This window comes from Mustela lutreola, chromosome 9 (assembly GCF_030435805.1).
Source record: "Mustela lutreola isolate mMusLut2 chromosome 9, mMusLut2.pri, whole genome shotgun sequence".
NCBI classification, from domain to species: Eukaryota; Metazoa; Chordata; class Mammalia; order Carnivora; family Mustelidae; genus Mustela; species Mustela lutreola.
In genome coordinates, this window is record NC_081298.1 from 108,328,985 (window position 1) to 108,467,408 (window position 138,424).

At 43.0% G+C, this 138,424-nt stretch overlaps 4 protein-coding genes across 5 annotated transcripts in view; all 4 read right to left on the reverse strand.

Annotated features, from left to right (window-relative positions):
* IL1F10 (interleukin 1 family member 10) overlaps nucleotides 1-3,398 on the reverse strand; it is a 3,563-nt gene extending 165 nt beyond the window's left edge. The window contains exons 1-4 of the mRNA XM_059134058.1: nucleotides 3,367-3,398; nucleotides 1,221-1,306; nucleotides 802-929; nucleotides 1-519 (exon numbers count right to left, since the gene is read on the reverse strand). The exon at nucleotides 1-519 is cut by the window's left edge and continues 165 nt beyond it. Coding sequence (XP_058990041.1) covers nucleotides 307-519; nucleotides 802-929; nucleotides 1,221-1,306; nucleotides 3,367-3,398 — 459 coding nt within the window. The 3' untranslated portion in view covers nucleotides 1-306. The remainder of the gene's footprint in view (nucleotides 520-801; nucleotides 930-1,220; nucleotides 1,307-3,366) is intronic.
* Nucleotides 3,399-11,860: 8,462 nt separating this feature from the next.
* On the reverse strand, nucleotides 11,861-15,072 carry IL36RN (interleukin 36 receptor antagonist). The gene is made up of 4 exons (XM_059134205.1): nucleotides 15,044-15,072; nucleotides 13,420-13,505; nucleotides 12,261-12,388; nucleotides 11,861-12,085 (listed from the first exon to the last, which is right to left on the reverse strand). Exons 1-4 carry the CDS (start codon nucleotides 15,070-15,072, stop codon nucleotides 11,861-11,863), a joined length of 468 nt encoding a protein of 155 aa, XP_058990188.1.
* A 22,718-nt stretch (nucleotides 15,073-37,790) lies between these two features.
* On the reverse strand, nucleotides 37,791-42,550 carry LOC131808170 (interleukin-36 beta-like). The gene is made up of 4 exons (XM_059134150.1): nucleotides 42,462-42,550; nucleotides 41,791-41,898; nucleotides 39,093-39,232; nucleotides 37,791-38,293 (listed from the first exon to the last, which is right to left on the reverse strand). The coding sequence occupies exons 1-4, from the start codon at nucleotides 42,475-42,477 to the stop codon at nucleotides 38,081-38,083; spliced, it is 477 nt and encodes a 158-aa protein (XP_058990133.1). The 5' UTR covers nucleotides 42,478-42,550; the 3' UTR covers nucleotides 37,791-38,080.
* Nucleotides 42,551-56,545: 13,995 nt separating this feature from the next.
* LOC131840428 (interleukin-36 gamma-like) lies at nucleotides 56,546-113,085 on the reverse strand. Of its 2 annotated transcripts, XM_059188360.1 has the most exons (6): nucleotides 112,935-113,085; nucleotides 95,347-95,475; nucleotides 92,743-92,805; nucleotides 60,584-60,688; nucleotides 59,751-59,890; nucleotides 56,546-57,184 (listed from the first exon to the last, which is right to left on the reverse strand). In XM_059188360.1, the coding sequence occupies exons 2-6, from the start codon at nucleotides 95,423-95,425 to the stop codon at nucleotides 56,978-56,980; spliced, it is 594 nt and encodes a 197-aa protein (XP_059044343.1). In that variant the 5' UTR covers nucleotides 95,426-95,475; nucleotides 112,935-113,085; the 3' UTR covers nucleotides 56,546-56,977. The 2 variants fall into 2 exon arrangements, with proteins under 2 accessions (XP_059044343.1, XP_059044344.1); XM_059188361.1 differs by lacking the exon at nucleotides 92,743-92,805 and having other exon boundaries at nucleotides 56,547-57,184.
* Between the last annotated feature and the right edge of the window lie 25,339 nt (nucleotides 113,086-138,424).

Consider the following 138,424-nt stretch of genomic DNA (forward strand, 5'->3'; position numbering starts at 1 on the left):
TCACTACATTTGAAATTAGCAGCATAGCATTTTCTAGTCTCTGGCTCTCATCCTCCTGTCTCACTCTCATGATTTCCCTTGTGGTTACACTGGGCCCACTAGGATAATCCAGGATGGTCTCCCCATCTCAAGACCCTTACCTTAATCACGTTTGCCAAGTCCTTTTGCCTTGTGAGGTAAAGCATTCACAGATTCTGAGGGTTAGGATGTGGACGTCTTTGGGGGTGTTATTCTACCTACCACACAGATCCTGAGCAGGAGGAGGTTGCTTTGGGGGATCAGCCTGGAACTCAGCCTCCTGCCTCCCTACCGACTCTGTTCAAAGTAGAACTCAGTGCGGGCCAATGGCTCACTCTCCTTGACAAGTTGTACTGGCTGCTGGGGCTCAGCTGGGCCACAGAGAAACCAGCCAGGCCAGGCAGCGGCCTCAAGCCTGAAGGCTGAACCCAAGCTTCTCTGGAAGAAGGTGAAGCGTGTGGCCTCTTCACCACCCTTGTACAGGTCCTCGATGTTCACATCCTGTGGGGGCAAGGGGGCTGCTGCAGGATGAAGCCACTGGTTGAGATTTCAGCCCTAGAAGCCCGCTGGGGGGTCAATGAGGGACTTTAAAGGGAGGATCTGTACCCAGGGCAGTGCCTCCAGTAGGTTCTGGAGGGCAGGGGTCTTGGCATTAGGTGCAGAGGGAAGGGGAGGCAGGTGTGGATCTGGCTAGGAGTCCACAAATGGGTGCCAAGAGGCCAGAGCACCCTGGAAGCCCGGCCATGTCCACAGGGCCCCCCAGAACACAGCGTGGTTTCTCACCTCCAGCTGCAGGGTAGGCCCCTCTCCTGTCTCCACACAGGCTAGGCAGCGACGGCCTCCCTGGATCCCCAGGAAGATGGGGACTTTGGTGCGGTCCAGGCCTCTGTTGGGAAGTATGCAGATCTTCTCTGGGAGGAAAGAGAGAGAAGAGAGCCAGGAGATAAAGGACCAAGATGGCAAGCTCTCAGTGAGCTAAGCCCGGGCAGACAAGAGCTACGCCAGGGATACCTGGCCTGGCCCCTGCATAGAGGCTGCTGGGCAGACTGGGACCCTTGCAGTGGTCATGACACCCTCAGAAGGAGAGGTCTTCAGCTACTCCCTGCCTCTTCTTACTGTCCCCAGAGGCAGGAGGGAAGGGGAGAGCTGACAGCAGGTGGAGCATGGGTGTGTCTGAGGGGAGGGGGACCCCACAAGCTCACCTGCACAGCAATTGTCCGCACTGGGATCTCCCACCAGGAGCTGGTCGCCTCTTAAGTATAAAGCCTTCTGATCCGCATCCTTAATTCTGTAACAAGACAGGGGCGCTGATGGCCTGCTCCCTTCAGGCACCGCCAAGCCCCAAAGTCTTCCCCACCTCCATGCTCTGGCATACCACACAGAGCACTCAGGTGTTCATCTCCTACAAGTGAGAAGTAGGTGCATGACCCCACCCAAGAGCGAGTGAAACCAGGTCAGCCTTAAGGCAAGGGAAGGTCTTCTGGAACTTGTGATTCTCAGAGGCTCCACTTACCAGCGCTGGCTTTGGTCAGGGCCCCCGGGGCAGTGAGGAAATCTAGTACCTTCTCACGATGGGCAGACAGAGTTTTCCTGATTATGCTACTCCCTTTACGTGCCCTTCCTGAGAAATCTCCTAGTGAGGCTCAGACGTCTCTAGGATATAGTGAGCCTTATCCCAGTTTTTCAGGGCCTCACCCAGTTTCACAAAATGTTTCATTTTCTTCAGCAAAGAGGATTACTTGAATGTATAATAAAGTGTGGTTTGTGGGGCACCTGGGCGCCTCCGTCGGCAAAGCGTCCAATGCATGATTTCGGCTCTGGTCTTGATCTCAGAGTCATGAGATCAAGCCCCACATCAGGCTCTGTGCTTAGCACGGAGTCTGCCTGAGCTCCTCTCTCCCTCTCCTTTTGCCCCTTCCTTTTGCGCTTACTTGCTCTAAAATAAATAAATAAATAAGTAAAACATAAATAAATGAATAAAATCTTGAAAAAAATAAAGTGTGGTATGCTTTTCAAATATTTTAAAGGCTTTTCTATAGAACAAAATCCACAAATCAGGAAAAAAAGTATATCCTGTGTGACAGCAGGGGTGCCAACGTGCCCCCGCCCCATTCCATGTGAGGTGTGTTCTGGGGCGGCCCTGCATTATCGGGGCCAAGTTTAGGAGGTTGGTGAAGAGCCGGAGCAGGGCGTGATTACAGTCATTTGGGATTGGCGGTGGTTCCAACGATCAGCCTGGGAGGGTAAATACGTGCTGGGAGCAGGGAGGAAACCATGGAGAGTGTGTGCAACATCAAAGTCACGCAGGTTATTAGCTCAGTGGCTTGGCTGGTTTCAAAATGTCTGTCAGCTGCTCTCAGGACCTGGGGAGCCCTCCTGATCTCCCAAGGGCAGAAACTTGGGGCCAATGCCATCGCCTCCAGGAGATTTTTCTCTCTCAATAACAGCTAATTATACTACCCTGAGCTAAGGACTGTATGTATGTAAACCCTAGGTTCACTGGTATAATAAAAAGAAAGATCTGGAAAGACCTTGGGCTTGCTAGCCAGCCTTCCCTCTCCAACCTGGACAACCAGGGCTTGGAGGAAATTCATCTGCGGGCAACATTCTCTTTGGAGACCAGAACCCAAGTGAGATACCCCAAAAGGCTGACGTCTGTCTTGTTATGCGGGTGCTCTGTGCACACATGTTTTGTCCTCTCAGGCACGTCGTAATTTCTAGAGGCCCTGACCGGCCCTCTGGTGTCTAGGACAGGGCAGGCCCATGGAGGAGCTGAGGAAATGCGGCCTAGAAGTCAGTCCTGTTTTATTCGCCTTATGTCTCATCTCGTTCCTCAAAGGGCTGGAGGCAGTTTATAGTGAAAAATCACAGGCAATAAAGTGTAACCTGTAAGGAAAGTCTCAAATGTCAAATGAGGTAAAAGGGAGTTGGGAGTGCAGATAGGGAGGAAAGGCCACAGAGGCCAACCTATAAAGATGCCATCACTGAGATTCAAAATTGTCTCTGAGCCCTTAGGGAAAGGACAGAGCAGCACAGAGGGTGAGTCCTGCCTCTGTGTGACATGCAGTAATTTATTTAACCCCTTTGAGCTTCAGTTTCCAAATATGAATGGACTCAGTCATGCCCTCCTTGTAGGTTACTCAGGAGGGAGGCAAGGTAGCAGAAAGGCTGGCATCCATGGTCAGGGAAGAGAGCTGTTGTTACGATGGTGATGATTAAGCTTAATTATGGGACACTTGAGATTTCTCGATGAGAAGGAGCTGCCTCTCTCCCCTCAGCCTTCTTTCTGTCTTCCCACATCATCCCCAGACCCCTGGTTCAGAAAGTGAGAACTCCAGGAAGACTTACATGTAGTATCTTGCCATGGGGAGGGAGCACATTCCTGTGGTTGTGGGCGACTTGTCCTTGCTGAGGGGGAAGGAGAGAAGGGCTATCAGAGAAGGGTGGGGAGAGCTGGGGGGCAGACCTCCTGGGGAACCCCCAAACCACCAAATCACAGGGTAGAAAAATCTCTCTAGACTGCTTATGTATAACTGGCTTGCCAGAATCTTCCATGGTCTCCCCAGCCCAGCAAGCTCCAGGCAGCTCTGCTTCACTCTCCTTTGGGGCCATCATAGTGCTAGCTTGGGAAAACTAGAGAACAGGTTCTCCAAAGAGTTTAGACAGGAGTACTTCCAGGGGCTGAGACTGAGGTTGGCTGTGCGCCAGCCTCCCAGTATGAGGATGAGCTGAGCTCAAACCCTGTCCCACTGCTCAGCCAGGCCCTAGAGTCACATGAAGGTTCTGATTCACCAAGGCTTGAAGTGACTCCACGACCAGCTAGGTTGGGGAACTAGTACACCATCTCGGTTTTTCTCACTCTCCAGGAAACATATAAATCACGATACTTACATGTAGTATCTTGCCATGGGGTTTTTCTCACTCTCCAGGAAACATATAAATCACCTGCCAGTTCTGGTTCCCAAGGTCTGGGCTGGAACCTGAGACTGCATTTCAAACATGCAGCCAAGTGATATGAACACTGCTGGTCCCTGGCCACACTTTGAGCAGCAAAGTACTAGATAGATGATCCTCAGCCCAGCCAGGTCACCAGCTGTGTGGCCTCAGGGCAAGCACACTTTGTCGTGCTCTCTCTCAGCCAAACTACTGGTGCTCCTTTGGTTATAGCTGCAAAAATAATGGGCGGGCTAGCAACTATGCCAAGTTCTGGCATGGACAGATACAGTGGAGGGCTCTTAGTGGGGAGGATGATTCTTACTCCTGGTCAGTGTGAACGTAGGGGTGGGCAGGAATTTAGGGCAGGTCCAGTCCAGCTAAATCTCCAGGGGCCCCAGAAGCCTCCTGTCCTGGCCCAACCTCAAATCCCAGTATTTCTCCCAAAGACTGTCATATCAGGCACCCCCTTCCTGGGTTCTGGCTAGACTGCGATGAAGTGAATTGGAGTGAGCAGCCAGCTTCTAGTCCATCAGAGAGCCTGAGGTCCCGGGGCTGAGAATCTGTCATGGTCCCTCCCAATGCACCACACCCTCCTTCCCCTAAGCTTTCCCTTCCCTAGTGCCCCCAAGTGAACTTTCCCTGGACTCTGGCCTATTGTCCTCCCTGGATACCATCTCTGGCTGTCTCAGACTTCATCAGTCCACCTGTCCTGAGTCAAAAACCACCACCCAAGCAGCACTGGGCTTTCTCCATCACACCCCCACCTTGTTCTTCTACACATTTTCTATGTGGACAGTGCTCTCTCCAAGGCCAATATTAAATTCTCTGGAACTAAATCTAAAGACTGTTTTGATTCTTCTGGTATTTGGCTTCTGCCTCCTCAGAGATCTTGACATTGACTGACTCCCTTCACACTTCCATTTTCCCCTTCTCAGGTCCCTGTAGATTCTCCCTTCCATTTGGCAGTGTCCCTAAGGCTGGAAGTCACAAGTGTAAGTTCTAAGCACTTCTCAGTCATACCCCCATGGAGTTGCCATTTATCCACTGCCACAGCTGCAGTGATCACCTTGGTCTAAAGCCTCCCAAGCCCCGACTGAACATGCTTCTTTATCTCCAACAGTCCATAGGACACCTCCCTTTGGACTTCTTGCCATCCCACCCAACCAAATAGATCAGAAGTCAAATCAATCTTCTCCTCCTCCCAGCCTATTCATCCACCCCTTCTCCTTACTCTATGTCTGATTAACCAGCAAGTTCGATAAATTAGTCTTTAAAATATAATTTTGTCTTCTTTTTTTAAGATTTATTTATTTTTGAGAGAGAGAGAGCGAGCACGAGCATGAGTGAGAGGGGCAGAGGAAGAGAAACAGAGAATCGCAAGCAGACTCATGCTGAGCATGGAGCCTAAGGCAGGGTTCAATCCCACCACCATGAAATCATGACCTGAGCTGAAATCAAGAATTGCATGTTTAACCAACTGCACCACCCACATGCCCCTGAAATGTAACTTTGTCTTCTTAATAGCCATTGTACCTGTGCCTGTATTCCTGGCTTTTCTACCTTCAATCCAGCCTGACCTCTGGGAGGCACTGGACCTGTGTTCTAGGTATTGCTTTCACAACATTCCCACCCAGCTCCATAGTCTACAGTGACTGCCCATTTCATCATCATCTGGCCCTGACACACTTGTATGAGTATATCTCGTGGACACCAAACCACCCCTCCAGGCACATGCCTTCTTTCTTATCTTCCCAGTGGGCATGCTTAGAGTTGTCTTTGATTTCCCTCCCTCAAAAGCCATCCCCTGTCCTTGCCAACAATTCAGGTCTTTTGGCATTAGAGCCACTGGATATGGTATCATTTATCAACAGGTTGAGTCTCTAGCTCTGCCAAATTAATTATCAGGTCAGAGTAAGCTCAGACATACAAGGTCATGTCACCTCAACTTCAATTCTCAAAATCAGCATCTATAAGATCATGGAATTAAAATCTGTGGTTACTAAGATTCTTTCCAGATCAAACGATCTATGATTCCATAACTCAGAGTTTAATGTATCTTTCCTGTATCCTTGCAACTCCTACTCTGAACTCCTATTAAATTTCTCTGTATGGTGTATTGTTCTATATATAAGCATTTGTTTCCCTTATAAAAGTTAACAATATCTTGATCCATGAAGTGTGGCGTGGAGCTCCAACCAACCTGACACAAATATATGCCTAAAAGTGGGCCATAGAAATGCACACAGAAGAATTCAAAGGCAAGATTGGGTTCTAGACCTAGCTCTGCTACCAACTGGCCCTGCTGCCTTTGAAAGTCTCTTTAGTCCCTGGACCTCCAAATAGTCATCACTAGGATGAGAGGCTGGGTAAGATCAGTATTTTTCAAAACTAAGTTTCACAATGAAAATTTACATAGAAACCTAATGAAAGGAAAATGGATAAAAGGGACTTGTTTTTGCTGAATCAAAGAATGAGGGTGACACCAGACCCATGCTAACACTGTCGTTGACCCTAAAGCTGGCACCAGGGTATACATAATGAATGCCAAGCCTCATCACACACTATTGAATACCATTGGCCTGGCTGATTTCTTCTGAAATTACTTTCTAAAATCTATGGCTCTAAATGTTCAAAAGTCTTGACTTGGCTTAATCTATGCCTTCTCTCGCATTCTTTCTATGTGCTCCCAGACTTATTTAGCATCCCACAGCGTTCTGTGGAGGGGATACCTTGTTATCTAGAAAGCTTGCCAGGAGGAGTTAAGAGAGGGGGTGAACCAGAGATATTGATAGAAAGGAGAAGGAAAATGAGAAGGAGAGATTGAATACTGCCTATCAACCACTGACCTGAAATCCCGGGTCCCTGGGATGTCCGAGTGATTTCTCCAGGGCATCTGCCCTGAGTTTATACTGTCTGGTCAGGGTGGGTCAGGCCTGCAGCAATCGTTATAATTAGCTTCAGGATGGGAAAGAAGAGCCTAGGGATTTCACAATGTCTTTAGCACAGTATGGATAATAAGGAGGTGGGAGCATAATGAGTGTTTGTTGAAGGGGGAGAGAGTCACCCATAAAGCCCTGGCAAAAGCCAGTCACTGGGCCCCTGCTCATAGCTACTGTCATTGACACTGTTATTGGTGGCTTCAATAGCCAGATAAACAGGCTTGGGGTCAGATGGCTTCATATCACCTTCCCGTTGGTGCTCCCATGAGGCTACATCCTAGGCTTAGAAAGGTAGAAGTGGCAAGAGGGGGATGTGTATAAGGGGCCCAAGGACAGAGCAACTTCTGGTGTTTTAAGCCAGGCTGTGGCCAGTGAGACAACAAAAGAGAGGGGACTGATGGCACTGGGAATATGGCCTTGTTTGGAAAAAGGGTAGAGAATTCAACAAGTCCTATTAGCTGTTACCAGGTTGATGAGATAGAACATTTAAGGAAACCCACCTACAGAAGACATTGACCTTAGATCCATCCTGGGACTAAGCAGCCATCGTCTGCCCTGGAGGAGTAAGACACATGATATACAGTGTGAGCAGGGCAGGAGTAAAGAGAATACTCAAGCCCCTAATCAACATCTCTTACCTCAGTGCATCCATCCACTCACCTGTCTGTCCAACCATCCGTCCATCTGTCCATCCATCTACTCATAAGGGGTGGAGAAGCTTGACACTGTGCCCTCTAGAGACTCTCTGCCTTACTGTACTTTTTACTCTTAGTTCCACAAAGGGCCTGGTAAGAAAGTAGGAGAGGTTGATGACATTACAGAGGCTGCAAGAGTGAAAGTTAAGAAAAGATAGGCAGGGAAGGGGACCCAATTTCTGTTTCCTAAGGCCAACAATCATTCTTCACCCCCTCCCAATCTCTTATCTCTCTATGGAAAGGACCAACGCATGGGGTATTTTGTCAGACAGTCAATGAGCATTTACTGAGCATTTTCACTGCTGGGTGACAAAGATGTGCATTGCATGATCCCTGTTGTTAGGAAGCTTTACAGTCCAGCTGGGGAGCTAAGTCATAAATACTTAAGAAGATAATTAAGAAGACCAGACTCCCTAATCTGCAGGACAATGGCACATTGGAAACAATAAAGGTAGAGAATCTCCTTGGGTAAAAAAAATTCCTAGAATTGAAAGGGCCTTAGACATGGCATATAGGCTCCCTCCAAAGGGAGCAATCTGTGCTATGGCACCCCTGAGACATAGTTAATCAGGCTCTCCTTCAATACCTCCACAGTTTCTTGAAGAAACCCTAACAGTGCATATGGTCCTTGAGATTAAAATTTTGGGGTCACACATAACTTCTACTCTTCAGTCCTGCTTGTGCCTCCTGGAATTACACAGAACAAGTATATTTTTCTACTAGGAAGAGCTTTGAGTGTTTGAATGGGGATATCTGTGTATTGCTTCTCCAGGATAAAGACTTGCAGCTTCCTAGCATCTGTCCTAATGACTTGGTCATGGGACATTCTCTACTATTCAGGACACACTCTGAGTCCTCAATGCCTATTCTTGGCACAAATGCAGTGTGATGTGGACACTACACCTCTGTAAATACAGGTTAAGCTGGGGGCTTATATTGAAATTGAAGAAATCTAAAACCACCATATATTTGTCATGTGGTTCCCAAGCTCATACATTCCTAAAGGTAGCATATTACATTCCTTCTTTTTTTACTGACTCATGTCAGGTCATCCCTGCTAACACCATTTGTAACTCTATCATCCTACAAATGATGAATCAATCATTGTAGGCAGGAGAAAGCTTCCAGACAGAGGTGATATTTCAGCTTCTTCTTGAAGGGTGGGCCCATTTAGATGGGTAGAGAAGAGAGAAAGAATAGTCCAGGGTGGAGGAATAGTTTCCACATTCTGTATTCACCAGTTTCCATGTATTTGTCAAATGTTATTTGAAGTGCTTGGAAAAAATCAATACAGCCTTGACATTAAGATCATTTCAGGGGTCATACACCGCAAACCAATTATTACAATGAGGGGAAGTTGGCATAGCAATGTATCACAATCAGAGCAGATGACCAGAGATCTCAATTCAGCAAAGGCTTCTTGGAGGAGGTGATGATGAGACCATGGCTAGGCCCATGGACAAAGAGAATGTGAACTGGGTCTATAGAAACAAGCCTGGTGCCTGGAGCCTGTGTTGTCAGCACTCCTGGGGAGCCTGTGGCAGGACCTATGCTGTCTGCTACCCAAGGGCTTTAGCTGCATTTGGACCTCAGCAGCTCCACAGAGACAGACCCTTCTGGTCCAGCCACCTCCTTGCTGTGCCTCAGCAGAATCTGAACCTGCCAGGCTGGTCTGACTGGTGAGTTGCAGGAAGGATACCTGGGGCTCAGATTTAGGCCTCTCCTCTGGTTTTTGTTCTGATCACCTAGAGTTTAGGCAGGGATGTTGGAGTCACAGTCCCAGATACATTGGACCAGAGGTGAAAGGGTAGTCAAGAGGAGCTAAACCTTGCAGGCACAGAGAATAGTCAAAAACTTTATTATGATCAGCTGTTAAACAGAATGGTAGAATAAAAGAGTTGATGTGGATTTTGAGAAGGAAAATGAAAATATCAGAGAAAATTGCAATCATAATAAGTGCATTTATTTCTTTTTCCCTATGTATTAGTTATCTATTGATGTGTAACAGGTGATCCCAAAACTTAGTTGGGGCACCGTTGGTTAAGTGTCTGACTCATGGTTTCAGCTCAGGTCATGATCTCTCAGGGTCATAAAATCAAGCCCTTCATGGGGCTCCACACTCATCAGGGAGTCTGCTTGAGATTCTCTCTCTCTCTCTCCTCATCCCCACCACATGCGCGCGCGCTCTCTCTCTCTCTCTCTCTCTCTCTTTCTTTCCCTGTCTCTCTCTAAAAAGATAAATACATAAATCTTCTTTAAAAAAAAAAAAAACCTTAGCAACTGAAGGCAGAAAACATTTATTTCCTCGGTTTCCTCGGGTTGGGAATCTAGACCAGTTTAGCTAGGTGTTTCTGCTTCAGAGTCTCTCCTGAGGTGGGAATTGAGCTGTCAGTCAGAGGTGCATCATCTGAAGGCCCGACTGGGGCTGGGGAACTGCTTCCAAACATGCTCATGTGGCAGCTGGCAGGAGGCTTCCTTTTTCAACACATGGGTCTCTCTATAGGACTGCTTATGAGATGGAAGCTGGCTTCCCCCAGAGCAAGTAAACAAAGAAGCAGAGAGAGAAAACAAGATAGAAGACAGACTCTTTCATAGTCTAATCTCAAAGTGATGTAATATTACTTCTGCTTCTGCTACGTTCCGTTGGTCACAGACACAACTCAGGTGCAGTGTGGGAGGGAACACACACATGATGAGAGATGGGGTCAGCAGCAGCTGTGTTGATGTCCTAGGACTGCCATAACCAATTGCCACCAAGTTGGTGGTTTAAAATGATGCAAACTTGTTCTCTCACAGTTCAGGAGACTAGAAGGCCGTCCTCCCTCTGAAGCCTTTGGGGAAGAATTCTTCCTTGCCCCTTCCTAGCAAGAAGTTGCCTCAGTAATGGCATTTCTCACCTTGTTGCACATAAATGCAATCTCTGCCTCCAGGTCTGGGTCTCCTGTGTTTCTCTCTTTGTCCTCTCCTCTTCTTGCAGGTGTAGTCCTGTTGGATTTAAAACCCACCCAAGTACAGCATGGCCTCTTACCTAATTGCATCTGCAAAGAGGGCCACGGTCTCAAATTTCCAGAGGGACATGGATTCCAACCAGCATATAACTCTTTGGAGGCTAAAACCCACACCTTGAAATCTCAGGGGGCTGTGACAACTCTAGGTCCAGGATTGCTCATTCTATAAACACTCTCTCCAGGAGATTCTAGCCATGCTAACTCATCATATTTTCTTTCTTCATGGCTTTGCTGAGGCCTGTGAGCTGCTTCTCATCACTGCTGAGCAGAGCAGCAGAGCTCCATTCAATTTGAACTTCACTCAGGGAAGTGGATGCTGAAGATGATCAGAAATAGTGTTTGCTCTCTTTTTCTCAAGATTAACTTAGTACACAAGAAGTCCATCTTCACTGTAGAATGATTCGAATATTGGAAATAAATAAAAGAACAAAAGAAAAATCACCTGTAATTGCTAAATTGACATTCCAAAAGTTGAAGTAAATTCTTCTAGACTGTTTTCTGTGCAGAAATATATAGATAGGCATTTTTTAATAAAAATGAGGTTACAAGATATGCTACTTTGTAATTTTGCTCTTCTCAGTATATCACAAGCATCTTTCCATGTGAAGAGATACCAGCATCTTAGATTTTAGTGGTACCTCAGGTTTCAAATGTATGACATGTCTGGTTGTTTTTTGACCTTCTGAGCTGGAGTAAGTTCCTTGGACACCACCATCAACTTCTGCCATGGCTAGAGCATGAGTGTTGAGACAGAAAAGGTAGAATATGATGGCAGCTAAGTTACAGGCAAGAGGAAGGGGGCTGGGCCTTGGGTCCCAAACTCTATGACCTCCTCCTCCTGCATAGTGGTAGATGACAGAACCTCATGTGGGCATTTGGTGGCCCTAATAGGTTTAACTCAGGATGGGCTGGCTGGTGGGGCTCAGGGGTACTGGGTAAGTTATCATGAAGCATGAAGGATTTCCACTACTTCCCCTATCCTAACTCCTTGGGAACCTTTTTATGTGGCTTCCAGTTTATCTTGAGTGGTTTTTGCAAGGTTCTACATGAGTAGCATCACTCAGCAGGGAAGAAACTGTGAACTAAGCCCCCAAATCTCAAAGGATTTATCCAAACTGGGAATCAAAAGGGGGAGTGGCTGAGTGCCCAGCCAGAGGTGGGGCCCTGAGAGCAGATGGGGGGATGGTTGCCACCAGTGTCTTCTTCCATCTCCGCCCCTGCCTAAGCCAGTTCTGACCAGGTAGGTTCTGGGGGGTACATTGCCCTAATCACACTGTTGGAAGTAGAAGTCTGTGATGGGGTTTCCCCAGCTGGCATCCTCTGAAAGCTGGGTGAGTGTGAGAGGCTGGTCTGCTTCAGGCAACGTGCAGAGGAACCAGCCCGGGTAGGCAGCTGACTCGAACCTGGAGGTGAGTCCTGTGTCCCGCCGGTAGAAGGTGAAGCTCTTGGATTCGTTGGCACCAAGGTAGAGTTCCATGATGTTTACTGGCTGTGAGCAGAGGGGTATGACAGGTGAGGGAAGGAGCAGAGGAGGCAAGAGTGCTGGGCCACAGGCATGAATAGGTAGGGCTATAATCCAGAGAACCCTGGGAGGGAGAGGAGCTCTGGCCCCAGGCTGCTGGTTTAGTGAAGTCAGATAGCAAGGATGCCCCAACAGGACTCACCTCTAGTTTCAGAGTTGGTTCCTGCCCTGTCCCACACGACAGGCACTGGCTCCCTCCCTGGACTCCCAGGATGACTGGAGACAGCTTGGCATCCAGAGACCGGTTGGGAACAACACTGATCTCCTCGCCTAGAGAAAGGAAGCCAGATTCAGAGGCCTTGACTGTCCTTCCCTCCTTTTTTCTACATCATGGACCTTGGAGCACAAGAAACTGCATGAGACATCCTGTCCCCAGACTGGGCAGAAGGAAAGCCTGTTAACAGCTGCCATCTAGGGAACGTGGTGTCTTGCCAGTTGGCCCAATGACAGCAAGGCATGTAAGCACATTATACCATCTCCCATCTGTATGCCCACCCCCTTGTCCAGGCTCAACCTTTCACATTTTCTCAAGCCCCAGGGGATATCTGGCCACCTCCTTTAATGTCTCTTGACCCTCTGGCCTTATTTAGAAACTTGATAAGCCTCTCATCAGAGTTATTTGGACATGTTTGTACCACCTGTGATATTCCTGAGAACGGAAGAGGGTCTCATTCCCTTCTATACCATCTCCCACCATGTATACGAACACATACACCCACACACTCACACATAGATATATTCAAGCTTATATACATGTACAAACGCACACACAGAAACACACGTGGTGACCCCAGAGCCCAGTAAAAGTGTCCCAAGTGGGCATGTATATGCTATTTTAGAGAGACACCTGTCACGGTGTCTGCGGCAGAAAGAGTAAGATGGTGCCACCGCTATCCGGGTCCCATCACTCTGAGGGACCAGGAATTCCCAGGGACCCAGGACAAAGGGGTAGAAAGTCACTCCCACATGGGAATAAAGGCCTGGAGCTTTTAGCACTAGCTCCCAGGAAAAGGAATGTTTGGCCTAAGTCCACCTATGAGAGAAGAACAAAGCATTCATTCTGGAAAAGATTCCCACCTTTGCATGAGGCTTGAGGTAGCCTGCGGTTCAGTGCCCTCACTTTGCTGGAAGGTGTAGTGTTTTTTGTCTGTGTTCAGAGCCTGCTTTTATGATGCCCCATCTACCGTGTCAGGCCTGGGGTCTGTCGGCCAGTTTACATCACTATTCTAAGTCCCCTCCAGGCCCCCTCCCCTCAGAGTCTATAAGGACCTAGGGAAGTTGGGTCATGTTTTGCCACGAACCTTTGATGACCTTCCCTGCATGCAGCCCTCCAGCTAGAAGCTGGTTGTCATGCAGATAAAGCACCTTCAAGGCCGCATCCTTCATCCTGAAACATCAAGACAGGATGACAGTTAGGGGAGAGGTGGGTGCTCGGGCTTGCTGGGCTCTACAGAGTCCCCCAGACATGGGACTCTCTCATTCTCCTCCTGCTGTACCAGAAGTAACCACCCAACCTTCTCTGCCAGCTCTGCTGGGCTCCTGCCCTACCAATGGGATAACAACACAGCCCCCCACCTGAGTCTCAGATATGCTCCTTCACCCTTATTGTTGGAAAAGAAACTGGACTGTGAGTCAGAGTGCTGGGTTCTTGTCCGGCTGTGCCACCATTGCTACTGAGTCACAACAGACAAGTTGCTTGCTCTCTCTGGGCTTGAGTCTCCCGGTGGCTAAATTAAGACAAGGGTTAGATCATGCCCATGCATTTTCCAGATGAAAATCTGATTCTTCAATCATTACTGAAGACATCAAGGCACATTTACTTCCACCTAGTAAGTGACAAATATCTTTAAGTTTAAAATTCTTGGGGCACCCGAGTGGCACAGTCAGTTGAATGGCATACTCCTGGTTTCCGCTCAGGTTGTGATCTGAGTGTGGTGAGATCAAGGCCTGTGTCAGGCTCGCACTCAGTCTAAGTTTGCTTAAGTTCCTCCCTCCCTCTTCCTCTGCCCCTCCCCACTGCACGCGCTTTCTCTTTCTCTCTCAAATAAAAGAAATCTTTTAAAAAATTTAAATAAATAATAAATTTAAAATTCTTTTGTTTTGTTTTCAAATTTATTTATCATCTCTGATCTCAATTGATTTTTTTACATCCTGAGAGGTGAAAAATATATCCTAAAATGGATTTCTTCAGGTGTCATACAGAAATAAATATGCTGTATGCAAATTGGCTTGATGGTAGCTAATCACAAACAAATCTTGTTCAAAGTTACTCATATATCAAACTGCACGATGCTTCCCTTAGAAGAAGACACAGAAAGCAGTATTTCCTACATCTTTTAATCAAGGAGAGCCACTGTCTAAAGCCACTCATAGGATTGGGGCTCCATAGAACACACCTTGGGAAAAGGTATGGAAGTCTCTGAGTTCAGAGAGGACAAAGACCATTTTCACTCAGTAGCAAAGTCCAGAACACAGCAGACCACCTGGCTCAGTACATGTCAGCGGTCGGACAGACTGATTGACTAAATAGTTTTGTTGTTGTTTTGCCCCAAAGGGCAGTATGGGTGTGATAGAGCAGAGTGACATCATTTCACCCCAGAGGGTGGTAACACCTCTGGGCTGGGTATCCGGACTTCAATTCTCATTATGGATACGTGGGGCTGAAACTCAATGCAGAGTGATCCACTTGCTCCCCCTTCTTATCAGGAAACCCCATGAGGTGGCCAACCCCAGCCTGAGAAAGGCTGGAAAAACTTCTCTTAGGACAATGAGGGGCTGTTTACAACTTCCCAGCTGCCCACCCACCAACAAGAGCCCCAGCTCTGGGCAGCCACAGCCCCTCCCTTCCCACAGAGGATGGACAACGGGTCTACCCGGAACTTTCTTCCCCCAAAGGACACAGCCATCAGAGGTTCAGATACTCACCGGAAGCACAACGCCCCACTCAGAACCATCTTGACCTCCACAGTGTGTAGACTCTCTTATTCTGAAAGAACACAAAATCTTAGGTGGAGATAGAGGCTGGGCTGACAGGGGCTTGAGAAGCAAGCGGCCTTCTGACCCCACCCTACCCCTTCCCAGAATGTGACCATTCCCCATAGAGCAGGGGACTCTAGGGCTGGGGTCAGGAGAGAGCCCCAGTCCTGCCGGGGAGAATGAAACCCAGCTCCCCAAAGGACACCTCAGAATGTTCCTTTCTCCTGGCAGAGCCTGTGGTATCTGCCTGCTCCCCTAGGATGCATCAGCCCTTTTAATAATGCATGAGGGAGGAGCCCCGGAAACCACCACAAGCTGAGGAGGAGCAGCGCTTCCCAGGCATGTCACACCACCCTAGGCCTCCAGAAACACCTGCTCTTCAGTACCTCTCCCAAGGAAGGAAGGCTCTGGAGATAATCTTCTTTCAACAATTCTGACGAACTTCCCAGTGGCCTTCAAGTTCGTCGTGAGCCCTCAGCTCCTGGACCTCAGGCACTTCCAGACCCAAAGGGTTCAGTGCAAACAGACCCTCAAGGAAAGCCGATTTTAGAACAAGCCCCCTATTCTCCCCTTTCCTTTCTCTTTTCCTTCCTTCCTTCATTCCTCCTTTTTTTCCTCTCTCCTTCCCTTCTTTCCTTCCTTCCTTCTTCCATCCTTCCTTTCTTTGCCAGGCTTATGGGAAATGCTGAAGGTGGGGCTTTCTTGCTTAGGCTATGTTTAGTCTACATATTCATTGTAGAAAAACCTGAAAATCCAGATTGGCAAAATAAATACATAAATAAGAAAGAAAGAAAGAAAGAAAGAAAGAAAGGAAGAAAGAAAGAAAGAAAACAAAACAAACCCACACCACGAATACTTGTCTTCTGTGAACATACCATCAGAAAACCAATGTTGACACTTTTCCTCCGTGTATATCTATGCAGGTAACTGTCAACTGTGTCTCCCACAACTGTGTCATAGTGCCTATACTCTATTCAACTTGCTTTTTTCGTGTAGCAAAACAGAATATCTTTTCATACCAAACACGAATTATGGCATAACATTGAATAGCTGCATACACTTCATTGCATAGATGCCTCATTTATTTATAGCAACCAATTATTAATAGTCTATTATTGTTTGCTATTGAAAATCATGTGGTGGCAAACATCTTCATATCAACCTTTTCTTCGCTCATGTGTCTGATGATTTCCTCAGAAAGTAAAATCTAGCCCATGTCACCTGCGATCGATCTTTCTCCAATCCCTATTTGGCAAATTAATATGTAACAATTCATGCAGCTTCGGTACCTCCAAACTCTCTCTGTGATGGAGCTGAGTTAAAGGCAGAGGGCTGTGCATAAAAACAAACAATTTAATGACATCTTGAGTACTGCTAATGGCCATATATTGCTAAGGTACAAATTTTAAAGAAATAGTGTTCCAATTTATAGGCTAAAAAGTCCTCAAAATGTTCAAGAATAAATAAAATATCAAGTTTTTCCAATGTACCAAACACCTTTCAGAAAAAAGAAAACTTTAAAATCTAAACACTACTTTAGGCAAAATCATTAAAGTGACCAAATGGAAAGGACACTGAAAATAAACATTAAAAAGAACAAAATGAAAAAGAAACTCCAAAAGGTGTTGGCCTGTAGGCAAAGTGAGTTTTTTTTTTTTTTAAAGATTTTATTTTTTTATTTTAGAGAGAGAGAGTGGGGGTGGTGGTGCGGAGCAGAGGGAGAGAGAAACTTCAAACAGACTCCCTACTGAGCCCAGAGGCCCACTAACTGACTCCAGGCTCTATCAAATGACCCATGAGACCACGACCTGAGCCTAAACCAAGAGTCACACGTTCAAAGGACTACACCCAGGTACCCCAAAGTGGTTTTAAGCAGGCAGACTTTCATTTGTAAAGTGATTATAGGGAAGTACATATTGTTTCACTTTAAAAAGCTGCCTTCTGGGGCGCCTGCATGGCTCAGTGGGTTAAAGCCTCTGCCTTCGGCTCAGGTCATGATCCCAGCGTCCTGGGATTGAGCCCCCGCATCGGGCTCTCTGCTCAGCAGGGAGCCTGCTTCCTCCTCTCTCTCTGCCTGCCTCTCTGCCTACTTGTGATCTCTGTCTGTAAAATAAATAAATAAAATCTTTAAAAAAAAAAAAAAAAAAAGCTGCCTTCTCTGATCCCCTGACCATAGTGAATTGCACCCATGTGTCCACAAGACACATCTGCGGGGCTTCCTCATTCTGACTAATATGGAATGACACCAGTGCATGGCTGCCCCCCCTCCGGATGGGGCAACTTGCTGAGGGTACAGGAGAGATGTGTCTTCTCTGCAGTGTGCTTCATGGTGATGGGTACAGGATGAATGGAGGGAGAGGTGAATGAATGAGCTAAGACAGTGAAAGTGTCAAAAACAAGACAAACCCCCATTAAGAAATGTAAGTTCTTCAAACTTGAAAATAAGACAGGGTAGCTTGAAGTCTGCCATCATGACGCCACCAGCTTTGGTTTTCTTTTTCAACACTCCCCTGGCTATTCAGGGTCTTTTCTGGTTCCATAAAAGTTTTAGGATTATTTGTTCCATTTTTTCCAGTGAAAAATATCTATGGTATTTTGATAGGGATTGCATTGAATGTGTAAATTGCTCTTGGTAGCATAGACATTTTAACAATATTTATTCTTCCAATCCATGAGCATGGAACATTTTTCCATTTCTTTGTGTCTTCCTCAATTCCTTTCGTAAATGCTCTGTGGCTTCTAGAGTACAGATCCTTTTACCTCTTTGGTTAGGTTTATTCCCAGGTGTCTTATGGTTTTTGGAGTAATTGTAAATGGGATTGAGTTCTTAATTTCTCTTTCTTCTATCTCATTGTTAGTATATAGAAATGCAACTGATTTCTGTGCATTGATTGTATATCCTGCTGCTTTGCTGAATTCCTGTATGAGTTCTAGCAATTTGGGGGTGGAATCTTTTGGATTTTTTCCACATAAAGTATCATGTCATCTGCAAAGAGTGAGAGTTTGACTTCTTTGCCAATCTAGATGCCTTTTATTTCTTTTCGTTGTCTGATTGCTGAGGCTAGGACTTCTAGTACTATGTCGAGCAACAGTGGTGGGAGTGGGGATCCCTGTCGTGTTCCTGACCTTAGGGAAAAGGTCTCAATTTTTCCCCATTGAGAATGATATTCACTGTGGGCTTTTTGTATATGGCTTTTCTGATATTGAGGTTTGTTCCCTCTATCCTTACACTGTGGAGAGTTTTAATCAAGAAAGGTTATTTATAGCAGTAATGTTCATAATAGCCAAACTATTGAAAGAGCCAGGATGCCCATCGACAGATGAATGAATAAAGAAGATGTGGAGTGTGTGTGTGTGTGTGTGTGTGTGTGTGTGTGTATTATATATATATATGACGGAATACTACTCAGCCATCAGAAAGGATGAATACTTACCACTTACATTTGGCATGGATGGACCTGAGGGTATTACATTGAGCAAAATAAGTCAATCAGAGAAAGACAATTATCATATGGTTTCACTCAAATATAGAATATAAGAAACAGCACAGAGGATCATAGGAGGAGGGAGAGAAAATGGAATGGAAAGAAGTCAGAGAAGGAGACAAACCATGAAAGACTCTTGACTCTGGGAAACAAACTGAGGTTTGCTTAAGGGAAGTTGTTGGTGGGGGGGGGGGGGAATGAGGCAATCGGGTGATGGGCATTAAGGAGGGCATGTGATGTGATGAGCACTGGGTGTTCTGTCCAGCTGTCGAATTACTGGGCTCTACATCTGAAACGAATGATGGACTATATGTTGGCCAATCAAATGTAAATTTAAAAAAAAGAAGAAGAAAACAAAACAAAATGGTGACCATATGTGCTCTCAATGTCATACTAAAACTTGGTCAAAGAGGCCCCACCAGGAATTACTCAATTCTTTAGGAAACAGATGCCTTTGGCTTATTGATGACTGAGGATTAAACACCAGACTCTGTGAACTTAGATGTTAACGAAGAGGAGACGGATTGATAAACTGCAAATCATTTCTGCCCGAAAGAAAAGATAGGCCAAGAAGGTGCAGTTTTACTGCTTTGCAATTCATTAAGCAGGTCTTTTTTTAAATTCTAAGTCAGCCAACCCATTCCACTATTTCTTTCCTGACTGATCATATCTTTTTTTTTTTTTTTTTTTTTACATTTTCAACAAAGCCAAACATTTTTTTTTTATAATTTTTTTTTGAATAAGCTTTATCATCCTGCTGTTCCCTTCATTTATTAATAATGATAAATCTTTGGCACATTGTTCACTCTGTGTTTGTGTGAGAGTTTTGTTTCAGATCTTTTTGAAAATTAAACTGACACTACTAAGATAATATTATTTAGCCCCAAGTCACACATCATGTGTGGTGGTTTTATTTTTTTTTTTAAGATTTATTTATTTATTTATTTGACAGACAGAAATCACAAGCTGGCAGAGAGGCAGGCAGAGACAGAGAGAGAGGGAAGCAGGCCCCCTGCTGAGCAGAGAGCCCTATGCAGGGCTCTATCCCAGGATCCTGAGACCATGACCCAAGCCGAAGGCAGAGGCCTAACCCACTGAGCCACCCAGGCTCCCTATGTGTGGTGGTTTTAAAAATCTGTCCACAAATTCTTTGATATTCTACCATTTAAGAGGTGGAGTTTAATTCTCCTTTGAGTGTGGGCTGGACTTAGTAGCTGGCTTCTAAAGAATTTACTACTTAGTGGAAGTGGCAGGGTGCCCCATCTGCGGCTAGATCACAAACGGTTTTGTAGCTCCCTCCCAATCTCTCTTGGTTCCCTCCCCTGGGGGAAGCCAGGGGCCATGTCAGGAGGACACTAGAGCAGCCTGTGGAGAGGCCTGTGTGGTGGGACCTGACAAGCTATGTGTGAGTAATCTTAGAAATGAGCCCTTCAGACGAGGAGACCCTGCTGACATCTTGATGGCGACTTCACAAGACGTCCTGAGCCAGACCACCCAGTTCATCCCACTTTTCTGGTTCCTCATTCTGAGAAGCTCTGTAAAATTATAGTGCTTGCTATTGTAAGCTGCTGCTAAGTTTTTGGATAATCTGTTACACAGCAACAGGTAACCAACACATTGTGTCATCACCATGGGCAGTTTCCACTCCTGATCATTCTCCTTAGTCCTCAGTGGGTATCCTCCCTTCTTAGGAAACATCTCAATTCTCCGTGGACTTCATCTGACCATAGAGGTTGTCCCCGAAGCTGTGCCAGTCTGCAGAGGGTTAATGCTCCCCGTGGTGCTTCTCACAAGTGCCCTGCAGCGGGGGTGCCTCCTGCTCTTGCCAAAGAGATGAAGTCGCAAACGGCGCAAGGTTACATCAGTATGTAAGCACACAGTAGGAGTGGTTTATTATAGCAAAATAGTAATTTTTTATTAGGAAGATAACAAACATAATGAAAATAACCAGTATTCATGTGGTGTCCACTATGTCTCTAGAACTATGTTTAGTGGGGTTTTTTTCTTTTTCATGAGAATGTTCTCATTTTATGCTCACAACTGCCCTATGTGATAAATGCTCTTATGATCTCTGTATCATGGATGTGGAAACCAAGCAGAGAAAGGTTAATCATGTTGTCTGATACGGAACCAATAATCAGAATCAAATCCAGGAAACCTGAATCTAAACTATTGACCCCAAGACACAACACGACAGTTAGACGGAACCATTTACAGTCTGCCCCAGATCATGTCACTATTCTGCTCCCTGAGTTTTTGAGCACAAAAGGCAAGTCTCTGCCATGCTCCCAGGCCCCCACAAAACCAGGTTCTCACTAACACTTGATCTTATTCTTTTACCACACCATGCAGGGCACTCAAGCCCCAGGACCTCTTGCTCTTTCTTGAACAGGCCAGAGCATTCCTGCCTCAGGGCCTTTGCACTGACTATTCTCCTTGCCTAGGAACCTCTTCTCCAAGATATAAGCATGGCTCACTCTCTCACCTCCTTAAAGTCTTTGCTAAAATATCACCTTTTCCATGAGACCTATACTCACCATCCCATGCCTTCCTCTGCTGCTGCCACTTTCTGCTTACCATGCTCTATTTCTTTCTAAAGTACTCACCATCTATTAACACACTGTATAATTCAACTGTGTTATGTGTATTATTCATCAGCCCCCACCCTATTCTGCTAGAAGATAAGCTCATACAAGGGAGGTGTTTCCTATTTTGTTCATTAGTGTATTCCAAGTACTTATGGTGGTACCTGGTATACAGTATGTCTTTAATAAATAATATGGCACTAAAACTGAAGGAGTTGTATGCTGTATCACATTGAAAAGCCCAGAGAGGGGCACCTGGGTGGCTGAGTTGGTTAAGTAACTGCCTTCAGCTCCAGTCATGATCTCAGGGTCCTGGGATGGAGTCCTCTGTTGGGCTCTCTGCTCAGTGGAGAGTCTGCTTTTCCTTCTGCCTCTCCCCCTGTTTATGATTTCTCTCTCTCTCTCTCTCTCTCTCTCTCTCAAATAAATACATAAAACCTTCTTTAAAACAGGCCAGAGAATTGTCTACATTTTGTTCACAGCTATGATTTTTATTTCTCGAGAGCTTTGATGCCTCTGGGGCATCATTCTCTTAATAGAGCAGGTAAGACCATGGTGGACAGTCTCAGCCCATGGGCTAACATGGGCCCACTATTTCCCAAACAACACTTGGTCGCAACACAACCATGTTCACTAGTTTACACAGTCTGTGGATCCTTCTGCACTGCAACGGCCCAGCTCAGTGTCTGTGCCAGAAATTGCGCAGATAGGGTATTTAGGGCATGGTCCCTTGTAGAAAGGGCTTGCCAAACTCTGGTTACACCGTCTCAATTCAGGTCTAAATCTGTCACTTATTAGCATACATCTTTGGCCAAGTTGTTTGACCTTTCTGCCTTCTGGAGTTCTCATCTGTAAAATGGGGATAAAAATAGTACTTACTCAGCAATGGCCGTTAAGATGATAGGAGTTAATGCATGTGAAGTGTTTGGAGCGTGCCTAGCACAGGCAGGTGCTTCAGTGTCAGCTGTAATCACCATCGTCATCATCGGTCACGTGGCCTGGGGAAATTTGCCTCATCTCTCCGATCTGATGACTCATCTCACCTCATTTGCGTCTCTCTGTAAAGAAAAGAGGAACCATCACCTCACTGGGTTGTCATGAGGATGGACGAGAAAGACGCAGTGAAGAGCAGGGTCAGCTCTTAGCACAAATCCACTGACACCTGCTTCCCATGTCCTGTTTCTCACCTCTCTGCCCCCCCCCCCAGGTGTATAGAGAGGACCCTGAGAACATGTCTATGCTGACCTAAATCTGAGTCTAGTTCCAGGTCAAACACGTCCTTACCATTGTGCTAACATATCTTTCCTGACCCAGAGAGGGAGAAGGCCCCAACCCAGCCTGGCTGAATGACCACAGCACATGCTGTGGATTTGCTGCACGTTCATTGCGCCAAGCATCATCTCGAAAGCAGTACAGGCATTGTACTGCGAAATGAGTGCAATTTCTATTCCCATGGGCCTGAGAAGACAAAGTCAGGCCTAGAGAGATGAAGTAACTAAGCCAAGGTCACTAACTAGTAAGACATGAACCTGGTATTAGTACTCTGGCAGTTCGATTTCATACTAGCTCCTATTCCCCACTGTGCACAAATAAGCCACATAATGCTTACAGACTTGGATAGAGGGTAGAGCTGGAGGCCCGGGGGGCTCCCTGCCAGAAGTCTTTTATAGGAAGGACCAAGGAGCTTCTTCAGAAAAACAGAGACTTCAATAAAGACAGCAGAAACCAATAGAGTTGGTCCAGAGACAAAAGGTTCCAGCATGACAGAGTGTGGGACACAATAGGACAGAGGAGATTCCTCACTCCCTGGAGTGACTTGTGGTGGCCTAGAACACCCACGGAGGCCCTGCCTGGCCTAGGAGAGCCTGTGGGGATGTGCAGACACAGCCTCAGGGAGCTGTGAACAGAAGGGTCCCTCCTGCTACAGCCCAGGACCCCCACCCCGACGACAGCCATATCCTACAGTCACTGTGCAGAGCGACAGAAGGCAAGGTGCCACTTGGCTCATAGTACATTTGGGTAACACTGGAGTCCCTGTGAAATTACAGGGAAGTCTGTGGGTCAGAGCACTGCAGCCGAAGGCTGAGCCAGAAACTTGTGGCTTTGTTGTCCTTGCTCAATCCCATGGCATCTTCCAGGGTGGAGGGTCTGGGGAAGGGCCAGTTCTACAGGCTGGGACCGGGGAGTGTGTGGGCAACGACAGGGTGAGACTATGGTGCGTGTCACACCCACAGGCGGTTTCTCCTGACTGAGTCACCCAGGGCAGGACCAGAGTCACTAGCCACTTCCTTACCTCAGATCCAGGAGAGACCCTCCAGAGCAGGTCCAGTCGCTTTGCTCATCTGTACTTCAGAGGCCTCCAGAGTCTGAGGACTCACCTCCCACAGATGACCTGGTTTGGCCATTCTGGACCTCCAGCCACACAACAGCTAGGACTTAAACCAGACTCTGCGGCTGAAAATTGGAAATAAACCAAATGTGGAAGGAAAAAGTCAATAGGAAAGGAAGAGCACTGGTCTGATTCCATCTTCCCTGGTCCCTGGGCCTTGCGCTCCTTCTTCCCAGGCAGAGTACGGGCTCTGTGTGCATGGCTATGTGCTCACAGAGAGGGTATTCTCAGCCAGGCTGGACTGGGCAGGCCACACTTGGATGATTTCTTCCAAACACCCACCTGACCGACCCATGCAGTCTTTCCTCCTGTTTTTTGTTTTGTTTTGTTTTCGTCTCTTTCCACAGAGGACTTGGAGCAGTGAGCACCCATAGCAGAATTAAAAAAGGCAAAGGGAACTGCATTGGAAATCCCCCAGAGGAGGTCCCAAGACTTCCATGGCTCTGTCTGTGACACTTGGCACTGATGGAGTAGAATCATCTCCTGTTGCAAACTCAAGAACCAGGGACTACTTCTTTATATAATATATATATATATATATTTGTTTATATATAATATACAATTTATATATAATATATAGCTATTGTATATTTTTATATATATTATAAATACAATTGTATATTTATATATAATGATTATTAGATAAGTGTTTGCACATCTGTCCTAATTTTTTGTCATATTTAATTGTAATAAAATGCACATATATCTACCATCTTAAACATTTTAAGTGTACGGCTACGTATGTTTTTTACATCCTTTGTTAAATCTATTCCTGAGTATTTTATTGTAAATGGAATTGATTTTTTATTTCATTTTCTAACAGCTTGCTACCCATATATTTTAAAAAAACACAATTAGTTCAAGGATAATAAAAATAAACAATAATATTTTTGCAATCATCATAGGTGTGACCAATTCAGGTAAAAATCATCCACAGAGGTTAAAGCCTTCATGCGAATGATGAAGAGTAAGATATGCATTGTCTTAAGGAATCTCCTCACTGATCGCTTACCAATTACAAAAGGAAAATTGGTAATTTTGCAGTGGAGAAACCTGGCCCACTTCACCTTAACCAAGTGGCCAAAATGTTGCTCTCCAGGACTGGCGGGAGACAACACAAGGCGTGTCCATCAGGAGATGGCACGCGGAGAAGGACACGTTACATCTTCTGCAGCTTTCCTGCCAAAGTCTGGAGGCTGAATCTAATCATGAGGAAAACCAGACAAAGCCAGCTTGAGGGATGGTCACAAAGCAACAGCCCCTTCTTCTTCAACAATGAATGAACAACAACAATGCGGATGGAGTAAAAGTAGGCTGACGCGGAAAATATTTAGAAAATGTATCTCTTCAAGAGTTCTCTTCTCTATGTGGTGTGTGCTACCATTTGTGTGGGGAAAGTACACATTCAGAGGCCTGCTGGTGCCCCAGATTCCTCTCTAAAGATAGCCTGCAGACGGGTAGCATTCGTTATCACTATGGGCCAGAGAAAACTGGATGGGGAGAAAGAACTGATTTCCACTTTTGTTCATTTAGATGTGTTATTCATTTAAAGTTTGCTTTTTTACTTAACTCTAAAAGGTGGTTCTCAAACATAGTCCTAAGTGAAAGAAACCAGGCACAAAAAAGAACGCATGCTTTATTATTTCATATACATAATTCAAAACTAAGCAAAACTAATGGTATTTGCCATCCGACCAGGGGTTAACCTCACGCCCAACCTAACCCTCACCCAACCTCAGGTTGGAAGAGGGACTGGAAGGGGCATGGGGCTCTTTTTTTTTCTTTTTTTTTTTCATAAACATATAATGTATTTTTATCCCCAGGGGTACAGGTCTGTGAATCGCCAGGTTTACACACTTCACAGCACTCACCATAGCACATACCCTCCCCAGTGTCCATAACCCCACCCCCCTTCTCCCAAACCCCCTCCCCCCAGCAACCCTCAGTTTGTTTTGTGAGATTAAGAGTCACTTATGGTTTGTCTCCCTCCCAATCCCATCTTGTTTTATTCATTCTTCTCCTACCCCCTTAACCCCCCATGTTGCATCTCCACTTCTTCATATCAGGGAGATCATATGATAGTTGTCTTTCTCCGATTGACTTATTTCGCTAAGCATGATACCCTCTAGTTCCATCCGTGTCGTCGCAAATGGCAAGATTTCATTTCTTTTGATGGCTGCATAGTATTCCATTGTGTATATATACCACATCTTCTTGATCCATTCATCTGTTGATGGACATCTAGGTTCTTTCCATAGTTTGGATATTGTGGACATTGCTGCTATAAACATTCAGGTGCATGGGGGTACAGGGCTCTTTTGGGGCACTTTATGCATATCATCAGAGAATTCAGCAAACTACATCCTCATGAGCTGTGCAGTGTCCTCTATATGTGTTAGACTCTAATTTTTTTTAAGGTTTAAGTTTTGTTTTTAAAAATACAATTAACTTTTCTATATTAACAGTATATCCCACCACCTTACACTTATTCTTACTTCTGGTAGTTATTCTCTAGATTGCTTAGGATTTTCTACATGAACGATCATATCATCTGCAAAGAGGGACAGTTTTCCTTATATTCTGGTCTTCGTTCTTTGGATATTTTTTTTAAAAGATTTATTTATTTATTTGACAGAGAGGGAACACAAGCAAGGGAAGTGGGAGAGAGAGAAGCAGACTTCCTGTGGAGCAGGCAGCCCGATGCAGGGCTCAATCCCAGGACCCTGAAATCATGACATGAGCCAGGCAGACGCTTAATGACTGAGCCACTCAGGTGCCCCCATTCTTTGGATATTTTTAATTGACTTTTGCAATGGGGATGACTTCCAGTAAAATAGAGAGAACAACCATCCTTAACTGGTTACCATTCTTAGGGGGAAAAAATCCCATCTTTCACCATTGGGAGCTGTAGATATATCTATTTTTGGTAGATGCCCTTTCAAAATACTGAAAATATCTTTTCTATTTGTAGTTGGCTGGGACTGTATATGGTGAGTAGAGCTTAACTTCAACCTAATGCTTTCTCTGTATCCACTGAAATAATTGTCTGGTATTTCTCCTTTATTTTGTTAATACGGTTCCCTTTTCTAGTTCTTATCTCTTAATTCTGACATCTAGGGAATTTCAGGATTGGTCTTCATTGCCCTAATTCCTGACACAGGGCCACACATTCCTTCTTCCTCATGTGTTTGAATTACTCCCTAGATATTGTTAAATATTATATTACAGAGGCTATTTCATTCCTCTGAAGAAGTTTATGTTTCTGTTTTACCACACAACTAACCTCATTGGACACAAAATGCAAATCCTGTCTCTCAGGTGGTGGCAAATATCTCAGATCAGTTCCTTTACCTTCACAGGGGCTTCTGGGCATGGCTCAAGGGTCAGCCAGAGATTTGGGCAGTTTTTACACTGAATTTTGTGGCTCTCCCTCACTGCCTCTCCCCTTCTAAGATTAACCCCCTCACGTTGCAGTGGCAGTAGTTATCCCAAATCTGTCCCACTGCTTCTTCAAGGAGGACTATAGGGTTTTCAATCAGTTTTAGTTGTCATGCTGTGCAGCTTAAGCCTGCTCTCAGTGCAAAAACAGGACATATGGGAAACTGACCCATTCACATGATTTTTTCCCAACTAGCTACTGTCCTGCAGAATCAGCCTGCATGTGTTTGCTTATGCTCGTTCACTGATGCATTCAGTTTCCCTCCCCATTTCCCACCAGATCTTATAGCTCTTTTTGTGCAACCTTGGTCCAATCGGAGCCAACTGGGCACCAAAGGAAACTCATATCTTTCAGTTCCAAGTATGTCTCTTGTGATGAGCACATTGCCTTATTTCTCTACTAATCTGTTAATCTTCTTTTAACTGGAAAATTGAGTTAATTTAAATTGACTGCTGAAATATATCCATTTATTTCTATTATCCTTTTATTTTTTTCTTTCCTTTCTTTTTTTTATTCCTTTCTTTGATGCACTTTTTTTGTTTCTTTCTCTCCTTCGTTTAGTGCCTTCAGTGGGATTGAGTGAGATGGTCTTCCTTGTTTTCCCTTTGTTCCCTCTTCCCTCAAATTTGGAAGTTACATGCCCTCTATTAACTTGATAGTTACTCTAACTATTTTAATAATCTTTCATGATCCAACTAAATACAAGGTTAACCAGCATTTTCCGCTGAAGAACGGTGCTGTAGTGAGGATGGCCGCAGGGGTAAGATGGTGACCAACTTTTCGGGTATCTGGTTTTCCCTCCTTGGGTGTTCACGGAGTCTGTGATGAGGGCACAGTGGCACTCTGCCATTTGGCTGGTAATGATGAAGGCTTTAGTTTGACGCTGGTGCCTGCCTTATCCTACAAAGCACATACTGATTACATTCTTGGACACCCAAGATGCCTGGAGTGAGTTTGGCACTCAGGGTCCGATCTGCACTAGTTGGCATCCAAACTAGAAACAAGAGGCCAGATTCAGAAGTCCAAGACCACGCTAGCCTTCCATTCTCCTCAACCCTTAGACCAATGACTATTTGCTTTCAGTCTAGTGGTAAGGGGAGAAGATCCCAAGAGGACATGGTTTGTCCAGTCCTCAATGGGCAGTTTCCCCCTGACACACTCTTTGCTCCTTTCTCACCTGAAACACAAGAATCGATGGAGATTCAGCAGTTGAGAGCATGGGTTCTCTCCATCCTGTCCCTGAATCCATGGATTCCCTGAGGCTTAATCTTTTGTCTTCATTTCTGTCCCTCTGTCTCCCTCTCCTATCACTGGTCCTCAAAGTCATGATGCTTATCTCTTCTCCTCACATTCTTGTATCATGCCTTCCTAAAATAACCAAACCCACAGCCTCTCATTTGAGCCTTAGTCTTCACTATCCAGTATCTTCCCCCATATCAACCAGGCTCCTCAGACTGGACTGATACACAAGGATATCACCCACTGTCATACATCTCACTCTGTATGAACTACCACAGGGATGCAACCAGAGGTCACAGCTGGGTTTGATATCTCCCATCAGGAAATTATCTTTCTTACAGGAACTGAACCTTCTAGAGAAGACACATGGAGCAGAGATTGCTGGGGGAAAAAAAAATGGGCATGCCCAGAATCATTTGACTTCCCAGTAAGAAAGCTCCTTTTTCTGCAAGGAAATAAAAGTACCTCAAAACAGTGTCTGGTCCAGGGGCACCTGGGGAGCTCAGTCATTAAGTGTCTGCCTTCAGCTCAGGTCATGATCCCAGGGTCCTGGGATCGAGCCCCACATCGGACTTCCTGCTCAATGGAGAGCCTGCTTCTCCCTCTGCCCCTGCTTGTGTTCCCTCTTGTGCTGTGTCTCTCTCTGTCAAATAAATAAAATCTTAAAACAGAAAAAAAAAAAAAAACAGGTTCAGAATGAAAACAATTTTTTTTTGTTTTTATTTTTGGGTTTCTTGCAACTGTCCATATATACTTTATTCACACAAAGTATTGTCACATCTTGAGTCTCTGTGTTTAAGCAAAAGTGTGTGGCCAGGCCACCCGCACCACACCTCAAGACCACCCAACTGAGGACATTCTTCCAAGGGACACTCAGGCTTTGGCAGAGCTGGGCTTTTTGCTTTAATAAGTAAATAAGTAAATACTCAATAATAAGTATTGAGTATTGATTGGCCCCTGCCAATAATTTTTAAATAAACTTAATAATAAGTTTAAATTGTAAAATGGGTAAATAAGTAATATTTAATAAGTAAATACTCAGTAATAATAAGTAAAAACCCAATTCTAATAATAAGTTAGTAATAAGTAAAAATAAGTATAAGTAATAACTCAATTCTAGTAAGTAAATAATAAGTAAAAACTCAATTCTAGGGGCACCTGGGTGGCTCAGTGAGTTAAGCCTCTGCCTTCGGCTCAGGTCATGATCTCAGGACCCTGGAATCAGGGTCCTCTCTTCTCAGCAGGGAGCCCGCTTCCTTCTCTCTCTGCCTGCCTCTCTGCCTACTTGTGATCGCTGTCTGTCAAATGAATAAATACAATCTTTTTTTAAAAAAAAAAAAAAAAAACCTCAATTCTAAAAATACATATACACTAACTGGGGAGAAACTAAGTTTTCCAGCAATGGAACTCAAAATTCCAAAATGGAAAATGTGCAAAGTGAGAGCCGAGATACACTGTACCACCAAGCTATACCCCAACCCCAAGCTTTGGCATCAGAGAAGGGCTGTCCTGGGCACCTAGATTTCTCATCCCCTAGCTCTGGGCCCCTTCCTTCTCATCTGCTGCTGGTCCCACATGGGGATAGGGCAGAGTTTGGTTTTTGGTCAGAAGCCAAGAGCAGTTGAAGAAAAAGAATGAAGGAATGATATCAACTTGCTCTGCACAGAGGACAGGCAAGGACAGCTCAGAGATGAATAGCATTTGGGTTAAAACTACGTTATTTACCAATTTAGTTCTCATATCTTTCACTCTCTTGGGCAGATCCCTGAGCCCAGCCAGCTATGAGAAGCCCTTTGGGGCTGGGATTATCTGGTCTGGATACTCTGTTCTCCAAAGCCTCCTCTCCATCCTCTTGTAGCAAGAAGAAAAGCATCTTTCCTGTTTGGGAAGTGCAAAGCTCAGATCACAAGCTGTTTCCTGGCGCAAGTTATCAATACAATCTCTCCTCTGGGGATATCTCAGCCACATGTAGTGCTTTGTAGTAGAGAGGAGAGAGGTGCCTATCAAGCTGTCATTTACTCTGAGGAGGAACAATACCAATGGACTACAAATATCTGTATCAAAGGCACACCAAAAGTCCTATTATTCATTCTCTCAAGGAGGGAAATGCCCAGGGAAGTTCTCTCATTGCAGAACTGCCCTAATTATGGTGCAGAAATCAAACTGGACTAAGAAACACAAAATTATCCATGCAAATTTAGTAGTTCCAAACATCCACTCCTTTAATAAAGCTGACCTACAGTCAAATCAGCACATAAAATTTAGCATACAATTTTGATGAAAATCTGCCTCTAAAGCATAATATCTGGTAGTTAATAAGGCCAGCTGCCTAAACAGTCCTTAAATATGTTCAAAACTAGATAAAATAAAAAGACAACTGTAAGGATCTAGAAGAATCCCGTCATTCATATAATGATTTGAAGAATGTACAAAAACAGATAGTATGGACCTATCGGATCTTCTACAGGAGCTGGGTAGGGATATTGAGAGAATCCACAAATGAGTCTCAAGAGAACTCCAAAACAACCAAGGGTCTTGACGGTGGCATATCCACAGAGGCCCATGACAGAAAGAACCTGGATATGGTGAATACATAGCCTCGTGGAGGTTGAGGACCACATCTCTATCTGTGGTCCCAGATGCCTATAGACACCCATGCTTATCATGGGGAGGGACACAGAGAGATGCCACTTGGTTCTCAAGCACTTATAAACATATCTAAGCGTCAGAAGGAGGCATCTAGAGCCAGGGCTGCTCCAACTCTATAGATTCAGGTTTAGTTTCAGCAATTATTTTGCTATAGTTATGGGGACTCAATTACATTCTCCACACTGGAGAAACTTAGGGAAGGGCAAATTGCCTGCAGGTGGAATGCAGGCAGGGCAGTACAGCCCTAGATTTTGTCTTGCCCAGACACAGTCTCCTCTGATTGACTGAATCATCAATGCTGGGCCTCCAACAGCATCCACCTTAATCTAAACCAGGAGAGGGACATCTCTGAGTTCCTGCCTTTGAGAAATCGGGATGAGGCACTCTGGGCAGGATCAAGTGCTTACTCATTTCATAGCGCAAGGGCCACTGAAGGTCTGAGAATGACCTATCCAGGAATTGATAGGTCCTTTGGGCACCCACGGAAATGCACTCTTCCAAAGGGTCAGGAGATGGAAATTCTAGTTCAACATTGACTTTATCACTAAGAAGAACAGGGATTGAGGCCAGAACTCTGGTACCTAGGTGAATGTGATTATGAAAAATGAGCTTGGTGCTCTCTCAAGTATATTCATCAGAGGTTTGGTTTTCCTCTCCAGAAAAAAGAGGAAAGATACCATGTGTCATGATTTTGGATGAATCCTCCTGGATTTCCTATATTTATCTCCTTGAAAGGATCTAAGTCTTTACCCCAGTGAAAAAAGAAAAAGATATTTTCAGATGAGTAAAACAAGGGCACAGAATCATACTATTTGCACTCATTTTAATTTTTATCATAGTAATACATACATATTGCTTTTAAAAGCCAGATAGAGTTTTTAGAATACATAACTATAAATGACAGATTCCTACCCATACCATCTTCTTTCTCTTAGTCCAATCTTCAGATCCATTCAGGAAAGATATTCTCTATTTGCAGGAATCCCCATACCTCTCTCCTGGGCTAAGCCTTATCCTGTGACTCCTGGGTCTTTTTCTTCCTCTTGGTCTATTTCCTTTTCTAATCCACTTCTAAGGGGCCATCTAATCATCTAGGTATAAATGTCAAAATACTTCATGGTTTTCTTTTCCTTTGGCAATCACTTCTTTTAGAATTTGCAATATTCACTCCACTTTCCCACTTGGTATTGGGCCCCCTAAGAACATCTTAGTCAAGGAAACTCAAGTCACTTTCTTGTCATTTTTTGCAGAATGTTTGGTGGGGGAGGGTGGGGGCGGGGAAGTGATATTTTGGTTTTCAAAGTTGTTTCCTCTTTTTTACCAGACCTGGTGCCAAAATGTTGCAAGCAAAGAGCAAGAATAGGAAAGGCAGAGCCCCTCTCAGGACACCCACTTTGGGTCTGCAGGGAAGGTGTTCCCACACTCCTGGGTGTAGTCTCATTTCATCAGATTTCAGTAGGTGGTGTGTGCGTGGCTGTTGGGGAGGGTATAACGATCAGCATCACCTTGCCTCTACCTATTGTTAAGCACCCTCAGAGAGACCTGAGTAGTTCCCAGACTCAAACTCTTTCCAGACCATATCTCTTTTCAGACCATATCATCACTTGACCTATTGCTCCCTTGGAGAAAAGTTCCATGGTTCTAAGCTTTCTGCCAACCCCAGGCTTCTTTACATGTGTCATGAGAGCTTCTGGAATTACCTTCTACCCTCCTACGTATCTCAAAATTCTGAGTGGGAGTGGGAGTTTCCACCAACTGCTTCTGAAGAATATTATCCCACAGTCCCTTCAAGCTCTGCTGGTGTAGGGAATGCTAGAAGAGTCTTCTGTCTTTGTATATCTCTAGAAAAGCCCACACTTTCTAGGCACTGGGAATTGGGAAGAGGTTATTGGGAAAAGCTATAAGCAGAGCCATAACCTTGGAGAAGATATCTCTGTATTCTGAATTCCTAATGGGATTTTGAGCCTATTTTAGGGACCAGGATGCTTACTTACTATGGTAAGGTCTGAGAAGGGAAGGAGGTCAGTTCCTCAATCATTCATTTATTAATTTATTAATATGTATTTATTCAATACAGACACTGCACCAGGGACTGGGAATATAGTGGTCAACTAGACAAATACCTCTTCCCTGGAACTGGACTTTATAATATAAGGAGGGAAGTAGAGATAAAAACAAACCAGTTCATTACAACTGTGTGAAGGAAACAGTAACAAATGGGAGAGAGAAAATTCAGGAGGTAGAAGAGGCTTACTATGGACATGGGGCTTAAGGGAGGCTTCTTTGAGGAGGTGACATATAAGAAAAGCAGAGAATGAGAGTGAACTAATATATGTATAAGGATTTGCACAAGCACAGCATATGCAAAAGTCCTGAGGCTATAAAGAATTTGGCATATTCAAGGAACTGAAAATTGGCATGACTGAGAAGAGTGATGGGGAAAAGAACTACCTTGGAAGGTAAAGGAGTTGGAGGCAGGGGTCAGGATATCCAGGAAATCCTTAAAACTGTGGAAGGGAATTTATATTTTCTTCTAAGTGCAAATGGAAGCACTGAAGGAGTGAACATAGAAATGATATAGTTTAAATTCAAAGCAAAACCATAGTGAGATACCACATCATACCAGTCAGAATGGCTAAAATTAACTGGACAGGAAACGACAGGTGTTGGTGAGGATGTGGAGAAAGGGGAACCCTCCTATGCTGTTTTTGGAAATGTGAGCTGGTGCAGCCACTCTGGAAAACAGTATGGAGGTTCCCCATACCCAGCAATCCCACTACTGGGTATTCACCCTAAAGACACAAATGTAGGGATATGAAGGGGCACATGCACCTGAATGTTTATAGCAGCAATGTTCACAATAACCAAACTATGGAAAGAACCTAAATGTCCATCAACAGATGAATGGATAAAGAAAATGTGGTGTATATATACAATGGAATACTATGCAGCCATCAAAAAACAAAATCTTGGGCATCTGGTGGCTCAGTGGGTTAAATTCTCTGCCTTCAGCTCAGGTCGTGATCTCAGGGTCCTGGGATTGAGTCCCACATGGGGATCTATGCTCGGTGGGAAGCTTGCTTCCCCACCCCCCCACCACGTGCCTCTCTGCCTACTTGTGATCTCTGTCTGTCAAATAAATAAATAAAATCTTAAAAACAACAACAACAAAATCTTACCATTTGCAACAATGTGGATGGAACTAGAGGGTATTATGTTTAGTGAAATAAGTCAATCAGAGAAAGACAACTATCATATGATCTCTGATATGAGGAATTTGAGAGACAGGGCGGGGGATTGTGGGGTGTAGGGAGGGGAAAAAATGAAACAAAAAGTGACCAGGGAGGGAGAAAACCATAAGAGACTCTTGATGTCAGGAAACAAACTGAGGGTCACTGCGGGGTGGGGAGGAGGGATAGGGTAGTTGGGTGATGATCGCTGGGGAGGGTATGTGCTATGATGAGTGTTGTGAATTGTGTAAGCCTGATGATTCACAGACCTGTACCCCTGAAGCAAAAAATACATTTTATGTTATTTTTTTAAAAAAGAGAAATGACATAGTTTAGATTTACATTTATCCAGATTATCCTGACTGACTCATGGAGACCGGATTGAATGGGCAGACGGTGGAATAGATGGAACTCACCAGTCTGGAGTCTGATTTACAGCACCAGCCAGCTATGGTGGTTGCCTGGTTTGGATTGGAGAGCGGCAGAGAAGCTGAAGAGAGATGGGTGGATTGGAGATCTTTGAAGGTAGACTTCTTAGGAGATAGACTTCATGGATTAGAGGTAGGGCTTGAAGGAAAGGAAGAATCAAGGGTGACTCCTAAGTTTCTATCTTGAGTAACTGAGATGGAAATGATGGGGTGTGGGAATGGGTATGTCTGATTCCTTCAAAATTCATATGGTGAAATCCTCACATCCAATGGGATCAGATTAGGGTATGGAGACTTTGGGAGGTAATTAGATCCTGAAGGCAGGGCCCTCATCAACAAGACCAACAGCCAAATGAGAGAGGCCTAGGACACTTTCTCCCCTTCCACCATGTGAGGACACAATGAGATGTCTGCAACCCTCTTAGGGCCCTCACCTGACCATGTTGGCACCCTTATATCACACTCCCAGTCTTCAGAGCTGCAAAACATAATGTTTGTTCTTATTATGCCTACCAGTCCATGGAATTTTGTTGCAGTAGCCCAAACAGACTAAAACCTCCCCCAAACTAGGACAGCCAATAAAATATCTGAGAATACCTCGTGGGTCCTTCTATGGTTTCTCATCCTCCACCACCACTTCTTCACTTCCTCTGTTGGAGGGTGCAGTATTGGATGGGCCAGCCATCTACTTCCTGCTCACCTCCAGTGCTCGTGGGATTTCTGAGAAGTTAATATTTATAAGAGCAGCCTAGTGTTATGTTGTGGTTTTTATTTTATCACTGTCTACTATTTTTTCTACACATTCAGCTATTTACAGAACTCACATTCTTTGCAGCTTTTCTGAGAAAACGTGCTTACTCTGTGTCCATTTCATTGCCACTACAAGCCTCTCAAAGCCATCCTTGGGCTTATTTATGCTTAGTCCTGACCTTGTCAGAGAAAAAAACTGAAATACTAGATTCCCCTGTTATCCTTTTCCTGTGCCCCTAAGTGCTTTATGAGTATGCATGAATGTATGTTGGTGCAGACTTGGACAAAATCCAAGAGGGAGGTGCCGTCAATTCAGTGGACATTGGCTGGAGGTCTTCTGAGAAGCTCTGGGTTGTGCTTTGTTTCTGCAGTCATCCCCTCCTGGAAGGATATGCTAACATCATTGCAGTCTCCTAAGGTCAGATATTGGCATACGGGGAGGAGGAAGAAGAGTTGAGACAGGGAAATTCCTAGAGAACTTTTCTGTGCTTTCCTTCCCCACCTTCTCTGAGGAATTTGATGTTCCTTGCACCCTTCTTGCAATTAGGGCTGGCTCTGTCACAATAAAGCAAACTCCACTCTGACACATTTCAGTATCACCAGGAGATGCTAATACATGCAACGTGAGTTCATTTGTTTCAACAATATATTTTGAGCAGCTGTTATGTAGGAGGCAAGATTTGGCACCTAAGGAGTATAGATCTATCAAAGTCACAATCTCTGCAGTCTGTGTACTTAGGAATTGGTTGAGGAAAAAGGAACAGAGACTAAGACAAGGAGAAATAACTGTAGCACAAGTCTAACAAAAGAAACTTCTGTCATATGAAAAGGCAAAGTGCCATAGACATCAAAGAAGATAAGATGGATTTACTTGGGAGGATAAGGAAGAGCCTCTAAACACTTTGGACAGATGCAGAGTGCTAGGAAGACATAGGCAGGGGTCATCACACAGTGATGAAAGTGGTTGAAATGTTTGCAAATGCATGTGCAGAGGCACAGAGGGAAGAAACCCAATGGGTTGGGTGTAGTTGGTAGAGAAAAGAAGCTCATTTTGACTGAATCTGTCTTATCCTGGGTTTATACTGGAAAGCAGAACCTGAGACAAGGGTTTTCATTCAGATGGTGAGAAATAATTCCAGGAAACAGGAATGGGGCACGGAGAAATGAAGCAGGGAAACGAGATAAGCCAGTGCAAGGGTATTCTTGAGCTCAGGGCTGCCATGGGTGGCTATGACTCCATTTTACTGGGACCCTCTGAGGAACCGTGTAGGTAGAATGCATCTCAGAATTGTGCACCTGAAGGACCCAAGAGAGTAGTAGGTTCCCACCCACTCCCACCCCCTACTGGTCAAGGGTTCTTCATGGGCAGGCCCATCTCATTTCCAGGTATGTACATGTGAGTGCCAAGCAAGTTTCTGCAAGTGTCTTTCCCCAAGATGTCCTAGGAGGCTCCGAGTAGAGAGAGACAGCTGCTTGGTGCAGCTGAGATGACATGATGTTAGGTTAACCTTCTCAGAGCTGGTCACACAGCAATGACTAGAGTAAGAGGCAGGCGAACAGGAGGTAAGGGGAGATTCTGGGATTATCTCAGAACCATGGTCAGTGAGGCACCAGAAAGTAATGCCACAAGGGTAAGTTCTGGAAAAATTATGCCTGGCTAAGAAATTTGAACTTAGTTAGCAATGGGTATCCCTTGCAAAACCTGATACCCCTGCTTGTCATGTGCAGAAAAGGGCAAGATCTCCTGTGGGGAGAGAGCCCATCATGCTCACATTCATGTGCATGATATTATGGTAAATTGTAGCTCCTTGTGATTGGCTAAGTGAATTTGGAGATTTTATGATAGGCTTTAAATAAAATAACCCTCACCAAATGGACAACTAGCCTAAAAGCATCCTAATAAAGGAACTGTTGATTAGAGATTTGACTAAAATCCCAGAAAACGTGAATAATAACAGGAAAATATCAAAGCTGGCACTTCTACTTTGTGCTAATTTATAAGTAAAAACAAAGGCAATACAAGAAGTTCTGAGAAGTCACCTGAAAAAAATTTAAACCCATACAAGTGATTCTCCAAAATATGGATTGATTTAAATTCACTAGCATTTATAATTAATCTTAACCAAAGTACATATTATTGTCAAATTGTTCACTTATGATATTATGAATCCATTATGATGACCAAAAAATGTAAAATTTTTATTTCACATTTATAATATCCTTTAGATTCATCTTTGGTGGGGCACCTGGCTGGTTTAGTCGGAAGGGCCATGTGACTCTCGATCTCAGGGTCATGAGTTTGAGCCCCATGTGGGGTGTAGAGATTAAATAGATAGATTCATATTGGAACACACATCATAATATTTGTAATAAGCATGCAGAATTAACAAATAATACTCTTTTATTGATAGTATTGTATGAACAAAAATGTTTGGAACTCACATCTCTAGGCCATAGGTTGTCAGAAAGAAAAAGAAGAGAGAGGTGTGTACAGGAGGCATTTTGGATGTTGACTTAACTGGATGTGGCAGCTAAGTGGATGGTGGGACAAGATCTGGAAAGAATTAAAAAGTGACCTGGGTTTTATACTAGAATAATGTTCAGAGGGGAGACATGGTGCAGAAAATGATGTCTAAAGGAAGAGGTGGTTTTGGGTGTTGAGAGTGAGGTGGGCTATGGATGGGCATCAGTGCATGCTGGTCTCTCAAAATGACCTATGGTGTTTTAGAATGGAAGGTTCTCTGACTGCTTGATCCTCTGTTCTGGAATCAGCCTCTCACAGCCCAGGCTGATTAGTCCTCAGGCTCTAAATAGAAGTTAGTGGTATAATTTTTGCCCCTCTCCTTGGTGAGAATAACAGGCTGCCCTGCCATTGTGGAAGTGGCTATGAACCAGTCCGGGTAAGAAACAGACTGAAAGGTAGATGTGGAGCCCTCCCTACTATGGAAAAAGAGAAAGGGCTTCTGTGCTTTCTTCTCCTTTGACATATCCATGATCTTTTTCTCCTAGGATCAGGAAAAAAGCTTATTAGAGAGGATTACTTAGAGAAAGGTCTAAATCAACAAAACCCTGAGAGTGATTGCTTCCCCCAAAGGGAGAAACAGAGGCCAGGGACACAGGCAGGTGAAGGGACACCAGGTGTCAAAACAAACAACCTGCTGGCTCCAATAGCTTGTCTCTACCTCAGCATCCCACAACACCAAGTGCTTCTGATTCTCTGAGAAGCACTATCTTCCATGAGAACAGAGACAGGCTTAAGCCCCTTTTGTGGGAGCTTCTAGTGGGCACCCATGTCCACACCATGCAGGTGTGGACATTTCACAAGATTCCCAGCCTCCAAGTGGGTTGACATTTTAAGGCATTCATCATAACCAGAAGGATTCACTTCATGACTACAAATGCTACCTTCAGTGCAGAAACCACAGGCATATAATCCACACAATTCAGACTAATAACTTCCCCCTTGTCTCCTATGCCACTCGGTGGCCTTTGCTTAAGTGGGAGCAGCCCAGCATCTTGGAGGAGTTTTGGGAGGCAGTTAAAGAAAACTGAGGATGAAGAAACCATAATTCCTTGCCTTTTGAAACATTCTCATGGGTGTACCCTCTGGCTTTCAGAGAATGCTCTGATGTTCAAATTAATGTTACAACCATGCCCATTGACTTGGGGGTCAGTCAAGTCACATCTCCTTCCTTAAACTGAACAATCTGGATTGAAAAACTGTCATTTTTATTCAGTGATATGTTAAATGAAATAAAAAGTGTATCTCCCAGTGCTTCTCTCATGAGCTATACCACCACTCACCTTAAGCTGCAGAGTAGGCTGGCCCTGAATTTCTGCACAGAAGAGACAAAGATGGTTGCCCTTGATTCCCAAGTAAACCGGATTGCCTTTCCCCGCATCATGAAATTCTTTGTCTGTACATGTTATTAAATCAAGACTGACTGGAAACACAGGAAAAATGGAAAAAGGTATCAAGCCCCAAGAAGCAGAAAGTCCAGTCCATCTGGCCTGACATTACTCCTCCCAGCCAGGGGAGGGGATGCTGAGCCATCAGGACATTCCCAGAAGGCTCCTCCCATTCACCATGCAGCTGAGACCCTTCATCATTATCTGAAGCCCACTTTCATTCTCTTACTTAATATCAGAACCCCAGTTGTTACCAAGGCATATTGCAACCCAAAAATAAAAATAAAACTCCCCACAATATTTGCAGCTAAATTTGATCACATGCTGAAGTCGTAACCCATTAGATAAATGTGGATGTGTTGTGTGGGATTTCTAAGAACGTTTTTTAAAAGGAGTTGACTCATCTAAGAGAAGCTCCTTTCTTATACCCTGTGTCTTCTTACTGCTGGCCTCAAATACTTGGATAATGGTTGAGGAGAACTTGGGCTTGGTAAGCAGAAAGCTAGAATTTTTGGACTATGGGGGTATCATAGAGCCACCACACTGGCCTCAGCCTGCCTGCTCAGGCTTCTTTTTCATGAGAAAGAAATAAACTTCTTATTTAAGCCCCAGTTATATGGGTTTTCTGTCACTATTAGCGAAATTTAATTCCCAACTAATTTAGCCCAGGGGCCTGGATGTTCTGCATCTATCCTTCTAGGCAGGGGCCAAGAGATCTCCCATCAACTCTCTTTATTGAATTCCCACTCAGGACAAGGCTGCATGTGTGCCCCAGAGGTTTAGCTGAGGATAAGAGAGACATTGTCATTGCCCCCACAGAAAATGAGACCAAAGATGTAAGTAGAGAAATGACCAGAATAAATTGCAATGCCTGTTTTGGGGGAAGAGACCAAAGCCTGGGACAGTAGGAGTCCAAATTTAGAAGAACCAAGAAAGATCTCTCTGAAGACGTGAAGTTCAACTTAACTTAAAGTTAAGAGGAAACTAGTATAGGAAAACATGGGGGCTAAAGGAGGTCTAAAAGGAGAGCGTCACAGGGAAAGGATAGACAAAGGCCCCTATGTGGGTCTTTACTGGTGCCCCTGAGATCTCCATACTAGCTCCCACCTCCCACCCCCAAAATACAAACACATGGGAATGTTACTCTTCAATTAACATAGTTCAGAAGGTCACTCTTAATGCTTTGCAGATAATGGATGAGACACTCCACAAATGAAGGAGGAGCGAGGACAGTGAGGAGGCAATGGCAGTGGCCCAGGTAAGAGATGATATTATCTCATAAATAAAGCATATTTTGCACATAGACTCCTCCATCTTTGCTGATGGATTGGATAGAGATCAAATCAAGGATGTGTCCTGAACTTCTGGCTCAAGGAAACAAGTGATGGTAATGCCACTAATAGAGATGGAGAAGACTGAGCTCATCAGCAGTTTTGAGAAGTCAGACCCCTAGTTCTGCTTGGGATAGATGAAGCTGGAGATGTCTGAGGGGACATGGAGAGGACGCGGGTAAATCGTTCAGAGTGGACTTCTGGGTTGGAAGCACAAATGCCAGAGTGATAAATGTGATACATTAATCTAAGAGACCAGATCCCAATCCTTTCAGAGGGGTTACATAATGATTGCAGACTGAGATCTGAGGATCTGCAACATTTGGAGATTTTATAGAGAAAGTGGAGCTGGAAAGGAGAATGCCAAAGAGAAGTCAGGGAACCACAAGAGAATATTTCTACAGAAGAAGATGGGAAGTGTTCAAGAAGGAAAGAGTTACTGATTATGCTGACTGTAGCTGAGGAACCAAACATTGTGAGGATAGGGAAGCATATCTGGTGACCTTGGGAAGAGGAGCGTGAGAGAACAGTTCAGAAGTCAGGTTGTTTGATGCAAGCATGAGCAGCAGAAGAAGTAGAAACAGGTTGTGTAGCTAGGTCTTCCATGAAGACTAGTATATAGCACTGTGTAGAGATTGGTATACAGGGGGAAAGCGTGGTTAGCAAGAATGGAATGTGGGAATCAAGAGAAGGAATTTAGCATTAAGCTTAGAAATATTATATTAGAGCATGTCTGTCAGTGATAGAAAGGATCCACCAGACAGACGAAGGTAGAATATATAGGGAAGAGAAAAATTAAATCAAACATTGAAGTCCTAACAAAAGGGAAAGAAGGTGAGGCAGACGGACTTTTGCTGGGAGGAAGGAATATCCCCCATTATTAGAAGAGAGGACACCGAATTAGGAAAGTGTACAGGTTTGGTGGTGAAAAGATGATTAAGTTTGATTCTGGGGATGTAAGTGGCAATGGTTGAAATTTAAAGAAGAGAAACTCCAAGGGGAAGCTCAACTGCTGCCTAAGTGGACAACCTCTTCTTATCTGAAGACATTATCTCTTGATAAAGAACTGTCAACCCCTCACACCCTCATCTCTAGGTACAGGGTTTCTTCCGTGGAAGAGAACCTTCTTGTCCTTCCTGTGAATATTGGGCTGCCACCCAGAAGTAGAAAAGGCCCAAGGCCAGACTCAAGCAAGCTCGGTCCCATTCCCAGTCGAGCTGGTGTCCCTTTTACAGGCAACAGTGGCTTTGATTGTAACTCACCAGGTTTGACATTGCTGCTAAAAGGAGTTGCTATTAGTGAATTTTCTCTCAGGATCCACACCATTTGTTGAGAATCATGAACACCAAAGGTTCTGGGAAACTCTGCCACTGAGAGAAGACAGAAAAGCACAAAACACATATGAGGTTATTCTACACTTCAGGACTCTATCTGCATCATGGTAATAATGGTTTTTGAATCCTTGAGGGTAGGATTACTGCTCTGAAAAAGAGTAGCTATAAGGAAAAAGGAAGAAGAAATATGGCAGGAACTGGTTTGTGGATCAAAGCATCTGTAAGATTCTACCTGCATTTATAGTTCCCAACAGATTTTCAAAATTTGTCTTTTTTTCTAGGGATGTCAATGACTTATTGTTTTCTGATTGATAGTCTCTGGGTAGTGAGAGAACCAAAAATATTCAAATTGTCATCAGTAGGTTTCTTGTTTTTTTTCCTTTGCTCTCTTTACCAAAATAAATAATAATTCTGAACATACGTAATAAGAAAAGAGCTAAATGCTCTGAGATTTTCAAATGCAGGTTTTGTAATCTGCATGGTTTAGTAAGAAATAAATGCATCTATAGCTGATTAAATGATAGGGGCCCTTGTACTCTATTGTCTTTGGGGAGGCAGGATGGAGAAATTTCCAAGCTGGCTTTAAATTCACCACTCACCTTGTGGGGTAGCCATGACGGCTTCCGATGTTCCTGGGATAGAGGAGGTAGATTAGATAATAGAGAAGAGGTTGTCAGCAGCTGGTCTTGTGGGGGAAAGAAAGAAGAAAAACATGTCATCCATTTCTCACCACCCCTCTTCCACCCTAGAATTTTGTGTAAAAAATTTTTTGAGAAACCTGCCCCAAGATCCTGTCCCAGATGCACATTTGAGACTAAGGATGGGGTTTTCTAATGGAAACTCTCATCCCGTCATGACTAGGTAGTCCTCGTTCTCCAGACTCTGATGGCCTTGAGATGCCCTCCATCCATCACATCTGTGGTTGTGAGAAGGTTCCAGAGCATCACCTCAGGCACTGCTTAGAATAACAAGTCTCTGGATTTAAAGGAAGGAATGGAGGTGAGGAGACTGTGCACCTATCTCCAGTCTGGCCTCCCATATGGCTGCTGAGGCACCAATCATCTTGACTTCAGGCTTGAAAACCTCTGAATAACGGGCAGCAAATCTACCTCTCTGACCTGCATCTTCCCCCATTCTTCATCCAAAGAGGCATTGCTAGGATATTGCACATGGACATCCACAAGCTCTATTAGGTATTTTGACTGTCAGGGGCCATCTGTCCCTGGGCTCCTAATTAGAGAACCAGGACAGTTCCCCAAGAAGGCCACAAACTCCGCATATTGAAAGCCAGCTGTTCACATCCCTCCCCATCCCAGGATCCTCACAGCCTGATTAAACAGTTATAACTGGACAGGGAGTAAGCAAATCACCACCTGCACTCTTAGAAGAAATCCTCACTCCTCCAGCACCCTGTGCTTCCGCCAAGGTTCCCCAAAGCCCCCAAGGCTACACATAGAGTAGTGAAACAAGACTTCCCACAAATGGCTTCTGAGCTGAAATTACCTTTGTCCAAGAGATCCTCTTATTCCTGGATCCAAAGTTAAGGTTCTATCTGCATCCAAGGGCGCTGGAAAGCTATCTAAGACTCTTAACTTTTACTGAAGGAGAGACCAGACACCCAGATGCAAGAGAAGATCACAGGTCACCAGGCTTCATGACTAAAGGCTGCACCTGTAATCTCTATTATGGACTATGGCTTTCTCAGGACTCAAGTGCTGTGACTGAATCGAACAGGTCCCGAGCATTTTATCCACACTGGGAAGGAAGGAGGTTTTGCCTCACTTGGGCTGGGACTGCCTAACACTCAATATTTACTGGTTCCTGGTGCCAGAGGATTCATTGAGTATGTAAATGTCAACCAAGCATTATTATGACTTGTCTATTCACGCTGAAAAAGTAGGGCATGTCAAGCCCTTAAGAGCAACAACCAGGAAATATAGTCATCAACACTGAGCTTGAGGAAAAGAAACATTATGGGACTGCCCCAGGGCTGATGACTGGATTCTTTTGCCACAAAATGACATACTGAGATGTTATTCCCAGGAGTGGAAGCCCCTAGTAGGTTTAAGAAAGACTAAAGAAGAGGTGGGTCCTCGAAGACCTGTGAAGCTTACTCCTGGACCACAGTCACCATACTCTCTGTCAATCCCAGACCAGTTAAAAATGCCCCAGTATATGCTTCTCCAGCTTTTCAGAGTCTGTGTACATGCTGCTTCTCCATTCAAGGGAGCCTCCCCCGGACAAAGCCTGCTCCTGGGCACCTGCCTATCACTGACTCTGGATCACTGCCCTGGATTAATGGGAAAGGGAGCCTGGCTCCCAGTACTCCACAGCTCTGAGCTAGCAGACACACATTAGGCCTTACATAAAGGAAAACTAAGGCTGTTGAACTCTGTGCCAGTCCCTTCAGGCCCATGGAGTTCACTGTCCCTGGGACATTTCCTTGCACCTATCAGCTTCACACTTCAAGGGTATTCATCTCAAGGGAAACCTCAACCAATGCGGGAAAGGGCTTGTGGATAAATGTCAGTTTCCCCAGATTCTGGTGGGACAATGGTAGAGTTTCTCAGGGAGAATCCACACTAAGAGAGTAGTTAAGTGTTCAGAAGCCATAGATTTGAACTCGAAAGAAGTATGTTCACAATTAGGCTTTGCTACTTTCAGACTTGTGTCCTTGGCAGAGTCCTTTCACTTCTCTGATCCTCAAATAACTATTCTATGAAATGCATTGTACCTTGCTGGATTATCATGTGGGTTAAAGAGTAATCAAAGCACTCAGCACATGACAGCTTCCTGTAGTAACTGACCTACTAAGTCTCCTATGTCTCTCACAAGACCACAGATCAGCCTACTTGTCTCTATCAGCCTTTTTGCTTTGACCACTAAATACATCATCCCAGCTCTTGACATTTGTGCTACCTCATTAACCTAACATCCTCATGTCTACACTGTATACACTTCCAAGGGATTCCCACTGCACAATGGGAAACAAAAGGTCATTAGGGTCTTCTCCTGGATAGCCCTATCACCATTCCCTCGGGAGCATGGAATCATGAAGCACTCACACCTAAATGTGCAGTAGGTGCCTCTGAGTCAAAACTATGATTCAGAATCAATCTGTGGCTATGATGAGGAGTTGCCCTCGGTATCCATTAACATGAGTTGATTTCTATGCTTTAAGAAGAAAGTTCAAAGCCTATGACATCACCCCCATGCTCCCTGTATAGGACCAGACCCACTTGGATATTTTGAGGAGAGAGATTCAATGTCCTGCCATAGGGTACAAAGAAGCAAATATTCAGGATACACTGGTATGGATGATGCATGCAAACACATTCAGAGCCACAGCCAATAAGACACGGATCCTTTCAGAGTCATTATTTCATCCTATAAATATATGGAGCTCCATGTAGCTGGTGCCATTAGTTGAGGTGATTGGAGTTTTGGTGATACCAAATAACCCAAGACCTCTACTTATGTCTCCCTAGTATGGAGGTGCATTCTTTACTACCAAGGTAGTGAATGACCCTGAGAAGGGACACTGTGTCAAATATGTGAAGGAAATTTCTCTCTCTGTAAGAAAAGCACACCATAGGAATAAAATCTAGAGATATAGCCTTCCTTCTCTCTTCAGGTAGCCAGAACTGGATCCAGCTTGGTATTTCATTCCTTTGTCCACCCATATCTATCCTTCACTGCTTCACATCAATATAGAATATATATAATATAGTCACCTTAGTTCCATAAATCCTTCCCAATTTCTATAGCACAATTCCCATCATTCAGCTTGACCACTGTTCACATTTCACCAAGTTATTAGATGGAACCATCCTTGTTCTATATATCTTCAATATTCAAAGCATGATCTGTGGACCAGTAGCATTCGCATCACCTGGTAGCTTCTCAGAAATGCAGAATCTTAGTGTTTATCCCAGACTTCTGGAATAAGGATCTGAAATAAAGGAACATTAAAACTACCATATTTTCTGTACTGATATAACACACACACACACACACACACACACACACACACACACACCATACTCTAGTCACAGCAGCACACACACACACACACACACAAAAAGATGTCAAGACTCAGCGGCCATCTAGGACTGGAGAGGGAGCAAGAAAACCAGATGTAGACCTACCCTTACCTTCCTGAAATCCCTGAGACCCATGAAGTGGGCTGTCTTGGCACAAAGAGGGGAAGGGAAAGATATAAAGAAAAGAAGTAATTCCAGGAAGGCTGTGGCCATGGACAAGCCCTCTGGAGGACTTCTACTTTGAGTACTCACATCTTGTTTGAGCCAAGAACTCAAGCTGTATTTGGTTTAATATAGATGAAACACTTTCCACCAGAAACAAAGAGAAAGCCTCTCTAGAGAAGGGCAGAGCCACTTAAATAATTTTACAAAGGCAACAAGCCACAAGTAGTTGGAGATTACCAGGCATACAAGTAAACAAGATCACAAGAACAAGAACCAAAAAAAATTAACAAAGCAAGATAGCAGAAATGTACACAAATAAGAGACTCTGTAATTATCATACACAGAGCTTAAAACAACTACCTTAACCATATTAAAAAAGCAAATAACAAACATGGGTATATTTTTCTAAAACAGCAAACTATGAAATGTGGTAGATTTGAAAGAGTTAAATAGCATCTCTACAATTACATAACACAACAAATAAAATTATATAAACCAAAATTTGTATTTGGCAACAGACAACACACAGCAGAAAAATTAGAGAGTACTATTAGCTTATGGTATAGGAAATTCTAGCACTCACTGCCTTCCAGAAATGTCAATTTGAACAATTATCCATATATAAAAATACCTCTACAAGAGCTAAGAATTCCAGGTAAGGGATAACAGCACCTGGGTAGAATACAGAAATAAGAAAAGATGCACTGAAAAGGGAGTAGGAAACATAGTTTCACATTACTCCCATTACCCAGCCCCCCTCAACAAAGCCAAGGTAGCCCAACATGGAAAGAGATATCCAACTCATGGGAAGAGAGTGAATTAAGGAACTGACTTCATGTGGTCTCTACCACCAGTCCACACCAGCACTGGCAGCAGCACCATGCTGACTCCTGTGGCCTGAGGCTCTGGGCCTAGCCCAGCATCAGGCTGGTCTTCTGGTAGACTCCAACACCCAGACTATTAGTCCATCCCAGCACAGGGTACACCTCCCAAAACCCAGGCTCCAGGCAGCCTCCTGCTAATCCAGACTCCCCCAGGCCTCCCTAGCATCAGGCTGACTCTCATGGCCCTAGGCTACCAGCCTCCCCCAGCACCCAAGCCCAGCCTTCACAAACCTAGACTCCAGATAAGCTCCCATGGAATGAGGCTCCTTGCCTTCCCCAGTTCCAAGCTGGTACCATTGTCCCCAAGATTCAGGCAGTCTCCCATGGATTCAGGCCCCCAGGATGCCCTAGCACCAGGCCAGACCCCATGTCCTCAAGGATATAGACAGGTTACACCCATAAACCTAGGCTCCAGTTGGGCTCCCATGGATGTCAGCTACCAGCCCACTACAGCACCAGGATGGTCCCTAAAGCCCCAGTTTCCAGACCAACTCCCATGGCCCCAGACTCCAGGCTAGCCCCTATGGATCAAAACTCCAGAGTGTCCCTCATGGCCCTTGCAGCTACAGGCTACAGGCTAACTCTCATGGACCTAGGCTTCAGGCTTGCCTAAGTGCTAGGGTGGCCTTCACCATCCCAGCTTCTAGGTTCCCATGAAACCAGATTCCAGGGGTATCCCACCACCAGGCCAGCCCCTGTGGACCCAAACACGAGGCTCATCTTATACAGACTCTAGTCCCAGGCCTACCACCATAGACAGGCACTGAGCCTGTGAACCCAGTGAACCCAGATTATCAGACTGGCCTCTGTGGACCCAAGCAGAGGCCTGCCCACCTGCTGACCCAGGCACCAGACCTGCCTACCTGCCAACCCAGGCACCAGACCTGTCTGATAATTTCAATACCATGCCCACCCAGAATCTCTGGACCAAGCTGACTGGTAAAGGGCTTTCCCTTCCATAGCCAACCTACAAAAAAATGAAAAGAAATTCCTACCTCCTTAAATGCACAGACACCATTAAAGTTCACAAGGATCACAAATAATCCAGGAAACATGACACCACTAAAGAAAACTAATAAAACTCCAATGACTGACCCTAAAGAAATGGAGATAAATGAATGATCTATGAACCCTGAATAATCCTCTTAAAGAAATTTAGTGAACCACAAGAACACACAAGTAGACAACAAAAAAATATGTATATCAAATAACCACCTTACTTTGTATACCTTAAACTTACACAATACTATATGTCAATTATATCTCAACATATCTGGAAACAATAAAAGAAAAAGAATTAATAAATTGAAGATAAATGAGAAGAAATACAAATTATAGCACAGACACAGGAATGTTGGAAAATACAGAAAAGGGTGGAAAAGATGTGGGTAATAAATTGAGAAAGCTATGCCATTTATTGGAGTCAAAAAAGAAAAGATAAAGTAGGGCAGAGGAACTATTTGAAGAAAAAATTGCTGGCATTCCTCAAACTGATGAAGACACCAATTCACAGTTTTAAGAAACACAATAAATCCCAAGTAAGGTAAATAAAAAGAAATCAGTATCAGACTGAAATTGCATAGAATCCAAGACAAAGATAAGCAAGTAAGAGAAACAGATAATAAAAAGGCACCATCTTCAAGGAAGCAGAAGAATGACAACTAACTTCTCACTAACAACAATGGAAGTTAGAAGACAGTAGAATGATATCTCAAACATGGAAAGAAAAAACTTGTAATGGAATTCCACACTCTGGAGAATTTCTTTCCAGATTAAAGGCAAATCAAAAACAGTCTCAGATAACTTAAAGCTCACGATGTGGAAAGGCTCACTTTAGGGAATAATAAAAAAGGGGCATCAAGCCAAGAATTCTCTATAGCAGAGAATTTTTTTAAGATTTTATTTATTTGAGGGGCGCCTGGGTGGCTAAGTGGGTTAAAACCTCTGCCTTCAGCTTGAGGGGTCCTGGGATTGAGTCCCACATCAGGCTTTTTGCTCCTCAGGGAGCCTGCTTCCTCCTCACTCTCTGCCTGCCTCTCTGCCTACTTGTGATCTCTGTCTGTCAAATGGATAAATAAAATCTTTTTTAAACGAGAAACTGAGTGAGAGAGAGAGCACGAGCAGGGAGAGGAGCAGAAGCAGACTTCCTGCTGAGCAGGGAGCTTGATTTGGGACTCAATCCCAGGACCCCAGGATCATGACGTGAGCCAAAGGCAGATACTTAACCAAATGAGCCACACCGGTGCCCTCGATAGTAGAGAATTCTATGTTTTTTTTTTTTTTTTTTTTTTTTTTCAGAAATAGCTCTTTGTGTGTTACTGAGCCCTCAGGGAGAAACAAACACATATATGAGGCACCTAGTAAACATTCATCCCAAACTGTCCATTTTGATTTTAATTATTTCAGACTATCAAGCAATAAAGTTAGACACATGCCCAGAAGCTCTTCACTCTCAATCCAGAATTGACCCCAAGCAGAACTAGAGGGTTCATGTAAGCAATATGCACATGTAATGAAGATCCCCATGTCACCAGCATAGTTGCCACAGTGCCCTTCCCCTAGCTTGCCTTTCCAGTCATATGAAGGGTCCCCCTATTATCAGTTCAAAGAGGAGAAAAAAGCCCAAGTATCATTTACACTTTGGTCAGCTCAATATGAGCTATCAGGCAAAGGTGGATGAGAGCTGTTTTACAAACACACTTGGCAGTGTCCTTAAGGAACAGTAAATAGAGGAAATAGTCAATGGGAATAGCTGGGAATAAGGCAACAGGTCATTCACTTACTATGAAAATAACAGTGTCCCAAAGGAACAATACACACAGATTCCTTCCTAGACAGTAGTCAATGAGTGGCTTGCTGATCAGAAGACTGAAAGATAAGGAGATATGGAGTAAAGGCATGTGGATGGGTATATGGGAGTGGACACAAAATATGAAGATGTTTGTATTATATGTTAATGCCCACCAGTGACCACAGAAGAGTCACTAGATACACAAGCAAATAAAACCGCTCTGCTAGTTGACATTACCTACTACCCTAGAACAGACATGATGGGCATATGAACAGTGGGAGTGCATTCTATTTCATAAGTTCCTTAGTAAAACATTGATTCTTAGGCTGTGCTGTAAACCTACTAATTTGGAATTTTGAGAGAAATGGTTTTTTTTTTTACACTAATTTTTTTTTATTTCTTTTCAGTGTAACAGTATCCATTGTTTTTGCACCACACCCAGTGCTCCATGCAATACGTACCCTCCCTAATACCCACCACCTTGTTCCCCCAACCTCCCACCCCCTGCCCCTTCAAGATCCTCAGGTTGTTTTTCAGAGTCCATAGTCTCTCATGGTTCACCTCCCCTTCCAATTTCCCTCAAGTCCCTTCTCTCCATCTCCCCTTGTCCTCCATGTTATTTGTTATGCTCCACAAATAAGTGAAGCCATATGATAATTGACTCTCTCTGCTTGACTTATTTCACTCAGCATAATCTCTTCTAGTCCCATCCATGTTGCTACAAAAGTTGGGTATTCATCCTTTCTAACGGAGGCATAATACTCCATAATGTATATGGACCACACCTTTCTTATCCATTCGTCCATTGAAGGGCATCTTGGTTCTTTCCACAGTTTGGCGACCGTGGCCATTGCTGCTATAAACACTGTTGCTGGGAATGCAAGTTGGTGCAGCCACTTTGGAGAAGAGTGTGGAGATTCCTCAAGAAATTAAAAATAGAGCTTCCCTACGACCCTGCAATTGCACTCCTGGGTATTTGCCCCAAAAATACAGATGTAGTGAAAAGAAGGGCCATGTGTACCCCAATGTTTATAGCAGCAATGAGAGAAAAGGGTTTTGATTCACTAGATCCAGAGTGAGGCCAAACATCTGAGCTTTTATTTCAGACCCGAGATGATTCTGATATTACTTCAAGTTTGAGAAATACAGATACACAATATATTTCAGTACTGACGCCATTTATTTTATTTTTTTTCAGTGTTCCAAAATCCATTGTTTATGCATCACACCCAGTGCTCCATGCAATACATGCCCTCCATAATACCCACCATCAGGCTCACCCAATCCCCTCCATCAGGCTCACCCAATCCCCTCACCCCTCCCTTCCAAAACCTCAGATTGTTTCTCAGAATACACAGTCTCTCATGGTTTCTCTCCCCCTCCAATTTCCCCCAATTCACTTCTCCTCTCCATCTCCCAATGTTTTCTGTGTTATTCCTTATGCTCCACAAGTAAAACTATATGATAACTGACTCCCTGCTTGATTTATTTCACACAGCATAATCTCTTCCAGTCCTGTCCATGTTGACACAAAAGTTGGGTATTCATCCTTTCTGATGGAGACATAATACTCCATTGTATATATGAACCATATCTTCTTTATTCATTCATCTGTTAAAGAGCACCTTGGTTCTTTCCACAGTTTGGCGACTGTGGCCATTGCTGCTATGAACACTGGGGTACAGATGGCCCTTCTTTTCACTACATCTGTATCTTTGGGGTAAATACCCAGTAGTGCAATTCCAGGGTCATAGGATAGCTCTATTTTTAATTTCTTAAGGAATCCCCATACTGTTTTTCAAAGTGGCTGCCCAACTTGTAGTTCCACCAACAGTGTAAGAGGGTTTCCCTTTTTCCACATCCTTTCCAACACTTGTTGCTTACTGTCTTGTTAATTTTGGCCATTCTAACTGGTGTAAGGTAGTATCTCAATGTGGCTTTGATTTTAATCTCCCTGATGGCTAATGATGATGATGAACATTTTTTCATGTGTCTGTTAGCCATTTGTATATCTTCTTTAGAGAAGTGTCTGGTCATGTCTTCTGCCCATTTTTTAAAATTTTTTTAATTTTATTTTTTTATTAAATTAATTTATTTATTTTCAAGAAAACAGTATTCATTATTTTTTCACCACACCCAGTGCTCCATGCAATCCGTGCCCTCTATAATACCCACCACCTGGTACCCCAACCAACCACCCCCCGCCACTTCAAACCCCTCAGGTTGTTTTTCAGAGTCCATAGTCTCTCATGATTCACCTCCCCTTCCAATTTACCCCAACTCCCTTCTCCTCTCTAACACTCCTTGTCCTCCATGATATTTGTTATGCTCCACAAATAAGTGAAGCCATATGATAATTGACTCTCTCTGCTTGACTTATTTCACTCAGTATAATCTCTTCCAGTCCCATCCATGTTGCCACAAAAGTTGGGTATTCATCCTTTCTGATGGAGGCATAATACTCCATAGTGTATATGGACCACATCTTCCTTATCCATTTGTCCGTTGAAGGGCATCTTGGTTCTTTCCATAGTTTGGTGACCATGGCCATTGCTGCTATAAACATTGGGGTACAGATGGCCATCTGTACCACCCATTTTTTGACGTAATTATCTGTTTCGTGTGTGTTGAGTTTGAGGAGTTCTTTATAGATCTTAGATATCAGCCATAGCAACTTCTTTCAAAATATGTCTCCAAAGGCAAAAGAAACAAAAGCAAAAAATGAACTTTTGGGACTTCATCAAAATCAAAAGCTTCTGCACAGCAAAGGAAACAGTCAACAAAACAAAGAAGCAACCCACAGAATGGGAGAAGATACTCAAATGACACTACAGACAAAGCAATGATGCCATTACATTAAAATAATTAGGTGGCCAGAAGTGTTCCACCCTAGGTGGGTCATCTGCTGACACCCCGCTAGATAAGGACAGACCCAATGATGGCAACGAGATGGCTCATACTTTGCTCTAACTGTCTTGCTCTGTGAGGTTGTTGCTGATTTCTCACACAGTGCTTCATAACATACCAAAACAAGGAGACAGAAATTGAAACACCAAAAATCAAGACTATCATATTTCCAGTCCTTCTACTAAATGTCAGTGTAGTCCTCAGCAAGTCATACCCACTTCCAGGTATCTCCCTTTCCTTACCCATAAAAAGAAAAAGCTGGAGGAAAATTATGTCATTCAGAAAAGTTATACAAATCTTGAAAAAGCAAGGAGATTATGGTGTGCCTTTTCAATAGTAGAGCATTGTCTAACAGGCCTACCCAAAGGTCATCTGACTCTCTATAAAAATGATTTTTCTTGACTTAATAATTAATACTTCTATTAAACAGATAAAGAGCATATGATTTTTGTACAGTAGAGATCCAAATGACATCTCTCTGGTAGAAAAGACAATGTCTAAAGTTGGTAGTTCAAGAAGTAGAAGTAAAACATATCCCTAGACACATAGAGGAAAACTGAGAAAAGAGCCTCATAGAAAGAGGCTCAGGACAGAAGAATGTCACTTTTAATCATAGACATGTATGGTTCTGGAAGAATTTTCTTTTAAACATCTTTTTAAAGCCTGGGAAAGAAAATGTCATGTTTTATTAACATGAATAATTGTTTATTACAGCCACTGTTCAAGGGTCCCAAAGGCAGCACCTTCAGTCCCTTATACCCAATCGTTCATGAGTTCAGGGATGGTATCATCAGGTCCAGTTTCAGGAAACATCCTTTGCCTTTCAGCAGTCCTGATGTCAGAAGATATGATTCCCAAAGGAAAAAATATCCCACTCAACTGTTTTCATTGCAGTTGCAATTTTGGTGGCAAGGCTCTTTTATTTATTTATTTATTTATTTATTTATTTATTTATTTTGATTTTTTATTTTTTATAAACATATATTTTTATTCCCAGGGGTACAGGTCTGTGAATCACCAGGTTTACACACTTCACAGCACTCACCAAAGTACATATCCTCCCCAATGTCCATAATACCACCCCCTTCTCCCAAACCCCCTCCCCCCAGCAACCCTCAGTTTGTTTTGTGAGATTAAGAGTCATTTATGGTTTGTCTCCCTCCCAATCCCATCTTGTTTCATTGATTCTTCTCCTACCCACTTAAGCCCCCATGTTGCATCACCACTTCCTCATATCAGGGAGATCATATGATAGTTGTCTTTCTCTGCTTGACTTATTTCGCTAAGCATGATACGCTCTAGTTCCATCCATGTTGTCGCAAATGGCAAGATTTCATTTCTTTTGATGGCTGCATAGTATTCCATTGTGTATATATACCACATCTTCTTGATCCATTCATCTGTGGATGGACATCTAGGTTCTTTCCATAGTTTGGCTATTGTGGACATTGCTGCTATAAACATTCGAGTACATGTGCCCCTTTGGATCACTACGTTTGTATCTTTAGGGTAAATACCCAATAGTGCAATTGCTGGGTCATAGGGCAGTTCTATTTTCAACATTTTGAGGAACCTCCATGCTGTTTTCCAGAGTGGCTGCACCAGCTTGCATTCCCACCAACAGTGTAGGAGGGTTCCCCTTTCTCCGCATCCTCGCCAGCATCTGTCATTTCCTGACTTGTTTACTTTAGCCATTCTGACTGGTGTGAGGTGGTATCTCATTGTGGTTTTGATTTGTATTTCCCTGATGCCAAGTGATATGGAGCACTTTTTCATGTGTCTGTTGGCCATCTGGATGTCTTCTTTGCAGAAATGTCTGTTCATGTCCTCTGCCCATTTCTTGATTGGATTATTTGTTCTTTGGGTGGTGGCAGGGTTCTTAATTCCTTCCCTGAATCCCAAACCCCATCTCTCAGTATAACCTGTCAGATTACACTTCATCAGGAGCTTCCTGGCTATAATATGAAACTGCTCGTCATATGTGGGGGTCAGGATTGAGACCAAAAGGAAAGAGACGATTTGCCCCAGATTGGTAGGTAACAAATTTAATAAACAAGGAAACTCATATAAGACACTTGTCTTCGGGCAGCTGCAAGACAAGTAGATCTCCATACTCACCCACTAGAATATTAAAAATTTATATTGAAGTTTTAACTGGGTTCGGCCACATATTCCATCCAGATGTCTCAACAACACATCACTATCTCTGGGCTGTGTCCTTGGGAGAGCTTCTGGGAGCAGGGAAAGCAGGCAGAGCACACACATTGAAAGTACAAGGGTGGGGGTGAGGAGCCTCCAACTGCCAGAGACTGGGTCGTGGGTCAAGGGATGGTCATTCAAGGAATGTTGACCTGGAGCTCCTAGAATTCAAATGCCAGAGCACTGATACTCAAATGTGTGGAAACCAGGTGTTCACCAGGCCATAAATTAGAAAATAAGGATGTCACTACTCACAGGGGCCTTCCACGATTTCATATGCTGTAGTATTTCTCAAATGTGATGGATAAGCCAGGGGTCCCTGGAAGTCTGTTCTCCAGTTCCACAAACTATGAGATTACTATGTTTATACTCGATCACTCTCTAAATATGTTATCAGAATCTCTGATAGCCAGGATAGCCAGTGACATGACACCAAGACTCATATTTGAGCTTTTATTTGGGCTCAGATCTATGCCAAGTGACAATCCAAAGTGTCACAGTGTCTGCACGAGCAATTTTTTTGGTAGAGAAAAGAGATGGGACAATGGAATTACCACACAGCCTGTAGTAGTCTGGAAATGCTATAACACTTGGACCATAATCATGTCACAATCAAATGTGTCTTTGGGGTCCAACTGTCAAATTTAATAACCGACAATGTAACAATGTAAATTGGCAGATGTAAGACACTGCCACCATTTATTAGTAGGGAGCATAGTCATAAATATTTAATAACCAATTCTTCTATTTCATATCCCAGAACTAATTAGCTCAGTGCCCATTTTAATGTTATTTTTTATAAAACTACAGTGTTAAAACTATATGTAATGGAAGAAGAAAACTTTAAAGAATCAAGACACCTTGCATTAAATGGTTCTTACTGATTGTTTACTGGCCTACCTAGCAGAGTATGTGGTCTGATTGTCCAAAAGTAGGAAAAAAAATTTTTTTAATTCACTGGTGCTATTTTGGAAATTGTACTTAAGCAAACAGAATTTTCTGCGTTTGTAATAACAGTCAAAATAAGAAAAGTATTATATACAGAACCAGATCTGAGCTACATCTTTCTACAATTATACCCACAATCAATGTTTTAATTTCATCAGATTTCATTAGAATACATCATCCGTCAGGTCCTGGGCTCTTGTTTTTTGGGAGGTTTTTGATCACTGCCTCAATCTCATTATTAGATATCAGTCTATTCAGGTTGTCAATTTCTTCCTGGTTCAATTTTGGGAGTTTATAGTTTTCCAGGAATGCATCCATTTCACCTAGGTTGCTTAGCTTATTGGCATATAACTGTTGATAATAACTTCTGATGATTGTTTCCACTTCCTTGGTGTTAGTTGTGATCTCTCCCTTTTCATTCATAATTTTATGAATTTGGGCTTTCTCTCTTTTCTTTTGAATTAGTGTGGCCAATGGTTTATCGATCTTATTGATTCTTTCAAAAAACCAGCTTCTAGTTTCATTAATACGTTCTACTGAATCTCTGGTTTCTACCTCATTGATCTTTCATTTTATATCTTAAGTTTTAGCTTTCTTATTGTATAAACACATGAAGTTTATATTTGGCTTTATGTTTACATATTAAAATTGGGAAAAAGTAATTTAATTATTATTAAAAATCTTTATCTTTAAAAGTTCTTTAACCCTTAACAGCATACATAATACAACTTGAGATATACTAGCAATATACAAACTATATGGAAAATGTAATCCAAATAGGAAAGGAAACAAAACAAAACAAAAAACAATCAGTTCCGTGCTAGTTACCCAATTCTGGGTAAGATTCATGAGCTCCAACCTTCTCCATATCCACCCCCAGGGAATGCCCTAATGTCTTTGGGTCCAAACATCCTCATACTCACACTGTGGGATGGCTGTGGGATGAACAGCTTCAGCCTGAGAGGAGAACCTTTCATCACCCCTCCCTTCTATGTCTGAGCCCACATTCTATGCCTCAGTTGTCATGAAGTCATTCATAAAATACGGTGATAACAGGGTCCTGCCCACCTCTGAGCATTGATGTGAAATGACACGGAGACAGTATAGAGGAAAGCATGCTGGTAACTACAAAATTTAATACAAATATTTCTGACCAAGATATCCCCTCCAGCCTGAGTTCAAGCATTGATACTTAAATTGAAGTTAACATTATTTTCCCCCTGGTGTGAAGTGAGGAAGATGGGGTGGCCTTTGTCAGAGGAGGCAATGAACCAGCCAGGGAAGGCCACAGACTCAAAGGTAGAAGTACTGTAAATCTCTAAGCGGTAGAAGAGGAAGGGATCCACGGGCTCCACTTCATTGTACAGACGCAAGATCTTCTCCTCCTGAAATATGATAGAGAACACCCGGCAGAAGAAGCAGAGACAGTGTGAGTCGTTCAAAGTTACTTGTACACCAACAGTAAATGTTCCAAAGTATGAGAAAGCCTTATCCCTCTTTTAAAACGGGTTGGGAACAGCAGAGGGAGCACACAATCTCACCTTCCCAGTCCCCAGCCTCAGATCCACAAACAGAGGAGAAAAGACATAAGGAACAGGTTAGTGAACAAGTGGCACACTCCAACAATGAGTTGGGACTCTCCTCACACAAGAGGCCAAGCAGAGGAAAAGGAAGGACATGCAGATTTGCAGCAGTAAACCAAGGACCTCTCCTACCAAAGCTGCAGCAATGAGGGCTGCCGCCCTGCAGACACCACTGCGCTAACCCAAGTTTGCATTCGTCTTTGACCAACTGCCAACATGTGAGAGAGGTCACTGCCATGAAATAGACACAAGAGTCTCTAAAAAACTAGAGGATTTGCATTAAAAACAACAACAACAACAAAGTAAATAGAGCAATCAGAAAATGCCTTCTATATCACATATAGAAGTTTATTTTGTATATTTATATACCATGTATTTAAGTAAAATAAATATTTCTAACCAAACTACACATGCACAAATACCTCCAGAGAGCTACTACACAGAATGGTCTGTAACTCAGCCACATTCAAAGCCCCTCCCTATCTTATTTTCTTCACTAGTTCCAATTATCATTTGAACTTAGTATATTTAACTCTCAGGCCTATCACCACTGCTAGACTAGTTCATCATTGCATTCCTCCACACAGAGAAATTCAAGAGATGTGTTCATTAAATAAAAAGACCCTTTCTCATCTCAAACTCCAGTACATCGTCCTCCTCCCTTCCAACGTACAGCCTGGAAAGCACTGGGCTATAGGTCCCCTCTGCCCTCCCCAGTTTATGGCTGCTTCTCTAGCAAGTCATCATTTTGGGTTCCTGTCCATCAATCCCAGTAGCATATTTGCTGTCATTCCACCATCTTAAAAAATAACTGTTTGGAATGCCCGCCACCCTCCCAGCTCCCCTATGCAGAAACCTCGCTGTAATAGTTGTCTAGATATGCTGTCCTGGATTTTTCCCTTCCTATTCCTCTCTTAGACCCCCTCCATCCAGGATTTCCACCTCCAGTGCTGCAGAAACACTGCTGTTACCAAGGTCCCTAAGGACCCATACATGGCAGAAGGCAGTGGTCAATTATTAATTTATCTGAAGACAAAACCACAATAGAAGGGCAGCTTACTAGACAAGACGTAGCTGAAAATGTGTTTGTCAGTCCTCCTTCAGCACACTCCACATTCATTCTGTCAGTAAATCTTACTGGCTCAAATTAAATACTTTCAGAATCTAACTGGCTACCTACCTCCCACCTCCACTGCTATCCCCTAATTCATCGGATCTCACCTCGATCACCTAAAAGTCCCCCACAAGACTTTTACCTTTGCCCCCCACCACAGTCTGCTTTCAACTGGCAGCCAAAATAATTATTTTAAAACCTGTGTCCACTCATGTCACTCTTCTATTAAAAACATTCTAATAATTCCCCCATTTCACTCAGATTGAAAGGCAAAGTCCTTACAAATGCCAGCAAGGCCCTTTATGAGCTACGTTTGTCTCTCCGAATTCGTCCTCTCTAATTCACTGCTGACACACTGTTTTCTCCACTAATCCTTGCTCTCCCCACATGCTTCTGGCTAACTCACTTGTTGCCTTCTATTGTCTGCTAAAATCTTAGCATGCCTGCTGCACTATTTTCTATGGCAGCCCAACTCCACCTGGGTCTAGCACTACCAGCCTCTCTCTCCTGCTTTCCTAGGGGACATAACACCCTTAAAGACATCACCAACTTACCCCTCATGATACTTATTGTCTACCATTTCTCTCCTCCTGCTAGAATCCACGCCCTGTGAGGACAGGGCTCTCTGCCATTCTGGGCCTCCACGTGTGTCAGATGGCCACAACAGAGCTGGAGGCCAGTAAGAACTCTCATATTTGCTGGACTGAATCGGATGGGGTTAAACTAATTGAACTGAATTTAATAAGTTATGGAACTGAAGTTTAAGGAACAAGAGTAAAGATTGAAATTTCAGAAAATGGCAAGGGGAAAATGACTTAGCAGACAGGATGAGCTTAAAATGGAATCATGACTTGGAAGATGGAACCAAGAAATTCTCCCAGGATGCAACAAGCAAAAAACAAAAACAATGAAAGGATAGAAAGTATGGAAATTTAGACGAGATATTAAAGAGGATCTAGAAGTTCCAATGACTAAGGCATAGGAATTCCAAAAAGAAATAGAAGGCGGAATGAAGTTTACTTGACATAATGGTTGAGAATATCTCAAAATTCAAGAAGGACAAACACCCTCAACTAGCGAGGGGCAGGATAACTCAGTTGCATGCACAGGACTCAAAAATATCTAGGAATAGTAACTATGTTTAAGAATTGGAGAGTGTTTATTTTTTAATTCTAAAATTAGATTATCTACCAAATAAACATCTTTTAAAAGAAATTGGCCCTTTTTTAAAAAAACGTCATTTTTCATACTTACCTTCAGTTGCAAGGTGGGCTGCCCTTCAATGTCCTCACAAGACAGACACATTTCTGGATTCTCTATTCCCAAGTAAATGGGAACGCCTCTGCCTTGCTCCAGTGATTCTGGATACTTGCATGGGACAATAGTGACAGTTACTAATAAAGATAAGAGCGGAGATGGTGTCAGTTTCCTCCGAAGTCAGGACAAGGTCAGCATCTTTCAGGTGTGGCAGGAAAAAAACTTAGAAGTATCATCCCTGCTACCCCAGGTCCACCAAATAGCCAACTACTGTATTCATTCATTCATTCACTCATTCATTCATTCATTCATTCATACCACATACCAGTCACAGCCCTCGGAAATGCAGCAAGCACACAGAGTTAAGCAGATGGCAGACCCTGCCCTAGAGATTGTCACACCTCTGCTTAAACATCTGGAGGTGGGAAGTTCCAACTCCAAGCAAACCCTCTGATCCTTGAAGAGTTCCACTCATTAGCAAGTTTTGCCTAACGTACTGTTGAAATGCCTTCCTGTACCCACTCATTTAATACTTTTAAGACACTTTGAAGTCAGGCAGGAGAAGATACTCCTCTTCCATGGGAGAGGCCGTCAGTCACTGAGAGCAGCTCTCCTGCCCTGCAAAGAGACTTCTACCCTCTCTGCTTTCTATACCCTGGTCCAGACAAATTTCTCCCTGACACGGCTTCCCAGGCAGCTGCGAAATTCTCCTCCTTCCACGTGGGCCCTGCTGTCAGGCCACCCTTTCACAAAAGGCCAGTGCCAGCATCCCAGATGCACTGTGACCCTTCCCTTGCCTCCAAGGCAGCAGCCGTGGGATGACCACTCACCTGGGATCACACTGTTACTCCGTGGAACTGTCACAATGGTCTGACCCTGAAGGACCCACACCTGCTGATTCAAGTCGGATACCTCCCCAGTATGAGGTTGACTCACTGCAGTTTAAAGAGAGAAGAATAATGGAGAACCTTTATAATTAGGCCATTTTGCTAGATGCTAGGCCCTTCGGGAAGGAAGGTCCAGGGTTTACACACCAAAATTGACAGCATTCACATGACCCTCAGCTCAGCCTTTCTTTCTGGGAAAGCTATGGGTTGCGGTGAGGAGGGCCAGGACTGCAACTAGTCTAACAGGGTAAAATGTCCCATAGGACATGTGTGCTGAGTCCCAGCTACTCCCTCTGATGCCTCTTCTGTGCTCGGCTTGGTGCTGGGTCTGGAGCTAGAGCAGAGGATAAGCACTGCTCACTGTCCACAGGAAACTGGAGAGCACTGGGTGGTAAGAGCTATACACAAAGAGGGTCAGAAAATGCTGGCGCAGCCAGGAGATCCAGAAGAGACAGGAGTGAGTGCAGGTGTCCCAGGCCTCCAGAGCCCCAACTCAACATCACCTGCTGTTAAGGGTTCTCCAGAAATAGGGATTCCTCGAATGCATGTCATAGTGGGGTTGTCTCAACACCTGCGGGGACAGTGATAGTAGATATGAGCATCAGGAGATATTTCCAAGACCTTTCTAGGACACTAGTTACGGAGATCCTCATTCTGTACAAGGAGTTGGGAAGCCTGGCCTGACGCAGAGCCCTACTCAGAAAATCTGAGCCACCTCCTGAGACAAAACTTCAAGGTAGCAACAGCGAGAAAACCTCGGGCAGAACTTCCTCCACCCAAAGATCCAGGCAGTGACCAGATCTTCCTAGAAGTTCTAAGGTATGACTTTTGACCTTAAGTTGTCTGCATGCATCTCCTCCTTCCCCCATTGACATCTGCTTCTGCCCGGGGGCAGGGCAGCTCTGTTAGGATCCTCGCAACTCCCTGGGAAGTGAGAAAGTGAGAAGCAGCTAGACAGGCACTGGACAAGTCACAGGGCCTGGCATAGCCCCATCTCTTCCCTGAGCCCTAAAGCACAGAAGAGAGGGAAGGCTAAAAAGTTGGAGGACTTGCTGGACCTTTATCAATAGTTCAGGGAACTGAATCACAGCTCCAACAGCTCCCAAGAGCAGTAAAGGGCTCTGACAGAGACTGCCATTTATTTGGTAGAACAGAGGAGGTGCCACTATGTGGGGCGTGGCAATTGTATGTCAGAAAATCTTGGGTGTCTCAGATGGCAAAATCATAGCATCAGCATTGAGCTGCACCAATCCACGCCCCAATCCACGCCCATGGGGAAATAGAGTTGATGACAGTCCCAGGTTTCTCAGCAAGGGGACACTGAGGGACTTCCCCAGAACCCAGTTATCCTACCTTGTCACTACAATTGGAAATGCCAGGCCCTTCACAAAAGAAGTCCATCTGCTGGGGCAGGCAAGCTTGCCCTCTACAGTTTTACTAAAGGAGCCCTGTGATTGCAAAAGTAGCTGTGGGCTTCAGGCAGGGTCCACATGGCATTTTTGGCCATCCAACCATGCCTGAACCACCTCAGGCCACCCTTGAAAAGAGAGCTAGGCTGAAAGCTCCCCTATTGTACTCTTTTAGCACCTCTACCCCCCTTGAGAAGCCACAGACACTGAGCACTGTACCCTTAACCGAGGTCCCTGGTACCTCCAAAATGCAGTGGACTCCAGAACTGCCTGAGGACTAAAATGGTCAGCAATGATCTCCCTAAAACCTGAGCCCCAGATCCCAACTTATCCTCTACCCTCTGGTCTAGTGATGCCATTTGCATTTGCATATGCATATGCATATGCATAATGCATTTGTAGGTTTACAATGAATGGTAACAGTTATTACTACTTTTGGGGCCGGGGGACCATGTTTATTATACTCCACCCTCCATCCACTGAGGTCAGGCACAAAAATTTTCTGAGGCAGAAGCTAACTTGACTAAGGAGAATTTCAAAAGACTGGAAACAATTTTATATTTACCTGCCTAGCTGGGGGGTGGGAGGCAAGGGTTAAGACAGAACCTTCTAGGCAAGCACCTCCATGAGCCCCTCTTCCCACCCCTGAAAGTCTCCTTGCTCATCCTCTCATACTTTTCACCCCCATCTCCTTATTGACCTTGGAGGAACATGGTCCTTTCCTTTGAGCCCTCAATCCCATCACTTTTGCCCTCCAGTTCATCTGTTACTCCCGGAGAGAGAGTGATAATGAATTTGGACACACTGTGTTCAAAGCCAGGCTCAGCCAGTGTCACCTCTCTTAGGTCCCCCTCTGTGCAACCAAAGAGCTTCTCAATTATATATCAGTCAACATACCTCCTTTCTTGGGAAGTTCACCAAAAAAATGACATCTAAAGGGTCCTATCATCTGGCCCCCAAATTCCTTAGGCTTCTGTTTCAATCAGGATCTAGTGTGGGAAGAACCCACACAAGGAATTTCAAACAAAGGGCACTGGTTACAAAATATGTTAGAAGGCTAAAGAGTAACAAGAAGGTGCTGAAGTATCCCTGATATTAACAAGTGCAGGAAAGAAACAAGAGGAAACAAAAGAAGCTAGGAGATCAAAGGAAGGACCTTGTAGAACTGATGCCCAGACCTCAGGAGGGAACTCTGCCAAACTGATGCTCAGACCTCTGAATAGAAAGTATAGTCTGTTCGGTGCATGAACACAAATGCAGAGAGGAGGCATCAGCCCAAGAGATGCTCAGAGGACCCAAGGGACACAACCCAGAGAGCTGTATTTTCACTGATGCCAAAGCCTTTGGGTATAGCTTGATTTTTCCATGCGCAGAAGAAGGTTGCAAAAACCTATGTCTTATGATGACATGTGTCCCTTTCAGCTTCAGCCTCTTATTCCACTTAATCCTGACCTTCCCCTCACTTCCCAATATTCCGAGCATCCAGTAATTTCCAGAATTGCCAGCAATCAGTATCCATTCTGAAGTCCCCAGTTTAAAGTTTACTGTGAATGAGTATCAGAGAAATTAGAAGAGGGGTGATGGTGATGAGAGGGAAGAACTGAACCACTGGGGTGGATAATTGAGGAGCAGAGATGCCATATCTAGTAAAGAAATGGACCAGAAGTTTAGTCTTAGAGTAGAAGGGATGGATATGATATCCTAGCTATATTTGAGAGGACTATCAATATTTATGCCGGTTACAAAAAGTAAGGAATATGATTCTGCTATGTAAACATAACCCAGTTTGTCAGATTCTTTCTATTGATGTTCTATTGTCACATACAAAGTGAAAATTATGCACACCATTAAGTGTGGCTTGAATTGAGTTCAGGTAAGTATTCATAAACCCAAAAAGATCCTAGACATGAAAATAATTTTAAGAGATCATGAAGTCCAGATTCCAATTTTTAAGCTCTAAGATATTATCATCCATGCTTGTTTGGTATCAAGTCCTTCTATTTTGCTCATTTAACATGCTCATGATCTTGGTAAGTGGAGGGAACATCAATGGAAACCAAGAAGGGAGAGAGAGCTTGGTCATTCACCAAGACTAGAATCTCTAGAACCTGTTCATAGAGGCACAATATCCATAACAATGTATTCATATAGCCAAGCTGACATTCACAAGGAATGAAAGCAGAAGGAACCATGAAGTAGTAGATGTTGTCTGACCCCCACAGTTGAAAAATACACAGAATCAAATTCATAGTCAAGCTGGGTTTAGAATCTGTAACTCCTAATTCCCCAATCCAAGGCTCTCTGCTCTAGTGCTCACCAGCTCCAATGTGGCTCCTAAAAGGACCAAAGCCACTGCACCTTATATCCTATCAGGGGCTACCTACAACTAATCTAGCCTGGGCTTTGCTACTGGAAGAGAAATGCCATCACCTCGACTGAACTAATGGGGCAACACAGTGTGCACCACAGACCACAGAAAACAGCCTGGGCCATTTGTACTCAAGTAGATTGGGGAGAGTCGGACAATGCCAAGGAAATTGCCAATACGACCTCTACAGAACTGCCTCTACCAAATGTGGGTGTGATGATGCAGTTGAACTTGCCCAAACCTCAGCGCCTCTAAGCAGCTCAAGCTCAATGTCTAAAACCCCCTTCCCTGTGGGCTGACCCATCCTCATTTCTTTCCCGAAGCTGGGTCCCCCATGAAAACCCACACTTTGGGTTGTGGGCCAACATGCTATTTAATAGCTTCCTCCCCGTGTGAAAATGAAAGATAGCTTAACAAAAATAACCCCCAAACTCCTCACCAAAATGGCAGAAATAAAAGAACCATTAAAGGCATTAAGACAAAAGAATTCAACTATACAGGACCAACATCAAGGTACCTTTCTGTAAATTTAAAACATCTGTTGACAAAATTGTACACTTGTGTGCAATCAAAAAATAAAAACAAACAGCTAAAGCCTCTATCGGACAGCTCGTAGTAAAACATTTAAGGAAAAGCTTAGGTTAAATCCCTAAAGTTTGAAATTCCTGGATAAAAAGCTAATGACAGAGAACTTTTAGCCCAATTAGCCATATCACAAAAAATGCAAAAGCCATGAAAGAAAAGATGATAAACTGAAAATCATCAAAATTTTAGAATTTTGAACAAACTTGCACACACACACAAAAAAAAAACCATGGGTGAAAGTTAAAAGATAAGGCACCTGTGAAAAAATATTTACAACATATCTAACAAGCTAATACCTAACATTCAAAGTTTTTAAGTAGTTCCCACTAGCTTAAAAAATGCAAGTAATTTTATAGAAAAATAAACAATAAATGTAAAAAGCATTTCTGAGAAGAAAATATAAATGTCCAACAAATAGAAGTAATTACAGTTAACCATACCAGTAATTAGCAAAATGCAAATCAAAGCAACAATGAAATTCCATTTCCACCCATCAGGAAGGCACAAATTAAAAAGCTGGTAGGCAATGGTGGTGAGGAAACAGATTCACTGACTATATGAATGGATGTGTGAATCAGCACAGTCTCTGTGGGAAGCAATTTTGCAGGAGCTATTATAAATCTAAATATATGTGCCCTTTGACTCTTCAATCCTACTTACAAGAATCTATCAGTCAAGTTTAGCTTCAAAAGCTGGAAAACTCCCATTCAAAGTGTTCAAAATATTCATTAGATCACATACTTGGAAGTCCAGAAGTGATATGTGATCAGAACCACTGATCTGGTAATTCCATAATGGCAGCAAGGATCAACATTGAGCTTCTCTTCTGAACTGGCATTCAGTACATAAGGCCAGGTTGCCTCATGTCTGTAAGATAATTTTCTGTGAGAATCAGAACTACATGTTCAGACATTAACATCTTTGCAAGAAAGAGAATATCTCTCCCACATCAAAGTCTTTCAAGTCTGCTTGGGTGAACTTGAGAGTCATGCTGTGCCCATCAGGTCCTAACAAGAAATATATGACACATTCAAAATTTGGCAATTTGAGGCAAATGTAATAAAGGGGTTATTTATAAAGATGTGGGCAGAGTATAGGGAAATCCCAAGGCATAGATAATGCTGAACCCTGGGGCTAGTAACAGTAGGATAATGGGCCTGAATGGACAAGAAGAGGAAACAGTTACCAGAACCCACATAGAGAGAGAGCTTTGTGGAGAGGGCAACGTAATAGAAGCCATGACCTACCTCAAGAAAAACAGCTTGGGGTGACCCCAGAGGGGTCTCTCTCTTCCCACCTTCCAATTTCCTTCCAGTGAATTGTGAAGGCAATGGTGGTGGAAGTCATCCAGCATAGGCTAAGCCTTTTGCCCCTCAAGTCCATGCTCTTACTCCATGAGTCTGAAATCTGAGGTCCCTATCCCAAGTGAAATATAAAAAGACAGCAGCTTCTGAATCACCACAAGTTAGGTCTATGTGATCATACCCCCAACTGAAAGTTTTTAAAAGCCATTCCCACTGTTGCTCCTGTAAGGTGGTTAGAGGAAAATACAGGAGTGAGGAGGAAACAGTTAAGAAGTCAACTGATAGACTACTTGATTCTGTAGCTATTCACGGGGTCTAATTTAGTAATCATGGCTGCCTTCTCCCACCATCTATCCCATATTTCCCTTGCTTTCTACGAGTACCTTAGCAGGATGCTCTTCTTCACCTTGAGGGTAATTCAAGCCTTTCTGTCTATGGACTCTGAGTCCTCGGTGCTCTTTTTAGGGTTTAGGGTGTTACAGTTTTTCATAGTCTGAAAGTACAAGGCAGGGGAGTAATAAGACCTTCTCCAGGGAACCCCCTGGGTTCCAGACACAGTCCTGTGTACCTCCATCAAGTAGCACCAACCTAGTTTTCCCTAAATAATCAGGATTAAACACCCCACCCAGTAAGTTGATTCCTTTCTGCCTGTTTATTCAATGACATGAGGGGCCAAATGGCTATAAGGCAATCACAGCTTCCAATTCCTCCAATCCTTGACTATTCCCTAGTGGAAGCATTGCATTCGTGGGCACTAAAACCTCCTTTCCATGGAGCTTAGGGTCATGTAACAAGAAGAAAAATTTCCTACAGTATGCCATATAGTTTAAGAGTAAGAGGGTCTCTTCCCCACTCCACCTTTGGCTCTTGAACCTCTGCATTCCCATCGTGAGGAAGACAGTAATATTTATCAAGCAGTAGTTTAAAGAATATTCTGCTTTCATAAGACAGCCCTCTCTCAAAGTGCTGTGTTCTACTTGGCACCACATGTGACTCTTCCAAAGACCATTCCACTAGTTTATCAAGACATCTGCACATGGTAAAGCCAACAATGGTTCAGGTAGAAAAGCCAATGAATTATTACATGCGTGTGAACTTGTAGCCACAATGCCTTTACTGAAAAATGGAACCCTTAGTTAAAAATGACGCCCTGTGGCATCATGCAGTAAGTCCGCCGCCCATGGTGTTGCTGGCAGAAGTACTATGAGTTGAGAAGATAAATCAATACAAAAATTTAGATGTATCTCTATAAGAAAAAAGTGTTGGCCTCTTCATAATGGAACAGTCCAATACAATCTGCCACCAGGGAGTTGGCTGGTTGCATTAGGAAATGTTGTTGGGGTTTTCTATTGATCTCTGCTGATGATGGTTTGAGCACTCTTCAGTGGCAATAACCAAATCGATTTGTTGAGGGGAAATCAAGCAGCTGAGTCCATGCATAATCTCCATATCTGCAACCATGGTCACTTTGTACATGGACCCACTGAGTTGGCAAGGGACTGGAGAAGACTGGCATCCACAGGTTGGGACACTTCAACCTCTCATTTACTGAGAGCCTCCTCTGCAGTTAGAGGCCATTTGGTAGGCCCTTGTTTGGAAATCAAATATCTTCACATTCCCCATTCTGTGCCCATTCTGTGAGGTTCACCTGCATACTACTCTCTACACATCCTTGTAGCCGATGTCCTAATCTTTCTCCTTCCAAGTTTCTGCCCAGCTAGCCAACTCATTGCCCCACAGATCAGTGTAGACCTGCCTCACAGATCTCCTCCAACACGAAATGAATAACCAAATATGCTACCTCAAGTTCTGCCCAATGGGAGGATTTCTCTTCATCATTATTTTTCAAGGCAAGCTGAAGGAGCTATAGTGAACTGGCAGTAGCCATCTATTTCCAGCTGGGGCCAGCATACTATGCAGATCCATACATACATCCAGTCAGGCCTACGCTTTTCCTCCTCCATTCTACATCGTCCCATGAGACGTTGGTATGAATTAAGAAATGGGTGGAAAAGCTATAAAGAAGCAGGTACCATGGGTGTCTGAGCTACCAACTTATGATGTTGACTTTTGCCTTTCAGATAAGCTTGGGCCTGGTCTCCTTTACATCATTATTTTTAAAATAGACTGTTCCTGTGCCTGTCCAATCTTATGGTTTGGTAGATCAGGACATTCCAAGCTCATGGTGAGCAGTTTAAATCATTTCATATCTCATGGTTAGGAATTCAGACTCTATAATAAACAAATAGCAGTTCTGGAGCTGATTTTCAGCAGGGCTGAAGAGGACACGGCCTTATTCCAAAACCCCAGGGATTTTCCCCGTCATTTTTCACCTGGGGCTTGTAAGAGCTCTATTTGCAACAAACACTTCTAGAACCAGTGGGTCTGTTAATTCTTAAGGTTCATGGGGCAAATAAGCTTATATCCCAACCTGGATATTCAGCATAATCTTTTCTGGATCTAGGACCCATCAAAACTAGCAGCCTTATGGGTTATTTGGTACATGGACCACAACAGCATGCCCAGACAAAGAATGTGTTAACCCTAAAATCCAAAGAAGCTCATTAATCACTATGCCTTTTTCCCCGCTGCTGGGAGATCTAAGGTCCAACAATCTATCGCTTTTTTTTTTTTTTAAAGATTTTATTTATTTAGGGATGCCTGGGTGGCTCAGTTGGTTAAGCTGCTGCCTTCGGCTCAAGTCATGATCCCAGGATCCTGGGATCAAATCCCACATTGGGCTCCTTGCTCAGCGTGAGCCAGCTTCTCTCTCTGCCTCTGCCTGCCACTCTGCCTGCTTGTGTTTTCTCTCTCTCTCTCTCTCTCTCTCTGACAAATAAATAAATTAAGTCTTTAAAAAATATATTTTATTTATTTATTTGACAGAGAGAGACACAGCGAGACAGGGAACACAAGCAGCGGGAGAGGGAGAAGCAGGCTTCCCACCGGGCAGGGATCCTGATGCCGGTCTTGATCCCAGGACCCTGGGATCTTGAACCAAGCCAAAGGCAGATGCTTAATGATCAAGCCACCCAGGCATCCTGGTCTATCACTTTTTAGGCAATTTCCTGAGATGCTTAGACTACTAGACCCCCAGAAATTTCATCAATATAGCAGACCCCTGAATGCATCTCACTAGCATTTCTCTTTCGAAGGCATCTAGTGTGTTTGCTACTTCTTGCTTACCAGATTCAATTAGCATAATGTCATCAATGTAATGGACCAGCACGTTGATCCTAAGACTTATGACGATGAGGAATTGGAGAGTTGATATAGACATGAAGCAACACAGTCTTGCATGTGAAGGCAAATTGCTTCTGGTCACCTTTGCTCATAGATATGGGGTTTAAAAAACATTTCCTAGGTGAATAGCTATATACTAGGTCTTGGGTTGTGTTTATTTGCTCCAGTGAGGACAATATATGCAGATCTGCAGCCTCAACTGGCTTTACAAGTTGAAGTTTATGATGGTTTCCTGGCACTCTCTGCAACCTATGCAGTATTTGTACCAACCAACAAGGCAAATTAAATGGGATGTGAAATTAATACCCTTGCATCTTTCAAGTCTTTGATGATGACACTAATTCTAGTCATCCCTCCAGGTATGTATTGCTTTTGGTTTGGGACTTATTATCTTGGCAGGGATGAGGAAGACTTCTAGGGGCTTCACCTTTGCATTCTGTCCACAGTAATCCTAACTTAATAAGAAGGAACTGAAAATGGGGCATGTTGCCAATCACTAAATTTATTGATTTAAATTAAATAAATTCTAAACCTGAGAAAATAATCTAAGTCTGAGCCTTCAGGCAGATTCAACTCCAAAATCCATCTGTCTCCTGACTTTTATAACCTTCTACTTGGCTTGATGGACAACAGCAGCATTTGGCATCTCTGGGGATGAGCATCAGTGTGGAGCCAGTATCTGAAGCCCTTGGAAAGTCTTTCTCGCTTTCCAGTACACGGTCCTCTGATAAATGGCAACACGTGTCTCTGGGTAAAGCTTGGGGGAAGAGTCCTACTATTTACCTGTCACTCTGTATTTGTCTGCTTGGGCTGCCATGACAAAATACCACACACAGGGTGGCTTAAAGAACAAAAACTTGTTCCCACATTTCTGGAGGCTGGCGGTCCAAGATCAAGATTTTGGCAGCATTGGTTTCTCCTGGGGCTTCTCTCCTTGTTGTGCCCTCTTGTGGCCTTTCCTCTCTGCACACACATCCCTGCTGTCTCTTCCTCTTCTTATAGGGACAACAGTCATATTTAGATTAGGACCTCACTATCATGACCTCATTTAGCCTCAATCACTCCTTTAAAGGCCCATCTCCAGACACAGTCACGTTGGGAGTTAGAGATTCAACATGTGAAGCAGTGGGGGCAGGTGGGGAGACATAATTCAGTCTGTAACACACCAAAATTCTTCTTTAAAGGGACCTGGCCTTTGGCTCAAAGGGCTTCAGGTCTGTGATCTCCCTTCAGCCTGGAAAGCGGGTAAAAAGCCATAAATCCTCCACTATACCAATTCAAGTTAGGTGCTCTGCCTACCACACCTAGGGCTTTTTTCCCATACATGTTAAGCAGCACCTTAGAAGCATCTCCATCTATTCCACTTCTAGAAATCTACCCTACAATGAATTAGTCATTGCCACAGAGTGCTGACATTGTAAATATATAAGTAGCTCACTTTGATCTGTTGCTCAGGGAGATGGAGAGAATGTTGGGACACACCTGTGACTCAGCTGCCCATTAATCACCCACCCCGGGATGACCCAAGGGACCACGAGCAAATGTGCTGGTGAGGGGCATCCAGTCTCCCGAAGAACTCATGGTAACCATCCTCTCTGGGCTAGAGATGATGGTTATTTAAGTTTCTAACATTAGAGGAAGCTAAATGAATACATATTTTTTATTTGACACACAGAGAGAGAGATCATAAGTAGGCAGAGAGGCAGGCAGAGAACGGGGAGAAGCAGGCTCCCTCCTGAGCAGAAAGCCCGATGCGGGGCTCAATCCCAGGACCCTGGGAACATGACCTGAGCCCAAGGCAGAGGCTTTAACCCACTGAGCCACCCAGGCACCCCTAGATGAATGATATTTATAAATGCCTGTACTTTTTTTTTTTTACTTTTCCTGTATCATTATTTCTAATAAAAAGTTTAAAAGAAAAATGAAATGAATGTATTATGGTAAACTGCTAGAGTAGTTCGTTTGGTACTGCTGATTCTCTGATTATTTTTCCATACAAACAAGGTGTTTAGACTAATGGAAAGAATTATCAGTTGGGCAAATCCAAACTGAGGAATTCTCTGGTATACTGCCTAAATTATGATTTAAACCTAGTTTCTCAAAAAAATTTAATAATATAAACTTAGTTTCTTATTTTTCCCCAAACAAAACAAACATTTGTCTTGTCAATCTGAGACTTTTATCAAAAATCAAAAAGCTTTGGTCACCCTAGCTTGGAGCTGAGAGGTCAGCTGTGCTCCCTGGGACCAGCAGAGGGCGCTGCGGCACCAAATTACATCAAAAGGCCGAGCCTCCGCAGGCCACATCCCCCCCATCTCGGGTGGGAGCTCTGAACTTAGCGCAGTGGCACCTGAAGGCAGGACCTTTGTTGCAAGCCTAGAATCGTGCTTTCAAACTTTACGCATCCCAGTTTGAAATTACCTTGCAACCGAGTTCACGCATACGTGTAAATCTATAATCAGCTTGTAATGTTAACCTACCAAATCTGACTGATGGAATATCAATAAAATAAATTTCCAAAAAATACAAAATAGTTGAACAAAATTAAATTTAGCTAGCTAAAGTGGACTTTTGGTCTTTGTAACTTCAGCAAATTATTGTTTTAAATAATTTGCATCTTAATGAACCCTTTTTTGGTGAAATATTAAGATTTTTAGTTACTGAATACAAGAAACGTACTATATCCATATATCTTATTTTTCTTGTTGCAGGATTAATTTTTTGGAATTTTGAAACATTCTTTAAAATGTAGGTAATATAAAAAAATTATGAAAATTTGACTGGGTAAAGTCATAAAGGCCTATGGCCTCCTTAAGATGAAACATTTGTTTTTCGTAAGTTGTTTGCTTTATGGGGAACAGGGTGTATAGAATTCAAATAAAACTAGAAAGGTATCTAATTCACAAGTCATTCACAGCTGCGAGGACAAAACTCTATCATCAACATGTTAAAATTTTCAGAATTGGGATGCCTGGATGGCTCAGTCATTTGAGCCCCTGCCTTCGACTCAGGTCAGGATACCAGGGTCTTGGGATGGAGTCCCGCACCGGGCTCCTTGCTCAGTGGGCAGCCTGCTTCTTCTCTCTGCCTCTGCCTGCCACTCTGCCTCTCCCCCTGCTTGTGCTCTCTCTTGCTCTCTGATAAATAAGGAAAGAAAAGAAAGAAAGAAAGAAAAAATCTTTTTAAAAAAATTTTAAGAATTTATTTGAGCAGAAATAAATTTCAATCAAGCAGCATCCAATCTAGCAGATAGGAGCTAGATTAGGAGCATCCAATCTAGCAGAAAGGAGCTCTGAGGAGCTGTGCAGAATGAAAGACTTTAGTAGGCAGAAGGGAGCAGAAATAAGGATTTTGTTTATAATGTTTGTAAAGATTAATGTAAATGTTTGTTTATAATGTTTGTAGAGAACAAAATAAGAATTTTGTTCAACTTGGCAAAAAATCAGGTTGATTATTGCTTATTGCAAGGTTACTTCCCTTAGGTGATGGCAGAGGTGTCTCAAGTAGATCAGGTGATTCCTGAATGACCTGCCCTTTTTTAACCTCTGGTTTCCGGATTCCATTTCAGGGACAGCTGATACTGTAATTGAGCCTCGGTTCTGTGACATGGGGCTTAGCATGAATGACTCCATTTTGGTACTGGTGTCTTGTTTTGTAGCCGACATAATAACAATTATCTTAAATTTGATTCATGCTACAAATAATTCTCTTCCTTCGTTTAAATGTCTTGTTTGCATGGAAGAGTTATCACCAGGAGCAGGAAACAAACCTTGAGGACACCTTGTAAGGTGAATGGAGATTCCCGGAGTGACTACAAATGCAAAATAAGAACAATGATTTTGTGAGCTTGGTTAAAACAGGAGTTAGTCACAGAATGATGCAGTTAACTGTTAAAGGCAAATGCCTCACAGAGTGGCAGAATCAGTCCCTTATCTAGCCTGTGTGAAAGTGTTATACTGTTTGAGACTGAGGGAGCAAAAAAAAAAAAAAAAAAAAAGGTTCCACTCTCAAATAATAACTATTAATAGAATATTAAGTTAAAATTTTCATTTCAGATTGGTAAAAATGCATAAGTAACTATGCCCAGTTACTACAGCAGTTGAGATCCCTAAAGAGAAATTCTTCAAGACAAGCTACTGGAGATAAATTTTCATGAACCAATAAATGCTTTAAAATAAATAAGATATTCTTGGGATGCCTGGGTGGCTCAGTTGGTTAAGCAGCTGCCTTCGGCTCAGGTCATGATCCCAGCGTCCTGGGATCGAGTCCCACATCGGGCTCCTTGCTCGGCAGGGAGCCTGCTTCTCCCTCTGCCTCTGCCTGCCATTCTGTCTGCCTGTGCTCGCTCTCTTTCCCTCTCTCTGACAAATAAATAAAATCTTTAAAATAAATAAATAAATAAATAAATAAATAAATAAGATATTCTAGAAGCACTGCAGGAGTTTGTGTCCTGGTAATGGGGCTGCAGAAATAGAAAGGTGTCATGGATTTATGTCAAGTTCTTTCTGAAAGCACTGAGATTCAGTTACTTTGGGCGATTATCGAATTCACAGGGAAGATCTAGGGTGTAAAATCTTGCCAGGACATCTGAATTCCACACTACATGATGCTAAAACATCGATGTGTCTTAAAAAACCCAACGGCGCTCATCCAATCCATTTTCAGCTCCTTAAAACACAGAAGCAGAATATTCCTGAATAGTAAAAAAAAAAAAAAGAAAGAAAAAAAAAGAAAGAAAGAAAGAAAGCTTTACTAAGAATGTGCGAGCTAAAGGTAGAATAAACATTTCATAATATATTATTCCCCCTCACTATGTTTAATGGATTCTGATATATGTCCTATTTCTTTTTGATTTTTTTCCAACTCATTTTTATGCCTTACTGTGGTTATCAGCCCACAGTCGATAAGGCATTGTCCTAGCATTACAGCTAGGAGAAAACAGATCATTGTCAGTTGGCTCTGGAGGGCACAAGGGCCTTCTGGTCTTCTCCAGCGCCTAGCCCCACAGAGAGAAACGAGCTTGGGACTAGCAGAAATTAGTCCTTTTGGCCCATCCTGCCCCTAATCATGCTTGAACGCCACAAGCACTTCCTCTACAATTCCTTCAAAAATACTTTGCATTCTATTTCTGTTGTTGCTATGTGAATTAACTAGTAAATTAAAGAAAGATTTTGTGGGGCCAGTGGGGGCGGCACACAACTCTGTGGAGGTGTATCATGAGAATCACTCAGCAAGGACCTCCTGTGTCCCCAGTCCTATTCCTGGCACCACCTCTGTGCCTCATGGCCCAGAGCTGCAACTACTCATTGGGCCCAGCTAAAAGGCGCACATAAAGCCAGAGTTAGGAATAGACTGTGTCCCACAGGTCTGTTCCTAAGTCAGTTGTTCAGAGCCACAAATGCTCACATAACCCACACTGTGGCTGCTTAGGCCTCTTTACAGAATGGTCTCTGTATTCAAGAACAAGTATCCCAGCCTCCCAAAGAGCGGAAGAATAGTCTGCTAATCTTTCAAAGCCTGGACCCAGAAACTGGCAATACTTCATTTCTGTCATAATTCTCTTGATCTATCGCAGAACCTGCACTGATTCAAGAGGGTTGCACATAAATGCCATCTCTCAATGAGAAAAATATCAAAGAATTTGTCTTTATTTTTCATCTGTCATAGTCTGCCTTATTTCTAGTCCTCCCTTACGCAAAATCCGCTTATGCCCACACAAGGGCTCCCAAAGTCTCATCCAGTTAAGGCATCAGCTTGATGTCCAGAACCTCATCAGCTCAATCAGGTAAACTATAGCCTAAAGGCCAGATCTGGTCTGCCTACACATTTACACATTGTGAAGACTCCCTTTGTGCTCCAATGGCACCGTTGGGTAGTCAGGACAGAGACTAGATGGCCTGTTAAACAAAAAAGATGTACTATCTGGTCCTTCACAGAAGAATTTTTCCCATCCCTAGTCTAAATCAGGTCCAGGTATAGATAGGGCTTCTTGGATGAAGTTTCTCCCGATCTGAAGACCTGTGAACCAAAAAGAGAAGTGATCTGCCCACAGGTACCAAACGTGTGGTGGTGAACAGATAGAGAGCAACCGCAAGACATTTTCCTGTTCAGGAGGGACTCCAGACATACACAGCAGTCCCTGGTTCACAGCAGTTTGCATGACCAGCTGGGACCACATGGCCACCTCCTTCATTAGGGGCAAGGCCGGCTCACCGAGAGCAGGCTCCACCCTGAGCCATCAGCCTCACCCTCCGAGGCTGTTTCCGAGCCTCCCTTTCTTTTCCACAGGGAGTAGCCTGCAGCCCCTATCTGCAGCAGGGAACTTTTCTCAGCATGCTTCTGGCCCATGGAAAACTGGAAGTCTGTGTTCATTTTCTAGCGCTACTGTAAAAAAATTTACACAAACTTCATAAAGCAAACGGCTCAAACGTAGTCCTCCAGTTCCAGAAGTCAGAGGCTGGAAATGGGTCTCACTGGGCCAAAATCAAGATGTCGGCAGGCTCTTTCTGGAGGCTCTAGGGGAGAACTGTTTTCTTGCCTTTTCCAACTTCTAGGAGACGTCTCCCCTCCATCTTCAAAGACAGCAGTGGCTAGCTGAATCCTTTTAAACACTGCATCACTCTGACTCTGACCTTCCTGACATTCTCTTCTACTTAGAAAGACCCTTATGATTACCTGGGCCCACCTGGGTAATCCAGAATCATCACCTGACCTCAAGATCCTTAACCAAATCACATCTGCAAGGCCCTCCTGTCATGTAAGGTAACATATTCACAAGTTCTGGGGTTAGGATGTACAAATCTCTGGGGCCATCATTTTTTTTGTATGTAATATGTAATATATATTGTTACATATAGTAATATTATATATGGTAATAATATAATATATATTTGAATCACACATAAATATATTTTAATATATTACATATAAGTGATATATAATATCTATAACTATAAATAATATTTAATGTATATCTTTATTTATATATTAAAATATAATTATATTTTATATCATATCATACTGTATATCATGTATAATATATATTTTATTATTTTGTATATTATATATTGTATATACTAAAATATATTTTTATAGACAATGTATTTTACACTTATATAATAATAATATTTCCTATAGAAATATGCTTATATAATATTTTATGTTATATATATTTTTGTATTTTTATATATGTTATATATAGTTATATAATATTTTATATATTAAGGCCTCTCTTTATTTTTTACTTCTCTGTCCCTTTCAGTCCAACCTACTACAATGCCTTTAAAAATGTTTTGCATTAAGAAGACATCCAGATGGCCAACAGACACATGAAAAAGTGCTCCATATCACTCGGCATCAGGGAAATACAAATCAAAACCTCACACCAGTCAGAATGGCTAAAATCAACAAGTCAGGAAATGACAGATGCTGGAGAGGATGCGGAGAAAGGGGAACCCTCCTACACTGTTGGTGGGAATGCAAGCTGGTGCAACCTCTCTGGAAAACAGCATGGAGGTTCCTCAAAATGTTGAAAATAGAACTGCCCTATGACCCAGCAATTGCACTATTGGGTATTTACCCTAAAGATACAAACGTAGTGATCCAAAGGGGCACATGTACTCGAATGTTTATAGCAGCAATGTCCACAATAGCCAAACTATGGAAAGAACCTAGATGTCCATCCACAGATGAATGGATCAAGAAGATGTGGTATATATACACAATGGAATACTATGCAGCCATCAAAAGAAATGAAATCTTGCCATTTGCGACAACATGGATGGAACTAGAGCGTATCATGCTTAGCGAAATAAGTCAAGCAGAGAAAGACAACTATCATATGATCTCCCTGATATGAGGAAGTGGTGATGCAACATGGGGGCTTAAGTGGGTACGAGAAGAATAAATGAAAGAAGATGGGATTGGGAGGGAGACAAACCATAAGTGACTCTTAATCTCACAAAACAAACTGAGGGTTGCTGGGGGGAGGGGGTTTGGGAGAAGGGGGTGGTATTATGGACATTGGGGAGGGTATGTGTTTTGGTGAGTGCTGTGAAGTGTGTAAACCTGGTGATTCACAGACCTGTACTCCTGGGGATAAAAATATATGTTTATAAAAAAAAATGTTTTGCATTAAAGGGGCGCCTGGGTGGCTCAGTGGGTTAAGCCTCTGCCTTCGGCTCAGGTCATGGTCTCAGGGTCCTGGGATTGAGCCCCACGTCAGGCTCTCTGTTCAGCAGGGAACCTGCTTTCCCCTCTCTCTGCCTGTCTCTCTGCCTACTTGTGATCTCTCTCAGTCAAATAAATAAAATCTTAAAAAAAAAAAAGTTTTGCATTCTCAATATATAATCAATTCCATTAGGGAAAGAAACACACCTACGTTCTTTTCAAGACAGACCGCTCTACTTTGTGTCACCTGTGAGGCTTCTGGTTTTTTCAAGGACGTACGAGGCATGCCCTAAATTCCTCTGAAGTCTCCCAGTTTACCACATTACTTCAGGCAACACTTTTTCTAAACTTCTCACCCCTACAAAACACACGTCATTTAGTCAGTAGCACTTTCTTCGCTGTCCTGGCCCTCACTAACAGTCTCCCCAGAGCCTTTCAGCTTCCACCTGTCATCAAACGCAAAGCAATGGCACCCATTGAATGCTTTAGTCACTGGAGCACCTCACTGCTGGTCCTAAATTCTGTTCCATTGATCTATTACTGCTTCACAAATCACTCTAAAACTTAGTGGCTTATTTTACTCAGAATCCTATGCTGTGGGCAGGGCTCAGCTGCAAAGGCTGATTCTGTTTCACATGGCTGCAGGATGCATTGCCAGGAGGCCACTCACTTGGCTGCCATGTTGGTGCTGGCCGTCAGCTAGGAACTCAGCTGTCCGGACTGTCAGTGGGGCCCTAATTCCTTTTCACGCGGACCTCTTCACAAGGCTGCTTAGAACTTCTCACAATGTGATGACTGGTGTGCAAGAATACATATTTCAGGAGACATGACATAAAAGCCACCAGTCCACTTTTATCAAAAAAGACAAGAGATAACAAATGTTGATGTGAATGTGGAGAAAAGGAAACTCTTTTACACTGCTGCTGGGAAAGTAAAATGGCACAGCCATATGGAAAACAGTATGGAGGTTCCTCAAAAACTAAAAATGGAATTACCATATGATCCAGCAATCCCACTCCTGGGTACTGAAATCAGTATCTTGAAGAGAGATCTGCACACCCATGTTCATTGCAGCATTATTCACAATAGCCAATGTATGGAAACAACCTTAGTGTCTGTCAATAGATGAATGAATTAAGGAGATACATATACAACTGAATATTACTCGGCCATGGGAAAGAAGGAAAACCTGCCATTTCCAACAATATGGGTGGACATTGAGGGCATTATGCTAACTAAGTCAGAGAAAGACAAATACTGGATGATATCTCTTACATGCAGAATCTAAAAAACTGAACTTGCGAAAACAGAGAGTAGAATGCTTCCCAGGGGTCGGGGGTGGGGGAACAGAGGAGATGTTATTTAAGGGTACAAATTTGCAAATAACGGATAAATTCTAGAGATCTAATGTACAAGATAGTGATTCTAATCAACAATACTATATTATAAATTTTAAAGTTGCTAACAGACCAGATCCAACACAAAAAAAGAAATTATAAGTGTGTGATATGAGAAAGATATGTAAGTCAAATACCGTAGTAGTCATATTACAATATATACATGTATCAAACCAATACATTGTATATTTCCACAATGTTATATGTCAATTATATCTCAATTTTTTTTTAAGTTGCCAGTCCTTAAGACCTGGATCTGTCTGGAAATGGCACAATTCTACCACATTCTGTTAAATACTGGGTAAGCAATCACAAAGCCCAGCCAGAGTCAAGAGGAGGGAACATTGACCACCCTTGTCAAGAAGAATGTCAAAGAATTTGCATGTATTTATTCTGTCCTACCAATGAGTTATTAACAAACCATTCGTTGTTTTCATTGTTTCACATCAATCCACTCCCATTTTTTTTCCAATGAGGCTATAGTCTCAGTGTTATATAAGACACAACATATGGGACACCTGGGTAGCTCAGTGGATTAAGCAGCTGCCTTCAACTCAGGTCATGACCCCAGGGTCCTGGGATCGAGCCTTGCATCAGGCACCCTGCTCAGTGGGGACCCTTCTTCTCCCTCTCCCTCTGCCTCTCCCTGTGCCCTCTCTTCCACTCTGCTCTCTATCTCTCCAATAAATAAATAAAATCTTAAAAAAAAAAACACACACAACATAGCTCCAGACATCCATTCAGAGCTGCACGCATGGTACATCCCTAGCCCACGTATGTGGTTCTCACCCCCAGCTGCAGAACACCCTCCTGGGCTGTGGACACCATAGACTTTGGCCCTTCTCAACCCTCTGGCCCAACCTAAAACTGACTTCCTTGGCAGTGGACCTCCATGGGTGGGGAGATGGAATGGCACTCACTGGCTTGTCCGGGCTGTTGTCTCACTAGGAGGACCTCCTCCCTAAGGCTTTTCTAACTTTTCCAAATTCTATCCCTAAGACCTACTCTGAGCAACCTGCCCCAAGGTACAAGAACAGCCATTTCTCCCAGGAGGGATTTCCCTAGAAATCAATGTGTTTTCAGTGATCTGGGGGGAAGAAGAGAATGGAGCTTAAGAAAATACAAACCTTGATATGCTGTGGTAGGGTACCACTGATATGTCACTCATTCCCTCTAGTCCAGGGTCCGGACTGACTAATTTTGCAGGCAAATAAAGAATTTTTAGGAAGGTGCTTTTGGAACCCCCTCTCTTGAGCCTTCTTTGCTTGACGAATACAGATCCCAGAAGGCTGAATGTATCATTTTTTTTTAAGGTGGCTCTATGGATAACCTGAGTGGATACCCTCTGAAGTTCTACTGTGAATTTTATTAGCTTTCTGAGCCAATTCTTTTTTTTTTCTAATTTTTAAGATTTTATTTATTTATTTGAGGGAGAGAGACAGACAGAGAGAGAGAATGCATGGAGAGGGGGAGAACAGTCTCCCTGCTGAGAAGAAAGCCTGACATGGGTCTCAATCCCAGGATCCTGAGATCATGACCTGAGCCAAAGGTAGATGCCTAACTGACTGAGCCACCCAGGTGCCCCCTCATGAGCCAATTCTGTCTGTAATTGGATATCAGTCACCTACATGTCTCTAACCCCTCCAGGCTATTGGAGTTATCCTTTTTGCAATGTTTAAGTAGGAATTTGCTTAATCCCCTATTCAACATATAGTAGAAACTCAATTTCCCATATAACCTATCCCCTAATGCTTCAGGAATACCTCTTGTAGTCCCTGATTTCTTATATCTGTTGATCTCTCTCATGGCTCACATATTTTAGTTTTTTCCTATGTTTGTTCCAAACTGACACAGAACTTTAGTTTCCCCCACAAACCCTAACCCTACCAAAAACAAAACAAAACAAAACAAAACACTAATCTTACAAAGCAGCTGTTACCAGCCAGTAGTTCTCAAACTTGGCTTTAGAAACACCTAGAAGGCTTTTAAATATCCTGATGCCAAATCTACTCCCTAGATCAATTAAATAAAAGTTCCAGTATTTTTTTTTTTTAACTCCCTTGGATGTTTCAATGTCAGCAGTGCTTGAGAATCTCTCAGCTAGCACACATTCCTCAATACCTGTGAAAGTGTCATCTGGAGATCTTGTTATAATGCAGAGTCTGGTTCTGGGTCTGGCATGGGATCCCAGATTCATTTCTCACAAGCTTTCAAATGACGCTGCCGATTCCCAGATTGCATCTTGACTACCAAGGAGCCCGCAGATATGGGGGATGATGACGGCCCAGCAAACAATTTATGCCCTTCATGGTTCACACTGGTCAGTGATGCTGCTCTCAGAACTTCTCAGAGACCACCTTACTCTTCTAGTCCCACCTCCCAGGCCTTCCTTTCCTTGCATTTCCTTCAGCTTCTCTCTATTCTCAGACCCCATGCCTTATCCTTCCCTGGCTGCTTGTGGAAGCATCAGAGTGTTCCTTCCTTTGTTTTTGTTTTGTTTCATTTTGTTTACTATTTATTTATTTATTTGGGGTGGGGGGACTGCATGGTGGGGAAGGGCAGAGGGAGAGGGAGAAAGAATCTCAAGCAGACTCCACTCTAGGTGGAGCCCCAGGTGGGGTTGACCTCAGGACCCTGAGATCAAGACCTGAGCTGACCAAGAGTGGGACACTTAGCCAGCTGTGCTACCCAAGTACCCCCAGAGTGTTCCTTCTTTATCAGGCAAATAGATATGGTAGGGTTTCCTAGCACATCTCAGTCCCATTCGATGTGATTTCATCCCACAACTAAGTACACTGTCAAAAGGATATACTAATCCCGAGGCGGTACTCTTCCCAAGACATGTCACCTTCAACTTGTAAGTCACAGGTTCCCAAACTTTCTCAACTCACTGTGCCCTTAGTGTCTCAGGAATTTCTTCACAGAGCCTCTAAGATAGGAGTGCCTGTCAGGTCTGTTTATTAAGTAGTCAGGTTGAAACAACTTAATGATAGTGGCTTTTATGGGTCTGACAGATGTCTGTGTTTTCCTTAAAAATTTAAAAATAACCCATGGAACCTCTATGAGTATGGTGAGGCACCCGGGGACCCCTTGGCTCACACTTTGGGAACCATGGTTCTAAACTAACAATTGGGATAAGTGTGACCTCCAAATGTCCTCGAAAGGTAAGAAAACCTTGTAGCAAGGACTCTATCTGATCAAATGGGGGCTGAAGTTGATGGGATAGAAAAGGATTTCTGGGTACTGTTTTCCTACCAGTCCCAACTATATCTGGCAGAAATGCTAACACTTAACTCTCTACAGTAGCTAAGAGATTAAATTTCTAGATTCATCGCCCATTGAGATTTCCAAAGGACTCTGGAGTTAGAAGAGTAGAAGAAAAAACACAAGAACAAGAAAGTAGTTCTTCTCCTGATACAAACCTGTAAACATGACTCATCTTGTATCAGAAAATCTAGGCAGGGAGCTTAACTGTTATCAAACTGTATTGCTTCATGGTGCAAACTGTTTCCAATTAGGAGCCAAACACTATAGCACAATGACTCTTCACCCAGGCCATACATTAAAATCACTTGGGAGCTTTCAAAAAATACCAATGTCTGGGTACCACCCCACATCAGTTAAGTCAGTCACTGGGGATGGGACCCAAATCTATAATTTTAAATTTCCTCAGGTGATCCTATGATCAGTGGGTAACACAGAAGAGGGTACAAACCGTAGATTCCCTCTAAAGGTATCATGTTTAGGGAGTCAGAAACAAAACTGTTGCATTTGTTTATGTTTGTACATAGTTATATAGTATAAATGCTAATCTATCGCATCAATCACATTTTATATCTGTTGTTCTATGTAGACTCAGTCATCAGTCCTGTATGTGGGCTCATACCCTCCCCCATCCAAAACCTGAATTCAGTCACAAATGTTTGGTCATCCCTATGAAAGATGGCATAGGGACAAGTTCCCTGTCTAGAATTGTCCCATACCCTTAACCCCCATAAGCAGGGCTGACCAACTGAATCCCCTACACCCCACCCCACCCCTGCCCATGGTCATCCAGATCCCTAGCCACTGATGCAGCTGGCCCTGCCCACTCAGACAGGCTCCACAAGGGCAAGTACAACCCCTCTGCACTCTTCTTAAGACTCCTGCCATCTCCATCCCCTTCTGACACAGCGCTGCTGCTCCTGGTGCTTCCTGCCTCCCCTGTCATCCTCACCCTCTCACTGTCCTCACTATCGGCCCAGCTGGTGCCCGATACTTCAGAGATCTGTGCCACCTGGGCACTGCTGATGTCATGGGCCCACCAGTAAGGGGGTGAAGAAGAAAGTGTTATCAATACTACTACCATTACTACTACTACTATTACTACTACTACTACTACTACTAATAATAATAATAATAATAATGACAAACTTCCATTGGATATTATCAACACAACTACCACTAATAACAATGATGAACTTCCATTGGATGTTATCAATACTACTAATAATAATTAACTTTCATTGAATCCCCACACACCAATTCTATGTAAGCTAGTTTTCATTATCCTCATTTTACTGATGAGCAAAATGAAATTGGTGAAGCTTAGTAACTTGTTCAGACTGTAAATGACTGACAGGGTTTTGGCCCCAACTCGGTCTGATTCCAGAGTGGTGTGGTTAGTTACCAAAGTTCCTCTATGAATGGATGGATTAATGGGTTGGAGTGAAAAACTAATGAGAGGAGCACATATTGCCTGAGTTCAGTGGGCAAAGTAGGAACCCAAGGCTGGTGAACTGAGGCATGTTCATTGTTCATAATCTCTGGTACCGTTTTTCAGGAGTAAAAACCAATCCATAACCTTAGATACATACACTATTCGAGACCCAAAACCCAGCAAGTTCTGGTTCTAGAAGGCAAGGTTCTCAAAGAATTTCCAGACAAAAGCACCACAACCCCAGGTGACTCTCCCCTTTGCTTTATTTATGATTTATGATGTATGAATTTATGAATGATTTATTTATGAATTTATGTTCTCGTTCTCTCACTTCCTACCCGGCCTGTATAAAAGCCCCTCTCCCGATGGGGCCTTCAGCCCCTCTTTTCTCTGGAATGGGCAAAGGGCTGCCTCTTGAGGAGCAGCCTCAAAGAACGGGGGTGGTGGGTAGCAATGAAAGGAGATGGGCCCAAGGAGGTCCTGGATCTAAAAGAAGTTTATCTGAAAGCGTTGGAAGGGAGAAAGAGCTAGAGGCACAGGGAGAGGGAAATTCCAAGAATCAAGATGTTCTCGGCTCCTAGGCCAACTCACTTAGGAGAATTTGATGACGAAAGAAGGTGTTGTACCAGAAATGTCAAAAGAAAAAAAGATCATTTTTCACCACAAGAGCTGACCGTGTTTTGACTTTTCCCAGACACCTTTTATGTGTCAACTTCACACTACAGAAAAGCTAACATCAAGAAAAATCTTACTTTTTGGCTGTCTCTAAAGGAGAACTCTGTCCCTCCTATGATAGAGTCAAAGAGCCAAAACATCTCTCATGGAACTGAAAGTAAGAGATTGGGAAAGAAATGTTCCCTGTCCTGATGCCTGGGTGGCTCAGTCAGCTCAGCGTCTGCCTTCGACTTGGGTCTTAATCCCAGGGTCCTGGGATGGAGCCTCACATCAGGCTTCCTCGTCAGTGGGGAGTCTGCTTCCCCCTCTGTCTGCCTCTCCCCTTGCTTGTGCTTGTGTGCTCTCTCACTCTGACAAATAAATAAATAAAATATTAAAAAAAAAAAAAAGAAAGAAAGAAAGAAAGAAATGTCCCCTGTCCTCCCAGTTCAGGGAAATGGGAAGCCTGAATGCTAAGGCTGAAAACCCAAACTTCAGCAAAGACTGCCTGATCTTTCCTTCTTCCCTTCACAAAGTAGCCCGACTACCTGATAAATTCTCTTTTGCATTTCCGAACAAGAACATCAAAGAACCGAACTCACTGCACAATGAGGATCCATTCATCTCCCTCAAGGAATAGGTTGGTTCCTGTTTCACTTTGGAGTCAGCTGCAAATTCCAAGTACTTCCTCTATACCTCTAAATACACAGAAAAACTATGGGAGTAAGGAAAGATCAAGGAAAAGAAAAAAAAAAGTTCAATTCAGATTTCAAAACACCAGTGTGACTCTCAATACATTAGGAGACAATATGCAAATGGGAGTGGACAGACCCTCTTTGACAACAGAACTCTAACCCTCAGCTCTACAGCAATTGGCCCGGAATCAGGATGAGTTCAATGACTGCCAGCTTTTCTATTTTTGTCTCCACTTCCAACTCAGGACCAACCAGAGAAAGCCAACTATGCCCTTCAAACCAAGCTCACGGGATGACCCACCTCCAGCTTCCCACACCAACTCTGGTCAGTCACACTCGAAGCCCTTTCCCCTTCTTCACCATCAGCTTACCCACTCCTCTGCCTGCCTTTGAATCACCGTCAAATGCAAGTGATGGTGGCTGACTCCTTTGCTAGAACAAACTCTGAATAAATAGCTCCTGTTTGTTCTTATCTGAGTGGTCTTCATGATTGAGGTCTTCTCTAAAAGCCATTTTAGATTTCTTTCTGTATGACCATACATAAACTTTGTTTAAACAAAAAGCCTGATTTATGGCTCACTGAGCACACATTGTACACCTTTGTGAATGGGTAGCCTGAAGGAAACCATCTTGTCCTTAAGATCTCAATCAATGCTCTTACTCCCTGCATTCCTTGACATTAAAATCTGTGATTCATGCTTAAATCATAATCTATTGTCTTTTGAGCACTTACAAGTTGTCAAAAGGTATATAACCATAAAAACTTTCTCTGGAGCACTTTCTTCCCTGTGAAGAGCATGTTTCCCAGACATCTATCTTGGGCTCAAATAAAATTCTTTCTTTCTTTTTGAGATTCTTTTTTTTTTTTAAGGTTTTATTTATTTATTTGACAGACAGAGATCACAAGTAGGCACAAGTGGCTGCTATGGTGAGTACTGTAAGCCTGATGATTAAGCACTTACAGAAATATGTAAGCCTGATGATTCACAGACCTGTACCCCTGGGGCAAATAATACACTATATGTTAATAATTTTAAAAAAGGGTTGCCTGGATGGCTCATGGGTTAAAGCCTCTGCCTTAGACTCAGGGCAAGATCTCAGGGTCCTGGGATGGCGCTCTGCTCAGCAAGGAGTCCGCTTCCCCCTCTCTTTCTGCCTGCCTCTCTGCCTACTTGTGATCTCTCTCTCTCTCTCTCTGTCAAATAAGTAAATAAAATCTTTTAAAATAATAATAATAATAATAATAATAATAATAATAAAGAAAGGCAAGCCCTGTTTGAGTCATCTTAAGATTAAGCCAACAGTTCACTGAAATACTGTGCCTTTTTCTTATAATTCAGTGAGCTACACAATTATTTTCTAATTGAAAATCTTGATATTTACAAAATTAGCTTACTCACTTGATTTATCTGCTGCTCTAGAGTCCCAAACAACATGACGAATATCTAAAGTTAAAGTGATTGGATGAATAGTAAGATTTAACAATTCAGTTGCTTTTTACTTTGAATACACCCCAAAAAGAATATATAATCAAAATTAATTTTTGGTTGCAAAGTTTTCAAGCATTCTCCATTTTATATGATTATGTAAGTACTTAACTAATTTTAATGCATTTTGTTTGCATTTACTTTCATTTTGGAAGCTCTAGCAACTGACAGTTCTTGTTTGGCAGTGGCATTTAGCCCTTGATGTGTGTTGTAAGGGGTCCCTCAACTTCATTATGCTGCCTTGAAATCACTGAGAACAGGTTCAGATGAGAACATTAATATCCTTAGTCTGACACCAGCTGGCAAATTGACTGGACCTAACTCTGAAGGGACCATGTCTGATATATTGCAATAAATATATATTTATTCTTGAAGGACCATGCTTGATAAAGATGCAGGTCCCCAATCTTATCTACTATGTAAGCCTGCCACTTTGCAGCTTCCATGGCCCATACATAAGCAGTTGGCTTTCCTAGTCCTGCAGAGGTTAAAAAAAAAAAAAAAAAAAGAGGGGGGTGGATTTGCAGTGAACTTAGACTGCAGGCTGCAGACCAGCCCCTTCCTTAGCAAAGCAGTGCTTCCCTCCATCTTTGCTTGCCATCTGGTGAGAACTGGTCTGAATCTATGCTTCTCTTGAAGGATTTTGCTGACCGAGCCAGGAAGTAATTAGCACACACCAACATTTTGAAATTTACCTTTCCTTTTCTCTCCTCTGCAGCCTTCAGTAATATGTGGGCATGACCACAGTTTCAGAAAGTGGATCAGGGGCCAGGATCTGCTTTGGGGTTATGTAAAGAATAGAGCAGTTTTCTCTTTCCAAATTTCCAAGGGTTGTCCTGTGCAGTGGCTGTGCCCATGCAGTGGCTGTCCCGTGCAGTGGCTGTGCCCAAGGCCCATTTTTATTCATTGCCCTTCCAGCACCACTTGTTTTCCTTGTCAGGTCAGGAAATGGGTTTTATGCATGTCAGGAGATACAGTAGAAGAAGGGTGGGTGGCAGGAGCTCCCTGGGCCTTTACAGCACTGTCCTTTCCCTTTGGGCCACCATAAGAAAGGAGGTGCCCAAAGGCATATCAATGGTGTATCAAGGTACCACAGCTTGGGGTGTGGTAAACCATTCCTGCTGGATAAGGAGATGCAGGTGGCTCCATCCTGTGCATGTCTCTCCCTTTTCTCCACCTTTGCTTTCTTTCGTATCTATAAAGGAAACTCATTAGGACCACTCACAGACAGACAGCAGAGCCTAGACTAACCTTGTCCAGAACCTAAACAGACCTTGAGCCAATACCTACTCTTTCTTGTGACCTTGCTCAAGTGTCTCTTCCCCAAAGAAGCCCTTCTGAGGGGCGCCTGCATGGCTTAGTGGGTTAAGCCTCTGCCTTCGGCTCAAGTCATGGTCTCAGGGTCCTGGGATCATGCCCCAATCAGGCTCTTTGCTCAGCAAGGAGCCTGCTTCACCCTCTCTCTCTGCCTGCCTCTCTGCCTACTTGTGATTTTTCTCTCTGTCAAATAAATACATAAAATCTTAAAAAAAAAAAAAAAAAAAAAAGCCCTTTTGATTTCCTGATTGGGTTACAACCCATGCCCATCATGCACTGGGTACCACTTCTCCATTCATACTTGCTGTTGGTGTGATTAATGTCTATCTCCCCACCAGACCATGAGCTACTCAAGGAAAGAGTCTGCATCTGAGTCTGCTCAGCCTTTCCTCTTTGTCACCTAACACAGAGCACAAACCTTTACAGAAGGCACAAACCTTTCTGTAATGAGTGAATCAGCTAGCAGGGAGCTCAGCAGGCCAACCCACACTATGCAAGCTCTGTGCAAGTAAGCATCTCTCAGTCACTGTCTTCTACTGGGCACTTTGCTGCTGGGAACTGTGCACAGTCACCAGATGAGCCATGCAGTGGATTTTCTCCATGGTTCAGGCTCATGTCCCCTGAAGTGGTACAATCCCTAGGGACGCATGTTTCAGCCCAGATTGAATGCTAGTGCAGTTGGCTGCTGGCACCCACTCACTCAGAAATGGTTCTCAATCACAAAAGCCCATTACTATTTTCTAATGAAATATATGGAAGGAAGCAGTGTTTCTCAAAGTGTGGACCAGAAAGAAATACTTGAATCAGAATTACTTAAGGCTTTTTAACAAGGGAGCTAGATTCCTGAGTTATATCTCAGAATGCCTAGATCAGAATCTCAGGAGTGAACCCTGAGAATCTGTATTTTTTTCCAGCTTTATTGAGATATGATTGACATATAAATAAGCTTCAGGCATACAACCTGTTGGTTTTAATGCATTTATATACCCCACAATGATTATCACATAGCATTAGCTAATGCCTCCATACCATCACATAATTATTTTGTGTGGTGAGAACATTTAAAATACACTCTTTTAGCAACTTCCAAGTATACAGAACAGTATTATCAGCTAGAATCACCATGCCGTGCATCAGATCCCCAGAATTTGTTAATCTTATAACTGGAAGTTTGTATCCTTTGACAAATATCTCCCCATTTCCCCTGCCCCCAGCCCCTGGTAACCACCAGTCTACATTGTCTCTCTGAGTTTAGCTTTTTTAGATTCAACATAAAAAAAGATAACATACAGTATTTCCCTTTCTCTGTCTTTTTTTCACATAGCCCAATACCCTAAAGATTCATCAGAAGCTTCCCAGGTGATTCTTTTTTCTTTTTTTTTTTTTTTTTTTTAGAGATTATATTTTATTTATTGATTTGTCAGAGAGAGAGAGAGATAGCACAAGCAGGGGGAGCGGCAGGCAGAGGGAGAAGCAGTCTCCCCGCTGAGCAGGGAGCCCAATGCAGGACTCGATCCCATGACCCTGGGATCATGACCTGAGCTAAAGGCAGACATCCAACCAACTGAGCCACCCAGGTGTCCCTTCCCAGCTGATTCCTAAGCAGAGTCACTTTTTAGCCCTCAGGGACAGGGCAAATCGCTCTGTACTAGGAGTCAGAACATCTGGAAGTCTGCCACTTACAATCTGGGTGACTGGTCAAGTTACTGGTCTCTGAGTCTGTTTACTCATCTATAAAAAGAGCATAATAATCCTCACCCTGCCCTCCTCACATCATTATGTTGATTACTGATGTGACAATCACCCAATGCATTATGACAATTACCTCAAACACCAGAAATCACCATGAGGGACTGCCAAACGGTCCCTCCCGCACACTCTGCAAAGATAGCCTAGCCTGTCCTGCTGCCTTGGGCCAACTGACCTCTGATCCTTCCTTGAGCTTCTGTGTGGAACCGCCCTGACAAACCTCCTTCTGCAAGAGGGCTGTGGGGAAGTAACACTGGGTGTCTTGGTTAGGTGGAATCTAGAATGCATTTTCCTACTGAAAATTGCCAAGACAAACTAAGCTAAGTAAAAACAAACAAACGAAACCACTAAAACAGCTAAGGTTACTTTTGTGGAGTAAAATAGTGTAGACTTTTGTGACCATTATGCATTGTAGCCGTTTAATGGAAATTGTACTTCAAGTACCAGATTGACTCAAGGGTAAAAGTCTAGAGGCTGCCAAGAGTCTCTGGTCTCCTACCCTCTACAGCAGGAGTTGGCAAACTTTCTGTTAAGGGATGTGTTGTAAATATTCCAGGCTTTGCGGATCAAGAAACCACATGCTCTATGGTTATAGTTTGAAGGCAGCCATAGATGACCAATGAGCATGACTATGTTAGCAAACTACATGAAACAGGTTGTGAGCTGGATTTTTGCCCACAGGCTACATTTTGTCAACCAGTTCTTGCTCTAAAATGAAGATCTGAAAAGTGGCTGCAGTGGTGTGCTGGAACAAGCTTTTATCAGCTTGCAAGAGCCAACGGCTAGCATCTCTTCCCAAATCCATGCTCAGTGACTTCATGTTGGCAGTCTAAAGTCAGCCATGCTGGGAATCATCACACCATGAAAACTGGCAAGAGCTACATATCAGAGCTCCCTCCCACTCCGCCATTTCCAGAGAACTGGTTGTCAAACATTTGCCAGCACATCGCTAGGTGCGTGTCTGTGGGGACGGGGGTGGAGCGTGATGATGGGGTAAACCAGACAGTCCACTGGAATGTGGGAAGGAACCACTAAATGTCGGTTCTATTTTATTTAGTCCTTCTGAATTTTCTAATTTTGTGCAAGTTTCATAATGTATAACGCCCACATTTCAAAGATGTAGATCCTCAGTTTTGTTTAATTGGTTGGGGTAACTGGGATCCAAAATGCTTAGAGTATACCACTCCTAAAGCTGTCATCTCTGTACAGGTAACTCAATGCCAAGCAGAGTACAAGATGGATAGAGGTCTTCTTCTATCCCCATGATAGCCTAGCTCTTGCCTTCATCTGCCTCACCCTGCCCCAGGATCTTGAATGGGAGCAGGAGTGGCCAACTGTGAAATGAATCTCTGTTTGGGGTGCTCCTGTTCTTGCTACAGATTAAATTCCCTGAGACTGCCCTTTTATAAGCAATCCTTTCTAGCCCACAGGTGAGAGTCCCAGCCCCAAGCCTCCACCTGCCTATGACCTCAAACATCACAGCCCACTGAAGATTTCTCCCACCCAGATTTTCTGCCTTGCTCTGAACAGGCAATTTAACATGGATTATCCATTTTCAAAGATAGGTTCAATCCAAAGTCCCATCACTTACTGATTTAGGACCTAGGAAATGCTAGTAAATCTCTCTAAATCTTCTTATCGGTGAAAAGGGGCTAATAATAGCACCTACCTGGCAGGCGTGTTGGGAAGATCAAAATGCTTACTCAAATGAATAACATTTAGCCAGGTATCTGAGCCATAGAAAAGACCCAGAACATGTTATTCTTTAGTCTTCTTAACCCTCTTTCCTGTATCCTATCACTGGGGGCAACATGCCATCAGCAATGCCTGGGGCGGGACAGCTCCTTGCACTGCAGGGCCAGTGGAAGAGAAATAAGGAAGGGGTGAGAAATAAGGCAGGAAGGATCTAGGAGCAAAGCACCATACACTGGAAATCCCCTAATGGGTGACAGTTTAGGTTCACGAATGCCTGGGCCCCACAGCCCTGAGATTCTGATTGGTCTGGGGAGACACCTACACATGCTCTGTAAGTTGCATTTCCATCACTGCATTGGGTCATTGGCCTCTTGAATATTTCTGGAACCTGTCCTTCTTTTACTTCGGTTTCCCTCCTGTCACGCTGACTTGGGCCTCCCATCATGGTGCCCTGAGGCTCCCGTGGTATCCTCTTAGTGGGATCAGTTCACATCACATCATTCCTGACGTCATATGTGTTCTTCAGAGTTTCTTCCAAAAGCCACAGCAGAGGTGTAAGTGGCTTTCACATGCTGGTAATTATTTTCTCTAGGGAGTCCACACCCAAACAACAGTGGGAGCCGCAACGGCAGCAGCCATAGTGCCTGACGCGACCTCCCTCACAGAGCACCGCAGTGTGTAACTGCCGGTTTACGAGAGAGGAAGGAAGCCTGCTGTAGACCTGGGACTCAGGCTGAGGTCTCCAGACTCTGCCTTTGCAGGGGTGGTGACAGGGAGCCTTAAACCTGACTTGGGCAGACAGATGTTACAGTGCTTTTCTACCTGTGTCACTTGGGGCAGTTGCCCTCATTTGCTGCACTTGAATTTTCTTAAGATCATCAGGAGATTATCTAGTAACCTGTGAGAAACTTCTAGATCTGTGAGGGCTGCCAAGGCACTAGCTGTGTGAGCTTCCTGTGCGCCCTCTGCTGGCCAAGTTCCTGTTTTTCATAAATTATGTGAGGAGGTCAGCATTGCCAGCTAGCGGCATGGCAAAGGTCAGAAGAAGGACATGGAAGGTTCCCAGGCTCATAACCTTTCTTCTCCTGTGCCATTTGGCAGATATGTGTTACCTTGCCTCTCTGGAAAGGCAGAGGCCCACCCAGGGTTCATCTTTCTTACTGACCCTCCTGAGATTCACTTCCACAAAGGAAAAGCCTTAGCCTCATCACAGTATCTTTAGGTATCGCCCCGTCTCTGATCCTCTGACTCCCCAAAGAGAACATAGTGGTGTCACCCTCATCCCCACTCTCACAAATCTCCACCCTCATCAGTTCAACCTGGGGCCTTACGTGAATAGGGAGAACTCATTGTGGGGAGGTTCATGTTTGGCTCCGAGAGGCTTCTGGTGAAGTCTGGAATCAGAGACAGTGAGGTTAGCACATACAATTGAGATTTTCCAGGGATTTAGGAACATCAGGGCCCATTTAATGTTTTACTTCTTTTTTATATGTTTTGAGAAACACTAAAGCAGAGAGACAGTAATGACATAAAAAATACTTTTCCTGGTGGTGCCTGGCTGACTCAGTCAGTTAAGCCTGATTTCAGCTCAGGTCATGAACTCAAGGTTGTGAGATAGAGCCCCATGTCAGGCTCTGCGCTGACCATGAAACCTGCCTAAGATTCTCTCTTTCCCTTTTCCATTGGCCCTTCCTCCAACCTCTGTCTCTGTCTCTCTCTCTCTCTCTAAGAAAAATAAATAAATAAAACAAAACTTTACTGGTCAAAAATGGTGGAAATGGAAATGAAATAGAGCTAACTTGGTTTCTGAATGCAGAACTTCCTTACTTGCAACAAATACATGCATTGCATTAATTCAGGGGTATAGTATACATTGCCCACATTAATCTGAGACTTATCTGGAGACTTCTACCTGATAAAACATTAAGTTTGATAACTGCCTGCATGAAATCCCTGGCCATAATCCAAACAAACTTTGCACATTGAGAGCACATAGCACTTAGGGAATAAGAAAACTCAAAACTTGTGCTCTGTTCATATCTTCACTTCTTCAATGAAGATAAACAAATGGCTGTCAGACACATGAAAAAATGTTCATCATCACTAGCCATCAGGGAGATTCAAATTAAAACCACATTGAGATACCACCTTACACCAGTTAGAATGGCCAAAATTAGCAAGACAGGAAACAACGTGTTGGAGACGATGTGGAGAAAGAGGAACCCTCTTACACTGTTGGTGGGAATGCAGATTGGTGCAGCCTCTTTGGAAAACAGTGTGGAGATTCCTCAAGAAATTAAAAATAGAGTTTCCCTATGACCCTGCCATTGCACTCCTGGGTATTTACCCCAAAGATACAGATGTAGTGAAAAGAAGGGCCATCTGTACCCCAATGTTCATAGCAGCAATGGCCATGGTCGCCAAACTGTGGAAAGAACCAAGATGCCCTTCAACGGACGAATGGATAAGGAAGATGTGGTCCATACACACTATGGAGTATTATGCCTCCATCAGAAAGGATGAATATCCAACTTTTGTAGCAAATGGACGGGACTGGAAGAGATTATGCTGAGTGAAATAAGTCAAGCAGAGAGAGTCAATTATCATATGGTTTCACTTATTTGTGGAGCATAACAAATCGCATGGAGGACAAGGGGAGATGGAGAGGAGAAGGGAGTTGAGGGAAATTGGAAGGGGAGGTGAACCATGAGAGACTATGGACTCTGACAAACAATCTGAGGGTTTTGAAGGAGCGGGGGGTGGGAGGTTGGGGGAACCAGGTGGTAGTATTAGAAAGGGCACGGATTGCATGGAGCATTGGGTGCAGTGCAAAAACAATGAATACTGTTATTCTGAAAAGAAATAAAAAATTAAAAAAAAAAAAAACTTGTGCTCTGGTATGAAGGCTCTACCCAGTCTTAGCCTTGCTAACTACATGGCTGATCGAGGCAATTCTGCCTCTCACCACTCTGAGCCTCATTTTCCCTGTCTGTCCCTCCAGCTCTGACCATCTTTGCTTCTAAGAAGCAGGAGGACTGGACCTGGTGAGTAGGAATGGAGAAAGTTGGAGCTGCCCCCGGCCAGGTTCAGACAGAGCTTCTCAAGAACTGTGTTGGAATCAGAGGAAGACTCTTCCCTTTCTACACATGCTCCCTACAAAGATGCAGAATTAGGACATGGCCTCAATGTCACCATTTGGAGTTCCCCAGGGTTGGGAAATTATAATGTCTAGTGCTTATGCCTTCCTGGTGTGCACTCCCTGATGTCTAAGGGACAGAATGTGTGTGGTGGCCATCATATGACCCATGTTCCAGGAGCAGGGCTAGTTCTAAATCTGTCTGTTGGCAGATCCACATTTGCCAGACAAATGTCCTATTTTTAGTTTGGGAACACTGTCACGTATGAGTTGAAGGCTCAGGGGTTGGGCCTCCGTCATGTTATAGGCCGCCCCATTCACACTCCATGCATTAGACAGTCATTTGAGTTAAAAGCCTCTTCTTTTCATTCCCCTTGAGCCAACACCCAAGTGCCTTCCTCCGTGGGCCCTCAGAAGCCCTAAGCTGGTGTCATTTTCCCACCCCAGACTCAGACAACCCCTTCTGCTGCAGGGCGTTCACCTCTGCTTGAGCAGGCTGGGAGGACAGAAATGCATTTGGATGATCCAGAACCATCCAGTTGGTCAGTCAGGACTTCAAAGCCCCAGATCTGTGGGTGAAGGTGATCAGTTTACCTATTACCTAACATACCTAGGCACCCATGGCAAAGCTTCATTTTCCCTTCAAGGATTTCTCTTGTCTAATTCATTTACCAGGGAAGTTCTCAAAGGTCATTTATCATGCAAGTCAAAAGGAAGAAACAGATCTGCACGCAAACTTGCAAGGCCCTTCTTTAGGCGTTATGTTTGGCCCTGGTATGCATGTTTGCAAAAATCTTACCTTCTGAGCAGCACTGGGGCTCATCTCTTCCCAGGTCTTCAGACTCCGTTTTCACACCGAAGTCCTTCAAAAATGACATTTTTAACACAATGAAATGACTCAGCAAGGGCCTGGGATGAAAGGCAGGACCTGAGTAGACAAGAAGGAGATCAGTTATGGCACTTCTGACCCCAGGAAACCTTGCTGGACTTCCCTAGTGCTGATTATCCACCAGCCTTGTTCTCTGCTAAGAAATGTTTGCTGTGTCCAGGAAGTCCTTGTACGACTTGATCATGCTTCTTCTATCACTCTTTCTTTGATTTTTGCCCTTCAAAGCAATGTTTCCAAACTGTGGGTCATGATGTGATTTTTATGGATCTTGACAACATTTGATAAAAAATGTAATCAAGAGTTCAAAGTGTATTATTGCTCTAGTTCTGGGGCTATCAAACTACAGCCCATAGGTCAAATCTGTCCCACTGCCTATTTTTTTAAATAAAGTTTTATTGGAACACAACCATGTCCTTTTTTATACATTGTTTATGGCTGCTTTCTGACTTTAACAGCAGAGATGAGTATTTGAAAGATCATCTGGTCAGCAAAGCATAAAATGCTGACTGTCCTTAATAGCCATCACCAGATAGGTATTAAGGAGGGCACGGATTGTATGGAGCACTGGGTGTTACACTCAAACAATGAATCATGGAACACTACATCAAAAACTAATGATGTACTGTATGGTGACTAACATAACACACACACACACACACACACACACACACACAATACTGACTGTCCCAATATTTATAGGAAAAGTTTGCTGACCCTCTGCTATAGTCTAATCTTTGCAAAGAAAGTCAATTTCTTTGAAGCCTCTTGTCATGGCAAACTAAGCCTCCAAAGGTCCCAGAAGGCTCAACTCTTAATGTCTTGGGGAAGGATAACACAGGAGCTCTTCACTGCGAGGGCTTAGACAAAAGAGATTTCCAAACACCCCTCAATTCTGCAGGGCACATCTCACTCAGTTCACAAAGAACTTTCCCCAACATTATTTCAGGACATCAGAGTAAGTGAAGTGAGGGAAGAATTGCTATTCTCATTTAACAGATGAAAAACCCGAAGGTAAGTGAATTCTCAAGGATCACACCACTTTTAGTTTGCAGAGATGGGTAGTCTGGGTGGAAACTCAATCCTTTGAGAAGGGCTTAGGAGTGAGACAAAGGGAACTAGATGCTTTTGCAATAATTAAAAATGACATGAGAGGGCTCCAGGACTCAGCAGCAAAGACAATTGAAAGACAGGGGAGTGGCTCTCAGAGGCACGGAATCCTGATAGATCTTTAAGGGCATGGATAGCCACTATCTGAGTTTCACTTATTATTTAGTTCTCCCACAAATCTACAAAGTGCAACTGCTTTTGCAGTTTGGGCATACATCAAGGGACACAGGGAACTGGTGGCATCTGAGAAGGCAGAGAATTTCGCAGCCACATGGTATCAGAATAAGAAAATGTGGCAGAAATAAATGTAGGTACCCAGATACATGAAGACAATGGTGGTCCTGACGGAGGACAGAATGATACCTACAGACTGAGGTACTTGGGATGTCCCTGAGCCGCTATGGAATTTGCCACCAGCATCAAAATAAACGCAGGTGGCTTCCATAGAGTTCTCCAGAGAAGTAGTGCACTCAACCGTCTTTTCACCTAAGAACACTCAAAATACAGAGGCTTCCAAAATCTCTTTTCTGAAGACCAGTACTTTCTAGATTCTGAAATCAGTCTTCTCTAGAATCTGGAAATCAGAGATAGCGTTTCCAGGTTTCCAGGTCTCCAAAGCTCAGTGTCTGCCTAGCCCTCCAGCAATGCTTTGCCACTCAGCAGAAGTGCTCCTGGCAGACAACAGGCTGCTCTTGGGGCTGAGAGCAGGCGGTCTGGGCAGGAATCAGAGACAATATTTAGAGATTCAGGAAATCCACAGGAGTCATGCTTCTGGGAAAAAAAGCAAGGCAGGGCCAGACCTTGCTCCGCTTCCCTATCTATGTCAGTTGGCCTCTTCAGCGTGAGTCAGTACCCCTTACCTGAGCCAGGGATCCCCACGCACTGTGGTTCCTGGAGCTCGGCTTGTCTTCTCCCTTTGGGATCTCTGATGTGGAGGGGCCAGGCCTGGTCCTTACTTTGAAGAATCGGTTTGGGAGTGTGCATGCAAATGTAACAGCAGCATTCCTTTACCCAGTAATAAATAGCGTCTTGGGTTATTAGGCGTTATGTCATCATCCATTGCCTGCCATTTTCCATACTGAGGGAACAAACAAATTCCTGGGGAGTAGTGTCACTCTGCCAAGAACTGTGCCACATCCACTGAACACATTTCAAGGCACCTGAAACAGGCTGTGTGGCTGCCAGTCCAGTCCGACAGTGAAGGTATAGGAAAGACACATGAATAGAAGGAAAGGGGAGACACAGGGTGTAGGCCAGACACTGAGCCTGGGAGGTGCAGCCAAGTCTCTGTTCTCCTGCTGGTTCTTTACTCCAGTCCCAGAGTTCAGCCAGGTGGGGTCCCACATCCCAGAGAAAAATATCCTTTCCGCTCTCCTTAAGGAGCATGCCAGCATATCACTGACACTCCTGTCCACCTCATCTCTGTTCACTCTTCTTTGGTGGTGACATGCAACACATCCCCAAGGGACCTTCCTTGTTCAAGACCACCAAGAACCAGCTTCTCCCTACAGCCTGTTGACAATTTACTTGCTTTTTTATTATTTTGTATTGCATTTGCTCTTGTCAGTTAACAAGTATGGTTGTGCTTCACAAATCCAGTAACAGCTGGTTCATTCAGAGGAAAATCCACATGACCAGGTAAGATCATGGCAGCAAGGCCAACAGCAATGGCACAAGAGCCAGGGCAACCGCCACAGCAATCCACTGTATGCTCTCAGCATGCCAGGCCTAGGCTAGCCCACTGCATTCTTTAGCTCCCCTAATCCTGTGCTGATCCGGGGCTGGCTGCTGGCCTCCTAGCTGCCACTGTAAAAGGCAGTGTCAAGCAGAGAGAGTCAATTATCACATGGTTTCACTTACTTGTGGAGCATAAGGAATAACACGGAGGACATTGGGTGAAGGAAAGGAAATGTGAGTTGGGGGAAATCGAAGGGGGAGATGAACCTTCAGAGACTGTGGACTCTGAGAAACAAACTGAGGGTTTTGGAGGGGAGGGAGTGGGGAGGTTGGGTGAGCCTGGTGGTGGGTATTAAGAAGGGCACGTATTGCGTGGAGCACTGGGTGTGGGGCATAAACAATGAATCTTGGAACTCTGAAAAAATAAAATAAGATAAAGAAAAAAAAAAAAAAAAACAATGATCCACAAAACTCAACTGATGACCAAAAAAACCCTCTAACTCTGACATGTTAGCACAACCTGGTAGGACTCACGCGATGCCACAATCCATCATACACCTCCGAATTCCAGAAATGTAAAAATATGAGTAAATGTCTGTATTAAAATCATGACACGGAGCATTTGGTCTTGAAAACCTACCACTGCTACAGAGCTTCATATTCCTTACTCCTACTCTGTTTCTTCTCCCCATTCTTGCTTTCTTTTGGTTTTGCATTATTTGGTATTCCATTTATCTCCCTACTAGTTTGAAATTTATATGCTTTTACACTTATTTTCTATTCTTTTAGTCTTTATCCTCGAAATACCCCCATGTATCCTTAAATTATAAAGACTTATGTTAATGAATAACATTATCCTTTTCCCAGACAATCCAGAATGACAGAACTCCTCCATTTCCCTCAACTTCACCCTATTTATATGCCTTCTACTGTCATATATTTTAATTTCGTATACTCTCAAAACTTTAAGATACTATTATTATTATTTCATGACGTGAGTGTTAATTGACTTTTGGCTATATATTTAGTAACTTCTTTACTCTTCATTTCTTCTTATATCTATACTTTTCATCTGGGATCATTTTCCTTTTATGTGAATTATGTATTTTAGGCTGCACTGTCTAATAGGGTAGCTACCAGCCACATGTGGCTATTTAAGCATAAAGTAAGTAAAATAGAACAAAATTTAAAATTCAGTTCCTTGGCCTCATTAGAGACTCATTTCAAGTGCTCACTAGCCACAAGTAGCTAAAGGCTCCTACATGGCAAATATAGAGAACATTGTTATCATCTTCAAAAGTTCTATTGGATAGTGCTTATCTAAAGTTTCCTTTCCTGGGACACCTGGGTGGCTCAGTGGGTTAAAGCCTCTGCCTTTGGCTCAGGTCATGATCTCAGGGTCCTGGGATCGAGCCCCACATTGGGGAACCTGCTTTCCTCCCTCTCTTTCTGCCTGTCTCTCTGCCTACTTGTGATCCCTGTCTGTCAAATAAATAAATAAAATCTTTAAAAAATAAAAATAAAAAATAAAGTTTCCTTTTCTGCTGATCTTATGGTAGTGAACACCCTCTGTGTTTAGCTGAAAATAACCTCATTTCACCTTCATTCCTGAATTGCCAAGTTCATCATTACCAGAAGAGAAGCTCCAGTGTGTACTCTGCCTGTATCAAGATACTTCTGCAGGTCCTATTGTCCTACAATTTGCCTCAAAAAACTTCAGTCTCTGTCAAGAGACAATCTTAAGAACTCACGTGGAACTTGGATTTTCTTTTTTTCCAGATAACAGTCTTATCCATGGGGTCAGATAAATAAAATGCCACTATTACGGCTGGAAATAAATAAGTAACTGAATGGGATTTTGTGGGTGAGACTGGGAAGCCAGTCATTACTTATTACATTTCTTCCTGTCAGAAAATGCATCTTACATTACAAACACACACATAGGAGCTTTTGGAAACTTCAGGGAACGTATGGCCCTTGTCCTCTAAAAGGGCCGCCCCCACCCCCGCAAACTGCAGGTAAACAGATAGAAACTGTTAATATTTCTAATTATATAACAGTAGGAAAGCACAGATATAAACCACTTTTTTAAAAATCAAATATTAAAAATGTGTGCTCAAAAGTTTTAATTGTTTGGGTGACCCTGATTGAAAAACCATATATGTGCGTGTGTACACACACACACACACACACACACACACAGAGCAAAGAACCTGATACGGGCAGGGCTTGATCCCAGTACCCTGGCAGACACTTAACTGACTGAGCGGCCCAGGCACCCTAAAAACTATATATTTTTTTATATTTGGGGGGTTTAAGATACAAACTTATATGAATATAAAATGAAACGTATTAAATATAAAATTTAAATATAAAGTTATTTAAATTAATTGAACTTATTTTATTTATTCAGCTTTATTTTTTTTAATCCCAGGTTGGAATGCAGACTGTAACAATAGAACCTAAATATAGTAAAAAGGTATGAAATAACCTCACTGCAGGGAGTGAGGAAGAAACCAAAGGTGCTGACCTAAAGTCACATTGGAAATGAGTGGAGTCTTTAATTTAAGACCAAAGGCAAAGAAACTACCTAAGCACTGCATGCAGTTGGTAAAGTTTCCCACAGAGTCTGGAGTACAAATGAACAACAATGAAACCATTATCCATAGGTTACTGGCATTTAACCAAGAAGCATATAGATGGTGGATGGGAGCAGCCAGGTTTCTCACTGTTACAGGGAGAGTTCACAAACAAGCATGGGGAAAAGGCTGAAGTGAACCATGCGGAAACGGATTAGAGACATCCGTATGAACTCGGGTTTGGCTTGATATAGAACAGACAGTTACATACAAAAATATTATCAATCTGTGCATATACCTGGGTTGGTATACACATGTATAGTTCCCTGATTGGTCAGCTGGAAGAGCCTAGAAGCAATGATACCCAGTACAACAAGCATACCTAGTGCCCAGTTCATAGTTTTTAATACCATTCTCTAATAAAAAGAATCAAAGGGGTGGGAGGTTGGGGGAACCAGGTGGTGGGTATTGGAGAGGGCACGGATTGCACAGAGCACTGGGTGTGGTGCAAAAACAATGAATACTGTTACAATGAAAATAAATTTAAAAATAAATAAATAAATAAAATTTTAAAAAGAAAAAAGAAAAAAAGAAAAGCCACAAAAAAAAAAAAAAAAAAAAAAAAAGAATCAAAGCTCCTTAGGAAAATGCCTGAAATTCTAGGGCTGGATCAAGAAATGAACAAGGTGAAGTCCCAAAAGTTCATTTTTGCTTTTGTTTCCTTTGCCTTTGGAGACATACCTTGAAAGAAGTTGCTGTGGCTGATATTGAAGAGGTTACTGCCTATGTTCTCCTCTAGGGTTCTGATGGATTCCTGTCTCACGTTGAGGTCTTTTATCCATTTCAAGTTTATCTTTGTGTACGGTGTAAGAGAATGGTCGAGTTTCATTCTTCTACATATAGCTGTCCAGTTTTCCCAGCACCATTTATTGAAGAGACTGTCTTTTTTCCACTGTATATTTTTTCGTTTGGTCGAAGATTATTTGACCATAGAGTTGAGGGTCCATATCTAGACTCTCTACTCTGTTCCATGGGTCTATGTGTCTTTTTAGGCCAGTACCATGCTGTCTTGGTGATCACAGCTTTGTAGTAAAGCTTGAAATCAGGTAACGTGATGCCCCCAGTTTTGTTTTTGTTTTTCAACATTTCCTTAGCGATTCAGGGCCTCTTCTGATTCCATATAAATTTTAGGATTATTTGCTCCAGCTCTTTGAAAAATATCAGTGGAATTTTGATCGGAATGGCATTAGAAGTATAGATTGCTCTAGGCAGTAGAGAAATTTTAACAATGTTTATTCTTCCAATCCAAGAGCATGGAATGGTCTTCCATCTTTTTGTGTCTTCTTCAATTTCTTTCATGAGTGTTCTGTAGTTCCTCGAGTACAGATCCTTTACCTCTTTGGTTAGGCTTATTTCCAGGTATCTTATGGTTCTTGGTGCTATAGTAAATGGAATCGATTCTCTAATTTCCCTTTCTGTATTTTCATTGTTAGTGTATAAGAAAGCCACTGATTTCTGTACATTGACTTTGTATCCTGCCATGTTGCTGAATTGCTGTATGAGTTCTAGTAGTTTGGGAGTGGAGTCTTTTGGGTTTTCCATATAAAGAATCATGTCATCTGCGAAGAGAGAGTGTTTGACTTCCTCATTGCCAATTTGGATACCTTTTATTTCTCTTTGTTGTCTGATTGCTTCTGTACAGCAAAGGAAACAGTCAACAAAACAAAGAGGCAACCCACAGAATGGGAGAAGATATTTGCAAATGACAGTACAGACAAAAGGTTGATATCCAGGATCTATAATGAACTCCTCAACTCAACACACACAAAACAGACAATCATATCAAAAAATGGGCAGAAGATATGAACAGACACTTCTCCAATGAAGACATACAAATGGCTATCAGACACATGAAAAAATGTTCATCATCACTAGCCATCAGGGAGATTCAAATTAAAACCACATTGAGATACCACCTTACACCAGTTAGAATGGTCAAAATTAGCAAGACAGGAAACAACATGTGTTGGAGGGGATGTGGAGAAAGGGGAAGCCTCTTACACTGTTGGTGGGAATGCAAGTTGGTGCAGCCACTTTGGAAAACAGTGTGGAGATTCCTCAAGAAATTAAAAATAGAGCTTCCCTACAACCCTGCAATTGCACTACTGGGTATTTACCCCAAAGATACAGATGTAGTGAAAAGAAGGGCCATCTGTACCCCCAATGTTCATAGCAGCAATGGCCATGGCCGCCAAACTGTGGAAAGCAAGATGCCCTTCAATGGACAAATGAGGAAGATGTAGTCCATATACACTATGGAGTATTACGCCTTCATCAGAAAGGATGAATACCCAACTCTTGTGGCAACATGGACGGGACTAGAAGAGATTTTGCAGAGTGAAATAAGTCAAGCAGAGAGAGTCAATTATCATATAGCTTCACTTATTTTGGAGCATAACAAATAACATGGAGGACAAGGGGAGATGGAGAGAAGGGATTTGAGGGAAATTGGAAGAGGAGGTGAACCATGAAAGACTATATGGACTCTGATAAACAATCTTAGGGTTTTGAAGGGGCGGGGGGTGGGAGGTTGGGGGAACCAGGTGATGGGTATTAGGGAGGGCACGTATTGCATGGACCACTGGGTGTGGTGCAAAAACAATGAATACTGTTACGCTGAAAAGAAATAAAAAATTTAAAAAAAAAATGCACAACGTGGGGTGCCTGGGTGGCTCAGTGGGTTAAGCCTCTGCCTTCAGCTCAAGTCATGATTCCAGGGTCCTGAGATCAAGCCCCCCATTGGGCCCTCTGCTCAGGGGGATCCTGCTTCTCTCTATCTGCCTGCCTCTCTGCCTGCCTCTCTGCCTACTTGTGATCACTCTCTGTCAAATAAATAAATTAAAATCTTTAAAAAGAAAGAAGGAAAGAAAGAAATAGAGAAAGAAAGAAAGAAAGAAAGAAAGAAAGAAAGAAAGAAAGAAAGAAAGAAAGAAAGAAAGAAATGCACTACATAGGTCTAGAATACCTTGTAGTACCGGAAAGTAAAAAAACAGGGGAGGGGCGCCTGGGTGGCTCAGTGGGTTAAGCCGCTGCCTTCGGCTCAGGTCGTGATCTCAGGGTCCTGGGATCGAGTCCCGAATCGGGCTCTCTGCTCGGCGGGGAGCCTGCTTCCCTCCCTCTCTCTCTCTGCCTGCCTCTCCATCTACTTGTGATTTCTCTCTGTCAAATAAATAAATAAAATCTTTAAAAAAAAAAAAAAAAACACAGGGGAGAGGGGCGCCTGGATGGCTCAGTCATTAAGCGTCTGCCTTCAGCTCAAGTCATGATCCCAGGGTCCTGGGGATCTAGCCCCGCATCTGGCTCCATGCTCCACGGGAAGCCTGCTTCTCCCTCTCCACTCCCCCTGCTTGTATTCCCTCTCTTGCTGTCTCTCTCTCTCTCTGTCAAATATATAAAATCTTAAAACAAACAAACAAACTAAGTGTGGGCTGACCCATATTGTCTCCCTTCCAAAGAGCACAGTGTAAATAGGAGGGGGAGGAGAGGTAATATAACATGTAATATAACAGTGAAGAAATCTGACAGACACTTCCCCAGTCAGCTGATCAAGGCTAGCACCAACATTGATAAGTCATATTGATAACATGTAATTTTGATATGATGTCATGAGACTGGTAATTTACATCAATGGTCTTCCTCCCAAAAGCCTGTAACTCTAGTTTAATCATAAGCTTAAGTTAAGCATCTGTCTTACTTCAGATTTTATTAGTTTTATTTAAATTAATTTAAATTTTATTTATTTTTTTAAAAAACTAATAAAATCTGAACAGGTCTTGATCCTGGGTCCCAGGATCCAGCTCCACATGGGGCTCCCCCTCAGTGGGGAGTTCGCATTTCCCTCTGCCCTCACCCTGCTCTCATGCTCTCTCTCTCACTTTCTCTCAAATAAATAAATAAAATCTTTAAAATAATAATAATGGGAAAAATGATGATATATTAATATTATTAGTTCATTCATCATGATAAATGTGTCCTAACAACGTAAGAGGTCAACAACAGAGGAAATTAGGTGTGGGGTGTATGGGTATTCTCTGTATTATCTTCACAGGTTTTCTATAAACCTAAAAATAATCTAAAATAAAATAGATATTAATTTTTTAAACATTTAAATTTTTTATTAAAGTCCATATGTCTTTTTATACTTTGTGGTTTTGGATCATGTGGCACGTATTCATTTTTTAAGATAGCAACAATAAATGCAAATTCTCATGCTCTTATATCCTGAGCTTCTTGTTTAGCAGGCCCACGGTTAAGCCCAGAAATAGGCTTTTTCACAAAGTTTCCCCATGGGATTCTGGTACAGGCGGTTCAGATCATATTTGAAGAATTACCACCTCTTCCTGATATGTTTTATTTAAAAGTCCAATAAAATGTATGACACAGCTGAGAGCTTGGGGTGATTGAGACCTAGCAATCCACACTAATAGTGTTTGGTCTAGCCTCAAATACAGATAATGATCAGCATCCTACCACAATAAAGAGAAAAAAGGAACATAAGCCTGAACATGGAGAACAACAGCATCAAAGAGGAATCCAATACTTAAACAAACAAAAACAAACAAACAAACAAAAAGTAGTTGCTTTTTCAGCACTGCTAACCCATTCATTCACACAGTTATTCATTTCATTTTAAACCTTATTTGCACAAGGTACAGTGCTAAGTGCTGGAAATAAAAATGATGAACAAGGGGTGCCGGGGTGGCTCAGTCATTAAGCATCACCTTCGGCTCAGGTCATGATCCTAGGGTTCTGAGATCCACTCTGTGTAGGAGTGGGAAGCCTAGCTGGTGGGAAGCCTATTCTACCTCTCCCACTCCATCCTGCTTATGCTCCCTCTCTTGCTGTCTGTCTGTCTGTCTCTCTCTCTCTCTGTCAGATAAATAAAATCTTAAAAAAAAAAAATGGTGAGCAAATGCAGACACCATCCCTACTGTTGAGGGAACTGTAGCCTCCTGGGATATACGGATGTCAACCCAAGTTCCACCTAAGCAAATGTCAAACAACTCCCAGCACAGGCACTGTGAAGGAGAAGGGGCCAGCTTATCACAGGGACTTTAGTCAAGGGGAGAGGGAAGGCTTCTCTGAGCAAGTGACTTTTGAACTGAGATCTAAAAAGGACATAGGGTTTAACTAGCCCAAGAGGGGAGGTAGTAACTCTTTGGGGTCAGACTATTTCTGTTATTAAAGTTAGAATAAGCAAAAGCAGAGCAAGGCCAGAACAATGAGGACTCCATGAGAACTGCCGCATCTCACTATCTGGCAGGTTGACACATCTCTCAGATACCTCATCTGTGTGCCTTTAATCTTCACGCCTTACTTCCTCATCCAAGGAAAAGGATCAACGTCCCAGAAATGGAGAGCTTATGGTACCAACCTTTGTTCCTCCCCTACTCCACCCACTCCATCCTCTGTTATCCATAAAGCCAGCTCTCTGACAAAAATTAATAAATTATTCATGAAGATCTATTTATAAGAAAAGACTTTGTGTACACCCAGGGCATTCTACTGCTCAGAATTCAGCAAAAAATGGAAGGTTTCTTTTTCCTTCCCTCATCTACCCATGAGTTGTGCTCACCTTGAGATCCACCAAGGTAAGAGTGGGGAGGGGGGTCATGTGCTCTTCTTAATATTTCAAAGTGTCAGGAAAAAAGAAATACATTTAGCCACATGTAGGCCTTCCAAGTGAACCCAGAGATCAGATCTCTTTGCTTTTAGATGGAACTACCTCAACTCTATACTGTGATCTAACGTTCTTGTACTAAGCAGAAGTCACGATTGACCATTGCGTGGGGATTTTTGTTTGTTTGTTTGTTTGTTTTTAATTTAATTTTTATTTATTTTTTAAATTTCTTTTCAGTGTTCCAGAATTCATTGTTGATGCACCACACCCAGTGCTCCATGCAATATGTGCCCTCTATAATACCCACCACCAGGCTTACCCAATCTCCCACCCCCCACCCCTCCAAAACCCTCAGATTGTTTTTCAGAGTCCACAGTCTGTCATGGTTCATCTCCCCCTCCAATTTCCCCCAAATCCCTTCTCTCCATCTCCCCTTGTCCTCCGTGTTATTTCTTATGCTCCACAAATAAGCAAAACCCTATGATAATTGACTATCTCTGTTTGACTTATTTCACTCAGCATAATCTCTTCCAGTCCTGTCCCTGTTGATACAAAAGTTGAGTATTCTTCCTTTCTGATGGAGGCATAATACTCCATAGTGTATATGAACCACATCTTCCTTATCCATTTGTCCATTGAAGGGCATCTTGGTTCTTTCCACAGTTTGGCGACCGTGGCCATTACTGCTATGAACATTGGGGAACAGATGGCCCTTCTGTTCACTACATCTGTATCTTTGGGGTAAATACCCAGTAGTGCAATTGCAAGGTCATAGGGAAGCTCTATTTTTAATTTCTTGAGGAATCTCCACACTGTTTTCCAAAGTAGCTGCACCAACTTGCATTCCCACCAACAGTGTAAGAGGGTTCCTCTTTCTCCACATCCGCTCCAAAACACATTGTTTACTGTCTTATTAATTTTGGCCATTCTAACATTGCATGACTTTAACACACAGTTTAAACCATAAATTAATTCTTGCTTAGGAGTGCAGTTTGTTTATAAAAATCTGTCAAAGTATACTGTGGAGTTGGAGGGACAAAAGCACAATTCAATAAGTTTCAGTTACTGCAAAGCCTGGGAACATTGATACAGCAGGAAGAACTGGTTTTTGAAAGATGCTGGCTCCATCCGCTTGGGCTCTGTGAACTCACTCACCTCAGCTTTTCCGACCCACCTGCTCCTGTAGTAAAGTAAGATCATGTCAGCTTCTCTGGACGGTTGTTAGAATCAGTTATAGCACACAGCACGGGGCCTGAGCAAGGGTAGATAGTTCATAGGTGGAGTTCTGATGAAAAAGATGATGATGATGATGGTGATGACGATGATAGTGATGAAGACGATGACGATGGTGGGAATGATAATAGGACGAGGATGATGGGGATGGTAACAGTAATGATGATAATAATGGGATGGCAATAATGATAACTTCCCATCTACAGAGATTCTGGATCAATTGGTTTGGGATGAGGGTCAGGCAACAGTATTAATGGAAAGCTCCCCAGATGGCTAATACAGCCAGGATGGACAGCCCCTGTCCTAAACCAGCAGTCCTTAAACTTTTTAATCTCAGGACTTCTTTATACTCTTAAATATTATTAGGACCCCAGAGAAGTTTGCTTCAAAACAAAATTTTAAAATATAAAAACATACATACAAATCTTTCATTAGCCATTAGAGCAATGACATCATCATCTATCATATAGCTTCTGTAACACTCCCCTGGAAACACATTAAAAGATGAGAAGAAAAAAGGTAAATGATGCCTTGTATTGTTATAGAAACAGCTCTGACTTCATTGACCTTCTGATACTGCCTTAGACTAAACTTTGTACACCTAGCTATTGCCCTCTGCACCCCCAACATTGTGTGCGCGTGCACACGCGCACGCACACACACACACTATCAGCTTCCATCCCTGGCATCTCCACCACACCTAGAAGAGGAATCACACCCACTGACTCTCAGTCAATACAGGAAATTCATATTCTACATAGTCTGATCAATGGAGCATTAGAAAAAGGCTGGGATGAAGCTTTACTCAGCTCTGGCTGCTTAAAACAAATGATGAAAGATTTGCAAAGTAAATGTACAGTGTAAACAAAACTGTGAGTTCTGCATAAGCAAATAAACTGTTTTTATGTACTCTCAGACTCTATGGAAACAGACTAGACACAGCACATACTTGCTTCACCAATCACACATTACCTTCCTGACTGGCAATAACAAACCAGGCCCAGTCAGCTGACCCAGATGAGTAGCAGAGGTTGCAAACTGGCCACCCTGGGAAAGATTAGAGTCACGACAAGTTCATCTGGCCCACAAGGTGTTATTTTAAAATACTGATTGATTCCCAATATTAAAAGCCAAGAGAGTTCACATTTTAAAAAAAAAAATCTGGATTTGGGCTTTTATTTTATTTTTTATTTAAATTTGGCATTACTAAGGCTTTGTTCCCACAGAGGGTTGGAGCAGATGGTAAATGCACCTTCAGATAGTGGTTGGGTTTCTTTCTTACTGCAATCCACTTCTTTCAATTCTATCACCTGCCATGCCCACCAGGTACAGTATTTGGTGTTATATATTCTTGGAACTAATACAGCAGCCTTTGTTTTGAAATTTCATGGATCTTGAAGACCTCTCCTTTTGTATAAGCTATTTTAATAAGGTGAGACTCGCTCTATTTACACACAGGTCAGGATTACTACAATCTCTACCATCCAGAAGCTCCTCTGAGATCTGACGGGCATGAAGAAGGCCTCTGAAAAGCCAGGAGAATGGGCATTAAGTCCATTGCAACCTTCACCAGGTAAAGGCATCACACTTAACCAATTTACTTCTATTTCACACAAAATTCTTTAAGCTTCCTCCAATCAGATTTTCTAGTGCAAAGATGAAAATAATTAGGAGAAAAAAATGTTCAGGTTGTGAACATAAGAAGGAATCTTTTCCCCTCCAGTCCTACTCTTCCGAAAAAAAAGCACAGTCCAAGGAATTTTTTCATCAAAATTAATGGTGGATATAGGAGGAAATACTCTTCCCAACTATAATGCTACAATAATTAAGACAGCATGATACTGGTAGAGGAATAGACACATAGATAAGTAGAACAGAATAAAGAACTCCGGGGAGCCTGGGTGGCTCAGTTGGTTAAAGCCTCTGCCTTCAGCTCAGGTCATGATCTCAGGGTCCTGGGATCGAGCCCCGCATCGGGCTCTCTGCTCAGTGGGGAGCCTGCTTCCTCCTCTCTCTCTGCCTGCCTCTCTGCCTACTTGTGATCTGTCTGTCAAATAAATAAATAAAATCTTTAGAAAAAAGAAAGAATAAAGAACTCAGAAATAGACCCACACAAATTTGTCTAATTAATTTTTGACAAATTAGTAAAGTAACTCAATGGAAGAAATATACAGAACACTCATGAAAGAAATTGAAGAAGACACAAAAAGATGGAAGACCATTCCATGCTCTTGGATTGGAAGAATAAACATTGTTAAAATGTCTATACTGCCTAGAGCAATCTATACTTTTAATGCCATTCCGATCAAAACTCCACTGGTATTCTTCAAAGAGCTGGAGCAAATAATCCTAAAATTTGTATGGAATCAGAAGAGACCCCGAATCGCTAAGGAAATGTTGAAAAACAAAAACAAAACTGGGGGCATCACGTTACCCAATTTTAAGCTTTATTACAAAGCTGTGATCACCAAGACAGCATGGTACTGGCCTAAAAACAGACACATAGGGGCGCCTGGGTGGCTCAGTGGGTTAATCCTCTGCCTTCGGCTCAGGTCATGATCTCAGGGTCCTGGGATCCAGCCCCACATCAGGCTCTCTGCTCGGCAGGGGGCCTGCTTCCTCCTCTCTGCCTGCTCTCTGCCTGTGTCTTTGCCTACTTCTGATCTCTGTCTGCCAAATAAATAAATAAAATCTTAAAAAAAAAAAAAAAAACAGACACATAGACCAATGGAACAGAGTAGAGAGCCCAGATATGGACCCTCAACTCTATGGTCAATTAATCTTCAACAAAACAGGAAAAAATATACAGTGGAAAAAAGATAGTCTTTTCAATAAATGGTGCTGGGAAAATTGGGCAGCTATATGTAGAAGAATGAAACTCGACCATTCTCTTACACCGTACACAAAGATAAACTCAAAGTGGATAAAAGACCTCAACGTGAGACAGGAATCCATCAGAATCCTAGAGGAGAACATAGGCAGTAATCTCTTCGATATCAGCCACAGCAACTTCTTTCAAGATATGTCTCCAAAAGCAAAGGAAACAAAAGCGAAAATAAACTTTTGGGACTTTATCAAAATCAAAAGCTTCTGCACAGCAAAGGGAACAGTCAAAAAAACAAAGAGGCAACCCACAGAATGGGAGAAGATATTTGCAAATGACAGTACAGACAAAAGGTTGATATCCAGGATCTATAATGAACTCCTCAACTCAACACACACAAAACAGACAATCATATCAAAAAATGGGCAGAAGATATGAACAGACACTTCTCCAATGAAGACATACAAATGCCTATCAGACTCATAAAAAAATGTTCATCATCACTAGCCCTCAGGGAGATTCAAATTAAAACCACATTGAGATATCACCTTACACCAGTTAGAATGGCCAAAATTAGCAAGACAGGAAACAACATGTGTGGGAGGGGATGTGGAGAAAGGGGGACCCTCTTACACTGTTGATGGGAATGCAAGTTGGTGCAGCCTCTTTAGAGAGCAATGTGGAGATTCCTCAAGAAATTAAAAATAGAACTTCCCTATGACCCTGCAATTGCACTCCTGGGTATTTACCCCAAAGATACAGATGCTGTGAAAAGAAGGGCCATCTGTACCCCAATGTTCATAGCAGCAATGGCCACGATCGCCAAACTATGGAAAGAGCCAAGATGCCCTTCAACGGACGAATGGATAAGGAAAATGTGGTCCATATACACTATGGAGTATTATGCCTCCATCAGAAAGGATGAATACCCAACTTTTGTAGCAACATGGACGGGACTGGAAGAGATTATGCTGAGTGAAATAAGTCAAGCAGAAAGAGTCAATTATCATATGGTTTCACTTATTTGTGGAGCATAACAAATATCATGGAGGACAAGGGGTGTTAGAGAGGAGAAGGGAGTTGGGGTAAATTGGAAGGGGAGATAAATCATGAGAGACTATGGACTCTGAAAAACAACCTGAGGGGTTTGAAGTGGCGGGGGGGTGGGAGGTTGGAGTACCAGGTGGTGGGTATTATAGAGGGCACGGATTGCATGGAGCACTGGGTGTGGTGAAAAAATAATGAATACTGTTATGCTGAAAATAAATAAATTTAAAAATATATATATATATATACCCTTTTCTTTTTTTTTTTAGGTTATTTATTTATTTATTTGACAGTCAGAGATCACAAGCAGGCAGAGAGGCAGGCAGAGAGAGGGGGGAAGCAGGCTCCCCGCTGAGCAAAGAGCTCACTGCAGGCCTCCATCCAAGGACCCTGAGATCATGACCTGAGCCGAAGGCAGAGGCTTAACCCACTGAGCCACCCAGGCGCTCCTAAATATACCCTTTTCAATAAATGGTGCTAGACAACTATGTATCTACAGGCAAAAAATTAATCCCAACCTAAACTTCAACGATATATAAAAATTAATTCAACAATGGGCATCATATAAGACTGATAAATCACAGATCTGTACCCCTGAAACAAATAATACATTATATGTTAATTAAAAATACTTAATGGCAAACATTCTGAGAAAATTTGATGTTGGTCTCTTACAGGTTTGTCGTGATAATTGTATATGATATGAAATTAAATACACAGTATTCAGTTACATAAAAAAAATACTTTAATGTAAAAAAATTAACTCAAAGTGGATCATGGACTTAAACAGAAAAAATGAAACTATAAAACTTCCAGAAAAAAAAAAAAAATGGAGAAATCTTTGGTACCTAGGACTACACAAAGAGTTCTTAGACTTGACACCAAAAACATGATTCATAAAAGGGAAAATTAAAAGTTTAGAATCATCAAAATTTAAATGCTCAGTAAATGATTGTGTTAAAAGGATAAAAAAACAAATTACAGACTGGGAGAAGATATTTGCAAATCACATATCTGACAAAGAACTTGTATCCAGAATATACAAAGAACTCTCAAAGCTCAACATTTAAAAAACAAACCATGCAATTAGAAAATGGGCAAAAGGGGATGCCTGGGTGCCTTAGTCAGTTACTGTTGGATTCTTGATCTGAGTTCAGGTCTTGATCTCAGGGTCATGAGTTCAAGCCCAACATTTGGCTCCACACTGGGCATGGAGACTACTAAAGAAGGAAGGGAGGAAGGAAGGAAGCAAGGAAGGAAGGAAGGAGAGGAAAAAAGAGAGGAAGGAATGAAGAAAAAGGGGCAAAAGACATGGACAGACATTTCACCATAGATAATAAGCAAGAGGCACCTGGTTGTCTCAGTCATTAGGTGTCTGCCTTCAGCTCAGGTCTTGATCCCAGGGTCCTGGAATTGAGCCCCACATCGGGCTCCCTGCTCAGTGGAGAGCCTCCTTCTCCCTCTCCTCTCGCTGCTCCCCCTGCGTGTGCTCTCTTTCCTCTCGCTGTCTCTCTCTGTCAAATATATAAATAGATAAAATCTTTTTTTAAAAGAGATAATAAGCAAATGACAAGTAAACACATGAAAATATATTCAACATCATTAGCCATTAGAAAAATGCACATTAAAGCCCCACTGAGATATCACTCCATACCTATCACAATGGCAAGAATGAAAAAATAATGATAACATCAAATTCTAGCAAAGATGTAGAGAAAATGGATCACGCATACATTGTGACAGAAATATAAAATGGCACAGCCACTCTGAAAAATTGTTTGATGAGTCCTTTTAAAACTAAAAATGAACCTATCATTTGACCCAGCAATTGCACTCTTGGCATATATCCCAGAAAAATGAAGATTTAAGTTCATACGAAAACCCATACACTGATGTTTTATGTTTGCTTTATTCATAATAGCCCCAAACTGGAAACTATCCACATGTCCAAGAGGTAACTGGTTAAACAAACTGGAGTACATCCAGACCAGGGAATACTACTCAGCAATAAAAAGGAAAGAACTATTGATAAACCCAACAACTTTAAGGAACCTCAAGAAAATTATGCTGAGTGAAGAAAAGCCAATTTCAAAAGAGTACTTACTTCATGGTTCCATTTATATAACATCCATTAAATAGCATAATTATAGAGATGGAGAACAGATGCAAAGTAGCCAGGGGTGAGGGATGAGGGGAACAAGGTGGGTGTGTCCATGAAGAGGGAGATGTGTGGGGTGGCACAGCTCAACAGCTCGATTGCGATGCTTATGTGGAGCTACCAAGGCAACAAAATTACATGGAGCTGCAGATACACAAACGAGTGTGTGTGTAACTGGGGCAATCTAATAAACTCTGGGGATTGTACCAAGGGCAGTTTCCGGGTTTTGTCATTGCACTGTAAGAATGCAAGATGGTAACACTGGGAGAAGCCACCTGAAGGGCACTCAGAACCTCCCTGTATATTCCTTTGCACCTTCCTTCCAATCTGCAATTATTTCTAAATAAAATGTTTTCTTACAAGGCTACGTCATTTAATTTTAGAAGACCCCTTTTACTCCTGGAACTCATATTTCTCTATAATGATCAAGATACAGCACCAGCGGTCCCTGGCCTCCAGGAGCTCACGGTTCCTACTGATGTGTTCAGTTACCCTGGCCAAGCCACTTCCTTTCTCTGGCCCTCAATTTCCCATCTTCAAAATGAAAACTGAATGACTATTAAAAACTCAAGCAGTCTTGAGATGAAGGGCCTCAGATGGCCTAAAGAGGGTGCCATATAATACAAATGTGGGCTTTTTACTCAGTCAACCATAGGAGACAGAGGGCAAAAACCAGGGCATGACAAATAAGGAGACATGTACACGAGGACCATTAGACATCTGCTCTGGGCCCTGGGGCCTGACTGGGTGTCACCTGCTGGCAGAGTATGAAGACAATGGGGGATTCTAGAAAACATGTGAGTGGAGCTACAGGGGGGGAGAAATGAGAAAGATGTGGGAACAGTGCCAGTCCCCAAATGATTCAGCCACATGTCTGTGTGGGTATGAAAGACTCAGCCTGTGAGCCAGACTGCACCCTGGCCTCTCCAGTCCCCACCAGGTGGCAGGATTTGGTCATGGTCTTCCTGCCTAAGCCGGTGCCCAGACACTAGCATACGAAAGGCATTTCATCCAGTCTTGTGGCTTCAAATACCATCTCTTAGCCAATGACGTCCATGTTTACAATCTTAGCTCTCACCTCTCCCATGGAATAGAGACTTGTCTAACTGCCAATCTCACATTGATATTTGGCATCTTGAACTGCAAATGGCCAAAACCAAACTCTTGCCTCCCTGTCATCCAAACCTGCTTCCTTCCCAATCTCCTCCCTCAGGAATCAGCACCCCTGACCTGCCATTCCTCTACAGCCTATAAACGAGTCCTGGTGATTCCACCTTCCAGGATATATCCCAACTCTGTCCACTTCCCTCTGATGCCACTACTACTGCCCAACCCCAAGGGTGGGGCTCTTCTTTCCTCCTCTGGACCTGAGTCCCTGTTTTACCCCTGCCCCAATAAGATGATCCTTTTACAATGTACATTAGGTCCTGTCACTCCCCAGCTTAAAACCCTCCAATGTTTTCCTGTCTCACTTAAAATAAAATCCAAACTCTTCACCTCCCTCACCCTCTGTGCTGCACTGGCCTCCTTCGGTTCTTCCAATATGGTGGGGCTTTGGTACTCACTGTTGCCTGTGCCCAAAGCGGAGGCTCCTTCCCAGATGTTCTAGTGCTGGGCTCCTTCTCATGGGCACCCTGAAGAGACCTTCCCTAACCAACCTCTCTCAGGTTACATACCGGCTGTCCTCCCCAACATGTTTCATTTTCATCATAAAGTATATCACTATCTGAACATTTACTTAATTTATTATTCATAATTGGTCCCTTGCCTGTCCACCGTGGGAACATAACCTATATATGAACATGGATCTCATCCACCTCGTCACTCCAGTGGCTATAACATATCCTGTTACACAGCTGAGGTTCAGTAATATTTGTTAAGTGAATGACTTACTAGAGGCCCACTGTGCAGCCCTGGCTGTGTAAGTGTGTTTGTCCTGGTTTCCTGGTTTCCTGACATACAGCAGTTCTCCCACTGTGACCACAGGTCTGCCTTGATTTATTGGACTGAACCCTAACACCCAGCTCTCTGTTGTTTATCATTCAGGAGGCAGCTTACATGTGGTTTTCGAGGAATGCTGTCCTCAATATGCCCCTACAGGGTCCCTCCCTGAAGACAGAGAGAATATGCTCAGCACCAACCCCTGGGCGAAGTTGCTAATCAGATGTTGATACTGCACTGTGGTGCCCTTGACCAGAGAGTGGGCTAATATCCCTTGGCTATGCCCATGTCCACTCACTCCCTTCACAGGCAGAATGGGCCCCCTTGTCATTGTGGAGTACTCTGAGGAAGGCCATTGTTCCTAAGACAGATTCTGACCATACTCTCCCTCAAGACAGAAGATCCAGCCATCCTCCTTTCTTCTTTCTGTTTCCTCCCCAGGTAGTAAATATACCTGGTCAGAGCCTTCTGGAAAGAAGCCCAGCAGTGCATCACACATTTTCCATAACAACTTTCTCTGTGTGGTTAACTTGTATTATTTAACACGCTTAACCATCCAGATTCTGAGGGGAGGAAACTTGAATGAGGCCCTTCTTTAGCCTTGGGCCAATCCATGGACCCTCCCAACACAGATACCACAAGAGCCCTATATCGAGTGCCACTGGATGCTTGTCCAATTGTTTACAGAAGTAGTCCTCTGTTCTCTGTCAAACACACATACAGATTCCTTTATAGGGAACACAACAGGGAAGGAGAGATATGGAGTAAGATACACCACCAAATCTTACCCCCAAAACTTCATTAAATAAGGTGCACAGCACATGGTAGGTACTCAACATATCCACTGAATGATTGAGTTCAAGTAGAAAGGACAACATAACCTAAGATCCTAGGGGTAGGAAGATGTCAGTCTTAGCTGGAGAGACCAGAATTGGGCTGCATGGTTGAGAAAGTCCCACCCAGCACCTTAGTGACAAAGAAAGTCACCCCACGAAATCTAGAGGTTTCTAGAGGTTGCTATTTCACCATGCCCTTCTGAAGTCTGACCCTTCCTCCTCCACTTGCTAGTATGAAAAGTTTTTTCTCCTCCCGGGCCTGTGTGTGAGAATCCCTGCAGCAAACAGTAAGCAGGAGTTTTACTGTCACCTCTACCCAACAGTACAGGTGTGTGGACAGTCTGAGGACACCTGAAGTTGGCTTATCTGCTAACTCACTCTTCGGTTTGGGAAACCTAACCACATCTCTGGCCTTTTTCCAAGCATTAGCTTCCTCATTTCCTTCATCCCTAATGAGTTACAGCACCTCTTCTCAGTAATTTGCCCCAAGGCCCAAATCCAGTGTTAATAAAAATTATTCTTTTGGGGGCACCGGGGTGGCTCAGCTGGTTGACTGTCCAGCTCTTGATTTTGGCTCAGGTCATGATCATAAGGTCATGGGATGGAGCCTCACATGGGGCTCCATGCTCAGCACTGGGTCTGCTTCTCCTTTTTCCTCTGCTCCTCCCCCTGCTCTCACTTTCTCTCAAATAAATAAATAAATAAAATCTTTAAAAAATCACTCTTTTGTAAATTTTCAATCTTATTTTTAAGTTCTTATTTTTCAATTCTTTTTAGTAAGAGCACCTAAGTGAAGATTATTTTCATCTAAGAAAGGTTAAAACTCAAAGATATGACTATGGCCTGAAGATTCCTGTTAAAATGGCTAGAAGAAAAAAGTAATATGACAGTCTAGAAATACATTTAGCAGTGGTTGCTTTTGAAGACAGGATTAGGATGATTTCCTTCCATTTTTCCATACTTTCCAATTCTCTGAAAAAACCTTATATTATTAAAATAATATATATTCATATATATTATGTATTATTTATATATTATTTATATATATTATTAAAATAATATATATTCATATATATTATGTGTTATTTATATATTATTTATATAATATATATTGGATAACATATATTATCTAAATATATAATATTTGGACCAAATCTAAATACTTAAAAAGACTAACACTCACAAACATGGAAACCAGGGCAGAAAAGAAACCACTAAAAGGCCAGAAATGATACTTAATGTGAGAAGAAAATGGGGATTTGAGGGGATGGAAATATTTTTCCTCTATGCTATATTTCCAAAGTTTCTCAACTCGCCTTATTGCTTTTAAGAATAAAGTATCAAATAAACACTATACTTATGAGAAACCATATTCATGAAGATGGGGAGATGGTCTTCAAGTTATCTTGCCAGATGGTCCACTTCCATGAATTCATGTTAACAGCATATGGTGTAATAAGACGAGCAAAGCACACAATTGTTGCAAAATTAGGGAAAACCACTTCACATCATCCCTTGGCTTCCCAGGCCAGTGTCATAACCGAAAATACATGTCATGGTTGATTGCGTATCACAAATTAGAATGACGTGGCAAGAAAAGACAAACAAAAACCCTCTGACTAACTAATGGGAGCCAACACGGATGGCCTGGCTAGCTCCACATGCCGGTCTACAAAATCAAGGAAGAAGCAGCTTCCGTGATCACAACAGGAAGCATCTTATGGCCTTAATGAACAACATTTGAATTATGCTCCCCCATTTGCATGCCATTTTCCTGCTCATTATCTTATCTGACCAGTCCTAGGAGGTGACAAGACAGATATTACTGTAGCTGAAAAAAGACTTGTATACAAGATAGATAAAGAATAAAAAAGAAATATAGAACTCTTTTGTAATGATTTTAAGACCCAATTACATTGGAGGCTGGGAGGTTCACACACATATCCACCAAGCAATTCTCTGCAACACAAGCTGAGTGTCCTATAATTCAATTCAATTCTCACACATCTCCCTGGCGATAGTGTCAGAAGCCACCAGTTAAGGGCTAAGTACCACAAGACTGCTCCCCACTTGAGATGCCTGTCACATATAGTAGGTCCCCAAGTTACCCACAACTTCTGTCTGACTTGGTTATAAATCAGGGATTCCCATGACACATTCTTGGGTTTTATTAATTTGCAAGAATGGCTCACAGAACTCAGGGAAACACTTACTTACGTTTATTAATTTATTAAAGGGTATGATAAAAGATACAGATGAACAGCCAGATGGAGAGATTGATAGGGTGAGGTCTTGGAAGGTCCTGAGTGCGAGAGCTTCTGTCTCCATGGAATTGGGATGCATCACCCTCCCAGTACAGACATGTTCACCCATCTGGAAGCTCTCTGAACCCTGCACCATTGTGCTTTTATAGAGGCTTCCTCACATAGGCATGATCAGCTATTATCTTCATTTCTAGCCCCTCTCCCCTCTCTCATAACAAGTCTTTCTAGTAACCAGTCCTCATTAGGAGGCCCTCAGAGTAGCCTAATTAGAACAAAAGATGCTCCTACTGCTTTTATAACTTTTAAAGGGTTTTAGGAGCTCTGTACCAGGAATCAGGGGCAGAAACCAATGTAAATATTTTCTATTATCTCATATTTTCTGACACAAGGAGACAAACCACCAAATTTTCTAAATGGGCAAAAGAGTTGAACAGAATCTTCACCAAAAAGATATGGGAATAGTCAATAAGCACATGAAAAGATGCTCAACATTGTTAATCATCAGGAAAAACAAAAAATAGAACCATAATGCAATGTCTCTCTATATTCACTTAGGTGTCTATGATAAATAGAACAAAAGTGTTTGCAAAGATATGAAACAATAGGAACTCTCACACATTGCTGGAGGGAATACAAAACCATAGAGCTGTTACTAAGAACTCTTTGGTAGTTATTACAAAACTAAACATATACTTACCATAAGACCCAGCAATTCTGATCCTAGCTACAACCGAGAGAAATGAAAACTTCAGTCCGCAAGAAGACTTGTACATGAATGTTCATAATAGCTCTACTCATAATTGTTAAAAGCTGGAAACAGATCAAATGTCCATCAACAGTTGAGTGAAGAGCAAATTATAGTACAACTATAAAACAAAAATCTATTCAGTAATAGAAAGGAATTAACTATTGATCCAAAAAAAGCCACATTTCAGAAATAAGTTGAGCTAAAGAAGCCAGACACAAAAGACAACACAGTATATGATCTCGTTTATATGAAATGATAGAAGAGACCAACTGAAACTCAGTGGCAGAAAGTAGCTGAGTGGCTGCTGGGGGGATGGGGTGGGAGGGTTGACTGCAAAGGGGAATAAGGGAACTTTAGGGGGTGTTGGACACATTCTATTACTTGACTAAGGTAGTAGTTTCACAAGGTTTTTGTTTGTCAAAACTCACCAAGCCGTACATTTAAAAATGGCTGTTTTGTTGTACATAAACTATACCTCAATAAAGTCAATCTTTTTGGAAAAATAATACAGCTACGTGTGACCTCATTTAGGCCAGTAAATAAATAAACAGTGTATATGTACTATGTATACATGCAAAGGGAAGGATTTAACCTTACAAGTATGCCAATCAGCTAATACATGGTTATCCAGGCATCAGGGAGTTCATCTGGGAATGAGGAGGTATAAAAGGGGACTCGAAGATTCTCTTCTGCAAATTCTGTGTTTTGTTTGAATTTTGTGAGGAAAAAAATAAAACCAACTTAGAAGGAGGAGGAGGTGAGGTTGGAACTTAAGTGATTTGTACAAGGAACACCAGAGGCAGATGGGATTCAAGTCTAAACTTTCTAATTGCATGTGTGGGAATAACCCAAATCCCCAGAGGGGGCTCCAAAGAAAGATGTTCTCCATCATCTGTTGTTCGTTCTAACAATATGCAAAACCATGTCCAAGTGCCACTTAGAAAACTCCCGAACATGAAAAACATTGCCAAAGTTTAGTGAGAACACTTTAATGCAGTGGTTTCTGATTTCGATTATTAAATAAATATTTCTATCATTTTTCCCCATTAACTTCTTCTCAGAATGTGGAGTCTTTCAGCCTTCTCACCACCAGCTGTCGATTTGGCAGGGACAGTGTTCACAGATTCATCTGTCTTAATATTCTCCATGAAGGTCTGAGCTGAGGCAGCCATTCAACTTTCCTAGCCCCACCAGAAATGGTTCTTTGAGCATTCTAGAACGCTACAGCCTAGACTTAAAAAAAAATCCTACACCTTACCGCAAAAATATGAATCATAGCAAATTTTATATCAACTATATTTTAATGCCCATAGATGGGGAACACCTAAAAATGTATTTTCAGTTTTAGAATATTGTCTGGCACCTATAAGCACTATTTATAATGGCAGTAAATTGACATAAAGCTGAAACACACAAATGACAATTTTCTCTTAAAATACTTGTGGGGTGTGTGTGTGTGTGTGTGTGTGTGTGTGTGTGTCTGTCTGTCCCATTTCTTTACAGAGTTTTAGCTTATCTTTACTAAGATCTGTAATACCCTGGACAAGTGAACTCACGGAGGTGCTTCCTGGGTGGCACATAGAATGTGGGCACATGGCCACTAGGTGGCGAGAGAGAGTCCCCTGCCGGGTTGGGGGTGTTGGCGGGGGAGTGAACCCCAGTTCTGCCCATGAGTGGGGTGAACCAGAGCTTTCCAGTAAACGTAGGTTCTGCTCATTAAAGTCTCAGAACATGCCTATTTAGTGATGAGAAGGCCATACTTCAGAAGAAAACTTTTATGGCCAATCCACTTTTTTAAGTATTTTTACTAACATATAATGTATTATTTGCCCCAGGGGTACAGGTCTGTGAATCATCAGGCTTACACATTTCACAGCACTCACCAAAGCACATACCCTCCCCAAGTTCCATAACCCAACCATCCTCTCCCCAGCAACCCTCATGGCCAATTCATTTTTTTTTTTTTTAAGATTTTATTATTTATTTGTCAGAGAGAGAGAGCGAGAGCGAGCACAGGCAGACAGAGTGGAAGGCAGAGTCAGAGGGAGAGGGAGAAGCAGGCTCCCTGCGGAGCAAGGAGCCCGATGTGGGACTCGATCCCAGGACGCTGGGATCATGACCTGAGCCGAAGGCAGCTGCTTAACCAATTGAGCCACCCAGGCGTCCCTGGCCAATTCATTTTTAAAGACGTTCCCAACTTAAGGTTCTGAAGGCAGACACTTTCCAGCAAAGTAGTCATTTACCAGCACCAGGGACCTGGCACTGCTCTGCTTGCACGTCCACTTTTCCTAAAGCAGACTAGAACAAAGACAACATCTAGCTCACCTTTTAATCACTATCTCAATAGGAAGGATTTGTCTCTGTCACTGCTTTCTTTCATTTATCTTTCTCTAGGGAGAAATTGCTGATACAATAGCAATTAGCCCAAATCTGGGAATGGGGACAAGGAAAGCCTTGGTGGCAGGGTTAAACTAAGAATGAAACTGAGGATTGTCTCTACATGCATCTGCTTATTTTCTTTTGCCCTTCCTCAATCGCTCTCTACAAACCCTCTCCACACCCTAGCCTCACAAACTGCCCCAGAAAAAACTGGTTTGTGGACTTAAGGAAAGGCAGGTGACAGTGTCAGAATGATGGCTACCTCAAGGATTTCCAAGGGCAACTCTTATTCCATATGAGATCTGCCTTACCCTCAAACTATACCCTTCAAAGCCCCAAACCTATGTGCAAGAGCCAGACAAACCTGCCCACTAAGCTAAAATAGGCTGCCCAGGTGTGGAGAGAAGAGGTTCTGGGAGGAAAAGGGGCCAGGAGAGCCGGTCCTCCAACCCTCTCCTTCTCCAAGCAGAGCCCTATAATGGGTGGATGACAAAAAACCAGATCCATTTCAACATCTAAGGGAGTCCAAGGAAGCTGCAAGCCTTCCAGAAACTACAAATAACAAAAACAGTAGCAAGAAAGGTCTGGACAGAAGCAGAGACACATGCAGCTTCCTGTGGCCCCAGGAAAGTTTGGGAAAACTTCCAGAAGCTGCCCTTATTCCGTATCTCAGCAGTGAGAGAGGCCTGTGGGCCTGAAAGCTGGTGGTTGGGAACAAGAAGGACACAAAGTATCCTGTGATGGGAATCAAGGGGAACAAGGTCAATGAACAGAGGTCAGACAGGGTCAGTCAGAGCTCAGCAGTTCCCAAGAACCACCACAGACCTGTTGCCACACCCCACCAACAGGTCTATGTTGCAAAGACCCCTCCACATCTTAGGTGCCCTCATAGGAGAAAGGGAGGAGGGGCAGAACTCTGCCCTGGCTGAGTTTACACTAAAATGACTGCAAAATTGTTGAACTGCCTAAAAGAAACAAAAACCAAGGGCTTCAATCAGAGATGAAAGGGAATTATAGAAAAATGAGGGAAGGTCCACTTGTGCTCTCTGGAATAAGTGGCCTATCCAAGAGATGACCAGCATCTGAGTTCTGGCCACAGGGACACAGGCTGACTTCTGTTTCTGGACCTTGAACAAAGGGCAGGGAAATCAGTTTCAGGGCATGGGCTGCAGAACTTACAAAGAAGGAAGTGAGCCCCAGAAGCTTGATGAAATAACATTTTCTAAGTTGACATCTCTGTGAAGCAGACAGTGGGATCCCCATTTTGCAAATGAGGAAACAGGCTGAGAGCCGTAGAATGACCTCCCCACAGTTGCTTGGCTAGTGGGGGTAATTGAGTTCAAACAGGAACCCGTCAGTTCTACACCTCTACATGTCTTTTCATCACATCTTCACAATATGTGAAATGTTTGACTTTCTGAAATCAAAAAATAATAATAGTAATAATTTAGGCATAACAACCATGATCTCACCATACTTCTTGCTGATATTTTCAATGTCCCATGCCAGAGTAAATCTCAACTCCGTAAGAGGTAGCCATGACATTGACACTCAACAACCATCCTTCCTGGGATATTTTTCCTTTTCCCTATTTGTACACCTGCACTATCCAATACAGCAGTCACTTGCTACATGTGGCTATTGAGTACCTGAAATGCAAAGTATAATACACACACCAAACCTCAAAGATGCAGTGCAAAATAAAGAATTATATCTCATGGATAATTTTTACATTGATTATGTGTTCAAATGATAATATTTGGGATGTACTGTGTTAAAAATGTATCAAAATTGCAGGGTCATAGGGACGCTCTATTTTTAATTTCTTGAGGAATCTCCACACTGTTCTCCAAAGTGGCTGAACCAACTTGCATTCCCACCAACAGTGTAAGAGGGTTCCCCTTTCTCCACATCCCCTCCAACACATATTGTTTCCCATCTTGCTAATTCTGGCCATTCTAAGTGGTGTAAGGTGGTATCTCAATGTGGTTTTAATTTGAATCTCCCTGATGGCTAGTGATGATGAACATTTTTTCATGTGTCTGGTAGCCATTTGATGTTTTCATTGGAGAAGTGTCTGTTCGTCTCTTCTGCCCATTTTTTGATATGATTGTCTGTTTTGTGTGTGTTGAGTTTGAGGAGTTCATTATAGATCCTGGATATCAACCTTCTGTCAGTACTGTCATTTGCAAATATCTTCTCCCTTTCTGTGGGTTGCCTCTTTGTTTTGTTGACTATTTCCTTTGTTGTGCAGAAGCTTTTGATTGAGAACAGTGTGGCGATTCCTCAAGAAATTAAAAATAGAGCTTCCCTATGACCCTGCCATTGCCCTACTGGGTATTTACCCCAAAGATACAAATGTAGTGAAAAGAAGGGCCATCTGTACCCCCAATGTTTATAGCAGCAATGGCCATGGTCGCCAAACTGTGGAAAGAACCAAGATGCCCTTCAACGGACGAATGGATAAGGAAGATGTAGTCCATAAACATTAGGGAGTATTATGCCTCCATCAGAAAGGATGAATACCCAACTTTTGTAGCAACATGGACAGGACTGGAAGAGATTATGCTGAGTGAAATAAGTCAAGCAGAGAGAGTCAATTATCATATGGCTTCACTTATTTGTAGAGCATAACAAATAGCATGGAGGACAAGGGGAGTTAGAGAGAAGGGAGTTGAGGGAAATTGGAAGGGGAGGTGAACCATGAGAGACTATGGACTCTGAAAAACAATCTGAGGGTTTTGAAGGGGCGGGGGTGGGAGGTTGGGGGAACCAGGTGGTGGGTATTAGAGAGGGCACAGACTGCATGGAGCACTGGGTGTGGTGCAAAAATAATGAATACTGTTATGCTGAAAATAAATTTAAAAAAAACTATAATAAGAAAAAAATGTATCAAAATTAATTTTACCTATTTCTTTTTACTTTTTTAATATGGACACTACAAACTTTTGAATTACATGTCTGGCTAATTGCAGCTTACAATTAAATTTCTATCAGACCATGCCACTCTACAAAATTAACTTGATGTCTATTTTTATGTGAGCCTTCATTGATTATTTCCCAAGGTCAGTGATTCAACAGAAAGACAAAAGGTGGGGTGCCTGGGTGGCTCAGTGGGTTAAGCCTCTGCCTTCAGCTCAAGTCATGATCTCAGGGTCCTGGGATCGAGTGCCGCATCGGGCTCTCTGCTCGGTGGGGAGCCTACTTCCTCATCCCTCTTTCTCTGCCTGCCTCTCTGCCTACTTGTGATCTCTCTCTGTCAAATAAATTTTTTTTAAAAAAAGACAAAAGGTATTTTTTCTGAGCAGGGCTCAATCTCATGACCTGAGCTGAAATTCGAGAGCTGCCACTCAACCAACTGAGCCACCCAGCTGACTCCTTAAAACTGTATTTAAAATCCACTTGCAAAGGCAGTCAATGTATGTGGAGAAATGTGACATGCAATAAAGCTATCAAAAAGTACAAAATTGTGGCTACAGAAGGGAACTCTACCTGGTTTGGGAAAGCACAGTAATCTGTTTTGGATGCCTCGGTTTCGCTATGTGTAAAAGAGGGAGAAGGTTGTGGCAATAACATTTGGAGGCCCTAGGCATGGGCCCAGAGGTAGGCATGGAGGAGGTCTACAGGGTTATACTGCCTGATCCACTGTAGACCCAGTGGAGGGCCCATCACTGGGCCCTGATGGGGACTGAGTCCACGATGTGGTGGTCACTTTAACTTGGGTTTCTCCCATTGCTTTTCTTTCCTTTTCATTTTCTGCAAGGACAGTCTCCAGCCCTTGGGCCCCCAGTGTGCAATCTACTGGCATGTCCTCTTGTCACATAGAAGATGTTCAATCCATGGTCACTACTATTGTCTCATTCTCTTCAGAAGCAACAGTTCAGAGAGATGCTCACTGTGTATGGTATACCATACTGGAGAGAGCTGTGTGTTAGTTACAGGCTAAGTGAAAGGACTCGTTGGAATAGAGTAGAATATTTATAACATTTTAAGGAGGACTTAATGACAAGTTCCTGCAAGCTATAAAATAATGCACACATCAAGAAAGATAATGCATGTGTAAGGTTGCACTTGGTGTAGTGTGGGCATTACGGTGGATGGCGGCAGCTGCCTTTAGGCCTGGCTGAGTAGCTCCAGGCAAATCACTCCATCCCTCAAATACCCTTCCTCATCCTTAGGGATTGGACACCCTGAGGTCTCTTCTAATATTGAAATCCTTTATTCTTGTCACTTCAGAAATACTTACTTTTTTGTGATTAAAACAATCAAGTAATTCTTCTGTTTCCTAATGTTCAAAGCTAGCTACAAAACTAGCCCCCAAAATACCTAAATGAATCAAATCAATAAAATATTATTTGTATGTTTCAACTGTTGAAACTCTTGTCTTAGAAACTTACAAAAACAGCAAGCCACAAGTCTCAGTTTGGATAAAGCCAGCCTTCCTGTCTAGCGAGGTAAATCATCATGAAGACGCTTTTCATCTTGCCAGTCCCAGCTGTTCAGGTGGGCCACACTTACACTGCAGTCGCCCTTCTTATGGTTTCTTGGATGTGTGGCATATTCCCACTGTAGCTCAGACACGGGAGCAAAACCAAAAGAGCCTCTGACCTCAAGAAACCATTGGAGGCAAAGGCTTCAGACCCAAGAATCTCAGACTGGGGCAGTGAAAGAGCCCAGCCCTAACTTCTTCTCCAATAAACAAACAAGAGGTTCTGGGCCTGGCTTTGTTCTGGATATAAAGACTAGTGGTTTTTATTAAATCTTCCTTCAGTCAGTGCTGCCCCTTCATGGTACCCCAACATCCATGGCCCCTACCTGGTAAATATTTGGGTCCCCACTTCTGTTATTCTTGCATTTCTGACTTGGAAATGTCACTGGTCTTTGTTAAGCGGCCTGTGTTAGGCAATTCTCGGTTTGCAAGTGGGTGAGTGTGTCCTCTTTCCTTCAGCAGGACACAAGGTCCCTGGAGTGTGCCTGCACTCCCCTCTAGCCATGCCTTCCAGGCCACGCTGCACCTGTTGAGCCTGGCCTATCTGCACATGAACTCCCTGGAGGCGCCCCTGGAAAGCGTTCCCTGCTTCACCCTAGGCTGCAGGAATAAGCCCCACCCCTGGGATTGGGCTCATATTTCTAGAGCAGACAAGATGCCGAACAGGATGGAGCTTCTCCCTTCAGCTGGGTGGCAGGATCCAGTCCCAACTGTGGTGGTGCCCCAGGCATTTCCTCCTGTGCCATCAGCCAGACTCCTCACCCCTCTTGTTTGATTTGCAGAGGCTGAAAGTAACAAGCCCAGGCTCCTGCTGTCATAGGAAGGGGGTTTCTCTAAGATTAAACAGAGATGCATCAACACAAGTATCTACAACATAAGCCATGAGTGAAGCCAGGAGTTTCTTTGGTAAGTCCAGGTGCTAGGGCCCCTTTGGCTGGGCTACTTCTTAAACGTCCACACGAAGCTCCTCATCTGTGGCATGTCCAGCTTTGGGAACAAGGTTTGAAAATGGGGATGGAAGTCAGATGCCATGAAGGCCCCTCCCCATCACAAGGGAAATGCCATTTGGATAATTTTTCTTTGGTTCACCTTCTCTATTAGTTATTCAAATAGCTACTACTCCTTGCCTGAGCCTAGGGCCTCCACTTGCTATAGGCAGAGAGAGGGCACAGAGTCTTTCATTAGCTAGAAGATATCACAGAAGGGTAAAAGACCAAAAGCCTGCCCTGAAACCCAGCGTCAGAAGAGCAGGCACCTGTCAACATCTGTGGGCTGGACACAGGGTCTCCGGATAGATGGGCTCCCCAAAAGTCCTTTATCTTTATGTACTAAGTCCAATCAGTTTTCCCACATGAAAGAGCCAACTCAGCCTAGACATAGCCCTGGTGGTGAAAGGGGAAGTGACAGCATGCCTGCCAGTACATGTCTGTGTGCCTACATTCCTGTAAGAGTGTGTAGTAGTTCGGCAACACGGCTCTCTGACCAGTTCACCTTTTACCAACTGGGCTCAGATCCAGCAGCAAAGAAGATTCAGGCACTGGATGGGGCACTGCCTGAGACTCTTAGCATCTGTGGTGGCCTGACTCACAGGTGTCCTCCATTCCTCGCTCATTTGATCAGTCACCGAGGCTGGGAGTCCTCGAAAAAACAAATCTAACAGAGTAGCCACCTGTGTGTCACTCTGTCAGCCAATCTGCCTGCTGTTGCCGATGTCAGGTTTCCTCTTGTCTTGTCCCATAGGGCAGTTGCAAAGACTTTGCACCATGGAGATGGCTGAGACCCAAGCTGCCCAGTCATCTGCTGCTAGAGAGCCCAAAATGCATCAAGAAATCAGAGAAGCATGATAAGAGTGCCATCACCCATGAGTTTGTGGGTTTATAGTATGCCATTTTCCCCTACATCAGCCCCCAACACCTGGATGACCACTCCCATCTTTGTTGCCCAGCCTGTTGGATGGGATTTCCTACACCCCATCAGCTTCTGGGCCTCCAGTTCCTGCCTTGCTCTCCTCCCCAGGACCCAGCCCAACAGCTCAAAGGTGCATCCCATCCAGCTTGGCAAAGGGGCACGTGGCCTCAAGCTAAACCATTCCTCCCTAAACTCTGGATCTAGAAAACCCTAAATGGACAAGCATCCTTCCTTCCTAAGAGCCTCAGAGGGCCCAGATTCCTTGGCAGACACTTCCAGGTAGTCCAAGATGACATTACGTGGGCTCTGATGACTCCATACCAGGATGCCCCTCACAGCTGACTACCACTGCAGGCTATTCTGAGCCCAGTGTGGGCACAGAAGCCAAAGGGACAAGTGGCTAATGAGCCCCATGGGAAATATCCCCACTATGTGTCTATCTTTGTGAGACTGCCAATGATTTTCTGTGGCCTACGCTAATGTCAAGCCTCCTAAGCTATATACCCCAAAAACCACCAAACTAGAAAAAAATATCTCTATTGATGGCAATAATATCTGGGCCACAGTATCTGTCATCAAGCAGAGACAGAGCATAGTACTTTCTACAATTAATTCTTCTGCACTCTTTGATTACTCACCCTAAGTTCACATACTTTTTTAAAACTAATGAAAACTTCTAGGGGGACGCCTGGGTGGCTCAGTTAAACACCTGCCTTCGGCTCAGGTTGTGATCTCAAGCTCCTGGGATCAAGTCCCTCATTTGGCTCCTTGCTCAGCGGGGAGCCGGCTTCACCCTCTGCCTGCTGCTCTCCTTGCTTGTGCTCTCTCTCTTCCTCTCTCTCTCTCTCTGACAAATAAATAAATTAAATCTTTTTTTTTAAAAGCCTTCTAGGAATTTCAATATTATTCCAACCTATATATCCTGAAATCTCAGTAGCAGTAGAAAAATCCTGGATCAACTATGCTTTTATATATACATACATATGATATGTATCATGATATATCTGTCATATATATGTGTATGTTTATACATGTTTGTCTATATATATATATTATATATATATATATATATATCATATCATATAGCCATGATACACTAGACAATATGAACCTGTGGGCATTTTCTTACTCACTCACCATGCACTCAGCTCTGTGCTGTAGGGGTACTAAAGCAGCATTAGGGCCCAGGGTGTGTCTCTAAAGAGTTCCCTGAGCACATGGGGATGAAAACATGCACATACACCACCACTGCCTGCCCGCTAGTATGCCGCAATTCCACCTCGGTCTCTAACACGGGCACTTCCTTTTCTATCAGCTACCCCTCAGGTCTCTCCTCTTCCCACTCACTGCCAATTCTATGGCCATTCATCCCACAGTTCCAACACCAAGTGCTACATCGCTCATTCCTCATCTCTTTCCACAGCCTTTATCCATCCCACTTGGATTCATCTGTAATCCACCCAGGATCTTACTAGTTCTGATACGTGATGAAGATGAAGTAGGGTGTTTTGCTTTCAGAAGGCCAGTCCAGACAAAATGTCCATGTCCTGATTCTAAGGCCAAGAAGCAAAAGTGGAAAGAGTAGAGACCCCAGATGGGCCAATGTATTATCATCATGAAAGGACCCCAGTTGAAAATACCCCAGACACACTGAGGCAGCCCTGTCCATCAACACCACCTATTTGTTTATACCTGAGTTTAATTATGCCAGAACATTCTAAAACAATAAATTAAATTCTTAGGTTTAGAACCAACTGCTTTTTTACCTCACAGTCCCACTGCACCCCTACGTCAAACACACCACCACCCCATTACCCACAAATACTTGGAGGTTTACTAGCAAGAGATCCTTAATATCATACAGGATTGCTGTGGGAATGAAAGGAGTTGCGTGACCTAGAAATTCCTAGGCTTCCACAGGTATGACTACCCTACTAGTCCAAGGTTTCCTGGATGACTCAAGGTTCAAAGATCAGGTAACTTCTCTGAGAATATCCTCCCAGTTTGCCTCAGAGAAAAATTTAACATATGCCCCATCATCTTATCATTTCCACCTCCACCTGGGAGATCCTTGGACATGCTGAACCAGCTACCTTGTCTAGCTGTTTAAATTCTTCAAGGTAAGTAAAACTTTAAGAATCTAAGAAGCTTTTTAAAAGTGTTTTAAAAGCTACAAGGCAACCTCCATATGCTCAGGGCAGGCATCAAGCAGGTGCCAGGGGTATCTCCCATGTTTCTATTTTGTAGTCCCCCAGCTGGTCCTCAGAATGAGACCCAATAAGCTAGAGCCATTTTATAGGGATTTGAGGGAGAAGCCACAGTTGGAAACCCAGACCCAGTGTGGGGTGCTAATGTCATCTTTTTATATAAATCTGGAATTGTGGAAATGCCAGTCTTTTCACAGAATTTCTCTCCAGGCTGGGAGAATTTTAAATGTTTCCTAAGCATGCTGTCACTAGGGCCTCACTCACACTCCCATACATCAGGCCCCTTTGTCACTTAGAACTGTTGGAAAAGTCCAGGACTGGAATAACTCAGTGGCCCACTCTGAACCTCAAAGACTATCAGATGAGATGAAGCCACAGAAAGACAAATATAGAAGAGCAAGAGCTGGGAGAATGAAGAAATTGCCATAATCCTGGGTACCTATGAGCACTCACTTCCTCAAATCAGGCTTGGGATAAGATAGTAATATCTTGCCAAGCAACATGATTTTTTTAAATTTTTTTGAAAGATTTTATTTATTTGATAGAGACGTCACGCACATGCACAAGCAGGGTCAGGGGGAGCAAGTTTGTAAAATGGGCTAACAGAGATGGCCTCCCTCAACTCTCTCCACCCTGCTTTCCTTCATTAATGAAGCTCTTGTTGTAATTCCCAGGACCATCCCTAACGCCACTTGGGGAGGGTATGTGCTTTGGTGAGTGCTGTGAAGTGTGTAAACCTGGCAATTCACAGACCTGTACCCCTGGGGATAAAAATATATTATATGTTTATAAAAAATTAAAAATTAAAAAAAAGAACTGAGAAATATAAATTCTAAACTAAAAAAAATTACAATCTAATAAAAAAAAGAAAACTAAATAAATAAAATTATAGTCTGAGTCCTGGTGGATCCTTATGACTGCATGTCTAACACCATTATTCCACCCTCTTTGATCTTTCCTCCTCCTGCCCCAGGCCATACTGGTGCTCCCAGCCCCCAAGGCCCTTAGTTATCTCTCAGTGGTCTTCATTCAGAACTGCCCTCTGGTGTTCTACTTGTCACGGTCTCTTAAAGGGGACAGGGCTTGTCGGTTTGTTTTTAATTTGGGAACAAATTACAAATACTTATCAAGCACTTATCAAAGGCTTAATACATGCTAGGTCCTGTACAAGGTATCTTAAGTAGTTTATCACATTTACTTCTGACAGCATATTCTATTTGGCTGAACTTCTTATCTACATTTCACAGAAAGACTTGTACCAGTTGTGGGGTACCATATTCCAAGTATATCCATTCAACCAAGCTTGTTATTTCCTTACTGATGTGGGTCCGCAATGTCTATCAATTACTAAGAAATGTATATTAAAATTTCCCACTCTATTAGTGGCTTTGTCAGTGGTTCCTTGTGTATCTGTCATTTTTTTAATTTAATTTTTATTTTTTTATAAACATATAATATATTTTTTCCCCAGGGGTACAGGTCTGTGAATCGCCAGGTTTACACACTTCACAGCACTCACCATAGCACATACCCTCCCCAATGTCCATAACCCCACCCCCTTCTCCCAACCCCCTTCCCCCAACACCCTCAGTTTGTTTTGGGATCTGTCATTTTTTACTTTAATATGTTTATATATTATTAATGCACACATTTTTAAATTTTATATCTTTGTGGGGTTTCTTAATCAATATGAATGAACCTACTTTTCTCTAGCAATGCTATTTGTCTTAATGTTTATTTCTTTTGTTATGAATCAATAGCTTTATCTTGTTTAAAACTAGTCTAACACATATTCTTTTCACCATTTTGTTTTCAGAATCTTTGTACCTTTATTTTATATATGTATATTACTATTTATCTTCATGTGTGTTTGTAGTAAAACATAGCTTTATTTTTTTTAATCCAGCCTGATAATCCTTGCCTTTTATCTAGTAAGTTTAGCTCACTTACTTTGATGGTGATTTGTCATGTATTTTAATTCTTTCTACCATCTTATTTTGTGCAGTTTGTCTACTTTTTCTGTTTCTTGTTTTTTTCTTCTCTTAGATGGTTTGATTTGCTTCATTTTGTTTTCATTATGCCATTTGTGTTTTGTTTACTGGGTTGGGCATTATATATTTTGGTGCTTACCTCCAAGAACGTTTTTTTCCCAGATTTTATTTATTTATTTATTTATTTATTTATTTATTTGAGAAAGAGAGGACAGGGGGAGGGGCAGAAGGAGAGGGAGAGAGAGAGCCTAAGCAGGCCCCACACTGAGCACATAGCCCATCCTGGGACTTGATTCCATGATCCCAGGATCATGACCTGAACCAAAATTAAGAGTCAGACATTTAACCAACTGAACCACCCAGGCACCCCTCACCTCCAAGAACTTTCAACATCACATCTAATTTAACCAAATCAAAAATTTGTCAGTATTTTTCCTCTCTTCTGGGGAAAAAAAAAAAAGAAGAACCACAGAGTGCTTTAACCCTAATCTCTCCCCTCTCCAAACCTACTGTTGCCCAGAATTATAGTTCCCTCACAAATTAGACATTATTATCATTTTGAACAGTTAATATTTGCTTAGCTTTATCTAAACCTTGACCATTTTCATGGCCCACCATCCCTTCTTACATCTCAGGCCTTCCTAGTTGGTTCATTTTCCCCAACCTATAGTACTGCCCTTGGAAGCTGCTTTAATAAAGTTCTCTTGGTATGAATCCTCGCATCACCAACATCTTTGCATGGGTTCTTATTCTTGGAAGATAATTTTACTGGGTACACAACCTTAAGTTGACAGCATTTATTCACAATACAATGAAAATATTATGGCACTGTTTTCTGGCTTTACTGTCACTGTTGAAGAGTCTGCCATCATTCCAATTATTGCTCCTCTGTAACAAACCAACTCTTTGCCAACTCTAGTTTTTACCCTCAGCTGCACAATAAGTTTCCCATTGCAACTGACATCAAATTGTTTCTCTTATCAGCTCAGTCATGCTTTTTTTTTTTTTTTTTAAGATTTATCTATTTATTTGAGAGAGAGAGAGAGAGAAAGAGAGCATGAGAGGACAGGGATCAGAGGGAGAAGCAGACTCCCTGCCAAGCAGGGAGCCCCATGTGGGACTTGATCCAGGGACTCCAGGATCATGATCTGAGCTGAAGGCAGCTGTTTAACCAACTAAGTCACCATAGTTATATGGAGAACTAGTCATCCATATTGCTAGAAATGAAAATCCTTTTTATTCCTTAATCCACCTTAACTGGCTGACTCTTGGTTCCACCACCCCATTAAAACTACTTTTATGAAGGTCTCCTAATTGTCAAATCCAATGGATTCAACCTTTGTTTTGCCTGACTTCCTTTTCCCTTTGGCTTCTGAATCGTCTGGTTTTTCTTCTGGCCTCTGTCTCCTCAGTGTCCTTTACTGACAATTCCTTTTTTTTTTTTTTTTAAGATGTTATTTATTTATCTGACAGAGAGAGATCACAGTAGACAGAGAGGCAGGCAGAGAGAGAGAGAGGGAAGCAGGCTCCCCGCTGAGCAGAGAGCCTGATGTGGGACTCGATCCCAGGACCCCGAGATCATGACCTGAGCCAAAGGCAGCGGCTTAACCCACTGAGCCACCCAGGTGCCCCACTGACAATTCTTATATAACCTGCCTTCAGATGGTGGTCATCCCAGATACTCCTTTTGAACCCCAGATCTTCCATCATCCTTTTCCATCTGGCTTTAGTCCCTAGGAGGCTGACCTATATGGAACTATATCCACTGGGCTCCCCTGCTGTCAGGTTTAGTCAACAGGAGAAACTGAGAGGAAGTCATGAGCAGAGAGGTGAGAGATGAGAGAATTTACTCCCCTACCTCCTCACCTAGCTCCTTCAGAATGGCCCTCTCCATTCAGTTACTCTGAGTTCTGAGATATACAATGACCACTTCCAACTGTGCATCACCAGCCAAACTGTTCTTATTTCCTCATCTAGACAGACATATCCAACCACCATCTGGAGAAATTTACCTATAAATTCCAAAGGCATACCAAATTCACATATCCAAACTTTAATGCAATAACTCCTCCTACATCACTTTGCCCAAAGCAAACAAAGTTGATCATCCCCCTGGCTTCCAGGTAGTGTTAGATAATTCCACTTTAGTAGGTCAACCTAGAAATCTCAGAGTTATCCTCAACTTTTGTTTCCTGAATCCCCACTCCTATCCAACTGGCCAATAAGTCCATTCTGATTTTACTGTGGAAAAATCTCAACTCTGTCTCTTCCACTCTCTACTTACCACTGCTGTCTTATTTCAGGGCATCATAACTTCCCCCAGACTTTCTGTCTCCCTGCTTTGAGCCTGGCCCCGCTCCAGCCCTTTCTGTGCTACAGTGAGAAAATGAACTTGCTGAAATGCAAAATTGACTGTGTCACTCAGATCTCCTTTGCCTAAGGAGGCCCTTCTTAATCTTGTTCCTGCCTACTTCTTAGTCTCATCTCTCATCACTGCCTCCAGAGACCCTGCCTCAAGTCCTTTTGCTGGCACTCCCCATACCTCTCATGTACTATTCCTCCTTTAAGACTCAGTACCAGTAGCAGCTGCTTGCTCAGGAATGTTCTTTCCCATGTTCCCAGACTCAATCAACCAATCTTCCTCTTGATCTCTTGAACATAACTCCATCAGAGCATTTATAACCTTAAATATTTTTATTAAATATTTTTATCTGTCATCCTCAAAATCTGTTAACCTCTTAAGATCAGAGGCTAATTCTTACTCAGCTTATCATTTTGCCCTTCATGTTGTGGGATCAATAAATGCACACCCCTTTTCCTTGAGGTCCATCGGCGCAGTCTTCTGTGTTGTAGATCAAACAGATCACACATAGCTCAGCACCTACTTTTGAATCCTTACTCCTCTCAATATTTTGTCTATATCTGAACAGCCAGTTAAGACAGAGGTAGATGTCTGTAGTGCCCATCTATAAACCAGTTCAAATTATTTCTCAGGCCTACTCTTTCAGATGAGTGGCTCAGTACTTCTCAGCATTATACAAGCCAACATTTTTTTGAGAATCCAGACTGTTTCACAACAAAACTACATGTAACTGAAATAAGTCAAACCACTAAGGGCAAGAGACAACTCTCCCCCAAATTATAAATCTTCAGGCTATCCAACCAACAATCCATCTAAAACAAGCTAAAGATTCTCTCTTTTTTAAGATTTTATTTATTTATTTGACAGAGAGAGAGAGTGAGAGAGGGAACACAAGCACATGGAGTGGGAGAGGGAGAAGCAAGCTTCCTGCAAAGCAGGGAGCCCGATGTGGGACTTGGTCCCAGATCCCAGAGACAGCCAGCCACTTAACGACTGAGTTGCCCAGGTGCCCCCAAGCTGAAGATTCTTTTAAAATGTAAGTTGATGTTCTTAATTCTTGTTTTAGTCTGTTCACAGTCACAGTCAGAAGAGTCTCCTGATGGATATGTGATATCCAACAAAGTAAATAAAACAGATTGTTTTACCCCAAACATTTTCTTAGTAAACTACACTTTACTAACCTGATTTAGTTCTGGGGACAAGCTGAGGTTATATCCTGCTACAGGGGCCAAAAAGATAAGCATTTATCTACACAGGGATGATATAATTTTACTGTCACAACCTAAGATAGGCCTTAAGAAACAAATGACCATGTTGCTTAAGTATTACCAGAAATAATAACTTACAAATAACTTTTCTAAAAACCAAAGCCAGCATTATGAGTATATCCCAAACATTTGATCAGACTTCACAACTAAGTTAAACCACCAATTTAAGTAAATATTAAAGAAATGCAAAACAATTAAAAAACTGCATTATAGAAATTCTCTGAATACTGGCCTCCTTATCAAGAGTCTGTATCAACAACATTTCTGTCCTCAGCTCCTGATACAGGAGGATAAATCCATATTTGAGTAAACAATGCAGTCATAAGACACCAACAATAACTTCATGGTAAAATACACCTAAGTGTGACAAGTGTCACATTTTTACATTTCCAAAAGTGGAAGTTTTGTTTTTGCACCTTTCCATGCTCTTTTTCAGCTGTCAGGGAGAGGGTTTCATGCATTTCTACAAGGCATAGTCCTGCCTTTGATATGGTTCCCCATCTCTGGTTATGCTAGAAAGAAATGCAAAGATCCAGGAGCCAATTAGATGTGAAACATAACCATTTAAATAAGATTTGATTCAAATCAATAACCATTTATTAAGCACTCATTGTGCTCTGGGGGACAAGAAAATAACAAGGAAATGATCTAAACCTCCAGGAACAGCTGGAATCTAGAAAAGAGGAAAGGCAGACAGGACATGAAATACTGTGCTAGAGGACAAATATGATAAATAACAGAATAGAGATGGAAAACAAAGATAATCTAGGCATATGGGAGAGGGAAAGAGAATAACCTCCACTGGGCATTGCCCTAGACTAGATTGCCTTAATAGACACTAAAGTAAGAACTCAATAAGAGAACAAGCAGAGCATTCTTGCATTTTTTCCTGATCCTCAGCGTGACCCTGTCTTAACTTTCCTCCTAAAAGCCGGTTACTGCTCTATTCTAGGGAATGACGGGAGAAACAAAGAGAGAGAGAATCCAGAATCCTTGCTCACTTATGGCTAGGCTGGAGATTTGGGAAGACAACAGTGCCCATAGGAACCCCTGAAAAGCTGTACCCTTGGCACCTGTTCACTACCTGTCTCCCCTTACAGATTCCCCACTCTTCTCTTTATTGCACTTTCTGCGGATGCTAACTGGCCTGCTAACTCCTCCTGAGCATGTCTTCCCTCTGCCACCCCCTTGAATCTTCCACCTGACTTGACCTTCTCTCTCAAATCACCACATATTTGTGTCTCACCCAGGCATCAAGGTCTGGCTCAAATGTCATCGCCTCTGTGAAAAACATAAACAAACAAACAAACAAATGCAACAGATCTTTAAGAACACACTTCGTTCTGGGAACACATTTATCTCCTCTAACTCTCACAACCACCCTGGCACTTAGGTGTTACTACATCCATTTTGTAGGTAAAGAAGCACGTTCAAACAGTATAAGAGCACACAGCTAGTCAGTTACAAGGCTAAATTCAAGCCCAGGTGTGCTGAGCCCAGATCCTCTTTCCTTGACTACAATATTATTTTACCTCCAAATCCAATGGCCCTCAGCCCTGACCCCTCACTAGGATCACTTGATGCCTGGGCCATGGCTCAGACCAATCACAAAGAGTTTCTGGGGTGGAGCCCTCTACATTTTAATGGTCTCCAGGGAACCCCAGTGTAGACCCAAAATTAAGAACCACTATCTTACTTGATCTCCTTCACCTTTCAACAGTACCTCTTGCTCCCTCTGAATTCCCACACCGCTCTGTTTCTACCTTCAGTCAATCATTCATTCAGTCACTGATCCCTTATTGGGTACCAGTCACTACACAGAGCTCTGGTGATCAGCATGAAATCAGACCATACCTCTTGCCCTTTTGCAGCTATTCTTAAATGTAATAAAGGCACAAATGTGAAAAGACAAAACTTTTAAACTTACAGAACAAAATATAGTAGAATATCTTTGTGATTTGGGGCAGGGAGAAATTTCTTAAATAAGACACCAAAGGCATAAACCATAAATGGGAAACTGATCAATTTGACCTCATTTTAAATGTAAAAAATTTTTCTTTAAAGGTATTATGCTTAGCGAAATAAGTCAATCAGAGAAAGACAACTATCATATGATCTCCCTGATATGAGGAAGTGGAGATACAACATGAGGGGGCCTGGGGGATAATAAAAGAATCAATGAAACAAGATGGGATTGGGAGGGAGACAAACCATAAGAGACTCTTAATCTCACAAAACAAACTGAGGGTTGCTGGGAGGGGGTGGTAGGGAGAGGGTGGTGGGGTTATAG

Bases quoted from the DNA above. Each gene is read 5' to 3' on its own strand.
- IL36RN (XM_059134205.1), bottom strand. From the start codon at position 15,072: ATGGTTCTGAGTGGGGCGTTGTGCTTCCG. The intron at 12,389-13,419 runs GTTCGTGGCAAA...TCCTTTCTCTAG, and splicing joins TGCAGGGAAGGTCATCAAAG to GCGAGGAGATCAGTGTTGTT. The intron at 12,086-12,260 runs GTGAGTCCTGTT...CTCTGCTCACAG, and splicing joins AACCAACTCTGAAACTAGAG to CCAGTAAACATCATGGAACT.
- LOC131808170 (XM_059134150.1), bottom strand. The intron at 39,233-41,790 runs GTGAGTTACAAT...CTGTGTTTCCAG, and splicing joins TAGCAGCAATGTCAAACCTG to TCAGTCTTGATTTAATAACA. The intron at 38,294-39,092 runs GTGAGTGGTGGT...TCCTGATCCTAG, and splicing joins AGCCTACTCTGCAGCTTAAG to GAGAAAAAGATCATGGATAT.
- LOC131840428 (XM_059188360.1), bottom strand. From the start codon at position 95,425: ATGTCATTTTTGAAGGACTTCGGTGTGAAAACGGAGTCTGAAGACCTG. The intron at 92,806-95,346 runs GTAAGATTTTTG...CTCTGATTCCAG, and splicing joins GCCCCAGTGCTGCTCAGAAG to ACTTCACCAGAAGCCTCTCG. The intron at 59,891-60,583 runs GTGAGTGGTCAT...TATCTTTATTAG, and splicing joins GAGTAACAGTGTGATCCCAG to TAACTGTCACTATTGTCCCA.